Source organism: Mesocricetus auratus, unplaced genomic scaffold (assembly GCF_017639785.1).
Source record: "Mesocricetus auratus isolate SY011 unplaced genomic scaffold, BCM_Maur_2.0 Super-Scaffold_100676, whole genome shotgun sequence".
In the NCBI taxonomy this organism is placed as follows: domain Eukaryota; kingdom Metazoa; phylum Chordata; class Mammalia; order Rodentia; family Cricetidae; genus Mesocricetus; species Mesocricetus auratus.
The window spans coordinates 112,225,219-112,369,397 of NW_024429266.1; the positions used below are offsets into that span (position 1 = coordinate 112,225,219).

General features: G+C 41.7%; 2 protein-coding genes and 1 long non-coding RNA gene across 4 annotated transcripts; all 3 read right to left on the reverse strand.

The window, feature by feature from the left end:
* Positions 1-6,372: 6,372 nt before the first annotated feature.
* Nup42 (nucleoporin 42) lies at positions 6,373-22,623 on the reverse strand. Of its 2 annotated transcripts, XM_005087114.4 has the most exons (7): positions 22,402-22,623; positions 20,011-20,233; positions 17,963-18,057; positions 11,815-11,891; positions 11,106-11,192; positions 8,255-8,345; positions 6,373-7,424 (listed from the first exon to the last, which is right to left on the reverse strand). In XM_005087114.4, the coding sequence occupies exons 1-7, from the start codon at positions 22,532-22,534 to the stop codon at positions 6,859-6,861; spliced, it is 1,272 nt and encodes a 423-aa protein (XP_005087171.1). In that variant the 5' UTR covers positions 22,535-22,623; the 3' UTR covers positions 6,373-6,858. The 2 variants fall into 2 exon arrangements, with proteins under 2 accessions (XP_005087171.1, XP_021079277.1); XM_021223618.2 differs by lacking the exons at positions 11,815-11,891; positions 20,011-20,233; positions 22,402-22,623 and having other exon boundaries at positions 17,963-18,052.
* Positions 22,624-26,587: 3,964 nt separating this feature from the next.
* Klhl7 (kelch like family member 7) lies at positions 26,588-80,365 on the reverse strand. The gene is made up of 11 exons (XM_040737034.1): positions 80,055-80,365; positions 56,165-56,267; positions 55,175-55,268; positions 54,877-55,001; positions 50,660-50,835; positions 47,369-47,543; positions 44,514-44,656; positions 34,811-35,051; positions 32,204-32,405; positions 28,856-28,953; positions 26,588-27,901 (listed from the first exon to the last, which is right to left on the reverse strand). Exons 1-11 carry the CDS (start codon positions 80,172-80,174, stop codon positions 27,618-27,620), a joined length of 1,761 nt encoding a protein of 586 aa, XP_040592968.1. The 5' UTR covers positions 80,175-80,365; the 3' UTR covers positions 26,588-27,617.
* Positions 80,366-95,655: 15,290 nt separating this feature from the next.
* On the reverse strand, positions 95,656-101,366 carry LOC121137283. The gene is made up of 3 exons (XR_005874539.1): positions 101,128-101,366; positions 97,172-97,447; positions 95,656-95,933 (listed from the first exon to the last, which is right to left on the reverse strand). It is a non-coding gene; the product is annotated as an uncharacterized LOC121137283 (long non-coding RNA).
* Between the last annotated feature and the right edge of the window lie 42,813 nt (positions 101,367-144,179).

A 144,179-nucleotide genomic window follows, 5' to 3' on the forward strand; every position in this document is an offset into this window, starting at 1 on the left:
TGTTACTACCAATTTAAAACATAGCAAGCCACTGACAGAGGAACACAGGAAACCTTTAATACAGCTACTCCAGAGCCTGAAGTTATGACTCAGCAATTGAGAGCACTGTCTGTTCTTCCTGAGGACCCATGCCCAGTCCTCAACAATCATATGGCAGCTCATAACAATCTGCAACTCCAGTCCCAGAGGATTTGATGCCTTCTGGCATTCATTCTCCAGCCACACTGAGCATAGGAAGGCATTCATTCTCCAGCCACACTGAGGACATGCAGCAGTCTGAGGTTTGGTGAGAGCTCCTGGAGACAGGATCAGCCCTTTCAGCCTGAGGTAGAGGTAAGAGCTAGTGTCTTGGCTGCTTTGTTTTTCTGATCTTCAGCTTGAAGCTTGAACCCCAATATCTGTCTCTGGCTTTTATTTTTCATACAAGTGATAGCACAGCAGTTAAAAATATTTGTTGGTCTTGTTGTAGAGAGCCTAGGATCAATTCCCAATTTTCATATGGTGGCTCACAACCATCTGTAACTATAGTTCCAGGGGTGGCCTGATGCCCTCTTCTGACCTCTACGGGCACCAAGCACACGTTACACAAAACACATGTGGTACACATACATATTTGGTAAAAAAATATGTACATATGTGGTATACATAAATACAGGCAGGCAAAACATACATACAAATTTAATAAAAAATTAAAGTGACTCCACGTGAAAGCTGCTTCCTTACACTGAGAAGAGCAGCCTCGTGTCAGTGGTCAGCAGCCCTGTTGGCTGCGGGGCTCCTGTGGACACACTGGGGATGGCCCTGGTGGTGGTTTCACGTGAGTGTGTCACACTGTGTTTAATGTGAGCCCTGAAAGAAGCAGAATGAGGGTATGCTTTGGACCATGAGGCTTGCACTGGTCTCTTCCTGGAAGGAGATTCTGCAGCCTGAGCGAACATTTTGTGGAAGGCTTGTAAAGGGGGTCTGCTGCTGACAGGTGCTAGCATCATGAGTGGAGGACAAGCTTGGATGTGGTGACAGGCCTCAAAAAGGAGATGGTGGGGCTGGGCGAGCCGGGTGTTTGCAACAGGAGGCGGCAAGACTGTGGGCGGAGCTTTGTGTCGAGAGGTTGCAGGCTGGTGAGGCTTGGAGGAAGCAGAGTTTCAGAGGTGATAAAGAGCAGGCGTTGATGGCTGTGGTCTCTACCCCAGTCAAAGAAGTATGTGAGGCTAGAGAGAGCAGAATCATCCGGGGTAGCCTTTATCCCTCTCAAGAGTTTTCCTCTCCCTGTGGCCTCAGCTTTGGCTAGTTAGAAGCTCTGCGCCACTCGGAAAGCTGGAGTTGTAGAAGTCAAGGCTGCCACTATTTCCCCCGCCATACAACTCCCTGTGGAGTTTCCTCTCCCTGGCCTGTCTCTCGACATTCATCTCTGGGCTGGTGCCAAGCTTGTAGATTCAGTAGTATCAAACACTTTGTAAAATTGGTCTGCAGAGTAGAGACAACCTCAGGGTGTTGGTAATGCTGTTTGGTAGCACTCTTCTCTAGTTCGGATGCAACCAGAACAGTCCGTGCAGTCCTTAGCAGTGCCACAGTGAGAGGTCAGGCTGCGTCAGGGTAAGGAAAGATTGGCTCAGGGTAAGGAAAGAAAGGGGGAAAGAGGGAGAGACAGGGACAGACAGAATACAAGCACTCTTTCTCATCGAACCCCCTCCCCCACTTTAGTAAACCCTCTCTGAACAAGCTCTTAAGCACACCAGAGGAGTACTTTATCAATCTAGGTGTCTTTCTTTCCTTTTTTGTTTTTTAGGATAGTATTTCTCTGTCCTGGAACACGCTATATAGGCCAGGCTGGCCTTAAACTCACAGAGGTCTGCTTGCCTCTGCTTCTGAGTGCTGGGATTCAAGGCATCCAGGCGTCTTTCAGTAACATTAACCATTATACTGGTTCTGGGCTCCTTGAAAGAGTATTAAAGAAACGTGTTGGCAGGTGCAGTGGCACACTGTTTAAGTCCAGTATACTTGGGAGGCAGAGGCAAAAGGTTGAGTTTGGGGCTAGCCTTTACATAGTGAGTTCCAGGGCAGCCAGAGCTACACAGTCAGACTTCGTGTCAAAAATAAATAAATAACGAAAAATAAACTCGGCAGAGCACACCCTATACTTTCAAAGAAACATGACGGATCAAGCCCTATACTAGCTGCTTTCACCACAGCTGACTGAATACCCTAGAGAAACAACCTACGGGATGTTTTGGTTCCTGGTTTCAGCTCATGGCAGGAAGGACACAGTAGAACAGAGCCATTCACACCACGGCAGTCAACAAGCACAGGCCCACCCTACAGACATACTTCTTCCCCCAGCTAGGCCTCAAGTTCCCACAATCTACACCAGCACCACTAGCTGGGGACCGAGGATTCCACTGCAGGGGCTGAGGGAATGTTTCATGCCCTGAACCCGTAACAAGCCCTCCAACATTGTGGTTCTTTCTGCTGAATAAACTAATTACAGCAAAGCCATTGGCACCCGCTCTTCTCTAGTAACAGAGGCTTGTTTTCAAGACCTATATTGTGGGGAAGCAGGGGCATTTAATAAGAAAAATCAGTCGTTCACAATTTTCTACTCAGCATTTTCAGTTATACTCACAAAGGTGTAAAGACCTATGTTCTAAAATCTGCCACTCCAGTATTGTCGACCCGTAACTGAGGGTATGGTTAAATCAGTTAGCAATGGACAATAGCCATATAAATCTGTATGCTACTAACATGGAAAGTTCTCAAGATGTTTTGTACATAATAAGATACAAAACAGTATACCATTGCTCATTATTATAGGTATTAGGCTGTGTATAAAGAAGTAACATGTGAGTGATGTGTATATGGTAGTCTGAGTGAGAACAGCCCCCCAGTAGGCTCAGAATGTTTGAACACTGGGTTCCCAGTGCGTGGAACTGTTTGAGGATTAGAACCATTAGGTGTGGCCTTGTTGGAGGAAGTGTGTCATTGTAGGTAAATGCTGAGGTTTCAAAAGCCCTGGCCAAGCTCAGTGTCTCTCTCTGCCTATGGGTCAGGATGTCTGTAGCTCTCAGCTGCTTCTCCAGCAGTATCCCTGCCTGCCACCATGCTCTCTGCCTTGCTGATAATGGACTAGTCCTCTGAAACTAAGCCAGCCCCAATGCAATGCTTTCTTATTGAGCTGCCATGGTCAGAGTGTCTCTCCACAGCAGCAGAGCAGTGACTAAGACTGTGCTTCAGACCACTTAGGCTGGCTGGGCACATGGTTGAGCCTCAACACTTGGGTGGTAGAGGTTCGAGGATTGCAGGTTGAAAGCCAGCATGAGAGACACAGTGAGATTCTACCTCAAAACAAAATGCATCCTTGAAGACAATGTTAGCCAGGAGGGTAGGGGACGTCACTTCCCTGTGAGTTTCTGTAGCTTTCCTATAAGGAGCCAGTGTTATTTTCCTTAACAATGGAATTTGGAGCATATGTTTTTGTGTTGAATGTTTATATTGTTTCAGATTTAACCTTCCCATAATCAAGGACATGGATGCTATCGGCTCTGGGCAAGACTTAGAAGTTAGCTCATTCCATCTCAGCCAGCTAGTATAAAGACAAGATAAAGAGGACTCACCTCACACCCATTCTTCTGTCTCTTTGCACAGCAGCTCGATGCTGAGATGTGGGGTAATTAAGTGTCCGGCACTGGTCTCCACCCAGCACCACATCAACACCCCCTCACACCTGGCTGTGTGAGTCCCTGCCCCCATGACTCCATGGAGTCTTTGGGAGGCGAGTGTGGAGTTCCGTGTCTCCTGAGACCTCCTTCACTTGCAGCTTACTGAGCTCCACTAATGGCACTGCTCTGCTGTAGGAATACTGGTAAGAGGAAAGCTGAAAAAGCACATCCCAGAGGCAATGCATGTGCAGAAAATACTGACAACACAGGCAGGACTCTTAACCCCCAAGGCGGCGACAGGGAAAGGCTTCGAGGCCAGGTGTCAGAATCCAATCCAGCCTCTTGTTAGCTGATTGACCTCAGGTGGGCATTTAACGTCTCCAGATCTCAGTATTTTCATTTAGAAAATGCAGATCATGGCTACAGCACCTAGATAACAGGCAAGATGAAATTAGCCCATATATGTAATAGGATTCTGCCTGTTATATAGCAAGAACACACTAAAACTTGAGTCACCATTAACTTTTAGTCATATATATATATATATGTATATGTATATACATATATATTCTAAATTGGATCACATCATGCATAGTAGTTAATAGAAAATCTTTTTAGACTGATTACAGAATCTCTTCCAATTATTTTGTTCTTAAGTCACTTAAAAAGGCTATATTCTAATACATGATTACTACAATTAACCACTGATGTTTTTAACAGAACTGTCACTCTTCCGTATAGCTAAATCATGTGCCTTTTAAAGCCAAGAGTTCATTCTGAGGCCATGCTGCCCTGAAACTGTGACCTCCAACTCAAGACAATCCTTTGTCTCCTGAGCACTGAGATTGAAGACCATACAATCTGGCTTGTATGCCTTTTAAACTTGTACTTTCTTTCTTTTCGGTGGCCAGATGTTTCGTGTGCTAACTACTAAGGTAGTTCTTATACAGCTCACCAGAGGTCCAGCTCACCCTCTCCTAATCAGTTCTCAGGGCACGCCTGGGCTGCGACTGCACCACTTGCTCTGGCCTGGGTGAGTGAAGTCCGGAAGAAGCTGTGGAGGGAGGGGGTCGTTTGGGAAACTTGTTTGCTCAGCTCCCCTAGAGCTGCTTCTTTCTGACAGATGAGCACAAGCCCTTGCCTGTGTCTCTTAGGCTCAGTTAGGTCAGCTGCTCCAGGCTGTCCATTACTTGAGTCTAGGAATTCTTAGTCTGCTAACTCCTGACGTCGGTGCCAGTGCACATGGACACAGTTTAGTTCTACACTGTGGGATTTGCTGCTTTTAGTTTTAGATTTTTAAATAACTTGTAGCATTTTTGACGTTACACTAGTTGATTTTTTTTTTTTTTTTGGTTAGGTGCAGGACCACAGAAACAGACTGGCAATTAAAACAAACTCACAAGTCAAATATTTGAAGTAGCTAAAATGCAGCTAGAGAGGCCTGTTTCCCAAACTTGCCTAGGGGATCACCTGGAAAACTCAGTTTATTCCCAAGCCCCGGCCAGTGGAAAGGCTCCATAGCCTGGATATATTATCTGGGTATAACAGACTAAAGTAACGCAGTGTTTTTCATGTACATGTATGTGCATGTTGTTTTTACATGTGCAGGTGTGTATGCATGGGTATGTGCATGCATGTCTTCTAAATGGGTAGCTTACTAGCCTTTGAGCTCACCAAGTAGGCTAGGCAAGCCCTAGTCCTAGGATTACAAATTACTATGCCCGGCAGGTATATGGTTATTATAATCTGACACACCTGAGACTAATGAGGTCCTCTGTGTGTATCCTTAGCGCCTTAAAGACTCCAAGTTAACTGGAACCTAAGGGAGCCACTAATCAACTGTTAGGCTCAGAATGCACCCTCCCATTCCTCTGCTGAGACTTAATCACCAGTGTGACTGTACTCAGTGGCCCTTGGGGCAGACCCTTACGGATGGCCTTGAGAGGACAGGTTCACTCTGTGTAAGGACACAGCCTGCAGCACTTCCCCGTTTCTCCCTCTGCCACAATGAGGGTACAGCAAACCTCCTGAGAAGGATAGAGCAGGAGCCAGAAGACACTGCATTTATACTTTGGAGCTCCAGTACATGGAGTTTACGAGGAATTCATTTATTTTTATAAACATCCCAGGCAATGGGAATGACTAAATATTCATCTATAGGTAGGTCTCATTTGAAGCCCTAAGGTTCACGGGGCAGAATTCCTATATTCTATTGGTTGGAACACACAGACCAAAGGAGGAACACTTTATATTCTACTTACCAATTACCAAGGAGAGTTCTAAATACCAAGCATAAAATCAAACCCTGAGTATGGATTTGGTTTCCCATACTGAGGCCCCTGAACAGTTAGATGGCAGTCACACTGGTTAAAATGGATCAGAATCTGGATCCTCTGGGAACTCAATTTTTTGCATGTTAAAAAATCAGGACCAGAGAGACAGCTAAGAGGTTAGGACTGGAGTTTAATTCCCAGCACCTACATGGTGGCTCACAATCTGCAACTCCAGTTCCAGGGACTCTGACACCCTCTTCTGACCTCCATGGGCACCAGGCATGCAAGTGGTACACAGACATACATGCAGACAGCGCACCCACACACGTTTGAAAAACGTCAGGGCTGGGACGTAGCTCAGCGACATGCACAAGACACTGTACCTGGGCTTCATCTCCAGTATCCACTCTCCACATCCCTAGTAAGGGATGGATAGTAAATTGGAATAGAATGAGAAAATTACTTTATTCAGTACACTACATCTTTTAGTTCCATTCATAATTACAGTACAAAAGGCTTCCCTTGCTTATTGAGGTTTTTGGCTGTGCTTTATTTGGCTGGGTTTTCAAAAAAAAAAAAAAGTTGACCTTGAAAATCCCTCAAATTACTAAGTTTACATTCCTCACATAAATACATATCAATCACCTAAGACAATCTTAAAATCCATACTTAGGGTTGGAGTATGGCTCAGTTAGAATTTGCCTTGCATGTGTGAGAGCCTAGTGATGCCCAGCACTAAAAACCATTTCTTTAAAAACCATTCAGATCTTTTTCTTGGAGGGTCTCACACAGACGTGGATGGTCTATTACTTACTCTGAGCAGTCCCAGCTGGCCCTGAATTTGTGGCATTCCTTCTCTCAGCCTCCCAGATTACAGGCATGGACCACATGCCTGGCTAGAGCCGTTCTTTTCTGTATCTGAAACCGCCCTTTTATACAGTCAGCAGCTCCACAGGTGGTGGCTTCAACGGGATCTTTCCCAGAGTAAATTTCTGGGACTGAAACTGCTCCAGCTCCTCTGTAGTCAGCTGCTCCCTGGGTGTGAACAGTACACTATTTGTGGCGGAGACGGGGAGGGAGGCGGATATGCTGCTACCTCCAAACATGTCATTAGAAGGTTTGCCAAACACAGTCTGAGACTGTGGGCCAGGACTACCAAAACCAGCCACAGAGTTGCCACTTCCAAAGGCAGGGGCCACTGCATGGCCAAAAGGCCTCCCTGCCAAGGAAGCTGGAAACCCTGAAAACCCAGGTGATCCAAAGCCGGAAGCGTCAGGGCTCTTGAAGGAAAACGAAGCAGCAGATGTGGCTTCAGGTTTCCCGAATCCAAAGGCTGGAGCGGAGGAAGCGATGGCAGAGCCAGCAGAGGGCCCAGCCCCAAAGGCTGGCTGACTCCCAAATGCAGGCGTGCTTCCAGAAGGGGCAGTGGAGAATCCAGAGCTTGTTTTAAAACTAAAGTTCTGAACATTACTGCTGCTGCTGTTATTCACTGGAAAACCTACAAAAAGAGATTATAGTCAGAAAATGCAGTCATGTTACTCCTTTCTCTTATTTCAGACATGTGTAGATACTGACGAGGTTAGGGGACAAGTGAGAACAAGGTTAGGGCACACCCTCCGAACCCCAACACCCGACGGTTCTGCTATCATGATTCCCCTGCACCCACGAGCAGTCTGAAGAGCACAGTGCACACTTTGGGCTTACCATGCTCTGCACCAGAGCTGCTACATGACAGCTGTGCGATAACACAGAGGTAACCACTATCATCCCTGAGGCAGAGTCTTGCTATGAGGGCCAGTCTGGCCATGAACTTTGTTTTGGCCTCAAACTCAGAGATCCACCTGTCTCTGTCTCCTGAGTTCTGGGATTAAAGGACTGTGCCCCTCCCCCCGCCACAGCCTTGAACTGTCGATTCTTTACTTCAATCTCTGCATGCTAGAATTATATGTACATCACACGTTCAGTTTCCTATGAAGTTGAGAAAGTATTCCTAAAAAGTTCTGGAGCTGGGCAGTGGTTCACATCTGTAATCCCAGTTCTCAGGGGACAGAGGCAGGCGGGTCAAGTCCAGGCCAGGGCTACATAGTGAGACCATGTCTCAAAAACAGAGGTACTTCTCTCAGCTGAGCATAACATCTTTCACAGTATACCCCACTGCACCTCACTCTGACCCGCCTTTCCCAAGCATTTGTTAAAGTAAGTTCTGTAAGCCTCCATTCTGGAGGAATTTGTGAAAACTATTTAAAATGGTGGTTCAGGCTTTGCAAAGTTGAAACCTATAGAATCCCACTTTTCTGAGCCAGCAAAAGATGCCACACTATCTCTTACCTGAGGTCCCAAATGTCCCTGATTGCTTATTACTGCCAAATCCAAATGCAGGAGGCGCTGTTTGACTGGCTCCATCCTTTACATCAGACAGCTTAAAAAAAATACAAATAGTACAGTGCTTGATGAGTAATTCTCATGTACTGTTGGTATACACTACATTTTAAAAATGTATTATTTAAATATGCATTTAAATATCTAGCATACAAAATGCCCATGTGATCATGAAAAGGATATAATATGCTACAAAATGTACAACCCACTAATATGAACTTCTATACAAAAATGTATAGAAGTGAAAGATGATTATCTCTGGCTGAGAAATGATTATAATTTTTCACTTGTTAAACTTCTAAAAACAACATATACTACAATCAGAAAAGCATTTTTTAAAAACAAGATACATTGTATCCATATGTAAAAATTTCAAGAATAAATAAAATTACCTTTTTTTTTTTGGTTTTTCGAGACAAGGTTTCTCTGTGGCTTTGGAGGCTGTCCTGGAACTCACTTTGTAGACCAGGCTGGCCTCGAACTCATTAACGGCGCACGCCTTTAATCCCAGCACTCGGGAGGCAGAGGCAGGCAGATCTCTGTGAGTTCGAGGCCGGGCTGGACCGATAACCTCCAAAACAATACAGAGAAACCCTGTGTCGTAAAAAAAAAATACCTTTTTAAGAAAGAAAACTTCAGTGTTTCTAAGGTTAAATCTACATTTGTGACGTACTCTAGATACAGATGAAAAGGCTATCAGAGCATGCCCAGTCTACTCAAATACTTCAGCTCCAGTGAGGTCACATGCTACACTAAGCTTACTACTACAACCCAGTAGACTGTCCTACTCTGCTAACAGATGCCCTTCAAGGAACCTTTCATTGACTCCTTCCCTCCAAGACTTTTTTTGGGGACAGGGTCTCACTATGTATCCTTGGCTGTCCTGGGACTCACTACATAGACCAGGCCTTGAGGTCATAGATATCGACCTCTACCTCCTAAGTGCCGGGACGTGAAAGCTGGGACACCTGGCTCCAAGACCTTCTCAAGCAAAGCAAGCAGGCTGAGCTCCATTCCCTTGGAAGCATCTTATCATGCTCAACAGAGCAGCGGTTCTCAACCTTCCTAATGCTGCCACCCTTCAATATATACAGTTCCTCAGGCTGAGGTGACCCCAAACACACAATTATTTCTGTTGCTACTTCCTAACTGTACTTTTGCTACTGTTACGAGTCATAATGTAAATATCTGATCTGTGAAAGGGTCACTTGACTCCAAAGGGGTTGAGAACCACTGACCTAACCACTTCATTATATTTCAATGAATCCTGACACACATAACCAGCATAATCAAAATCCAGAACATTACTATTACCTTTAGGAGCTCCTTATACTCTTCCCGAACAGATAAAAACCCTTTCCTGACTTCCGGTCCCACACAACTGCTCATCCACTTATCACTACAGACAACCTGTGCCCCTCCCATAGTTTCACACAGGTTTTTTTTGTTCTTTCCTTGCTTCTCTAATAGTCACCAACAGGAAAATAAGTGGCTAAACAAATATAAGTATATCCATACTCATGACAAAAGAATGAACGGTGATGATATGTGCGTCAGTCCAGGATGGGTTATAGCTTGGATCAGCAGCAGACAGACCCTTTCAACACAAGCAAAGAGCTAGAAACACTCATCCCAGAGGATGAGACAGTTCCTTAGACTCAGTTAGTACTGTTCTATGAGCTCTCATCAATGCTGAGCTGGGGCCAGAATATGCCTAAACTACCCCACTAAATTCAAACAGCATTATACAACTGCAAGGCAGCATAAACACATCTTTAAATACTTGAACTTGTAATACTTCCCATTTTTTAAAGCTAGTCCTACCCCAGCTAAAAACCTTAAGCTAGAAATAGTTTTTACTTTTATTTATTTACAAGGTCTCTCTAAGCAACCCTGGCTGTCTTGGACTTCGGTGTGTATATCAGTTGTCACTGAACTCCCAGAGATCTGCCTACCTCTGTCTCCCTAGTGCTGGAACTAAAGGAGTGTGCTACCATGTCTACCTAAAAATTGTTTTTAAAGCCATAACTGTCCCCACTTTTCTGAGAAACAAGTAAGTTTTAGGGCTTCAACTACAAATGACCCTGTCAGAGGTAATTCTCCACAGATATTTTACCCTTTAAAATGACACATCCTGGGCTGGAGAGATGGCTCAGCCGTTCGTTAAAGGCTAGGCTCACAACCAAAATGACACATCCTCTGCCAAAAAGCAGGAGGGGGCTGGAGGGATGGCTCAGAGGCTAAGAGCACTTCGTGTTCTTCAAGAGGACCTGGGTTTGATTCCCAGCACCTACATGGCAGTTCTCAACTGTCTGTAACTGCAATTCCAGAGGATCCGACACCCTCTTCTGACTTCCACCGGACCAGGCATATAGGTATACACATATACATTCAGGCAAAACAGTCATATACATAAAATATTAAACATTAAAAAATAAAGCAATAGAACCAATGCACACCTTTAATCCTAGCACTTGGGTAGGGGCAGAAGGATCTTTTAAGTTTGAGGCCAATCTGGTCTACACTTTGAGATCCAGGCCAGCCAGATGAGACCCCATTTCAAGAAACAAACAAAAAGCAATAAAAAGTTAGGCTGGGTCTATAATCCCAGCAAGGAGGAAACTGAGACAGGTAGTTTTGAGTTGAAGACCAGCCTGGGCTACATGGCAAGTTGCAGGACATCCTGGTCTAATTAGTGAGCTCTTGTCTCAAAACAAAACAAAACTAAACAGAAAAACAAAACAAAACTACAAATGCAATAGATGAGATACTTCTTTGAAGAAAATTCTTCAATACTCACCAGAGCTCCTTTGGTTGACATATTTAAATTTTTCAGTTCATTAATCCTATTCTTCCACTGACTTACTAGCTGTTGAACAGAATTTAGCTGAAGAGAGAAGACAAAAAAATAACTCAATATTGAATGTTTAACCCCTGCTCTTGTTTGCCAGAGATACCCCAGCTCCAGCAGCCCCTCTCTGCTCTCTAACTCCCTGTATCTCACGGTTGATCCCCTGGCTGTGCAGAAACGGTGCTGTCTGGAAGGACAGGAGTTATGTGTACTAGCATAGTCCTGGCTGTAGACAACAGAAGTGATCATTTCCTTCAGGTAGCCAGCTTATTCTACTGACCCACCCATTCAGACTTTTTTCTTTTGAATGTCTGGGATTCAAAGGTGTTAATCTAGTTTTCTAGTATTCATCATGTGATCTGCACATAACAGAAGCAATAATAATTTTCAAAAGACAGATGGTTTGAGTTCTAGGACTGGCTGATGGTTAATCTATAATAAAAATAATATCCCGAATCACTATAGTACATCGTTATCAATTTAGACAATGAAACAATTTTAAAGAGAACAGTCTAGAAAAAATAAAAAAGGCAATGGTCTATAAAAAATTAACAGTCCTCACCAAATGTGCCCAAACACAAGCAAGCCACCACAAACACAGAAAACAGTAATTGACAGTCAATTGCTATTGAGGTAGAGGAACAGGAAATGAACTTACATAGCTCTGTAAGTTATTGCTGGTTAAGAAGTTATGGTATTCAAGCCTCAACTCTTCTGGTGAAATGTCTGTGAAACCTAAGTGAGGAATCAGTTGGGATTTAAACAGTAAGTATTGCTGACTCTGGTAGCAGGGCTGGCATGCTAGACAAGGAAACGTGCTAATGCTGGTTATCAGAAAAGCTTCAGGATCCCAAGAAGAAATCCAAAGCCTACACACTAATGCTCAAATTATTAAATCAGAAGAAAATATAGCACTTTATCTTTGAGTGAAGAATTCTGTAAAGATAAAGGATGAGCTGGGCGGTGGTGGCGCACACTTTTAATCCCAGCACTCGAGGCAGAGGCAGGCAGATCTCTGTGAGTTTGAGGCCGGGCTGGACCAACAGCCTCCAAAACAATACAGAGAAACCCTGTCTTGTAAAAACAAACAAACAAACAAAAAACAAACAAAAAAAAGAGATAAAGGATGAAAGGAAAATGAAAGATCTGACTATATACACATTCAAACTCTAGTCTAAAAAAATGCTGTTAGGTCTATAATAAACAGATTTAAAAAGCAAATGATAAATCAGTCCCTGGGACAAGGGTCCTTGAAGGCAAGGTGGTTAAGGATTCGGTGGTGACAGAAACAAACACAGAGGCAGTTTGAATTTGAGTGTATTTTGCAGCTCTCAAGTAAGGATTTTTATGCATAATAAAAAAATGCTTAGAAGATGTGTTTAGTGAAGCAATCATGGATAGGACAGATAACACCATTGTCATTTGGCACAGTAAAGCACAAAATCATCCAAGGCTAATGGCATAGTTCAAGATCAGGTTAATAAATTTTTATGGTCAGTTATTGTTTAACATCTAGTACTAATTTTTGTGAATCTTCAAGATATAAATTTGAACTATTTTAAATCTTTTTATTTAAGGCTTTCTTTACTATACACCTAAGCCCACTTCCAATGACACACGTACAGCGTAAGAAATTTTATTGTTAGGGAAGTTTTTATTATAATACTATTGTGTAATTTTGTGAATGATTTATGAAATGAAGCGCTGGTTTTCCTGGAGATAAGGTCATGGCTAGTGACTCCATCTCTAGGGATGGTTTCTTATCCATTTTTCTGACTTAAAATCTCAGCCTAGGCTATCAGGAATACCTTGCAAATATAGAAAGAGAATAGAAGACAAAACAGATAAATTGCCATGAGAACTATGGCTCAATATTTTGTTCTGGTCAAGAGTTCCGGAACCGGTTTCAAGAGGCCTCCTTCCTTTGAAGTTTTCACCTCACTCTGTGGAACTTGTCACACAGATTCTACTGGGGTTGGTGTAGTAAAAGTTAACATCCTTTTTTTTCCCAGAGATTTATTTATCTATTTATTTATACAGTGTTCTGCCTGCATGTATCCCTGCAAGCCAAAAGAGGGAATCAGATCTCATTACAGATGGTGGTGAGCCACCTCTCCAGCCCCAAGAGTTAATATCTTTAGAATAGATATACTGTTTATAACTCAATACAGAATAAAACAAAGACATAAAGTACAGTAAGCAGTTCATTAGAATTTCCAAAGGTTAATAAATAAGATTAAAAAAATGCTACTTAAAGACAAAATGCTCTCCTTACAGACTGCAGACATCAGAACAGATGACAACTATTGTTATTCAGTGTGTGGTAATGGATACTGTTCTGAACATGCCAAGGAATTTTCTGGAGCAAACCGTCCATAAGGAATGTTCACAGACTGTGACCTACATTTCTAGGATTTAACTTCAGATACCTATAATATTATACATGTATGCAGACAAAAAGTGCTACAAAGGGATGCTTATTTTACACAAAAAGTACTTTCATTGATAAATGTGGGATACCAGGGATTAAGAAATAAAGCTCAGTGGTAGAACGTTTGCCTGGCATGCATGTGTGAGACCTTGGGGTCATGCTATAAAAAAGCAAGCCCACAGAAAACAAAACTAGATGACGATCACTTTCTAAAGATACAGAGAAACATAGAAATCCATAAATGATGTGGAGCATGGATGCTTTGCCTGCATGAATGCATGTGTACCATGTGTGTACCTGGTGTCAGATCCTCTGGAACTGGAGTACAGATATTTGTGACACTCACTCATGTGGATGCTGGAAATTGATTCCAGGTCCTCTGGAAGATCAGACAGTGCTCTTAATATGCAAGTATTTTAAAGGAAATACCAAAAAAAAAAGTTTCAGTTTCTCTGTACCACTAGTGATTTTTACTGTCCACAGCAATGACTACCTCTTAGCACTGAGAAGACGAAGAGAGGAAATGTTCCTGTTTCCTACAGACTTCCTTGGAACCCAGGTACCATTTAGTTTACTCTCGTGGCACTGGCAGGCCAGGGCAAGGAGCAGTTAGGAATCATACTGGATTTGTTTTCCTGTGTCTAAAATATCAAAATCTGGCTTAAAACACAACTCAAATTTGACCAATTCTGTCCCCACTGCCAGCAGCTCTAACCCATCATTAGCAATCACTTCCTAACTCGTCACCTGCCTCCCGACTAGTTCTTGTTCCTAACAGCTCATTCTCTCTCCTGTGCCCCTGAGTGAGCTTTTCCTAACCACGTCCTTCTGCTTGAGCTCTTCATAGCTCTACTTCCAATGTAATTAGACCCCATACCACGTGGACCTTGGCTACCACCCTGCTAAAGCTGTATATTTCTGTTCTTTTCTTTCCTCAGTGATTTGAGTTCATGGCTGTCACTCAAGGCCTTTGCACTAGCTACCATAATTGCTAGAAATGGCTTTCCTAAATAACAGGTATCTTCTCTTCACTCAGGGCTTAGCTCTAACAGTGCTTCATAGGCATGGACAACTCTGTCCACCTCAAGTACTCTATTCTTTCAAGCTGTGATCAACCAGTTTCTTCACTGAATCACAGAACAAAGAAAATTACTAAGTAACTACTTTCTCACTGTGGGTGATGCCATTCCTAGGCAGCTGAACCTAGGCTGCATGAGAAAGCTGGCTGAGCAAGCCTAGGGAAGCAAGCCAATGAACAGCGTTTCTCTGTGGCTTCTGCTTCAGGCTCTTCCTGCCCTGGCTTCCCTCAATGGTGCACTAGTGACCTATAAGCCAGACAAAACCTTTCTTCTCCAAGCTGCTTTTGGGTCATGGCGTTTAACACAACAACAGAAAAGCAAACAAGGGCATGGTACAAAAGAAATATTCTAGCTACAGGGGGAAAGTTAGCTCTTTATAATGAACCATGCATGTATCCACATCCATTTGTTTTCCAAAACAAAAAGTAAGATTAGTGAGGTGAACAGCAAATCTATCTACAGATCTCGTTAATATTTGCTTTACAGCTAGATTTTTAAGAAAATATTATTTTTAATTATGTGTGTGTGTGTGCATCTGTTGTGGAGTAGTGACATGGAAGAGCAGACATCTGTAGAGGTCAGAATGCAACACTGGATGCCCTGGAGCCAGTTACCGGAAGTTGAGGGCCAGGAACATGGCTGCTGGAAACTGAACTCACATGCTCTGCAATAGCCACACACTATTAACTGCTGAATGGCATCTCACCAGCTCCAACTGCTGGATTCCTGCATGGGCTTCTGCATTCATTCCGCTGCAGTGCGGCTTGCTGTGTAAGAACTACATTCCAGATATGTCACTGGGAAAAGAAGTCAATGGCCTTTCCAGGCTAATGTGGACTCTTCTTTGACAATGCACCAATACTGGAAAAGTGAGGTGGAAGGCTTTTATTTTTGGCAGTTGAGACAAGGTCTCACTATGTAGTTCTGGCTGTCTCAGAACTCACTATGTAGAGCAGGCTGGCCTCAAACTCAGAGACTTGCTTGCCTCTGTCTCTTGATGGGATTAAAGGGTATGCTACTGTGCCCAGACAAGTGAGACGTTTTTCAAGGTCAAGTATAATGCAGACTCAAAAGCTAATGAACTTTTTGTTGTTCTTTTTTTTTGTTTTTTGAGACAGGGTCTCTCTGTATTGTTTTGGAAGCTGTCCTGGAACTTGCTCTGTAGATCAGACTGTCCTCGAACTCACAGAGATCCGCCTGCCTCTGCCTCCCGAGTAGTGGGATTAAAGGCGTGCACCACCAACGCCCGGCATGTGTTGTTCTTTTTGTGTTGTTCATTAGTCTGTCCTGAACTCAGAATAGATTTCAGCCAGCACGGCTCTGTAACATAACCCTTCAGTCTTGAATATTAGTTAAGATGTCCTACAGAACTTCCATACATTGATACAGGGCATTCTAGAACTCTAAAAGAGAAAAAAATCAAACCAACCCTGAAATCCTCACATATTAATGCTGTCACTAGTCTTTCCAGAAGAGATTCTGAGTACTGAGAAGCTATTGTGTTTATGTGACAGAAAGGTTTTTCAAGATTCAACTTCTCCTAGGAAATTATCAGTGGTAACCCTGTCATACCCCGCCCCGCCCCTTGGGTGACACAGGTTTATCTCATTCATTGTTCAGAAAATATCTGCCAAAACTAAGTGTGAATAACCACAGCTGATGGGAATGTCTTCTGTATATGTTTGTCTTATTGGTTGATGAATAAAAGCACTGTTGGCCAATAGGGAAACAAGATAAGTGGAACTAGGAGATGAAGATGATTCTGGGAAATGTAGGCAGAGCAAGTCACGATGCAGGATGTGAGAGGAGTAACAAGTCCAGACTCAGTTCTCTGGTAAGAGAAGACCATGTAGATATACATAGGTTAGTAGTTATGGGTTAATAGTTAAGACAGAGCTGGCCAATAAGAAGCCCTAGTCACCGGTCAGCATTATTAATAACTGACATAGTGTCTGAGTGTTTATTTGGGGCTGAGGTGGCTGCAGAACTGGGCGGGAAATCCCGTAATACACAGCTGCTATTCTTTCCAATAAAATCTGTCTGTGGCCGGGCGTTGGTGGTGCACGCCTTTAATCCCAGCACTCAGGAGGCAGAGGCAGGCAGATTTCTGTGAGTTAGAGGCTGGGCTGGACCGACAGCCTCCAAAACAATACAGAGAAACCCTGTCTCGTAAAAACCCAAAAAAAAAAAAAAAAAAATCTGTCTGTGATAATAACCCAAGAGTTCTCCCTCAAAGTCAACATCATAGGTGGGTATAGGGCAAATGCATGGTTTATATGTACCTTCCATTTTGTCCAAGACAATATTTAAAATGCATATTCAATAGATGAGTTTTTAAAAATTAGGAATTTTTATTTCATTAATGATGGGGATAATTTTGTCTCTTCGTAAAGTTAGAATGACATTCCAGATTCTTCTTTACATGATTGCTATAGTCTACCAGCAGTTTATTGCTTCTGTCTCAGCTGATGTTAAATCCATCAGTTTTACTCAGCAATTTGTTTGTACCAGCAGCACAAATTTCAACCCTGAAAAGCGGCCACCAGTGTCTTAGTGTTATTATGAAAACTTCTGTGAACATATATAGTCCCTACACACATGTCAAGGATAGGTTGCTAGATTTTCTTTTTGGTTTTTCAAGACAGGGTTTCTCTGTAGCTTTGGAGGCTGTCCTGGAACTCTCTCTGTAGACCAGGCTGGCCTCGAACTCACAGAGATCCGCCTGCCTCTGCCTCCCGAGTGTTGGGATTAAAGGTGTGCACCACCACTGCCCGGCTCAGAAACTATCACTATCTTAAGTGATCTATTTTCACTGTTTCTCATTTTCTTTCCTCCAGAACAGAAGGCTGTAATGGCGGGCAGCTTGTGACCCTCCTGGTTGCTGAGGTGGCTAGGAGGTTCTGAGGTTTCACAGAGGGAACCAATTCAGCAGAGCTTCTTCTCAACTGCCTGAATTGGAACTGTGGTGGGTCCTGATTTTACTATTCTTTGTTGAGAATAAAAATGGAAAAGAACTACATTCTCCACTCTGTCTCTGAATTATGTTTAGTTGGAAGACTGTAAACAAAGACCAAATTCTAGCTATTCCTAAGTTTAGAGTAAGTTTATTTAGCATGGTGTTAGTTCTAGAAAGTAGTCACTTTAGAATCTACTTTAAAAATACATACATGTACTGGGCGGGCGCCACAGCCTAGTGGTAGAGCTTTTGCCTAGCATGTATGAAGGCCAAGTTTGATCCTCAGCATGCAACAAAAAACAAGCAACCAACAACCCAATCAAGCAGGCTTCCCAGTTACCTGAAATATTAGGCTTCTTTTTCACTGGTGAGAAAACAGAAAACATCCACTGCCCCGATGATTCCCAAATCTCTACATCTTTAACAATTCCTTCCCTGAAAGAAAATGAAAATAAATAAAAATGGAAGAGTAATGGATATTTTCACTTGCTTGCTAAAATTTGTTACTTATGAAGTTGAATGACTGAACATTTAAACTATAGTAAATAAATATATAAATTTACATATTTTCTATACCAGAAGTTCACAGAAAGCCAAATTACAACCTGAGTGTGGTGGAGCACAGTTGTAATTCCAGCACCAGGATTGGTGAGGAGGATTTTGAGGCCACACAGGATAATACAGCCAGTTTAAGGTCAACCTGAGTGTGGTGGAACACAGTTGTAATTCCAGCACCAGGATTGGTGAGGAGGATTTTGAGGCCACACAGGGTAATACAGCCAGTTTAAGGTCAATCTGGGCTGCACACTGAGAACTTGTTTCTAAAACAACAAACACCTTGTATTTTGTAGTTACAAATAATAATTTATAATAAATAATAGTGTTGGCTTTCTAATTCACAGAATTACTAATAATATAGTTAAGAATAATCTGAAATATTTTTAAAGAACTAAATACAACACAGTATCAGAAATACAATTTAAAAATATTTTTAAAAAATTTTCTATGTGCATCGGTGTTTTGCCTGCATGTATGTCTGTTGTCTGTATGAGGGTGTCAGATCATGGAGTTAAAGACAGTTGCAAGCTGCCATGTGGGTGCTGGGAATTGAACCCAGGTCCTTTGGAAGAGCATTGAGTGCTCTCAACCAACTTAGCCAGCTCTCCATTCTCCGAGAACTACAGTATTTTTTTTAATAGAACTAAATACAATAACACTATTAACTGGGAACAACAAAAAGTACTACTATCAATTATGGAGAAGCATTAAAATTTAAGAGTGGGCTATAGGACTTCAGAGATACTTTTCCTACTTTGTAATACAGGAAACTTTGAAAATATATTTTAAAAATTAATTAATTTGTTTTCAATTTTATGTGCACTGGTGTTTTGCTTGCCATATACATCTGTATAAGGGTACTGGCTTCCCTGGAACTGGAGTTACAGACGGTTGTGAGCTGCCATGTGGGTGCAGGGAATTGAACCCAGGTCCTTTGGAGGAACAGTCAATACTCTTAACCTGTGAGCCACCCACCTCTCCAGTCCCCAGGTCCATGCACACTTATTCTGAGACAAAGCTGTGGATGGAGTTGGCTCTAAATTAAAGTTTCTTTCCATCTAGAATGTGACCATTAGTAAACTGATAGATATCACAAAGAATGTTATTATACTTAGAATCATAATAGACACAAGTTTACTCTCTTTACATACATACACACACACACACACACACACACTTGATGCTTGCTCAATACACTTGAAAATTTTGGTTCAATTTTCAGCAGCTGGAAACACACCTTTAATCCCAGTTTCTGGAGGCACAGATAATAAGATCTCTGTGAATTCTGAGTCAGTCAGGGGCTATACAAGGAGATCCTCTCTTTTTTTTTTTTGGAGGCTGTCCTGGAACTAGCTCTGTAGACCAGGCTGGCCTCGAACTCACAGAGATCTGCCTGCCTCTGCCTCCCAAGTGCTGGGATTAAAGGCGTGCGCCACCAACGCCCGGCTAGGAGATCCTCTCTTAAAACAAAATAACCCCTTCTCCCCACCAAAAAAAAAAAAAACCAAAAACAAAACCTAAAACCAAAACAAACAAGCAAACATACAAACAAAAAAACCAAACCTAAAAAATCCACTGTTTATGGAACTTCAAATAGGGCAACTAAAATAAAGGTTTTACAAAGAAAGTAAGTGCTGTTATCAGTATCTGCAGGATCACAGTTGTTCTGAGTTACCCAGCAGACTGCAGAGGACAATGACTAACCTTTGAAACATGCTAATAGTTTTGCTTACTCTGATTTTCACAATTAGTCTTTTTCAAAGAAAACACTAAGTGCTTCTGGAACAACCAACCAATTGGGTGGTGACTTTCTACAAAACTTTAACTTACAGAAGTTTCTTTTCATCTTTCTGCTCATCAGAGACAGGTGAAGCAAAAGGATTTTGAGGCGATCCAAAGCCTCTGCTGGTGGAAGCACCAGAGTCAAAAGAGCCGAATAATGGTTTGTCTTGATCTCTGCTGCCACCCCATGGTGTAGACTTGGAGAAGCTGGATGGCTGGATGACATTGGAGTATCTCTGGCTGTTGGCATTCCACCCGCGCCTGTTACTTCCTAAATAATCAAGAAAATCAAAGAGTCATAAAATTGGCAACTTTTTCAAGTCTTGGAAATATCCACGATATTTTATCTCATTATGTCTAGAAATTATACAAAGACTAATAAAGTGCTATTTTCTACTATTTTAAAACGACAGTCCCTTTATGATGTTTGTTACATTTTATAATGCTTTAATTGCTTTTAAAAAATGAGATCAAGAGCCGGGCGTTGGTGGCGCACGCCTTTAATCCCAGCACTTGGGAGGCAGAGGCAGGCGGATCTCTGTGAGTTCGAGGCCAGCCTGGTCTACAAAGTGAGTTCCAGGACAGCCTCCAAAGCTACAGAGAAAACCAATAAATAAATAAATAAACAAATAAATAAACAAATAAATAAATAAATAAATAAATGAGAGCAAGGCAAGGTGTGTTAGTGTATAACGTTAATCACAGCACTGTGGAGGAGCGACAGGCAGATCTCTGTGAGTTCTAGACCAGCCAGGGCTACATAGTCATGTCAAACAAACAAAACAAAAAACCCAAGCCAAAACAAGCAGTTAAGAGCACTAGATGCTCTTCCAGAGGACCTGGGTTCATTTCCCAGCACCACATGGAAACTCACAACTGTCTGTAACTCAAGTTCTAAGGAATCTGACACCCTCATAGAGATATATACATGTAGGCAAAATACCAATGTACAGAAAGTAAAAAATTTAAAAATGAGATCAAGAGGATTAGAAATCCATAGAAAAATACAGATATATGGCTGAGTTCAGCTTTTATAAATCCATTAAACTGCTTGACCATTGGGAAATGAACAGAAGATACCCCAAAGCCAAAAGCTTCTTTAGTGGAAGAGTCTTTGCCTAACACGCTCAAGGCCCCTGGTTTGACCTAGCGATGGTTATGTGTATGTTTGGGGAAGCTGTGTTTTCATTAATTTGCTTCTTCACCGGGCCATATAAAGACAATGAATGAAAGAGAACAATGAATAAACTGGACAATAAAAAGGACTACATTTTGCTGTCCGTCCTTAAATGGATACTTAAAGACCACCTGCCTCAATCTTTCCTCCATGGACACAATATCTCCCTTTCATGTGGTGACTTCAGAGCTCACTAACAGGTGAAGTACAGATTTCTAACATTTCATAAATATAAAAGAACAAGTCAACAGGACTTTTTTCCGGTTTTGATACTGTTTTTCATTTTATCACTTCATAACTGAGGCTAGGATGAAGGTAATTTATCTTATGATTGATTTGGAAAATATATCATTTAATATATACTAAAAACGTAATGATAGGTGTACCCATATTCTAAACCACTCCATAAATCCAAGGAGAAATAGAAAATGGAAAGACAGATGAAACACATTTCTGAAATAGGAATTAATGGCGTTTGTTTTGAAATTCCAAATCCTTTGAGTGTGTGTGTGTTGTGGGAGGGTGGTCACATTGAATAGAAATGAACTTCCTTCATGCCGCACTAGCTGGCACTAAAATTGGCCTTATAACTCCAAAGCATTTTTTTCTATCTTTTCATCATAAAGTTTTATTTGTATTTTTCTCATCCAGTTATGTATTTACCGAATGTTTACTTTCAAATTACTACATTTAAAGTAGGTTTCCAGAGACGACACGGCAAATACTACTCTCAGCAGTCCCCGGGTATCAGTCCTAATTTCTGGAGTATTTCACTAGATCAATTGTAGACGGATGATGCAACGAGCTTCCTCCACAGAGAGTTGGAAGATGAAACCGCCATGCAACACAAGGGATTAGATGAGCCTTAAAGACTAGGAGAAGAAATAGAAGCAGCCAGTGATAACGTCAAGAACTGGCTTCCGGAACTACGAAAATAAAATATTATTAACCTGACTTTTAAAACCCTGTGCTGTACGGCTGGCTAAATGCCTGGTCCCCTCCCACCCTTCCAACTAAAGCCCAAATGTTAAGAGCGTGCGATCAAGGGCAAGGAGGGGAAAGTAGGGCTCGGTCCGCATGGACCCACGCAGGCTCTCCCAACCGCCGCCTCTCATCAACAAAGCGGTTTTGATAAGATGTACTTCTAACTTAAAACGCAGCGGTTGGGGCTAGCGCCCGGGCCCGAAGCCCTGTCCGCGTCCGGTCAGCCGAACCGACTGCTCTCGCGCGGGTGGGACGCGCGTCCTCTCGGGGACCGTCACCTGAGGGGGGCGGCTGCTGCTGCTGCGGTGGCGGCTGCCGGGCCCCGCCCGCGCCCCGGGAGCCGGGATGCTCGTTCCAGCAGCGGTCTCCGAAGCGGCACCGGCCCTGAAGGAAAAACTGGCAAATGGTCATCGCAGCGCCGTCCCGGCTCGCGGTCTTCAGGTCGGCAGGGACGGCCCGGTTCCCAACGGCCGAAGCCCCGTCGCCGCTCTGACGTCATCCCCCCGCGCCCAGAGGTTCCGCGATGGGTCCCCGTGCGGCGAGAGGCGTGGCCTCCAGCCAATGGGGTTTGAGAAGGGGAGAGCGTCCCGCACGCGTGTAAAGACGTCGCGAGACAGCAGGGCGTGGACCCTCACCTAGAGGGTACCAGATGAGGCACACAACCACCAAGGCTCTAGTTGGCCGTAGTTTGCGAGGCCCAGTCGTTCATTACATTTATTTAGACAAGAAAAGGTAAAAACGGTCTCCGCAAGGATGACACGCAAATCCGCAAGGATGACACGCAAATTCGTGAAGCGTTCCATATTTAAAAAAAAAAAAAAAGGTCTCAAAAAGAGAATGACTCAGAGAGAAGCCAGCTGTCACTAGGAAGCAGGATGCACTCCGGGAGAAAAGCATCATAATAGCTCCTTAGCTGGTCTTCCTGCACACTGAGCAATCTTGTTCGTAAAATTTCATGTAAATATTGCCTTTTGAAATTTTATCAAAAGAATGAAAATTGTCTGGAAAACTGACACAGAAGAAGACCACGTTTCCTCAGATGCACAGCTTCAAATAAGTTTTTTTTTTAAACATTCCATTTCTTCCTCCTCCTCCTTCTCTTGAGACAGTCTTACTATGTAGTCCTGACTGGCCTTGAACCCACAGAGACCCTCCTATTGGCTTCCCAAGTGCTAGAATCACACACACACACACACACACACACACACACACACACACACACACACACACGGCACGTTCCATTTATTAACTTTGCAGTTCTCAAACAGGACCCTGTATAAGTATAAAATAAGTACACTATATAAAAGCGTGGCGACATCTTGGTTGTACAAATAAAGCCTGAGGGTCAGAGAATGCAGTTTGCTACTAGATAACCATAGAGGTCTGGAGGTCTGTACAGACAGGAAGTGAGATAGCTGGGCAGAAAACAGGGTATAGCAGGGAGAAACAGGAACTCGCGCTCTTGTCTGCTGAGATGCTAAGGAGGTAAGGTGTGGCAGTGGCTTGCTCCTTACTAAAGCAAAATGAAAGTGCTCTTGGAAATTAAAATTGGATAGTGGGAACAAACTAAGAGTTGAATGAAGTTTAGGGACTCCTAAGACTCAAAGTACATCTTTAGTCTCATTTTACATCTTAGTTATGTCTGAGGATGGAAAGATGTCAAACAAAATTCTAGTTAGCAAGCAGTGACACTTTTGATGGTTAGTCAAGTTGATTACATTTAGTATCACCATAGACACACATCTCTGGATTTAAATGTTAGATTTAAAACCCCACAGATACACATCTCTGGGTATGTCTGTGAGGATGCGTCCAGTAACATTTTACTGAAAGAAGACACTCGGAATGTGGGCTGCACCATTTATGGAATGTGGTCACACACCGAATAAAAAGGCATGTTTGAGTTGACTATTGCTGCTTTCCAGACTGCAAATGCAATGTGACCAGCAGCTTCATGTTCTTGCTGAAATCCTTTCTAGATTGACTGTATCCTTCAACTGTGAGCTAGAATCAACCAATTTCCTGAGGTTGCTTTTGCTGGGTTTTGTCACAGTAATAGGAAGAATAGGTCGTGCCGCTGGGTGATGGTGGCGGAGCACGCCTTTAGTCCCAGCACTCGGAGGCAGAGGTAGGCGGATCTCTGTGAGTTCGAGGCCAGCCTGGTCTACAGAGCGACTTCCAGGATAGCCTCCAAAACAATACAGAGAAACGCTGTCTTGAAACCCCCCCACCCCAAAAAAAGGTAAACTAGGAAGATCAAAGTGAAAATTTAAAACTCTCTAGAGGAAACTTAAGGTTATTAAAAAGGATCAGTCAAGTGTTGCTAAATGCTGAAACCATGTCCTTTGAGGTTACCAGTGTACTGAGGGTTATCGAACATTGGTTTGGTGTCATATTGGATGGAGTAAATTGGATTTTCTTAAGTCTTTGGTATAGGCTAAGATTATTAGTCTTAAAAAACTTTTTTTCCCCCTAAATATCTCCTTTCCCTTGGTAAATACAGTAAGCTTTTTTCCCTAAGGCTTAGTTGAATAACTTTATTAAGTGGCACATTTTATTTTGATGTGGGCATATTAAAAGTTAGTGACTCAGGACGGGTGGTGGTGGCGCACGCCTTTAATCCCAGCACTCGGGAGGCAGAGGCAGGTGGATCTCTGTGAGTTCGAGACCAGCCTGGTCTACAGAGGGAGTTCTAGGACAGCCTCCAAAGTCACAGAGAAACTCTGTCTCGAAAAACCAAAAAAAAAAAAAAAGTTAGTGACTCAAAGGTTTTCATGACATTGTCAGGTTTTAAAAACTAGACCATAAAGCTAAAATTAGTTTATAGTTATGTAACAATTTTTGACTACTAAGCATTCATACTCAAATTGTGATTTTTGAAAACTTAATCATGTAATATCAAAATAGGCCACGTCCAAGGACAGAAAAGCAACCAACCCAGGATTTACTGAAATGAAAGCAGAGCACTTTGCAGGAAAGTAATAAGACTCCTTATACAAAGTGATTTGTACCCAAGTAATTTGAATCCAATTTACTTTTACCCATTATCCTGGCTTTGAGAATTGTGTGTAATAGGTATGGGGAGGAGGCACATTTATTAGAATCATGATACAGACTAGTAGGCGGGAAGCAGCTTTATTAAAAGCTGTATCAAACTTGATATAATGTGCTGTGGTTATTTCATGTTTGCACTCATGTGCTTCACTGTGTGCCTGGTACTTGAGGCTAGACTGAGGGCATCAGATCCCCTGGAACTAGAATTATAGATGGTTGTGGGTCTCTGAGTGGATGCAAAGGACCATACCTGTGTCCTTCTTGAAGAACATCAAGGGCCATGTTTCCAGCTCCAACTAGCCACATTTTTAAATAGAATGCAAAGTTAAGAATTCCTACAGAAAAAATGTTCCATCAGTCAAATCTGGAGGTGGAGGTTGCCTGAGGCTGGAGTTTCTAAGGGTGTACCTGGTTAAATAGTGCTCCTCACAAAATTCTTGTCTACCTAAAATGTATTTTCACCTGGAAACAGGATCTTTGCAAATAAAAGTGGTGTAAGATAAAGTACCAGAATCCATCTGATGTGTTGGTACTTACCCTTAGTTCTAAGGGGTTGGGAAGCAGAGCAGGTGGATATCTTGATTTCAGGCCAGCTGGATGTGGTTCCAAGGTTAAGGGCATTAGCTTATATTCTAGAGGACCTGGGTTCAATTCCCAGTACACACACAGTAGCTCACAACCATCTATAATTAGAGTTTCTGGGGATCTGATCACCTCTTCTGACCTCTGTGGGCACCAGGCATACATATGATATACATACATACAGACAAAACATTCATGCACATTAAGTAAAAAAAGTACCAGCCCAAGTGATTGCTATGAAGATAGTTACAAGAGGAAAACAGACAGACAGACAAAAGGCCATGAGAAGACCAAGGTAGAAGGCTGCATGCCGGCACAGGCTAAGAAGTAAACAGCAAGGACACTGGCAACCAACAGAAGAGAGGGGAGGCCATGGTGGTTTTGCCCAATTCTCCAAAAGCCAGATTTGGGACACCTGGCCTCCTAAACAGTCAGAATACCTTCGTTTTCATTCATTAAGTATGTGGTAGCTTGCAGCAGTCTAGAAAGCTAACACATGGAAACACAGGGAGCAATTACTAGTACATACAGGTGTTTTTGGAGAGGTGATGAAAACATTCTAAAAATTTGAGGACTGCACACACTGACTATGGTAAAATCCACTAAAATGGTATAGTTTAAATGGGTGAACTGTATGCCTGTGGATTACATCTCAATAGAGCTGTCTATACATAAAAACTCAACAGATAAACTTTTTAAATTCATTTTTATTTTAAACATTTTAGTCTATTATAATTTCCATATAGAGAAAAATTAAAATGGAAACACCTGCACAAATTTTAAAAACATTATTGAACACACTTAGAATGAATAAACAGAGCAAATCTATTTCAAGTTAAAAATATTTAATGTCAGATATAAACATTGATGATTGACAGTTTTACATGGCACATCTCATACACAGTCAAAGGGTAAAACACTGGGGAAAATTAATAAACTGTTTGGTAATTTGTTGTCTACATCAAAGCAATGAATAATGACATATATTTAATGCCAATTATAAAATTTTTGGAGAAAACTCAGTTATCCCTGACATGTTTTGCTAGAAAAAAAAAAGAAAACAGTATCTTAAAATCCACAAGATACAGTTATCAATGCTTTTCTGGTGACCCAGAATTTCTTCAAATAGCCTTTCTTTTGTGGCTAACCACTGTGTTTTGATTGGCTTTCACAGTAAGGACTGAGTGTGCAGAGAACTTTTTACATTGCTGAGGAAAATCACACAAATTAATGATGAGTGCTAAGAATATTCTACATGAAAATATGGACTATTTCATTTAATTGGCTAAATATATCCCATGAATAATTTGGTATGGTGTTAAATCCCCAAATGTGTGAAGAAAATATGTATGCCTTGAGCTGCTCTTGCTTACTTTAGAATGGGATAGTTTGGCACTAAATGAAATAAATGAAGACAAGCAAAATACGTAATACTAGATACAGCAACTCTACCAGAGTTTGCCATCTTGAAATATAATCCATACTACTACTTAGTCTTGACCAAACAGAAACAGACAGACAACTACACAGCACTTACACAATATGAAAATAGAATCTAAAGCTAAGCTGGGCTACTTCTCTGATGAGCATGCCCCACTCCGTCAGAATCAGTTATACATTTGAAATTTATTTTCAAGAAATGCTTATAACTTTCAAGTTTTCTGGCTGATAGCTTCTTGGTTATATGGCCAGCTAAAATATGGTCTTTGAATTAAGTAATCAAATCCAGATAAAATAAACTTGTATTTTATTGGAATCTTACTTATCAAAATACCAGACCAGAACTTCACAACCGAACTAATGGAACAAACCACTGGTGGCCAGACTTCTGAGTCTCAGATGAGTCGGGTCCACTCACTCATGTTTCAAGGGTCTCTTCATTTGCTCCACACGTGTCAACAACACAAATTAGACAACTTGTGACTGGGAAAGCACGGACTTTGGAGTTGGCAATCCACTTGTCTGTTTCTGTATTATATTCAAGGATGTGCCCTAATCTACCTACACCTTGAAAACCTGCCAGCACATAGATGATAGAGCCAACTGCTGCACACTTCACCGTCACACCCCTCCACGGCATCGGGGACACCATCTTCCATTCATTTAATTTAATGTCATAATATTCCACATTGTCCAGACCACCTTCAAAAGAACAAAGTATGAGAACTGAATCAATTGCTCTTAGATCTCGCCATAGTTTTTAAATTTTACATTTTATTTTCAAAATAAAATTGTTAAACACATAGAATATGAGCTTTACGCCGGGTGGTGGTGGCGCACGCCTTTAATCCCAGCACTCGGGAGGTAGAGGCAGGCAGATCTCTGTGAGTTCGAGGCCGGGCTGGACCGACAGACTCCAAAACAATACAGAGAAACCCTGTCTCATAAAACCAAAAAAAAAATATATATATATATGAGCTTTACAACCATACAACCACACCCACATATTCACTACCTACTTACTTTTAAGTGTAAAATAAATTGATAATTTTCATAATCATTTTTTCCTACAAAGTTAAAAATTAAAGGGGGAAGGGGAAAGAAACATTCTATACTGGAAAAGTACCAGAGATTTGCTTTCTCATTTGCTTCGATTATAAATTATTCCAAATGTTCTTCTTTCTATCTTTTAACACTTTATGGAGAGTACCAGTGGGTAAGAGAAAAGAAATTATTTCTTTCTTTTACTTAACGCGTAGGTAAGCTGATAAAATGAAGTACTATCTCTAGATTCAGTTCATATTTCTCATCATTTAAATTATTTAAAATTATTAGCGTTACTTAAGAAGGTGAAAAGGTCAAAGAGAAAAAGATATTTTCATGCAGTGTTTAAAATGTTAAAAAGCTAGTAAAGATTTTTTTTTAACATTCACATTTCTCAACTGCTCTGTACTCCTAAGGCAGATGGGAAAGCGGCCCTGTGGGCATATGGAAAGTCTGAGGTAGTTACAATGACTGCTTGACGTTTCATTAACACATGTCAGTGTTAAGACTTAGTGCTCTGTATGGCAAGGATTCAATTTTAGGAAATGTTCCAGTAATTCAAGAGCTTATCAGCACATCCAGGGAAGTTGAAGAGAAGTTGACATCACATACCTAACCCATTCTGGCCACCCACAGCAAATATCTTGTCCTTTACAAACACCAGTCCATGATTCTTCCTGGGCTCAATCATTGAACACAGCTCAGTCCATCTGGGGAAAAAAGGTTTTAGTGTGCTTATTTACAAGAAGTAAAAAGATTCTAATGGGACAGGCCTGTTATCCTAAACAAATGTTCTTTGACTACTGTGTCTCATACATGTATACACCTACGATGTCTGCAAGGCTGGAAAACATTCAAGTAAGTTTTGGCTAATGCTTTTAAGGTAGTAAACTGGGGAATCTAAGCTTTTAATAAGATATATAGGAAAGAGAAGGAAACAATTTGTGTCTTTTGAAGAAATCCATTTCCCAGTTTTCAATAATTTTTGAAGAGGCAACAAAGAGTGAGGAGGAAGGATCTAAAGCGTCCATCACGTCCCTGTCCCTTACCTTGTGAGAGAGGGAGGGCCTCTCTGTGTAGACAGAGAACTAGGAGTTGCCATGGAGGTGACACTGGCTGTGAGTCTGTGATGATCCTCCTATCACCTCTGTCTCTCAAGTGCCAGGATTACAGACCCAAGCCACCATACTCAGCTAGATGTGGTTCTAAATTAACATTTATGCATAAGTAAAACAAAAACTATTAGTAACCCTCATACAATGCAGAAGTTAGTATTTTGAGGGGTTTCAGGTTGTTTTGCTGTCTAGCCCTCAGGACCTGAAACTTGCACATGCAGCCCATGTTGGACTTAAACTCTCAGTAATCTTTCTGCTCCAGTACCCCCAAAATTCAGCTTATAGACTTGCATCACCATACTTGGTGGTGTGTTTATTATTTACATGTCTTTTTTGTTGTTGTTTTACTATTTTATTTTAGAGACAACTTATTGTACAGCTCAGGCCTGCCTCAAACCAAGAACTGAGATTTTCTTAGTTCATGTTCCCAAGCTGCCGAGACTATAGGTATGTGTTACCACCTTGCCCTCACATATAAATGTACAGTAAGAACTTTAGAGAGAAAGAGAAAACATGAATGCCATTTGTGGGTCTGAGTAACTTACTGAAAATACCAATGTAGACACTGTGATAAAGTATACTAACATGGGTAGCATTATCACACACATAACTAACACAGACCACTGGGGTGGTTACTTCTTTCTAATAGGAGTTTCTTTTGTGTATACATGCAAAGCTAAAATTTGTGACTCTGAGGGTGCTAATGGTACATAGGTGGTCTTTTACCTTTCACCACAAGGCTTCAAACAACAGGAATACTACGCATAAGTTATTTTAAACTTTTAAAAAGCTGGATTAATTTTATGACATATTCAGGGCCTTACAATCAACTGAAATATCAGCCATTTTTCTGTTGTCTGGTATTTATGTTTTTGTTTGGCTTAAAAATGGCTTCATATCCACCAACCACTACAGAGGTAATAATGGCCCTAATTTTTCAAGAAACATACACACACACACACACACACACACACACGCAGAGTAGTAAGTATTAGTGCTTCACTGCCTCTCCACATAGTAAGCTGTCACTGTATATTATGAAAAATATTTGGGTTGGAAAGTTCTATTTACACCTTTGTCCGTAATATAAACACACATGTATGTGTATTCTGAATCTGACAGTTTAGAAGTGGTGGAAACAATGTACATGTGAAGTGTGCACTTCTCAGTTTCCAACCTGATGGTTCGGTGTTTAATTTTTCTTTTTAGACTTATCATTTTATCTCAAGGTCAGAAAAGGGCATTGGCTCCCACGGACCTGGAGATACAAATGGCTGTGAGACACCACGGTGGGGTCACTGAGAACTGAGCCATCTTTCCAAACCCAGATAGAGAACACAAACGTAAAGCACACGTCCAATATAACAAAACAAACTACATGGTCAAGGTTTTTACATATTCTCAAAGCTGAATATGCAAGTAGTTAAAAAAAATACTGGCCAGGTGGAGGTGGTGGTGGCGGCGGTGGCGGCGCACGCCTTTAATCCCAGCACTCAGGAGGCAGAGGCAGGCAGATTTCTGAGTTGAGGCCAGCCTGGTCTATAGAGCGAGTTCCAGGACAGCCGGGACTGTATCACAGAGAAACCCTGCCTCAAAAACAAAAAACAAAAAACAAAAAAAACCAAAGAAAAAATAATAAAAAAATACCAAGATTACAAATTTCTTTTTCATTGTATTTATTTTCAAAACTTGTATCTGAGTAGGACCTATGTGCATATTAATGCAGAGACCAGAAGCTATCTTCATTTATAGTTCTTTGCCTTATCTGTCTTGAAAGAGGGTCTCTCACATTTTGAGCATGGGATTTAGAGGAGGTAGAGTATTAGACTGTAAAGGGGGAGGTTACCCCCTTGACTGTGGTTTAGGTTAAGGGGAGTAGATAAGCAGCTTAACTGGTACATGAGAGGACAAGAACTGGGAGCCCCACCATGGCTTGGGACAAGTACAACTTTGAAAAGTATCAGACTGCAATTCATTTCAGCCTAAGAGATTTCTTCAGTAAAAAAATTTCAAGGCAGTGGCTTTTGGTGCTAGTTCTTGGTGATGAGTTGAACAAAATGAGAATAAAACACTGCAACTGCACTTTTATTTGGGAAAGTGTTATCATGTTTTCAAAAACAGAAAGCACAAACAGATCAATATTTCATAATGAAATATTTCCCTTGTTTTCTGTTTTGTTTTTCCAGACAAGGACTCTTGTTGTCCCGCAGTCCGGCCTCAAACTCATGGCCATTCTCCTGCCTCAGTCTTATCAGTGCGAGCAGTACAGGCATGCACTACCACACTCAGCTCAACATTTTGCCTTTCAAAGAAAATATTTGCTTTCTACGAGTTAGTATTAACAAATACTAATTCAGATGTACTTTAAGAGATATGAACCCCAAGACACACCTAGTGGAATGCTTAATGCCAAGAACCAATTTGTACTACTGCTACTCAAGGACAAACATCTAATTCTAAGTTTTCCCTCCTTTCCCCTACATTTAGGAATCTGATGGACCAATCATTCATATGTGTGACAAGATCAATGTAAGGTCTCAGGCTATTCAAATGTATGTATATTCTTAAAACAAGAATTAAATTTCGGCTGGGCGGTGGTGGCACATGCCTTTAATCCCAGCACTCAGGAGGCAGAGGCAGGCGGATCTCTGTGAGTTCGAGGCCGGGCTGGACTGACAGTCTCCAAAACAATACAGAGAAACCCTGTCTCATAAAACCAAAAAAAAAAAAAAAAAAAAAAAAAGAATTAAATTTCTGTTGGGTTCCTTATACCTTTTGGCGTCTCCATCCAGTGACCTTATGGAATATAGTAACACTGACAGAATCATTTAAAATAGATACATACGTCTCTGTGGCAGGATCGTAGACTTCACAGGAACTAAGCACTCTCCCAGAAACATTGTTGCCTAAGCTTCCACCACAAACATAGATGAGACCATTGGCCTCCACCATCCCATGGCTGCAGCGCTGAGTTAGCATGCTGGGCTTCGTGTGCCAGCTTTCAGTTCTTGTATCATAGCACTCAAATAAGTATAGAGCTGAGTTTCCTATAAAAGAAAAGGCCTCAAATTAAGAAGCTGAGGACTGTGAATGTGAGGCCAGCCCGGGGTATATAATAGGACCCTGTTTCAACACCCTCCCTGGAAAAGAAAGGGCCCTACTATCTAGTCATATTTGGCTTGGCGTGGGTTGGCAGTGAAGTGACTACAGAGCTAAATAAAGAGAGGGAAGAATTTAGGTGTGTAGTTTGTGATATCGTTAAGGATCTTGGAAAACATTAAAACAAAAGGATCTGTTGAACAGATTTATTATTATTGTATTTTAGAAAAGAAATTGATTCTAAAAAAAACCAAAAGAACCAGTGTATAGTCTTCAAGGCCAGTTGTGCATGATAAGAGTTACCTAAGTTTGAAATGTCAAGGTTTTAAAAATTTATTTATTTTACGGTCACTGGTGTTTTGCCTTAACGTATATCTGTGTGAGGGTATTGGATCCCCTGGAACTAGAGTTATAGACAGGTGTGAACTGCTATGTGGGAGCTGGGAATTGAACCCCAGTCCTCTGGAAGAGCAGCCAGCACTCTTAACTGCTGCGCTATCTCTCCAGCCTTCAAATATAAAGTTTTAAAACACAGCTACACTTCTTAAATATGAAGATCTGGCAAAAGATCTTAATGTGTATGTTCACTAAGTTTTACAACTTTTACATACTATAGGAGCTCAGTAAGAATTTTGTAAATAATCCCATTAAAGGGGTAAGTGGTTTGTTGTTGTTTTTTCGAGACATGGTTTCTCTGTGTAGCTTTGTCTGTCCTGGAAGTGGCTCTGTAGACCAGGCTGGCCTTCAACTCATCATCTGTCTGCCTCTGCCTCCTGAGTGCTGGGATTAAAGATTTGCACCAACACGGCCAGGCTAGGGTAAGTGCTTTTTGTCCTTTCTAGTAAAAATAAAAAGTAACTTTATTTAATTATTTCTTTTCGAGACAGGGGCCTACTATGAAACTTTGGATGTCCTGAATCTTGATATACAGGCCAGGCTGCCTTGAGATCACAGAAGTATACCTGCCTCTGCCTCAGTGCTGGGATTAAGGCATGTAGTAGGAGGAAACAAAAACTTAGAACAAACAGTAAAAAATAAAACAAACAAAAAATTACAAGTATGCTAAACCAAAGTAAAGCATGTTCTGAGCTAATATAAAAGTCACCAAGGAAAATAAAGAGCCCTTTAAAATCCACACCTTAGGTTTACTTGGTCTTTCTAGTTTTCTTTATAAGTCCACTATGTATGTAAATACATTACTTGAAATGAGAAAAACATAAGAAATCTATTATATGCTAGTCTATTAATTTATAAAGTTATTACTCTTAGACTGTACCTAGAATATTCATTTAGAAAAATATAGACCCTAAAAATTATCAATTAGACAGGTATTTATAGGTATTTATACTTATACCCATGCCCTACTCTGATCAATAAACACAAAAATTTAAAGCAGGGCCTCAGGACGTAACTTGGTAGAGTACTAGCCTACTATGCACAAAATCCTAGGTTTGATACTCTGCCCTCGTGCCAGCGGTCATGGTGGCACAACCTTATGATTACAGCACTTGGGAGGTGGAGTTGGAAGATCATAAGGTCACAATTACCCACAGCTACATACATAGTAAGTGGGAAGGTAGCCTGTGTCCATGAGACCTGATCTCCAAACCAGCCAGCCAGCCAACCAGCCAGCTAACCAAACAGCTCCTTGTATTTTCTTAAAGCAAATGAAAAAAATTATTCTTAAGTTGGTGGTATGTGTGATCCCAGCACTCAGAAGGCTGAGGCAGGGAGATGATGAGTTCAAGATCACCCTGGGCTATAAAATAAGGTGCTAATTCAAAAAGTAGAAAGAAGAAAGAAAATAAAAAGAGCATTTATTCTTATGATACAAAGGAAACAAAGATAATACAGATTACAAGTAACATGTTCTTACTGGACCAGTGATTAAGTAAAACTCTGAAAACTTCAAAGGAAATAACATTACCTACCCAAAACAACTAATCTACAAGTAAAATGAAAATATTAACAACTAGCACTTCATCACAAAAAGAGGGCAATATATCTAGAAAGATGGCATAAATTTTTTGCTATTTTTAACTATGTGTATGTATGTCTATGAATATGCATGCAAAGTGCCTATAGATACCCTTTAGAGCTAGAGTTAGAAGTGGTTATAAGCCCATCTGATGTGGCTACTGAGAAATAAATTCAGGTCCTCTGGACAGGAAGCAGTATGTGCCTTTAATTACTGAACCAGCTTATGAGGAAACAGGCTCTAAAATGTTAACAGACATGCACTTAAATTTGTCCAAAGATTCTGGACAAATCTTCCCAAATTTTGAAAAATACAAATGCCAAGATACTTGGATTAAAATATTTCTATGAAACAAAAATATCAACAGGGTCTTACCTACTTCTGAACCTCCAGATGTATAAATCTTGCCTTCTGCAGCACAGGCAGCAAGGCTGTCTCGAGGTGTTGGAGGGCCCAGTTTGGAATACCAGCTATCCTTCACAACATTGTAGCAATCCATTCGCTTTATGGGGAAAAGCTGAGAACCACCCAAAATGTATACTACATTGTCCCAAAACACACATGCTGCATCTCTCCGTTTCTCAAAGGGGCATCGGATGTCTGTCCAGCTATAATCCTGAAACAAGACAGGACAGGAAACTTTCTGAAATGGAACCCAACATGACAAAACACAGATAAAGATAATGCAAAGAACATGGGTGTGTTTATGTACTAGACTGGACATACAAATGTTTTCCTTAAGACTATCACTCAGTTTAAACTGAGTGGTTTCTTCAAAATGTTGATTAGCTGAGGCAGAAGACGAGGAATGGACACAACTGGATATTCCATTGCTTTGAAATAAACATATCTAGTAGATCACAACTATCCTGCCTTCTGTTCCCTGTCATTCAAGCTTGAAGATTATAATGCTAAAATATGTAAAATAATTGTTATTTTTAAGAACTTATTTTTATTCTTTTTTAAAGTTTTCATTCATTCATTCATTCATTCATTCATTCATTCATTCATTCATTCATTATGATGTGTGCAGTCTTCTGCCTACATGCCAGCAGAGGGCACCAGATCACATTCAAGGTGGTTGTGAGCCACCACGTGGTTGCCTGGAATTGAACTCAGGATCTCTGGAAGAGCAGTCAATGCTCTTAACCACTAAGGCACCTCTCCGGCCCCCTATTGTTACTCTTTTTAACTATGTGTAGGTGTTTGTGTCTCTATGTTGGTATTTACATATTGCGAGCTGACTCTTTAGACAATACTATGTGCTTCAAGTAGCTGTTCTCTGCAATGATCATAAGCACCAACAGTTCCTTACAGCCTGACCACAGTGCCAATCTACTTCCTAGGTGCCTTTTCTTTTCTTTTTTGAGACAGGGTTTCTCTGTGTAGTCCTGACTCCCCTGGAACTTGTTCTGTAGACCAGGCTGGTCTCGAACGCAAGAGTTCCGGCTACCTCTGCCTCCTGAGTGCTAGGATTAAAGGCGTGCATGACCACCACCAGGCAAAAGATGCTTTTGTTTTGGTTTGGGTTTTTTTTTTTTTTTTTTTTTTTTTTGGTTTTTCGAGACAGAGTTTCTCTGTGGCTTTGGAGGCTGTCCTGCAACTCACTCTGTAGACCAGGCTGGCCTCGAACTCACAGAGATCCGCCTGCCTCTGCCTCCCGAGTGCTGGGATTAAAGGCATCCGCCACCAACGCCCGGCTGGTTTGGGGTTTTTTTGTATGCTTTTTCTTTTAGTTTATTATTATTACTCCAATTGTAACAGAAGACTAATCAGCTTGAAATCTATTATATATAAAACAAACTTAACCACTAACCAGTAGACTTCACATATGAACAATAACTGTTGTATGGAAATTTAACTTACCTTCAACCTTCATGATTTCAAAAACCAATAGCGATACAACTGATATCATATAAAAGAGACAGAACCCAAATGGGAGAAGCTAACACGTCACTTAGTATGAAGAGTAACAGTGACCACTTCGGTAGACCAAGGAGGAGGGTAAACATGCATTTTTTAAAGTTTCTATTTATATCAAACCTTTTTTTTTACATGAAAGCAGATTGAAGGTGGTGTCCTGAATAAAAATTTGTTATCATTTTGACTCCAGATACCTAATTTCACAGTAATAAAATTTTACTGGAAGATGGCAACATCTGCTTTCACTCAACGGAAACTATATGGCCCACAATACCTAAGGTACCTACTACATGTCCCTTTACCAGCTCTTTTCCTGAGCCAGGGAACTCATCTCTAGCCAGTATTCACCCTTTCCTACCGAGTGATAACTCACAGGAGATTTTGTTTTTCCTCTTTAGCGTGCATTAAATGTAGAAAACAATGGGTTTCCTTGTGCCACTTTTACACATGCTACAATGTTCTAGAGTATCGTCATGTTCCCCATTACTCCTTGTCTTCTTTTTCCATGTCCCCTGGGTTCTTCTTCTAATTTCATATCATTAAAAAAAAAGTCTACAAATGAGAAAACACACAATACTTGGTTTATCATTTTTCTATCCAAGGATGCTCCTACCCACCTACCATGTATGTGCATGGGAATGTCCCCAAAGGTATGGCATATACACTTTGTTCCTGCTGCTATCCAAAATAGCTGAAAATGATCAGGATGAGACACGAATCCAAACAATTCCCAGTCTCACTGGGCAAAGCACTGTGTGTGGATGTTATTGTTGAGGTCCCTATAAGAATATCAAACTGATATTTATATCCTGCTAGCATCTGTTGTGTCAAATGTTCATTAGATTAGAATATATCCTAACAATAGAAGGGCTGCTCTCCTAGGAAAGAAAGTGCATTGCAGGGACTTTTAACTCTTAACGATAAACACTGTTTTTAATAGGGAAAACCATTTAGTGCCTTACAGTTCGACCTATTTAAAAAGACCTGTTTGAAGCCTGGTGGCGGCGGCGGCACTTGCCTTTAATCCCAGCACTTGGGAGGCACAGACAATTGAATATCTAGGAGTTCAAGGCCAACATGGTCTCCAGAGTTAGTTCCAGAACAACCAAGGCTACACAGAGAAACCCTGTCTCAGGAAAACAACAGGAACAAAAAAATCCAAAACAAAACAAACCTCAAAACTTTAAGTCAGTTAAGTTTTACTGCGAATGTCATTGCAAAGTTGTGTTTAGGTGCGGAGAATAGGAAAACAAGGGCAGGAGAGATGGCTCACTGGTTAAGAACATTAGCTGCTCTTCCATAGGACCTGGGTTCAATTCCCATCACCGACATGGCAGCTCACAATCGTCTGTAACTCCAGTTTCAAGGGACCCAACACCCATGGCAAAATGCCAATGCACTAAAAATAATAATAAATATTTTAAAAAGAAAATAGGAATAAGAAAGGGTATGAAAAGCAAGGTATAAGTATACATGACTGCTCCTGGCAGCACCGATCCATTCCCAAGAGAATGATGGGCACCAAAGACACTCCACATGGACCTTCTTTTCTTCTTGGCAAACCTGCCTATTGGGCAAAGAGCTGTCCTTGCCTCGACTGCTGACAGTAAGCATGTTGTCCAATCCAATCAGGACAAGCAAAATAGAAGGAAAAGTGACTGCTGAACCTTGCCAAGACAGGGTAGGACAGTCTTTTGAATTGTTCTGCTTCTGAAAATAGTCTGTCAGATATTCTAAGCCTATAGCCAATACTGGTTGCCCCAACATTGTAGAAAGAGTTTGGGTGACTGTCTAGACAGCCAGTTTTATCTGTCTTTTCTTGCATCTTTTGGAAGTCCCTTGCTTGCACTTCCTGCTTACTCAGGTAATATTATTTTCCTTCTAAGGTCACAGTTACTATCTCTCATATATTAACTAGGGCATGTTAGGTACAAGACTTAAGACAACAGGACAGCTATTAATCTCTGTAATCTGCCAATTCAGTGTGTTTTTCTTGATGTTGTTCTTGTTGGTTGCAGTTCCATTTTTATTTATGTTATTACCCTTTCCTGAACAATACTTGATAACTGTTCTTTTTGTTTTTGAGACAGGGTTTCCTTACAGCTTTAGAGCCTGTGCTGGAACTTAAAGGCTGGCCTAGTACTCAGAGATCTGTCTGCCTGTCTGCCTTTGTGCTCCCCCCTACCCCAGTGCTGGGATTAAAGGTGTGTGCTACCACATCTAGCTATAATTGTTCTTATTGTATAGTTTTATATTGGGTTTAGAAGCTTTTTTTTTTTTTTTTTTTTTGGTTTTACGAGACAGGGCTTCTCTGTATTGTTTTGGAGGCTGTTGGTCCAGCCCAGCCTCGAACTCACAGAGATCCGCCTGCCTCTGCCTCCCGAGTGCTGGGATTAAAGGCGTGTGCCACCACCGCCCGGCTAGAAGCTTCTTATTTAGACAAAAAAGGGAAGTGTTGTGGGAACACATTCTGCCAATAGCCTTGGGGGTACCAGCCTTAGGGAGTGGCTTCTTGGCTGCGGACTTGACAACTTAAAGGTGGGGGGGGGCACGACAAAATTTTGAACTCTCATGGGTGGTCATCGTGAAGCAGGCAGCTTGATGTTGACGCTCTTTACTCCTGGCAGAACGACTGAATGAAGGCGGATCAGTGGCGTTGGTGGCATCTAATTGATTCTGTATCAGTGTTTTCCCCTATCCTATACCTAAATAAACTCTTGAGATCCCCCTTAAACAGACTCTTGCGGCTTTCTTGTTGTATGTATCCTAATTTTGTCAACTGGACATAGGTTTGAGGGGTTACTAAGATCAGATTAGGCTTGTCTATGAGGGACTGTCTTCACTGTTAATTAATCTAAGAGGGCTGGTCTAGCCTACTGTGGGATCATCATTCCCTGGGCAAGTGGTCCCAGGCTGAGTAAAGAACTTTCTAATCAGGAGCTGGAGTACAAACCAGTAATCGTTTTCTTCCATGTTTTCTACTTCCTGCTTGAGTGCCTGCCCTGATTTCCTCACTGATAATCTGTAGGCAGAAATAAACACCTTCCTTCCCTAAATTGTTTCTCGTCATAGTACCTTACAATAACAACAGAAAGGAAAGTAGACCATCAGGTTAGTCACATTTTTACTGAAAAGTTTCTTTAAGGTGCAGTTACAACACAACACAAAGCAACACATTTCAGAAGGTAAGAATTTTAGGTACTGGACCAAGGTGGGGTGGAGGATATGAGATAAAGTCCATTGTTGTAGAATATTGTTTTAAGGTGTGTTACTTTTGTTTATTCTCTGGAAAATTTGTTTAATGATGCAAAGATGTGTTTGATTAAATAAAATTCACCTGCAATTAGGAGGCTGGGTCAGCAACCAGCTGAGAGGAAGTGGTAGGGAGGAGCCAGGTGGAGAAGGGTTTTTAAGCAGGGGCAAGGAGAAGCTCCTGAAGAGACTTCAGAAGGAAAGGCGATAAGCTACTTGCTATGCAGCTTCTCTGAGGAGCAGAATTCCACCTCAAACTTTGAATCTTTAGAGGGACAGAGATTTAGGTAAGTTCCCTTCATAGCTGTGAAAGTTGGTACCTGAGAGAACAAAATTCCCTCAGGCCGCAGCTCTTGGTGATAGCGGCAGAGCTACAGTTGCTGATTCAACAGCTGTGGTGTAAAAGGCTGAAACAATGTAAAAAGAGAACAGCTACAATCGGTGTGTTGGGAAGATAACTAGAAGGAAACCGAGGTGGACAGCAAGGTGGCTCAGCTGGTTACGATGCTTGTTGCTGAGTCTAATGACCTGAATTTCACCTGGGTAAACTCACACAATGGGTTTATGTGAGTTCATGCTGGAACACACAGGATGGAAAGACAGAACCAAATCCCCTAAGCTGTTTTCTGATCTCCACATGCATATCATGGCATGTTCATCATTACACCCCACCTCACAAATGAACATAAAAAGACTGAAACTAACGTAGCAATTTTTGTAAGGTCTTTAGGGAAGGCAGAGCACAAGAGAGTCTGTTCCAATCTCTACATGAACATGAAGGTATAATGTGTCTACTGAAAAGACTCAGGTAGAACATCTACTGCGAACAAGCTAGAAAGAATAGCTCATGCCTGTAAGCTTCATACTAATAGCTGAGGAAGCCAATGGTTACCCATTATGATTCCTGTCACATTCCAGTAATGTCAGATGCTGGAGTTCATAGCAAGAGTCCATTCTGTATGGCTCTTATGAAAGTCAGTCTGTCTCTGACTTTGAGACAGTTTCACTGTGTATCCCTGGCTGGCCTCTGCCTTCAGAGTGCTGGGATGAAAGGCGGGCGCCATCACACCCAGCTTAAAAGTCACTTTCAAAAAGGCAATGCCACTTTCCTTTAAGGTTTACTCCTTAGCTTTTATACACGTTCTTTCAATAGCACACACAATATATAACTGGCAAATTCCACTCTCACCACAGGGTAGAACCGTGTCCTCAGCCTTGTTAGAGAGGAGGTGGCTATCATTCTGTGAGATAGAAGTGGTGCGATAATCTTTGGCAAAGAGTACTTCTAATGGGTCGAAGATTAAAGTTTTTTTTTTTGAAGATACAATTTTTTGAGGGGGATGTGCATGTTTATATTTAGATCCTACCCCATAAGGCCAAGTAATAAAATTCCCTGTGAAATGTCATAAGTGTTGTATTTGTTCATTCTTCCTCACACACTTGGGTCCTTACAACAGACCATTCACTAACCTCATATTTGGTTTCAGTGAGAAAATGCACTCAGAGTTTGTAATTCCAGCACTTGGGAAGTTGAGGCAGCAGGATCAAGGAGTTCAAGGTCAGCCTGCTCCATACAAAATGGAGGGAGGGAAGGCTCAGAACAAACCTTTGAATCCTGCATGACAGATGGTTATATAGTTTTCTACCTTTGTAATATATGAGCACAGGACCTCTGCTGGAGTTATCATTTGTTTTCTTGCCAGAAAATATGCTAGATCCCTTCTCTATGGCACAGTCTCCCTTTCCTTCAGCACAGGAAATCGGTTAAATGAAGCTCTTTATAAAGTTCTAAGCCTCAGCTCATCATTTAGGAATCCAAGTAAAAATCGGCCAATTAATTTAACCTTTATTTAGGAATAGTACCATAATACATTGCCATGCTACAGTTGAGCATACAAACAGAAACACAACACTGAATACAAATAATTCTTTCAGCAACCACTAAGCACTTGAAAACTAAAACATAGGTACAAGATGGGAAAAGGGGAGAAGCTTTTTACAATTTTTGCTACCACCTTTTTGTCATAAATTAACATAAACATTTGCCTTCTGACACAAGGAATACCAAAGAGGCTTATAGGGGAGCTGATGGGTAAATCAATTAACAAGCACTGCTTAAAACTTGAAACTTACCCTCTCTTTTGGCTAGTAAAGGTTCCCATGAATAAGTGAAAATCTTTTTCATACTTCTGAACATACTTAAAGAATTTTAAAGTAAACCACCCCCTCATTGTTACTTCTTATTAGGCAGTTTATTATTTGACTGATGATGTAATATTCACTTGAGCACCCCAAATAAGTAATAGCTTATAATTAAATCATGGTATCTATTTAATATTAGACAAAATTAGGGCAAATCAATTATATACTAAAATGTTTTGACAATAACAACTGGCCAAAGTTTTTCAAGATGAGCTTTTATAACAGAAAAGACAGGAGATAGCTCTTCTAAAAAGAAACTGTAAGTACATACTATAAATAGATTATAACAGTGCTTAGCTGAGGGGAATAAGAAATAAAAGATGGAATGACGATTTTTAAATAACTAGGTAATTCCTCCATTATTTGAGTTTTCAACATTAGAAGTCTAAAAATTTGTGGTTGAGTACAAAAGAAGGCATTTTAAAGAACAAAGCAAGGCATCGAGTGAGAATTCTGAAGTTACAGTCTCAGTGCCAGGGCTGTGCAGAATATCCATCTTTTTTCAACTGTCCAATAAAAAACAACACCAAGGAAAGCGTTAGATTTATCCTCATTTGTCTTATTCTAGCAATGGTGCTCCAGGTCCCAAATGATTCTTCTGGTCTATCATATACACCAGAATAGCCCTTTATTTATTTATTTGTTTCTGTTTTCTGCCAGAATTAGGTTTATTCCACCCCCCTCCCCTCCGCAAGGCAGGGTTTCTCTGTGTAACAGTCTTGGCTGTCCTGGAACTTGCTTTGTAGACCAGAATGGCCTTGAACTCACTGAGTTTTGCCTGTCTCTGCCTCCCAAGTGCTGAGACTAAAGGTTTGTGCCACCATCACCTGGCCTATTTTTTTTAACTGCCTAAAAAAAAAAAATCACAGCTAGGATTTAAGGGTGAACTATGATTACCATACGAAAGCTGTAGTTTGTAAAAAGTATATATCATTTAAACTGCTAGGATTTCACCTTTCTTCATTCAAAAGGATACTGAAAATTTAAAAAACAAATTATCACTTAAATTTCAACAGGCTTAACCTCAGCTGGTATGAAATGGGTATGCATGTGTGATTAGTCTTTTAAACACACTAAAAAAATTGTGTTTACTGGCTTGTACTATACAGGCCATGATTCTCATAGCAGCCATCTATTTTCTAATGTGAAAGAAACCATATCTAAGCCTGTATTTTGAGGTTGGAGGGATGGTTCAGAAGTAATTTCCAGATGACAACACTCTAACAGGGACTAACAAATGATAGTGAATGTGATCCTTTTCTTGGGGAGGTATTTTTGGTATCTAACAGCACATCATTACTTTCTGGGTTATGACATTAAATGTTCTCAGGAGAAGCTATTGGAGAGTTTCTCTATAAAATAGAATAAGAACCAGCAATAATGGTAACTCCAATTATCACTGAAGCAGGGCCAGATATGGTCTTAACTGGACCAGACTGATACAAATTGTAAATTTGGCATATAGCTAACGTGCTGACTAGGGCTATCTACCTACTAGAGGGAATGTCTTGTCAACTGCCAGAGAAAATGATGTCATGACTTGACCTCCAGATTCTCTTGACTCTTAACTCCACACCATAACACAAATTTTAGGGAACCTGGATCAGCTCATCTTTAGAAATGTGATCACAGGCAAATACTGTTGATGCCCCTGGAGACCAAGACAGTGAGGAATCCTCAATGTCTTAGTGAAAACAGAAGATGAGCTAGGTAAGAATACAGTGTTGGTTACTTTAACGGCCCTACTTGTCCATCCATTGTCACCATGGGTCTAGAGCAAAGGTTGGAAAACAACAATCTAAAGGGCAAATCTAGTCCATCATTTGTTTTTGTAAATAAGATTTTATGGATAAAACTATGCCCACTTGTTTACATACTGTTTATGGCTATTTATCTTCTAAAACAACCTAACTGAGTAGCTGTGGCAAAGAATATGGTCTGCAAAGATGACAATATTTTCTCTGGTCATTTTGCAAGTCTGCCAAACCCCTGGTCTATAGAATGTTGGTGTATGCAGGACAGATTAATGCCCCAGATCTTCCTACATAGCAGACAGGATAGATCTGGCTGTTCCTTTTAAACTCCAGAGCAGAAAGCCTCTAATAAGTGGAACAAGAGTGGTAGTACAGCCAGCAGCTCAGGTCACCCTGTGTTTCTGGGGCAACCGATGCTTCCTTTATATGGCTTCAAAACGTCCCAGTATGATCACAGTGCACACCTGGGGTTATGGGGCAAATAAAGCAACTTTGGATGACTCATGATCTGCTCCTCCAATTGGTATTAATGTACTGGAAAACAGACTAAAAGTATTAACTGTTTCTAGATGGTTGGAATCCATCTTTGTTTCTTTGTGACAACACTTTCCTAAATTGTCTAGAATGACAATGTATTATAATTACTAAAGAAAGAAAAGCACATCTAGCCCAGAAGCTGATTTTCACTGAAGATAATCATCTAATAAAAGCAAGGACATTAGAATGAGTATATTAACTTGAAACAAAGATTAAACTTTGTTTCTTCTGCAGTGGTTCCTTTTAAAGGACTCTAGCAGTTTTAGGGGACATTTGAAATCTAATTCTCAATTTTCTTACCCTATAAAACAACAATAACCAGGCAATCAATCACTACGTACCACATGAGATATGCTAGTGTCTATATGTGATTGGTCCCTTCAAAATAAAAATTGGAAAAAATTAGTTACCTTTGGGTTAAAATATCTACAGGACTGTGGCTGGGAGCCTCCGAACAGAGCTATGCGGTAATCATGTTTCTTTCTTCTAGGTCGTGTGCCACCTGCAAGCTCTTCTCGATCCTCAGGAGACAGTAGATGGTACCTCATTCCACCTGCACAAAATACATGGTAACTCTTTAAGAGCTTCAGGTATTAAGTCAATGGTTTGAAAAGTAAAGTAGGACTGGAGAGATGATTCAGAGGTAACAGCATTGACTGTTCTTCCAGAGATCCTGAGTTTAATTACCAGCAACCATATGGTAGCTCACAACCACCTATAATAAAACCAGATGCCCTCTTCTGGTATGCAGGTAAACATGCAGACAGAACACTGTATAAATAATAAACCTTTTTTTTTAAAAAAAAAAGTGAAGTAGTTCTTTATTTTAATCCCCCTATAACTTAAAATTATTTTTGTTCCCTCTAGTGTTCTAGGAAGAAAGAGGAAAGAAGCAGAATAAAAATGTCCAGGAATCCTCATCTACTACCCTCAGCAATCAATATGGCTAAGACTCACTCACTACACTACACTCACTCACTCACTCCCTATCAGTGGGTTAGCTGGTTACTCAAGAGTAGTTGTTAAAATAATAATTACTGAAATCTAGATCTCTTAGACCCAGTGCTCTCAATCTATTTCTCATGAAATAAGACCTCACTGTGTAGCACAGGAAGCTGTCCTTTAACTAGTAACCCTCTTGCCTCAGTTCCTTAATGCTGAGGTAACAAATGTGTGTCGTTACCATCAGCTCTGTTTTAACTGCATACTAAAATCACATAAGCAATCTCTATACCTGGTTCCTACTGCAGACCAATTAAAATCTCTAGTGCAGGCAGCCAGTATTTGGTGTGTTAAAGGGACCCCTCTTGTCATGTAAACGTGGTTCAAATAGCAGCAGCTTCAGAACCTGGAACTTTGCTAGAAACCCACTATCTAAAAGGTACCAAACTATCACCTGTGTACTTACCAATCCCAAGTTACCTCAGATGTACATAAAACTTTTGAGAAGGACTATCTTAGATCAAATGCAACAAAGATTCCAAACTATTAAAGATCTTCATAATTTGGTTGATTCACATAATCAAAACTGTTTAAGATGTCATTTTAAGTTAGCATGGGAAAAATGGATTGTCAATGTTATACAATACAGGAAAAAAAACTATTTCCTACCTCATATTTTCTTCTCTACAAAAATTGGATTTTGAAAAAAAATCTCACAAATATTGGAAAGGACAAGTGGCAAACTAGGGAAATATTATATAAAATTACAAAGCTATCCTATTAGTAAGATTAAGTTCAGCAATTTCACCAAAAAGTAGATAAAGTACCTAGATACAGTTTACAAAAATAAGAACAAACACAATTCTTAAACATGTTTGACTATTTCCCACACTTTTTCACTCAGATTTGCCAAGATCAAACAGTTGAGCACAGGGCTATGAGAGCCCAAACTAAGGTGCCTGCCCACTCCACACACAGCTCCATTTATTAGTCTTGTAAGGACTTGCTCTTAACTGATTCATGGGCAAAACTACAAACTCAAGAACACTCAAAGATAACATAGAGAACACAGGAACATAGATGAGTTCAAAGGCATCAGAATGACCGACCACCTGAGAATAGTTATTATATCACACTCATTAAATAAGAAATCAGAATAAGTAGGGACTCGTCAAAACTAAAAATAGCTGAAATATAAGGTGTAAAAAGAAAAATTAAGGTAAGTTATCAAACAAGGACCAAGATGGAGACAGAACTAAAGATAAGGACAAAAGCAATATTTAATGGCTGGAGAACCACAGTACTAATAAAGAACTTAGAAATCAAAGACTCGAAAGAGAAAATGCTCAACCTGATCCTATAGAAATAAACACACATTACTGTAAACTTTCAAAACACCAGGATTAAATAAAACACTATACTGACCTTACATGAGGAATTAAAATCAAATTAGCACTGAATTCTCAACATTAATATTAGCATCCTGCAGATAACAGAAGGGCATTCAAAAGTTTAACTACAAGACTGTCTTCAACATGTGTCGTTTAACTAGCTTCAATGTGTTCTAGTGAAATAAACATGAGATTTATCACCTCTTCAAGTATTTATCAATTATCAGGAACCCTTTAGAAGATGTGTTCCATCAAACAGAATGAAGAAAGGGAGTCAAGAATAACAGGTCACACCTGTAACCTCAGCACTCAGGAGAAGGAAGGCAGGAGATTTTGAGTATCAGGCCAACCTGGGCTTCACAGTGAGAGAAACTTTGTCTCAAAACAAACAAACAAAAAAAGAAAACCTTGTACTCGGAAGAGAACTCCAGGATGGTAAAGACCCAGGCCAAGAAATGTACATCAGGTCCAACTTAAAGGGCATGCAGCCCTGTTGGAATAGGCAGAAGGAAAGCACTGAAAGGGATATTAAAGAAAAAGAAACAATGGGTAACTTGAACAATTTTATGAAGTGATATTTTATGAAAGTATTTAGCACTTCTAGGTTGAGAAAATAAAAAAACAAATGATAAAAATCAGCATATTAAGAAAATCTATTTACAAAAAAGAAATGTCAAGATGGGACACTATTTTGTTAAGTAAAATAAAAAGGAAATACTATGAACAAAGTACATGAAAGCTATTGTGCACAAATTAGAAAAGGCCTCTGTGTGTGTGTGTGTGTGTGTGTGTGTGTGTGTGTGTGTGTGATCTTTACTTTTTCACTATAAAATAAGGGCTGAGGTTAAGGCTAGTGAGTCTGATCCACTGAATGGGTTTTAGTCCAGTTTGACCATGTGATACAAATATAAAAGGGTATGAAGGCAACTTACTTATCACCATTTTAAGGCATTCCGGATTGTCTTGAATAAGTGGTTCAGCTTGTACTGTTTTACTTAAGAAATTCTTCGATATAAGAGGAAATCTGACTTTAGCAAGGATATCAACCATAAATGGCTGGCGATTAGGCTCATCATATTTTAACCACCTCACCGCAGCATCATAAACCTAAAGTGAAAAAACAGACCAGTATAGTTCTGAGATGGCAGCAACATTCCAAACATCTATTTTTACTCTCACACTGAAAAGGGGACAATTACTTATTCTCAGTATTTTGTACAAACACTTGTTTGCATTCCTTAGTACCTCAAACACCTTAAACACTGCATTAGTGAGCCTTATAGGCAGTATGTTTGCTGTAACTAACTACTAATACACATAGTGATAAGAAAGATGTTAACACTGTGATTTTAAAAAAAGATTTATGGGGCTAAGGAGATGGTTCAGCTACTAAGAGCACATACTGCTCTTCCCAATAGCCTGAGTTTGGTTCTTGGCACCCATGTCAGACAAGTCACAATGGTCTCTAACTCCAGCCCCACGAGATCCAATGCCTCTGGCATCTAAGGGCACTTGTACACAAGTGTACATATTCAAACATACATACATGTAATTAAAAATAATAAAAATACAATTCTGTAAAAAGACTTATTTTTACTTATGTCTACATATGTATGAGTCTCCATGTGTTGGTGGGTACTTGCAGAGGCCAGAAGAGGTTATATTTTTTGCAGCTGGAGTTACACGCAGTTGTGACTGATCCGATGTGGCTGCTGGGAACTGAACTCTTTGGGAAGAGCAGCAAGTGCTTTTAACTAGTCATCTCTCGAGTCTGAGAGAGGGGGGGAGAGAGAGAGAGAGAGAGAGAGAGAGAGAGAGAGAGAGAGAGAGAGAGAGAGAGAGTGTGTGTGTGTGTGTGTTTAAAACAACAAACCATAGCCTCCTTTTCAGAAGCGATCATGATACCGAAAGAAGTCTATTGGCCAGTGATAGCTCCAACATATGCCCAGGACCAGGAACACAGGTCTTCCATTCCAGGAGAAAGAAGAATCATTTATTTTAACCTTGTATTTCTACACTATGAACCAACAGACTTACCTGCTTCTAGAAGATTTAAGATATATAATTCTATATTTAATAAAATATAGGATATTTGTAAGAAACTACTTTCAAAAATGATACTGTAGCACTCATTTAACTGCAATGAGCAAGTCCAAGCTCATTAATATAAGCTAATTTATAAATCACTAAACAGCATCAACAACTTATTCCATATACATACTCATCTACTACACATATGTTTGAGCTAGTTAATAAATTGAGGGACAGGAACTTTAAAGACAGGCTTTTTATTTTACAACATATTTAGATTGCCTTTTGGTCTTCTGACTAAGATCAAGTACAGAACAGATTTAGATTTAGATTTAGTGTTCTCTGCACCCAGTCACTGTAGTAGGAAGCCTCTGTTATAACCAATGAGTTAGCATGTCTGTTAATACCATACTACTTTAATATTTCTTTCTTTGGTGTTTATCTAGAACTATTTTCCTTTCCATCACCCCATAAAGGAGACCACATTGTATTAAGTCAATAAGTCACCTAAGGATTTTTTTTTTAACAGTTCTGAACTCTAGTCAGGTAAACTGTCCTCAATTTCAACTGTTTGATCTCTTGTACATTAACCTAGTGTTATGCTTTTTGGGGAGGGTGACAACAGTGATTGTCTTAGGTTTCTATTGCTGTGATAAAACACCATGACCACCAAAAGCTTACTGGCTTGTTCAGTTTGCTTATACATACCAGGACCATCTGCCCAGAGGCTACACCACCCAGGGAGCTAGATCTTCCTGTACCAATCATTAATCAAGAAAATGTCCCACAGACCTGCCTACAGGCCAGTTTTATAAAGACATTTATTTTCTCAAGTAGGATGCCCTTTTTCCAGATGTGTCTAGGTTTGTGTCAAGCTGACAAAACCCATCCAAACCAGTGATCTGCTGTTTTATTACATCAAGTGAGCAAAGCCAGTTAATTCTGATGACAGAACTGATGTGTTCCCCCCATGTATTTATTTATTTATTTGTATTTATGTGCATTGGTATTTTGCCTGCATGTATGTTTGTGGGAAGGTGTCAGGTCCTCTGGAACAGGAGTTGTAGACAGTTGTGAGTTGCCATGTAGGTGCTGGGAATTGAACCCAGATCCTCTGGAAGAGCAGCCAGTGCTCTTAACCACTGAGCCATCTCTCCAGCCCTGAGAACTGATGTTTTCATCTTCATTTTGTTTCTCTTAAGATAAGATCACATTACACTCTAACTGATTTCAACATCTTGGGCTCAAGTAATTCTTCTACTTTAGCCTCCTAGGTAACTGAACTTTAGGCACATCGCTATACATATAGCACTGGTTTTTGCTTTTTGTTTTTACTTTTTATCTAGTCAAATCCTTCAACTTGAAAATTCTGTTATGAACAAAACAGAGCAAAAGTAACATGGCTTAGTGGAATCTTGTTTGTTTTTTTTAAAGAAAAATAGCAACTCAACATATGATTATCAGTACACTCACTTTGTATTGCAGCGATAACAAATTACTATAAACTTAGTGGCCTAAAATAGAGAAGGATGTGGGGCTATTTAAAAAATATAATGGCCTTGTGAGTCTATTATGGTCATACAACCTGCTCCTAAATACCTTTGGCGAATTTACACTCCTAACACTTAAACTGGTGGTTCTAGAAAACAGAATACAAATCAAGTCATGCTGGGCTAAAATCAAGGTCCCAAAAGGGCTTCCCGCAGGCCCCATAGGTCAAATTACTTCCTGACCATTTCCAGTCTCTCATCACCTATCTGTATAGTGTGGATCTCCTCCACCTCCAAAGCAGCAATGATTGATCAACTCTTTTGTACACTGTACCCTCTTCAACAACTAAGGACCCTTATGATTATAAAATTATAATTATAACCTACCCATCCTCCCATCCTCATCCTGGTCACATGCTCTAAGCTCCTTATTACATGTAAGGTAATGTAAGCTCAGGGAATCTTCTGGGGGAGGCACTGATGTGCCTAACATGATACCCAATAGTTTTATCTCTACCATGCAGTTTGTAGTTCAGATAGTCATGACTGCTCCAATGAGAAAGGCTTTGTAATAATGTATTATTAGAAAGAACACATTCTTTCCTAACACGAGAATTTTGTCGTCATATATTAAAACATCATGTAGAAGAAATTGGTAAAGAATTTTCTACCAATGAATATCGAAGAAGACAATACAGTTACCTGATCCTCTGCTCTCACAGTCAGAGTGTCCTGGCTAAGAAGCTGGGTTACTCGTTTGACATCAAGTTGTAGAAATTCATCAGTTTTGTAGACTTCAGTAAAATGCTGATGAATGAAGTCATCCGCTGTGGCTTTCAGTTCAGGGCAGTCCAGACACTCTGCAAGCACACTTATCCCTAAACACAGAGAGAAACCAAACCCAATAACACAAGAAAATGCTTTTAGAGAAACCCCATCTCAATAGATTAACCATTATCTCAATAGATAATGCAGGAAAATCTCAAATTTAAGTCTAGTCTGGACTATAGAGTAATACCCTGATTAAAGAAGCACTAAGAAAAACCAAAGTTATATGCACATTTGTACATGCACACACACTTGTTCTTTGTTCAAAGTCGGCATTATGGGACTCCTATTTCTGGGAAGCTTCTACCCTTTTTTTCTTACTGATCTCAAATTTAAATAATAAAAATTAATCTCTATTTCTGTGTGTACACTAGCACTAACTCATAAAGACATCACAGCTGGGACCTTTCCAGCTGTCTGAGGCTAGCGGCTTCAGGCTCACTGCTTCTGAAGACAGCTTGGTCTTGTCTTTAGTTTTCCCAGCTACGAATCCAATCCTGATGCTGTTCTTTGAGCTTTCCTTTTAACCAGACTTTGAAAGGTTTTCTTACTCTTTGAGCAGGATGCTTAAATCAAGAAAGACTGAAAATAAATTTCTTTCTAAAAAGTGCTTCGGTCACATTCCAAAGATTCTAATTTATTGTGTTATTATCATGTTTTTTTAATAGCTTGTAATTAGGTCTTTAATACTTCTTTACAATTCTCTTTTAAATTATGCAGTTAAATTTCCAAGTGCTAAAGTGCTAAAAATGGTGCTGGAGACAGCAGACGCCCTTCTGAAGAAGTCTTTTGCCTTCCTGCACTGCTGTTCTGGGTCAGGCCTGTGTTTCTTTCCTTCTAGGGGCTGTATGTTTTCTGGTGCTGCTGATCAGTATTTGTAAACACTCCAAGGGAACAAATGCACTATTCTCTGATCACAGTATAAAACACTCTGGGATAGCTATCTAAACAAGTTTATTGTTTAAATTCAACTTTTGCGGTATGGGCAATTTTATGAGTTATGCATCACAACCTCTCAAATTCCCTTTCTGTTTAAATCAACAAAAGTCAGGGGCTGGAGAGATGGCTCAGCAGTTAATAGCACTGAGTTCAATTCCCAGCAACCATAAGGTGGCTCACAACCAAGATCTGGTGCCCTCTTCTGGCCTCCAGACATACTTTCAGGCAGAACACTGTATACAGAATAAATAAATCTTAAAAAAAAAAAAAAAGTCATCTTATTTTTCTGGGCATGGTAGCCCACGTCTTTAATCCCAGCCTTCAGGAGGCAGAAGCAGATGAATTTCTGTAAGTTCAAGACCAGCCAAAACTATAGATCCTGTCTCACAAAACAAAACAGCTCATTTTACTACCACTAAAAAAACTAGCTAGGGTATTCTTATTGATGGTACTATCATGATCCAATAATCTCTCAATGGTTGAAGACTAAATCTTTAAACATAGAAGTCATTTTGTGGGACACTTCATAATAGGATAGAAATAGTAGTTTCTTTTGGTAACCTATCACTTACCTCTAAAATTTTATAATAATTTTTTGGTGGTAAGTACATGTAACAAAATCTACCACCAGTCATGTTTAGTATACTCATGTCATCCTGGCGTGATTATTATCTAGCTCCAGAACATTTTATCACCTCAAATCTAAGATCTTGATTTTTAAAGATTAAAAAAAAGATCACTAGGATATGTCTAAGAAATGTCTTAGTTCATGAGTCAGTCTGAAAAGGTCTTTAAGGTTCAAATGACTTTTCCTTTGCAGCTTATTGACATTTTTGCTTCTTTTATCTGCTCCTAGAGCTCCTGCTTCATATTAGTGCCCTGTTTCTTCCTCTAATGGCCCTTTCCTCTCAGTAATGGCTTCCTTTTATTTATAGTGTTATATCATGAGATAGTTCCCCAGTGATCTTTAGTTTGAATTTTAGGGGGCATCTACTTTACTGTTCAATTTGGTTAAATGTCAAGACTGGAAAACCATAGGGTTTTTGCCCCTTCAAATATCTTTTCTGTATTATTATTATTGCCACTATTATCATTATTATTATTATTTTGGTTTTTCAAGACAGGGTTTCTCTGTATAGTCTTTACTGTCCTGGAACACACTCTGTAAACCAGGCTGACCTTGACCCACAGAGATCCACTTTCCTCTGCCTCCTGAATGCTGAGATTAAAGGTGCATGCCACCACCACCCACCTTATCTTTTCTATTTATAATTTTCTTTCTATTCCTCACAGGAGCTGTTCATTTTGGCTGTTTAGTGTGATTTTTTTTCTAAGACTACTAGGTTCCCTTGAATTTTGTATGATTTTGTTTTGTTCTGCTCTTTTGAGACCAGGTCTCATTATATAGCCCTGGCTAGCCTGGACTACCTATAGAAACAAAGTTGGTCTTGAACCTGCCTCTGCCTCTCAGTACTGGATTACAGGTGTGCATTATCATGTCTGGCTGAATTTTGCCCAATTCAATCAGTTGCCATGGGTTTCCTCTGCACTTGTGGAAGTTAGATTGGCAAGATACTTTGAACAGCAGAGAAGCAAAAAGAAATCTTGGGAAGTTCTCTAGCTGGCTGGCAGTGACAGCTATGCTCAGATACACAGAAAGCAGGCAGAAGCAGGTCCTCTCACCCTGCCTTTACCAAGTACCTGAGGGACTGTAAATGGCTCAGAGTCACTGTCCCCTGTGGTATCCTGTCTCTTTCAGCTTTGTCACGCCCACGCCAAGAGAAGGAAGAGGCTAGCTAAACAGCACTGTAAACTATAGTACAGAAATGGGTTCTCAGTCCAGAGGGTCCCACATACTCAGATGGATAACAAGCAGTATTTATTTCCTAATCTAGGGTCTACCATGTTGACCTTTGGCTAACTAAGAAATTCCATCATTATGTTTACTCCATAGCTATTCGTCCTCCACTCCATCAACTGCAGGTCCTTCTCTGGATACCAGACCAGCCCCATTTTTATTTCTACTGCTTGATTCTTATTCTTTTCTGCAATTACCGTTTCCTTTCTGACAGCCTTCCAAGCTTTTTCCTCCCTAGGCTCACAGTACACGTGCTGGAAGGAGTACAAAGTGCCCTGAGAGAAAACAGCACAGGAAAAATTGGACGGAAGAGGTCCAGGCATCTCCAGAAACCCTCTGCCCAGCCTTCACTTTCCTGTCATCAGCACCCCCATCTTTCCCTGGAGTCAGAAATCTCAGTGTTAACTAGGTTTCATGGCCCTGTTTTCCTTGGTCCTACTTTTTCTCCATGTTGTCCTGGACCTCCAGCCTTCTAGGAATTACAGTATGGGTGGGAAAATGTAATTACAAAGAGCTGAGTACTTGTCTGCTACCAGTAAGGATCATCTCACAGTAAAATGGGTACGATACCAAGAAATATCTGGGTTACTTTCTCTGCTTCATTCGAGGACAGATTGCTTACTTGAGCAATAGCTCAAACGAAGATCTACAGCAGGTCCTCAACTAGTATCTTCATTTATGATTTCTGTTTCCTAATCCAAAACCTATTTGACAATTGAGAGACAGCATAGTGTACTAAACAAGCATCAGATTACTCAAACTTTATTTCCAGTTCACTCATGGAGTGACTATCTGACTTCAGGGACATTATAAACATGACCTGTTTTCTTAGCACATTATGAGCCCTAGAAGACAAATGTTCATTCATGTTTTCATATAAAACTACTATGAATAAATAGATGGAGTCCTTGTTGCTCGAAGACCAGGGAGGCAGAGGCAGGTGGACCTCTGAGTTCAAGGTTGCCTAGTCTACAGAGTGAGTTCCAGGACAGCCAGAGCTGTTACAGAATGAAATCCTGTCTTGAAAAAACAAAACAAAAAACAAGCAAAAAGTCATACTACATTTTAGAAAGTAGTGACATAGTATTTATTGAGCTTATTGCTACCCAGGCTATTATGTGCTTCTTTATAAGTTTCTTTTAAATTTTATTACCAAAAATGTTTGAAAGGACAGTATCTTTAAGGTTAAATGAAGATTCTTACCAATATGGTTTTTTCTTTATTTAAATACACAATGAAGATTTTTTGTTGTTGTTGTTTTTGAAAAAAGAGCCAGGAATCTGGTATTTCTTACCAAGACAATTTGAGGCATCCACTTGTTCCTTCAAAAAATCAACACACATTTTCTTCACAGGTTCAATCTGGTACTGATTTGCTGCATCTAATAATGACTGAACATTGTTGCTATTCACAGAGATTCTGTAAGTTAAAGGGAATATTAATTTCACACAGTATTATTGTAGAATCCTTCCAACTCTCCCATTACAGTTTTTTGTTTTAAGGAATCAGGAGCAAACCAATTTGTTACAACAATGCTTTTCTGTGGCAGACCCCGATTTTACTCTCCAAATACAGTGGCTCTTCTTTCTCACCTAGCAGTATAAGCAAACTCCACCAGTTGTTCAATAATATCGGGTTCAGCGTCTTTGAGCTCTACTTCAAAGGACTTGGACTCAAGCATGTTGGCTGAAAGAAGAGAAGAAACATAAATGGCCACCAGCAGCACCACAGGTTTAACCGAGGAACTGACACATTTCAAGTTACATTAAACACAAAAGACACTAGGACAGATACTCCTGGAGGGAAATAGATGCAAATTATCTCTCCATGTTAGAGGCACCCCTTGAATTAATCTAAGAGAAAGACATAAAATTAGATTTTCTTTTCTCCCAAGCTCTAAAATAATTCAGTGTCACTCTTCTCTTGTTTCCCTCCAAATCCTCAGAGGTAGGTAGGACACCAAAGACAAAACTTGAGGGAGATACGTTATTTAACTTGACTAAGATCACAGAACAAGAGACAGATGCCATGATGTATGCCTGTAATCTCAGCCCTTGGGAGGCAGAGGTAAGAGGATCTCTCAGACTTCCAGACCTGTCCTGGCTACATGGAAGCTCCTGTCTCAAAATCAGTAAAACAAACAAGCCTCATAAAACAATAGTAAGTAGTATAACCAAAACTTGGTTCCAGGTCTCAGCTAAAAACAGAGGGTTCTTTTCACTAGAGTGACACGCTTTCTCCCTTTCTTTTTCCTCCCCCTCCGGTCTTTTCGAGGGACTGTAAATGGCATAAACTTGCTAGATGTATCTGTTACCCTGTCTTTCTGCCTCAGGTGAAGAAAACAAACCCTGGACTTTCAGGCAGAAACTAACTTTACCATCAAAGATACTGGGCCCTTAGGGCCAATGAAAGAGCACGTATCCTTTGGTCCTCATCACATCTGACTACTTCCAATGTCTTTATTGTTCTAAAGAGTCTTAAAAACTAGAAAAATAATTTTTATCTAGACTCTACCTAATTCTCATAGAAAAACAAAAACCAAAACAAAAACCCAGGAACAGGTTATACCTGCAAATACTCACTTGTGAACATTAAGTTAAAAAAGTGACTGGCCGCAGCAAGGACAACACGGTGAGCAGGAATCTTTCTTTCCTGGACCATGAGGATCACATCACACAGTGTTCTCTAGTGAAAAGGAGAAAGCGTATAAAAAGGAGCTCGCTGGGTCAGCAATATGAAGTAAACCAAAGCAGGAACCGGCCACATGCTGCAATGCCTGTTTCCTACTTAACCCCCTTCCACACACACTTTTAGAGCACAGTCAGCAACGACTTACAAAGCTGCTGTCAGATAATACCAAATTTTGGTGCTATACTCCCAGCAGTCAAGCGGAAAATAAATTAGCCTATCAATCATTAAAAGCAAGTTTCCTGAGCGTCCTGTGATGGCCACAGCTGTTGAGAGGCTGACACTAACAAGTCTGAAGCCAGTCTGGGCTGCTTAGGGAGGTCCTATCTAGCTTTCACCCTTAAAAGACGAAGTCTACCAATCCTTCAGGGGAGCCAAAACTTTTTTCCTAGTATGAATTCTAAGAATTTTATTGTGAGGGGGACTAACCATAATTTTTAAACACTGTAGTCTATATTTGATGCTCCTAAATCATCAGTGCTTGTAAAATCCGGAGTTCACAGCACATTACCCATAAAGCAGCTGTTACAGTTCTGATGGGAAACAGGTCGGAACACAAAGTGGATGAACTGGCTGACTGCTGGGCAGTCAACTTTCCTGAAACAGCTCTTCTCACAAGCGCCCTCTGATAGAAAGCTGGAGGGCAGCCATTTCTATGGTCTGGGCTGCTAAAAGGAGGTAGGCCAACAACAACTTAAATTGCTGGAAAGAGAAAGAAAGACATACTGAAAAAAACGTCGAGGGCCGCCATCTTACAGATGACTCTTAAAGAAAAGTATCTGGGGACATCAAATAATATATTCACAATGAAGCTAAAGATACTATATACAGAGCTCACAGAAAATTTGGGGCCTACCATTTCAACTTAACCACTGGGAGTATAAGGCAAGCAAGGCATTCTGAGTGTTTTTTGTTTTGTTTTTTCTAGTTTAAAATTTTACGCGTATGGGTGTTTACTTGCAAGTATATCTGTGTACAACATGACACCTGAGGAGTTCAGATGAGGATGTCAATTCCCTGGAATTGGGATGGTTTAGAGATGTAAACCATCTTTCTAGCCCAATATTGAGTGGTTTTTAAATCTTGTTACAAATCTTTAATAGTTTAGTACCTTGGCAGACACAGATTTTGCAAATTTTAAATATTTTACTAAATGACAAATATTTTACTAATATAGTTATGAGAACTTGACATTTTCTACTATGTATTTAGTTAGCTATTTTGTGTGTGTGCACACATGCAGGCATGTGAATCAATGTCTGTACACAGAGACCAGAGAAGGATAACAGTTGTCTTCCTCCTTCACTTTCTACCTCATTTTTCTGAGACAGTTTCTCAATGGCCAAACGCTTGCTGTTTTCCTTAGGCTGGCTGACCAGCAAGCTCTCAGGACCTGACTCTCTCTACCCTCTGCTAGGATTACAGACACATTTGGCCATGCCTGGCTTTTCTGTGGGTACTAGAAATTTGAAATCAGGTACTCCTGCTTTCACAGCAAATGCTCTTACCCATTAAACCAGTCCCCCAATACTACTTTTTTGTGAATAAAAATCCAAGTAAGATGCTAATGCTTAGGAAAAAAGAAACGAGCCCACCCACCAAGTAGACTAAAAGATTAAAAAACAATCTATTTTACACATTCTTTCAGGATTTGTTAATAAGTTTTGTGGACCAGTGCTTAGCATCATATGCAGATTGATAGCCCCTAAAGCTATTGACGGTTCATATCTGATCATATGTGGAAAAGGTATAGGATAGGCACAGTCCTCAGGTGATTTGCCACATAAGATGCCAAAACATACAAAGTAGCAAACCAAACCAGTGAGTCCATTTAGTTACATCGCCAAAAATGAGCTGGTTACATTGACTGGAAGCAATCAGTGGACAGTAAAGAAGGCAGGAAGTAAAGAGAAAAACAACAAGAAGCAAACCCATGCATCAGATAACAGAGCTCCCTCTCACAAAGGATGGATCCATCTGTCAGCTAGGGGATTTTCCAAAACAACAGGGATAACCCAAAATACAGAAAAACATTTCCATGAAAAAGGAATTTTAAGTACAATGAACTTTGTCTGCTGGTGGTTTCTGAATGCGCAGCTGGACACTACTGTTAGACATGTAGGGGTAAAGTGGGAGAAGTCATTTGTTTTCCAGTGGCACATTTATTTAACTGTACTATAATGAACTGATGTTTCAAAAGGAGATGGGTAATGTGAACTCATATCTGATACTATCAATTAATGAAGAAGTATACCCACAGACAATGACAGAGACTCCAGTCTGGAGAACATGACAGCCCTAAGAGAGCTGAAGAGAGAAATGTAAAACAAAAACAAACCAAAAAACTCAACAAAGCTACAGCAAAACCCACTAACTTTTTTTTTTTTTTTTTTTTTTTTTTTGGTTTTACGAGACAGGGTTTCTCTGTATTGTTTTGGAGGCTGTCGGTCCAGCCAGGCCTCTAACTCACAGAGATCCGCCTGTCTCTGCCTCTGCCTCCCGAGTGCTGGGATTAAAGGCGTGCGCCACCACCGCCCGGCACCCACTAACATTTGACAAGACATACTGACTGGTTAAATTTAATAAAGAATAAAACCTACCTCATAATTTCTTCTGCTCACTGCCTCCCACATTAGCTATATTTGTGCATTTATTATTCTCAGCTTTTGGATCTTTAGTCGGTCATAAGCAGCACACACTGTTGTGTGGCTGCTATGGTGTGAGGCCTCCCCTCCAACCTCACATTGCATTTTAGTTGCTATTCCGATTGGCAGTATTGAGTGTAACCTGTGACAACGGAGAAAATGGCCATGGTGGTTCCACAGGGGGCATGGTCTGTGGAGCTATTGTGCCGTAAACAGCTACCCAAGAAGGCTATTATCTGCAGGATCACAGTTCAGACTCATTCCTTGCAGAACACAGACTATTAGGAAACACTGAAAATGTCCCTAAGATGGCCAAGAGGACTGTTTGGGTACAGTTTATACCATCCTGTTAGAGCACGCATGTCAAGGTGACTGAAATCAAGCACGGTGTCAGTGTCTGATGAAGACAAACTCAAAGAGATTAAGTCTGAAGAGACTCTAGGTAAAGATCTACCAATACATACAATGTCTGCTACAAAATGGAGGTAAATGCCACTTTCCCAATAGGGTGGGGCTGCTCGCTGCTAGTTTACAGGCAACTCTACAGGGTGGGGCTGGGTTTGATATTAATATTCAAACAAGTTCAAAGAAGAAAAATGCCAAGCCTTTAAGTTTCCAAGGTGGAATAAGAGAGGCTATCAGAGGAAGGCATGAAGCCCTATGGGGAGGGGAGAAAAGCTCAGCTGGAGACAAAAACAGAGGGAATCAGGAAGAGAAAGCAAGGACAGCAGATGCCACAATCCCACCAAACGCAAACCTTGTTTCTGAAATGAAATTAGACACTGACCTACGCTACCGTCAGCTATGATATGGCTATGCTGTCAAATAAACTGTTGCCTTAGTTACTGTTCTAAGTTATTGATCTATACTATGACCAAAGCATTTACTAGGAGCTTGCTTACAGTTTCAGGGGATTAGTCTTTTAGTTCTTTATTAACATGACAGCAGACAGGCATGGGGTTGAGAGCTTACATCTTTATCCATAGACAGGCAGGCAGAGACATGGGGCCTTGTGTGGCTTTTAAACCCTCAAAGCCCACCCCCATTGACATACCTCCATCCCAACAAAGCCATACTTCTTAATCCTTTCCAAATAGTTCCACTAACTGGGGACCCAAGTATTCAAACATATGAGCCTATGAGGACCATTCTCTTTCAAACATTACTGTTCTGGTGGAAGCTCCACCTCAATTCCCCTCCCCCATTTCTCTCTCCCCAAACCCTGCCCCATTTCAGAAAGCCGAGCATTGACAGCCCAGGACCACACCTACCAGCTATTTAAGGCCCAGCTAATATCTGCCACATGTGTGCCCTCGAGTTCTGTCCCCTGCCTTCCTGAGGGCTACCTGGGAATGCTCTGTTTTGCATTGCCTGTTTATTAAATCTGGGTTTATTGATTTGGCTTATTGCATTGTGGCAGAGGATCCAATACTTTAACAATTACACTCTGTCGCCCACAGGCTAGTAGCCATACCGTAATGCAAAATACATTCAGTCAAACTTCAAAAGTCCCCACAGTCTTTCAGTCTTAAGACTAAAGTCCAAAATCTCTTCTGAGACTCAAGGCAAGCTCTTAATTGTAACCCCCCAGTAAAATCAAAAAGCAGATCATACACTTCCAACATACAATGGCACAGAATATATATTACAATTCCAGAAGGGAAGAAGGGGGGCAAAATAAGGAAATACTGGATCAAAGACACTGAAAACCAGTAGGGCAAACTTCAAATCCTGTATCTCTACCTCTAACATTTAGATTCTCAGAACCTATGCAGATGCTGGATGGGCATGGGTTTTCCTATAATTCCAGACAGAGACAGAGCCCCAGAATAAGCTGGCTAGAGAATCTAGCAACAGTTACAAAGTTGGGTTTCAATGAGAAAACCTACCTCAAAAGATAAGGTGGAAAAGCTATCTAAGGATTTCTGACATCAATCTTGGGCATGCACTCATATCAAAATACATGTGTGCACATAAAAATCCAAGACAAAAACTACAGACATAGCCCATTTTGTCACAAATGATTATGAGGAACATATCTGCTGCTCCTTTGTTCATAAAGCCTGGAACATTCAGCAAAGATTAAGCTTTTTAGGGGCACCCACTAAAGTGGTCCTTATCCCCATGCAACCACAGGCCTTTAAAGGCATCTGTTACATTCTCTGATACAAATGAGTAAAAAGAGGGAAGGTTCCCTCAAGATATAGACTTACAGATGGAGGACCTCCACTTGAGGATAGGCTCATAAGAGACACACCCAAGGTGCAGAATAGTCAGGATGAGCAGAGCCGTAGAAAATGCAAGACCACAACCTGACTTGTACAACTGCTGGCTGCAGATGTAGGTAGAACTTCTCTCAAGAGGGAGGGGAGCTCTGTTCCTAGAGAGGGACGCTCAGCCAGGGACACAAAGTCCAAAAAACCCTCTAAGCCTCCAATATACAGGATGAATAACAGGCAAAGAAAGGAAAGCCAGGGAACCTGGGGGCTGATTCTATCTATCTAGTAACTTTCTAACATTTTGCAAAAGAAAAGGAATGTCTCACATGCTGGAGAAGCAGCAATGTACACAGATAAAAATCTCTTCTTTAGGAGGTAAATGGTTTTCCTGTTGGCCTCTTGAGGGGTAATTCCTCCCAGCTGGGTTTACTCTGACACTCTGAAGACCAGAGATGGGAGAGTGTAGGGGTCTATGCTCAGCCTCTTAAAAACCAAAGCTAAGGTTTTTCTTTTCTCTGAAAATTATCTGTTTTAAGGTGTGGTTGGGCACACTTTTTAATCCCAGAGGCAGAGGCAGGCAGATCTTTGAGTGGGAAGCCTCATTTTACTTTCTCTTTATACAATTTCAAAACAAGCATATACCACCACCACAAAACAAAACAAAAAAGCAAACAAACCAACAACAAAACCACTAAACCCCAGAAGAATTACTTTTAGCTGCCTACTGACCTTGGCCATCAAGAGAAAAACTGAAAAACCATTACTTTATTCCATGGGTGAGAAACAGCTAGAACTCAAGAAAAACTCCTGAGTATCTCCTGTTGCTGGATCAGAGTCCCTTATGTACCTTTTGATCTTCACATATTTTCTTGTCAATGGACAAGAAAGTAAGGTGCTCCTAGTTTCTTGGTGTAGGTCACCATTTATCAGAATTGTGTTGGTAGAGTGACTACTTTTACAGAGCTAAAAGTTAGGTGGTAAAAACACTAAACTAAGAAGTGGCTACAATATTTACAGAAAAATGGCAAGTGCACAAAAGTTCAATCCAATGTAAAATATTTAGAACAAGTAGTTGCTTTTTAAAAGTAGATTTACTAATCTTTTATCTCATCACATCTATACTTTTTAGAAGTAGATTGAATACTCTACCTTTTAATCTTATCATATCTCTATCCTCTCTTTTTTCCTTTTAAGAGTAGATTCAATAATCTACTCATATCTGTATCCCCCCTTTTTTTTTTCAAAACAAAAACCTTGATTCCAAAGCCCCTTGTTCAACTTTCTTCCAGACCGTAACCAACATTTCATAACCTATCTCCCTAACAATGACAATTATCTATCACCCACCACACCTCTTGGGAATCTGGGTGTCCTGTTACTTCCTGCTGTCTGGGGGCAACGGCATCTTTAGGAGATCTTGAAAAGAAACATTTTGGGTTAACTGTCAAGCTGTATTATTTTTTGTCCAGACTCTGCATAATGGGAAAGTGCAGAGCTTGTCTCAAGTCCTGGCTAGAGTGGTCTGTGAGGCTGCATCATCTCAGGGACCTCCTCGAAATCACCCTGAGCAGTTTGTAGTCCAAAGCTGATCTTTAGTTATTGTTGCTCAGCTTAATGGTGTTATGGTCCTGGTGAAATTGTTGTGGGTTCCATCTTTTTTGTTGGTTTATCAAGATAGCACTTTTCTGTTTTAACAGTACTGGCTGTCTTGAAACTCTCTTTTTAGATCAGGCTGCCCAAAATCACTGAGATCTGAGTGCTTCTGCCCCCCAAGTGGTGGTATTAAAGGTGTGTGAGACCTCCACCCAGATTGGATTCAATCTTCTTTTTGGAGACTTCAGAGATTGCATTAGGTCAGATTGTTCCTTTCTTGCTAATTTTTTCCAGGTAGTTCTCTCTTCTTCTTTGGATGCTTATTTGTCCAAAGGTCTTAAATTCCTCAAGATGGTTGTTTTTTATTTTTCTGTAAAGACAAAAACAAGCCTTCTCCAACCCTAACTTTGGGGAAGTTCCTAATCTAATCCTTATCAATACTGATCTATGGTTTCTCCTGAATTTTTTATTTGAGTTTCTAAAGCTCTTCTTTCATTCAAAGCAATATATTTTCTTGCAGTAGTCATTAGGTTATTGAATTGTTCTGGGAAGGAGTTTCATCCACAGTGGTAGGAAATGAATGAACCAGCAGTTTTGGCATGGGGGGGCTCAGTGGCAATACAATAGTCCTTAAATATTTGTTTTTCTTCTGTCCCATATCAGGTGACTCTTGTGACTTGAGACCGAGATTTATTTTTCTTTAACAAGCATGCTTGAGTTTAGAGGAGAGAGTTATACTCCAACAAATGTGCTTTAATTTTTAATTGGACTGTGATGACAAAAGAACCATTTGCATTATGTCTGTAGAGAAAAGCAGAAACAAACATTTGGGAAGATTTATGAGATTTTATCCTGTTGGAAATATGATATAACAATAGACTAATTTACTCCTTCTTGGGACAATTTTTCTGGATTATTTGCCCCTTTTACTTCAGATGTCCTAATTATCCAGTGGTCTCTGGGTTCCCTAAATGGATCCTTTTATTCTCCTGAAAAAGACAAAAATAAAACCCTTCCAAAACCCTAAATTTTTGGGAGGTTCTCCTTTAGCAAGTTACATCTGATCAAATGAAAATACATTTGTTAGTTTTATAGGTTTAGATTAAATGGTCATGCTGGCTGATGAACTATCATCTTTTCTAATTAAGATGTATCTTGTATAAATAGAATCTTTATTAATTTTGATGGTATCCATAGCTTTTCTTTCACCTGTGGAAACAAAGCCAAACCTCTTTCACAATGTAACACATGCCCTGGTTTCCATTCATAGGTCAACACATCTTTGAAGTATACCAGCTGATTTAATTCCATAGTTTTTTTTCTATTATCCAATGTCTCTCCGCAGCTGTCTTTCCTTTTTCATTAGCATTCAGAAAATTTGAAGTTAATAAAGCACTATGCAATCTATTTTGGGGATTCTTTATCATCCCTGTTTATTTAGCATTTTCATTATTCGATTTGATTTTTCTGTTAACTGCCTGCCCTGTAGGATTGTGTGGTATACCTGTAATATGCTTTATATTATAAAAAGCAAAAAACTGTTTAATTTTCTTAGAGACACTGCTGGAGCATTGTCTGTCTTTATTTATGCAGGTGTACCCATGATGGACATGACTTGTAGCAAATGTGTAATTACCGAATCAGTCTTTTCTGAACTCAAAGCAGTTGCCCATTGTAAACCTGAACAAGTATCAATGGTGTGATATACATACTTTAATTTTCTAAATTCTACAAAATGGGACACATCCCTCTGCCAGATCATTCCTTTAAGTACCCTTTAGGTCACTTCCTGCAGGTAGACATTTCCTTATAATTTTCTTGGCTTGTTGCCACGTGATGGAAAAGTCTTTTTTCAAACCTTTGTTATTGACATGGTGTTTTTTATGAAATTCTGAGGCCTTTAGCACATTTCCTATCAATAGTTGATCAATATCATGATTACCTGTGCTAGAGGGCCTGTCAGATACCTATGGGATCAGATGTGTGTCATATGCATGGGATGATTCCTGTCCCTGACTATGTCTTGTAACTGAATAAATAAGGAAGTAAATTCTGTATCATCTGGTATAAATTCAGCAGTTTCAATATGTAAAACAACTCTTTTCTGCAAATTGTGAATCAGTAACTATGTTGAAAGGTTCTTTATGATCCATTAACGCCATGAGAATAGCATATAATTCTAACTTTTGGACAGAATTGTAAGGACTTAAATCCACTTTAAATTTTCTGATTTGTAACCTGCCTTTCCTGATTTATTTACATCAGTATAGAATGTAGGGGCTCCAAATATTGGTGTTCCCCATACAATGTGAGGAAGGATCCAGTTAGTTCTCTTTATAAATTTAATTCTCAGGCTTTTGGGATAATGGTTGTTAACCTCTTCCAAAAAATTACCACAAGCTCTTTGCTAGGGTTCACTTTCTGCCCACAATTTGTCAATCTCATCATTAATAAAAGGTACTATAATTTCTGCTGGATCTATTCCTGCTAATTGACGAAGTCTCAATTTTCTGTTGAGAATCAACTCAGGTATCTTTTCCACATGAATTTTTACTTTTTTACTTGGTGTATGTAGTAAGAAGATCCATTCTATGATAGTATCTTCCCTCTGCATTAAAATTCCTGTAGGGAATTGCTTAGAGGGTAACATGACTAGAATGCACTTAAGCTTTGGATCTATATGATCCACATGTGCAATCTATAAATTCATCTTCCACCAAAGCCAATTCTGTCTCAGTTTCAGCTGCTTATTCCCTGGGGCTATTTAAGTCCTTGTCATCATCTAAGATTTTGTTTAAATGATCAGTTGATCAGGGTTTTTTTGGTTGTTGTTGTTGTTTGTTTGTTTTGTTTTTCGAGACAGGGTTTCTCTGTATTGTTTTGGAGGCTGTCCTGGAACTGGCTCTGTAGACCAGGCTGGCCTCAAACTCACAGAAATCTGAAATCTGCCTGCCTCTATCTCCCGAGTGCTGGGATTAAAGGCGCATGCGGCACCAACACCCAGCAGTTGATCAGGTTTTATCCCAATAATGTGCTGTAGATGGGAAATGTCTCCCAGCAATCTTTGAAACTCAGTAAAAGTCTGTAATTGATCTCTCCTAATTTGAACCTTTTGGGGTCTAATTTTTTTGTAAACCTATTTTCTGCCCAAATAATTAACAGAATCTTCTCTTGGTTATTGTAATCACCAACAAGGCAAATTTTTCTTTACTTCTTCAAACACTGTTTCTAAACTATCTACATTTGAATCAGAAAATAAAATGTCACCCAAACTATAGACTGAGGAAATTGCTTACATAGTATTTCCAATGGCTGCCTCACAAAATACTGGCACAGGATGAGGCTAGTCAACATTCTCTGTGGGAGATCCTTCCACTGATATCTTTTAGCAGCGCTGTGAAGGCAAAATTTTCTTTTTCTTGTAATGGTATACTAAAGAAACAATCTTTTAAATCAATAACTATGAGAGGCCATCCTTTAGGCAATAGAGAAGGCAAAGAAATTCCAGACTGTAGAGAGTCCATTGGTTGTATCACCTTGTTAAAAGCTCTTAAATCTGTTACAATTCTCATTTTTTCTGACTTCTTTTTAAAAATAAACATATGAGTATTCCAAGGGCTGGTTGATTCCTCTATATGCTGAGCATTTTGTTGCTCCTGTACCAGATTTTCTAAAGCCTGCAGTTTCTTTGTTGTTAAAGGACATTGAGCAACCCATACAGGTTCGCCTGCAGTCATTTTAAAGGTAGGGATGTTGGTCTTTGGAAGATCAACCAATACCTGCATGGCTGTTATGTGTTCTTTATAATACCTTATTATAAATTTTCCAGAACCATACATTAATATATGTTTTGCTTCTAATTTGGGGGGAATGTTTATCTGGGTATTCCATTGTTGTAATAAATCACATCCCCACAAATTCATTTCAATATTAGCAACATATGGCTTTAATACTCCTCTCTGTCCTTCTGGCCCGATATATTCGAGACATCTAGCACTTTCTTTCACTTGAGATAAAGTTCCAATCCCTGAAAGTTGAACATTTGCCTCCTAAAGAGGCCAATTTGGATGCCAAGATTCTTGTGATATAATTGTTACATCCATACCGGTGTCTACCAGATCTTCAATGATAACATCATGTATTCGTACTTTTAATTTTGGTCTCTGCTCATTTATAGAACTTTGCCAATATACTGGCCTTGTGATTTCTTTCCTGACTTTTTTGTTCTCTCTTTTATAGTTCTTCTATCATCCAGAGCAGTATGTTTTCTTACAGTAGGTATTAGGCTTTTTAGTTGGTCTGGGAAGTGTTTTCCACGGTGACAGGAAAGGACTGAACTGAATTTGGCATAGGGTTTTTGCAAAGGGCCTTCAAGAGGCTCCTCAGGGCATTTCCCGACGGGAAAGGATTACCTTGATAACCTCTTGTCAATCCACATTCACTTGTGCAGTGCCTGCCTTTACCACACCTTTCCCATAATACAGAAGGGAGGGACGTTGTTTGGATTATATTTATAAAAAGAATTGTTTCTAGAAATGCCCTGTTTACAATCCCTTTCCAGGTGACCTTGTCTGCCACAATTAAAACATTTGACATTTTGAGTTTTCTTTTAACCTCTTGAAATGATCTCTCCCAGTCATGTTATCATCATCATAGCTATGAGCTTCAATATTAATTATATCTTGAATCCAATCCTCTAAAGGTGCTGATTTTTGCTTTTAAAGGCCTAATTATCCTTTTCTGTTGGGCACTGGCATTTTCAAAAGTCATTGTTTCAATTATTTTTCTAACATCTGAGTCTGGTATCATTCTATTGACAGTCTTTGTAAGAAGTCCATGAGTGCTTCCTTTGGGCCCTGTATGACTTTTGTAAATGGTTCAATTTTCTTTCCTATTTCTCCAATTCTGTCCCAAGTATCCAAAGCTCCTGCACAGTATAAGCCTAACAGATTATCACATATTGATGGCATTGCCTTTCTAAAGTAATATAATCTCCTTCTCCAAAAATTTGATCTTGGTAGATATCTATACCTCTAGCTTTACTCTTTTGTTCAATATTCAAAGTCTCTTCTCTGAACCAGAAATTCAATGTAATTGTGATCCAGCTTTCATCAAATCTATCCAATCTACAGGGATAACCCTATTACAAACTGACCCAGTGTTTATCATCTGCTTCACAATGGTGAATGGATGCCATGAGACTACAGTATCCTTAAATTTCCCTAAATCTAACACTGTCACAGGCTTCCAAGTAGCCCTTGTAGAATCTACTTCATTTGGCGCTTACTGGATATATTAAAGGTTTCTCTTAAGACCTTAGAGTGTTCACTTTTAACCTTAAAATGCAATGCTGAATCTGCTTTTCCATGTAATTCTCCAGTCTGGGTTTGAATATCTCTATGATATGCTTTAATAAGCTTTTCTAAGGCCTGCATCTTAGCACTCATATCAACCAACTTTAATAGAGATAAACCAAGAATTACCAAAACAACAAAGATTATCAAAATGACAACTGTATATCAACTAAGGCTAAGTTGATTATCCCTTCATGATCCATTTTGTAGTCATATGCAGATCTAATTTTCTCCATTTTACTAGTGTTTTCCATTTTTTTAGTGTGGGGGAAAAAACTTTTTAAACTGATTCCTTCCTTTAAGAATTCCCAAAAGCCTAGACACATGGGGGAAGGCCTAGGCCTTGCTCCAAATGATATGACAGACTTTGAAGATCCCCCATGGAAGGCCTCACCCTCCCTGGGGAGCAGAACGGGGATGGGAGAGGGGACTACTCGGGGGCAGGGGAAGAGAGGAGGGAGAGGGAAGTGGGATTCACATATAAAACAAGCTTGTTTCTAATTTAAATTAAAAAAAAATTCCCAATAAATTTACCAAATCTGCTGACAATGTCAGTGAACTCTAAGGCACAGCTCATCTGATCCGAGAGAAAGGAGGTAAAAGTGTGTTTTGGGTACTGTAATACATTAGGTTCTGGATACAGATACTTTTGTCTTAGTGAACATTTCTATTGCTGTAATGAAACACCATGACCAAAAAGAACATTGGGGAGGAAAGGGCTTATCTGGCTTACATTCCACATCACTGTTCATCCTGGAAGGAAGTTGGGGCAGGAACTCAAACAGGGCAGGGACCTGGAGGCAGGAACTGATGCAGAGGCCATGGAGGGGTGCTAGAGCATGAATAATAAAAGCGCAGAGTCAGCTATCGGGGGGGGGGGGGCTGAAAGATCAGAGAATCAGAGCTGCCAGTCACTAGAGTTCTTACCTCTACCAATGCTCAGACCAAAGGAGAGATCCTGTCCTCAGACTGCCTCCTCAGACTGCACTGAGCTCCTGTCTCCTCCCACCTTATAGTCAGTCATTTCTCCACCCAGCCATATCACTCCTGTCTCTACCTCCCTAGTAATGGGATTCAAAGTGTGTAACTCTCAAATACTGAGATTAAAGGTGTGAACTACCACCACTTGGCTGTTTCTCTTTTAGACTGGATCAGTTTCATGTAGCCCAGGCTGGCCTTGAACTAACAGAGATCCGTCTGCCTCTGTCTCCCAAGTGCTGGGATTAAAGGTGTGTGCCACCACTGCCTGGCCTCTATGGCTAAATAGTGTGGCTAGCTCAATATTTATTTGTTAGATCATAAACAAAGTATCACCACAGGGTGCTTACTGGCTTGCTCAGTCTACTTTCTTTCTTCTCATCTGGTCCAGGGAGGGAACCACCCATAATGGACCGAGCCCTCCTCCAACAATCACTAAGAAAATGCTCCACAGGCCCATCTACGACCCAATCTTAGAGAGGCATTTTCGTAATTGCTTGTGTATAAGTAGACATAACCAATCAGCATACACCTGAAGTATGACTGGAAAAGCAGGTTAAGATCAGACAAGCACAGGGTTTGAAGGCTGGTTAAACCCTGCCAACCACCACGCTACTGACCATTTTCTTCAACCCTCAGCTTCACCGTCTTCCTTTTCCATGCTAGCAGAAGATCTCATGCATCTTACTCAGAGTAACAAGACTGGATAACACCGGATCCTTCTGACTCCAAGCACATCTATCTGCCAGTCCTTGACTTACTCACTAGGAAGAGGAGTTGTCAGACCTTTGAGACTGACCATGCTTACTTCTGTTATCTTATCAGGAATTACCAATTTCCTATTCTGTCTCTCATGTAGTCAACACTTACTTCTATTAGTTTTGTTTCCTTTGGTTTGATTTTTGTTTCATCACAAGAGGATTTCAGTGGATATGCAGCTCAGGCTAGCAATTTTAATAGCGTCCTGCCTGCTGGGATTATAGATACGGGCCACCACATCCAGTTTGCAATTTTTAAACAGACTGACTTCCCTCCCATTTAAACAGACCCAAGCAACGTTCACTTGACTTTCTTCAGGGCCAAACTTCTCAAGTCGAGCTGTTTTAATTTTCTCCTATCTCACTCACTACTGCTTACACTAATCTGATTCCCATCTGTCCCTCCATTAAAATACTGCCAACAAACTTACAGGGCTTGATCCAATCAGCCTTAATTCTACTCACCTTCTGACTTTTCATTGACTTTAAAACTCAAGGTCCTCCTTTTGAAACAATTTACTCCGATTTTTCAAAATTCTTATTTTTCTCTTTTCTTCTGGACACTGCTTTTTCATGTTCTTTATGGCTCATTCCCTAACCTTCATCTTAGATTCTTAAGTTGCCATAAGATCAGTGAAGAAGTTATCTTCAGTAGACAGATAACTGATATAAATCAACACTTCTAAGCTACAACCATCCAGACCCATCAACTGATCATCCTATTGACAACCCAAATGAAACGTATCTGAAGATACAAATTATAATCCTTGTTCCAATAGTTTGACTAGTTACACATTCCAGAATATTAAGTCAAACTTTGTATTGAACCCTCTACCAACAGCAACAAAACAACTAACATTTACTTATGTCCAGTCCTATTTTAGGTTATCTTAATTTGGATATCATGACCACACATGGAAGTATGACACCTAGGTCTTATGGATTTTACATTTTTTTAATATTACCTTGTCTTCACTGATACTAGACTGCTGCTGCTAGTTATCTCAGTCCAAAGAATCATCAGGTCTCACTGGACACAACTTCCTATTCAGTCTGACAGCAATTACTCTGAGATCTCTTTTAATTCACATCTTTTAATTTCATTCATATAAAGAAAAGGATCGTAGGCTGGGCATGGTGGCACATGTCGCCAATTCCCAGAGGCAGAGGCAGGTGGATCTCTGTGAGTTCCATGTCTGCCTTGTCTACAGAGTGACTTCTAGGACAGCCAAGGTTGTTACACATAAAAACCCTATCTCAAAAAACCATAATGAACAAACCAACCAACCAACCAACCAACCAACCAACAAAAGCTGTTTTCAAAAGAAAAACATGTTTTAAATAAGGGCAAACCACCTAACTTAAGAAGAAGCCTGCACCATGTTCACTCCTCATGTTTTGTGTTCCAGTCAAATTGAACTTTAGCCAATGCCTTGCACTTGCCATTCTAAAGAGAAGTAAGTCTCCAGCATAAGCATGTTGTTTCTGGTACAGGAGAGAGTCTCTCCTCTGCCTGGGAAATACTCTGTTAGTTCTCCACTGCCACTTGCTTAGAGAAACTTTCCTGATGGTCAATATACTATATTCTTCTCCTTAACAATACCCACCACTATTGTAAATTTTATGTTTATCTGTGTAGCTCTCAACTAATGAATATCTCATTCTCCTAACCAGATGTAAACTGCACAGGAAAAAGGGCCCATCAGGTTTTGCTTACTATTATAATCCTTGCAACACAGCAGCCTCTCCGTAAAAACCCATTTGGATAAATGAGTTAGGAAGTCAAACTGCAACGGGACATCGTATGAATTTCGAGTAAAAAGGGTAGCGAACTTACTTAACTTTGGGGTGCAACAATAAAAAGAGGGGTATTTAGAGGGGCATGTTAAAGCTGAGAATGGGTAACTCTTTGCTGGTTGATTAAAAAACAAGAAGTGAAAACATGTTTAAATACTGACAGCAAGAAGCCAACAGAATAAGAGATATAGATGCTGAATATAGACGGACTAAAAATATAACTTTTCATGTCAGTTTCAAAGAAATCAAAGCCTCATAAGTAATACCGACCTTAGACAGCATTATGGCTTAGACGTGAAGTTTACCTCCAGAAGGTCCAGAAGGCCTGGTTGTAAATGGCACCACTATTTTAGGAGATTAGCTGAAATTTTTAGAAATAAGGCCAGGGTAAAAGTAGGCCAGTGGAGGCAGGCCCTCTTTTTTTTGGGGGGGGGATAATCTTGTCCTTGGTCCCTTCATGTCTGTGTCCTGCCTATAATAAAGTGAAATGCCACCCGTCACATGTGGGACCACCCAATCATGGACTGAGCCTTCTAAAGTCCAGATCCCAAGTAAGTCTTTCCTCCTTAAGTTGCTTTATGTATTTTGTCACAGCTATGAAAACAACCAACAACAACACAGAAAGCTAATATAAGAAGTGGGGCCGGGCGTTGGTAGCGCACGCCTTTAATCCCAGCACTCAGGAGGCAGAGGCAGGCAGATCTCTGTGAGTTCGAGGCCAGCCTGGTCTACAGAGAAACCCTGTCTCGAAAAACCAAAAAAAAAAAAAAAAAAGTGGGATAGTTGCTATAACTAATCTGACCATATGGTCCAGAAACCTTTTTGACTAGTATATGGAAAATCTTGAAGAGATTAGAGGGGCTAGAGAGGCCCTAGAATGTTATAATGCTTAATTCTCATAGAAGCTTAAAGGGCAGAATGTCAATAGAAATTTAGAGGCTAAGGATGGGAACAAGGATACTGTGTTAGCACATAGCAAAGTTATTGACTATATTTTGTTCATGCCCTGAATCCTTGTAGAAACTTGAATTTAATCTAGCAGAGAAAGTTTCAAGATAGCCTAGCATTCAGAATGTGGGACAGGGAGGCAGGCTACTTTAAACAGGTTTACAGTAAAAATGAAGCAGAAAGTCTTGCAATGTGGTCAAAAAAAGTCTATATAAAACTGAGGCCAACAAGGCATAGTCTCTGCAAAGTTAGAGCTATTAAGAAGCTACGAAGGGCCGGACGTTGGCGCACGCCTTTAATCCCAGCACTCGGGAGGCAGAGGCAGGCGGATCTACAGAGCGAGTTCCAGGACAGCCTCTAAAACAATACAGAGAAACCCTGTCTCGAAAAAAACCAAAAAAAAAAAAAAAAAAAAAAAAAGAAGCTACAAAGGACTTTATATCAATCAACACACATTTCTCTATAGTAACTTCAAATATTAATGGTGCCAGCTCACCAACCAAAAGACAAGCTATCTGAATGGTTAAGAAACAGGATCCACCCTCATGTTTACAATGAACATACCTCACTTTCAAGGATGAAAGGACTTCAAGAGTGAAAGGATTTAATATATATACTAAAAAAGTTTAATTAGCATTATCCTACAGATAATGTTCCTCCCAGAAACCATGGCTATTCTATAAAAAGCCCAGTCTCAGGTGTGGGGTACCTCCCCTAGAGTTGTTGGTCAAGGGGGTCTAAGAGACTGTCAAAACAATAAGGCTATTGCCATTGCGCTTGGCAGCCCACCAAAACTTGGGGATAAGATTCGAATGCTAAAGAAAGCACATGCTTTAGTCACAGAGCTTGGAGAAAGCAAGCTGGTACAGAACCGGAAGCCTCCTTTCTTACGGTCAGCTTTCACAGTGCCACAGCCAGTTCCTGGGAGAGAAAAGGCACCAACAGTCTTCCCAGCAAGATAACCCATGGGTATAATGGTGGCACCAATGTCTCGGGGTATGTGTGGTCTGAACGAGAAATGCTCTCATAGGCTCATATATTTGAACACCTGGTCCCCAGTTAGGAGAGGTTATTTACTGGAGGAAGTATGTCACTAAGGTGGGCTTGAGGTACAGTCTAGCCTCACTTCCTGTTCTCCTTACCTCTCTCTCCCTCCTGTGTGAAGATGAGAATACAATTGGTCAGCTTCCTGCTCCTGCCACATGCCTTCTTTCCTGACTGTCACCATGCTTTTTCTGCCATGACGGACTTCTATCCCTCTGGAAACACAGGCCTAAGGAAATCCTTTTTTAAAGTCGGTTTTAGTCAGGTATGTCAGATTTAGGGCCTGCTTCAACAAGAGGGAACTCATGACCCACAGAGTAAACTTGGCCAACCACCTGTAGCTAGAAAAAAACCCTATTATCCTTTTGCCGTCTATCCCTAAGCCCATAGACTAGTCCAGAGCTAACCCTCCTCTAAGAAGCTTCATCTAGCAGTGCACGCAAGCTAACACAGAGGAACAAAAGTGATCGAAGTGCAAAGATTAAGTTACTGTGTAGGACTCATCCCTAAGTGGACACCACTACCCCCCAGCCACAGTCTTCTGAACAGGCAGTTGCACTCATCAACTCTCAACAACTGTGGATGCTACCCAAGACCTTGACAAGATCAATCTAGTCAATATTCCAGCACAGTAGGGAAGGCTCACAAAGCTGCACTGCCAGTTGAGAAGCTTCAGAGAGTTGATGGATACAGGGGGACTGTCAGTTTCCTTCAGAGGTAGGGACCCTGTTGAGTTAACCATGAGCTACCATGCTACAGCAACATTCATGCCAACACTGATGGACTATGCAGGTTCTATGAAGATGGGAAGGTGATGGGGAGGGGGCATGAGAGAATCAGAAGGAGTTGGAGGGAGAGAGTGAAGAGTGGATTTGATTAAAAAAAAAAAGACAAAACACAACACAGTAATCTATACTCAAACAGCATACTGAAGAATCATAGTCATTTTAGCCAGCAAGCCTATCTAATTCTCACATAGGCTTTGTGATTCTCTCACAGAACTCAATAGGAGGTTTAACATAAGGTTTTAAATGGTAGTTATACTTGAATTCATAGGAAAAAAATGAAAACTACAATATAAGAAACACATGGATGTTATTAAAATAAAAAGGTAAAGCAACTACATATGAATTAACAGTGATTGTGATTTAGACTTGTAGAGCTTTTTATTGTATCCATTAATAAAATTAATCCAAAGAAAAGAGTGAAAAATACATCAAGTGGCAATCTAATTAAATAAGATGCCACTATCCACTTATTAGAAGAGCTAAAACACCAAACACCAACAATCCCAAGCTGCCAGAAGTATAAATTTGGTACAATCATGTTGGAAAACCTGAGAGTCATGTGTTAAAATTGAATGTGTGATGCTCTCTAAAATAACTCAGTTAACTACCTTCCTTGGCATTTCCCAATACAAACACAAACATACACACACCACAGTACTTATAAAAATGTTCAAAGCTGTATATTTTTATATAATGCCTTATTCTTGAGGATTTCATACAATGTGTTTTGATGCTAATTCTCCCCTAACCCTCCCAGACCCTTTCTACCTCTCTACTTTATGCTCTTTCTCTAAAGTCCTACAAAAAAAATTTTTACTTTTCTTTCTTATTTGCAGGTCTAGGGTTCACTATGTAGACCATGTAGACCAGGATGGCCCAAAATTCATATAGATCTACTTGCCTCTGTCTCTTCCTCCTGAGTGCTAGGATTAAAGATGTAGGCTGCCACGTTCCACTAGTAGCATTATTTTTAAAAACATAAACATAGAAATAACTCAAGTGTGCACAAAACCACATCAGATAGACCATGATCTATTTTACAATGAAGAAATAACACATTCTACGATGAATGAGCTAGCACTACACACTAAACACAGGCAAGCCCACTAATGTTGGTTTTAAGAACTGAAGTACAATGCCGAGGCACAGCTCACTGAGGTATACTGCCTACTCAGCATGTACAAGGCCCTGAGCTTAATCCCTGGCAATGTAGAAAAAGGGGGAGATAAGCCCAAGTACACACGATGTAATGTTTAATATTTATAAAAATAAACTCAATGATTTTATTTATAAAAAAATAAACTGGTAAGAAAATGGTAGTTATCGGGCTGGAGAGATGGCTCAGTGGTTAAGAACACTGGCTGTTCTTCCAGAAGTCCTGAGTTCAATTCCCAGCAACCACATGGTGGCTCACAACCATCTGTAATGAGATCTGATGCCCTCTTCTGGCCCATCTGCATACATAATAAAATAAATAAATAAATCTTTAAAAAAAAAAGAAAATGGTAGTTATCATGGGGGAAATGATTGAGAAGGACAAGAAAACTTTTTTGGGAATGGTCACGTTTTAGTTCTATTGTTAGCAATGTATTCACTTTATAATTACCAAGTTTCAAATTTATGAATTTTACACTGTATCAGAAAGTTTATTTAAAAACAAGAGGTAAGAAATGACCAGATGATGGAGGAAAGGCACAAAAAACTAAGACGGTTGGCTCTGCAAACTTCTGTGGTTTGTCTGTAGTAAAACTAATGTTTAAACTTATACCCTGGCAATTAAAAATGGGACAAAGGTGGGACCTGTCAGAAGTAACTAGATAATAAGGGCTTCATCTTCATGAAAACAATGTGGTTCTTATGAGAGTGACTTAGGAGCTAGAGATGCCTCAGCAGTTAAGAGCACATCTTGCTGTCACAGGGGATCTGAGTTTGGTTCTTAGCACTCATGTTGGATAGTTCACAAATGCCTGTAGCTTCAAGTCCAGGGCATCTGGTACCTCTGAAGGCACCTGCACTCATCTGGACTATGTACTCATACACAACACTCTAAAAATAAATCTTTAACAAGAGTAACTTAGTTATATGAATGCATTATTATGAAGTATGCCTGTCACTTCCCGTCACAGCATGCTTGTTTCTGCACAAAGCTGATTCATTTCTGATTTTCATGGTGCAGTGTATGGGCCCCATCAGAAATTGAACATATTGGTAATGTCTTAGACCTCCAGAATTGGAAACTAAATAATACTGTCTTCTTCATAAATTACTACTCTTAAACTGGAAAATAAAATAAATAAATAAGTAAATAAATTACTACTCTTTGGATATTTTGCTATAGCATGAAAATGGACTCAGATAACAGTACATAAAAGAAATTACTTAAATTGTGCTACCTAAATCCATAGAACAAATTAGCAGTAGAAGCCGGGCGTTGATGGCTCACGCCTTTAGTCCCAGCACTCGGGAGGCAGAGGCAGGTGGATCTCTGTGAGTTCGAGGCCAGCCTGGTCTACAGAGCAAGTTCCAGGACAGGCTCCAAAGCCACAGAGAAACCCTGTCTCGAAAAACCAAAAAAAAAAAAAACATTAGCTGCAGAGTAGGACTGGAACTGAGGTATATTAATCTCAGAGTATTTTGAAATCCTTGAAAGGATGTTTCTGAGTTTACACAGGGGGTCCTTGTCATTCAAGCACTCATTATCTTCATCTGCAATGAAATGAGGTTTAAAAGGAAACAAAATACTACACAAATTTGAGATTTAACAAATTTGCCAAAGAACAGGAACACTTATAAAACTAGTCCTCAAGCAAATGTTCCTTTTCTGGCTTCTGCTTCAGCCTATCCATATCAACTGCCCTTAGTCAGTCATTCTTAGTTAAATCTTTACTGTGTTAGGTGCAACACTATAAAATGAAACGATGTATCTTAAAAAAATGTGGTGGTAGGAATAAAAATGTCCCCTATAGGCCCATAGGGAGTGGCACTATTAGGAGGTCTTGTAGGAGAAATGGGGGGGTGTTGTCGGGTTTCAAATGCTCAAGCCAAGCCCAGTATCTTTCTCTCTTCCTGCTGCCTGTAGATCCAGATGTAGAACCCTCAGCTCCTCCATCATAATGTCTACCTGTGTGCTGTCATGCTTCCCAACTGACAGTAATGATCTAAGCCCACTGAAACTTTAGTCAGCCCCAATTAAATGCTTTTCTTTATACTCGTAGTCGTGGGCATAGTGTCTCATCACAGCAGTAAATCCCTAAGACAGAAGTAGTTGTACCAGGCAGTGGGGTATTGCTGTGATAGGACCCACTGTGCTTTTGTTTGGAGGAATGGGGACTTTGGGACTTTGGAATGCTTTAAGTGGGGTTTAATGAGTCCTAACAGGAGGATGGAAGACAGTGGTGCTGAGGGTGAGTTCAACTGTGGAGAACTCGATCAAGAGGTTTCAGAGGAGAATATTTGTATGTGGTCTAGAGACCATTCTTGTGATACTTTGGTGAAGAATGTGACTGCTTTCTGTCACTGTCCAAAAAAATCTACTTGAGGCTAATTGGCAAGTTATTTATTAACAGCTTTGGCAGAGACTTCAAAATAGTCTAGTACTGACTGTGCTGTGAGATTATTAGCGGACAGTTTTAGGCAGATCTATAACGAAAATGAGGAAGCTGAGCAAGTTAAACTACAAAATGTGCAGTTTGAGGAGAAAAGGGACACCAGGAATCATAATGGTCCTTGTACTCAAGGAGATAAAAGTTAAAAGAAAAGCCTGGTCCTAAATGGAATAAAGGTGGCAGTGATCTCAAGGCAAAACTTCCCCAAATAAGCTTCCAACCTAAAGTGAAAAGGAATTAAAGAGAAGTTTAGGAACAGGTCTGGTGATATATATCTTTAACCCAACACTCAGGAGGCAGATGCAGGCAGATCTCCGAGTTCAAGGCCAGTCTGGTCTACAGAGCAAATCCCAAGCTTAGGCAGTGAAGGAAACCATGGAAAACTTAAATCTGGTGAATAAGGGGACCATGTTCCAGCCCCAACAAGTACTAGAACTTGGCATAAAACCCTAACTAAGACAAAGATACAGGTATCCATTAAGATGATTAAAATGCTAGAGGAGGATAGCCCAACAAAACTAAACAAACAATGCAAATCAATACACAACGACACTGTGCATTTTTTTAAAATGCAGGAATCCTCCAAGTTGCTAGGAGTCTGAAATTCACCCAAGTCAATTATAAAGAAAAATCAGGCAGATCAAATCAGCTACAGTAGAAAGAAGGGTCAGATCTCTGGGTGCTCACCAAGTATCCACATTCCTCTTTGTACTCAGTAGCATAACCTTGACTTTTCCGTAACTCTAATTTAGTAACTGTATTTCTATTTTAGCAATAAACAACAGATGTCATAGTAATCTAAAGCTAAGTCTTAAAAAAATGAATCCATTTTAAAATCACGGAGCTAAACATCCAGGCTCAGACAACCTTCTCAAGTTTAACATCTGATGTTGCAGCCTATCTATTTAAGGAATGAGGTAATGCTTTACAACGCTGCAGTTCACGGATGACAAGGTTTGGGGGAGTAGCGTATACGAGAATGAGTTTAAACATCAAGTTTAAGCACCAGTGGACTCGATTTAATTGCCATCACAGGCATACATCAAAGATGTCTGCTACCTCAAATCATCAATACTGTAAACCACAAAAAAGGGTGGAAGAAAAGAAAAACATGAAAAGAGATACATATCAAATAATGAATCCAGCAGAAAGGCGAGGGAAGATCTACGCAATCAAGAACACCGGTATCTACTGCAGCAGGGTACTGTGCCAGTTGGTGAACAAAGACAACATTGCCGCGACCAGCGTTCGCTTGAGGAAATCAGGAGTTGGTGTCTCCCTAAATAGATCTTATACATTCTTCTGCTGCCCATACCCACAGCCAAAGCGCCAGAGAGGAGAATTAGGTTTTTCAAGCACTCGAGCTTACGTTGCGCTTTGTCCTCTTGAAAGAAAAAAAAAAAAAACAGAATCGGAGTAAACAAACTGAATCACGCCTAGAACCTCCTTCTATGTATGTTCCCTACCACGTAAAGCCCACGGAACCAAAAGGCAACCAAGGGGCGTTCCCATGCTTACCGGTCCACTAGAGGCCATAATCTAGTGAATAAATAAGAACCTGTCTACCGTCTCCGCCGTTGATAAAACACGCCTTTCGTAAGCCACCTCTCGGCGACGTGCTGCAGTCTCACGAATACACCACGGATCAAGGACAGAACAAAGGGATACATATATTCTTGGCGCCCAGGGTCCCCCAGAACACGGCTATTTACCGGCATCTGTGCTGGCCCTAAATTAGCAGGGATGGGAGGATGTGTCGAGCGGCGCCACCAACCCCCCGCCCCGGTGACACCGGGAAGCCGTCCCCTGAGGGCTCCGGAGGAGGGGGTCTCACGGCCCCGGGACTGCCCGCAAAGCGGAGGCTCCCCCGCTCCGCCGCGAACTGGAGCAGGCCGGTTACACCACGGCCCCGGAGGCCCGCCGCCCGCTCGCTCGCCCGCCTCCGGAGTCCCCGCTAAGCGGGCCTCGGAAGCCCCGTGGCGGAGCAGGCCCGCGGCCAAGGAGCCCGGCTCAGCCGCCCCGCCCCCGCGACCCCCGCCCCCGCACCGCCCGCACCTGCTTCCTCATGTTGTTCATGACGCCCATGAAACCCGCCAGCAGCTTGGCTTCTTCCCGGGCGGCGAGTTTCTTCTCGGTCTTCTTCTTGCTACTCTTCTCCACGCCGGAGGTGGCCATTCTCTCCTTGCCCTCCGCGGCGAGGGTCTGCCCAACCACGCGCGCGGCGGTCGGGAGCCCGGCGTCGGCTGCGGAGCACGGAGGAACTGCGGGGCCGTAGACGGAGGACGCCGATCCTCAGATGGGCGCACGCCCAGGTGAAGACAACTCGGCCGCGCTTGCAAGCAAAGCAAGTCGCGAGCATGCGCCCTGGCCCGGGGATTGGAGGGAGGGGGCGGCTGCGGGGCGGGGCGCTTAGAGGCAGGGGGCGGGGCATTCGCGTCACAGCCGCGTGACACTCCCCGCAACCGGCTGTGCGGTGCAGAGCGGTGGGTGCCGCCGCTTTTTTTCTTGGGCCGCTTGAGTGGTGGTTGTTGTTGCTGCATCGGCCTTACCCAAGGTCACTTGTGCCTTTCTCTTGCCAAAGGCAGGGCCCCCAGGTTTAGATGTCATGATGCTCCATTTTAGATGGTTGTGTATGATAGACGTACTAAAACGTCTGCTCCTGGAGAACGGGGTCACTGCAGCATCCGTCGTGGCATATTGAAGGCGCTCGGTAACTATTAAAGGATTAAAGAAAACTGCTTACTGCAAGGCAAAAGCTTATTTACCCCCAGCACAAGAATTACTTGTTTGGGATTCAGAAAGCAAGAACCCGATCCTATAAATGTCTCCTGTTTAATAGGCTGTTTACCTGGGAGGCCGAAGCAGGTGGATCTCTGTGAGAAACCCTGCCTGGAAAAACAAAACAAATAAACCAGAGGTCTAGCGTCAGTTACTGAAGGCCTCCGTTAGGCTTCCTGGGAGCTCTACTGGAACACAGAGGTCAATCCTAGAACTCGTGGAAACGCGTTTCATAACTGGGGTTTTTTATTTGTTGTTTAGGAATATACAGGACTATCTGAAATCATTATGTCTGATAATATCTTTCCACATAGTCTCTCAGTTTTCTACCTAGATGTATAAGTGACTACATGTAAGCATTGCAGCTCAGATGGAAAGGTATCCTGGCACTCGGGAGCCAAGGAATGCCACAGTCACTGTAAGCTTGGGGCTCTGCTCCAGGGAAAGGTTTCCCCAGGGTAACAGCTCTGCTCCTGCAAGGGAAGGTTTCCCCGGAGAAGGTGTTACACCTCTGTTCTGGAGAAATGTTAGAGTTGCCCCAGAGAGTACCAACTCTGCTCAGCTCTGTTCTGCTCTGCTCTGGCTTCTGCAAAGTTGTTAACATCTGGACTCCAGTCCGTGAAAATTTCACACCTCACAACAAACCTCACTCAAGAGATTTCTTGGGAAGGAAAAATCCAAGAGGGTGACTGCCTCTGGATTGATTTTTGCAGCCTGATTCTGGAGCAAGCTCAGGGATTGGTGGGATTTCAAGCCCTGGGCCTAGCGTCAAGCCAGGGTCAGGGTGTTTTTCTTCAGCACACGTCTCAGGTCTAGCTAGGGGCGGGATGTTTTTTCCTTGGCCCTTTTCACCCTCACTAGACAGAGAAGTTGTGTATATAAAACAATAACCACTTAAAAGAAAATTAATAAGTTATTCTAAGTCATATAGGAGCAACTATGACCTAAAAACACGGATTCAACTTATATTGGTTAACATGTTCCACTATAAAAGATTGCAAAAATGAACAAAGTAAGGTAAAAAAAAAATCAAAGCATTTGCCAAGCACACTGATGGGAGCATTAGGTAGGTGGGCTACAGCACAATGGGAAAATCCCTTGTACCCCTTGTATAGGTTTTAGACTTCCTTTTTTCCAATGATCCCCCAATGAGTATGGGTGTTTGATTCTGTGTGCCATTTGAGTGCAGTGCCCATGAAGGCCAGAAGAGAGCATTGGATTCTCTAGGACTGAAGCTATAGAGAGTTGTGAGCCTCTGCTTGGGTGCTGGAAATCGAATCCAAGACCTCTGGAAGAGCAGCCAGGTCTCTTAAGCACTAAGCCATCTCTCCAGCCCCATTTCAGCATTCCTTTTTTATTATTTAAAATAGTGTTAAAACTTAAATATATACACCCACCTTTAAGTTCTTTCTCAAAAAAGCAAAACAAAAATCCAATTCTGTAACAGCAAAATCCCCCAAACCAAGAAAGCAAGCAACACCCCAAAAGAAAAACAAAACACCAACTGTAGCCAGATAAAAGCACACACACAAAACTATGGAGTTCGTTATATGTTGGTCAACTACTCCTGAACATGAGGCCTGCTCTGGAGTGACCGAAGTACCTAGTGTCACTCCATTGGAGAAAGCTGACTTGTCTTCTCCCAGAAAGTATAAATGACAGTTCAGTTCTTAACCTTTACCCCACTGGCTCAGTCTCCATTCATTCATTTAAAAAAAATAAAACGAAATAAAATATAGTAAGATAAGATAAAGACTATCACACGCAAGTTGGACAGGACAAACCAACAGGAGGAAGGAGCCCACGATGAGGCACAAACAAGAATCAGAGACCCACTTGTTGGCACACTCAGGAGTCCCATAAAAACACTAAGCTGGAAGCCAGAATCTATACACTGAGAGCCTAATGCAGACTCATGCAGGCCCTGTGCATGGTGCTTCGGTCTCCGTGGGTTCCTATGAGCTGTGCTCACATTGATTTAGAGGGCCTTGATCTCTTGGTTGTCCTCCATCCCCTCTGGCTCTTACACTATTTTTACTTCCTCTTTCGCAGAGTTCTCTGAGCTCTGAGGGAAGGATTTTCCATATAGGGCTGAGTGTTCCGAGTCTCCCACTCTCACTGTAGCGTATGGCTGTGGTCTCTGTGTTTGTTCCCATTGGCTGCAGGAGGAAGCTTCTCTGATGATGCCTGAGCAAGGCACCGATCTTTGAACATAGCAGGATATTATTAGGAGTCATTTTATCTCTAAGCTTTCTTTTTTAAGACTAGTATTATTTGGTTTTACCACTGTGCTATCTAGTCTCTGGTTCTTGGCCACCCAAACAGTGTGGAGTATGAGCTCCATCCTGTGGAGTGAGCCTTAAGTCAAATCAGTTGTCAGTTACCCCACAAATTTAGTGACACTATTGCCCTATCATGTCTTATGGGCAGTACACCATTGTAGATAAAGCGTTTGTGGCTGGTTTGGTGTTTATATTTCTCTTTTGGTAACACAGAGTACTATCCTGTACCAAAGACGCACCAGTTAGATAGCTCCATGTTCAGTGAGTTGTATAAGTGTTGTCTTCAGCAACGGGGTCTTGCTGTCAGTTTGCGGAGAGCAGCCTATAGTCTTGGCAACAGCCTGGGTTGACTGGGGATTCCAATGGAGCCCCTTTCACCAACAGATCCGTTAAATATAACCCAATCCTGGTCCTGGAAGCTAAATTTGGTGACAAGAGATGGCCAGCTGAAATTCTGTCTCCCCCATTATTTGGTGATTTCTTTTATATTGAATTTATATATGTGTGGCGAGCTGCCTGTGTGTTTGTGGCTACGATCCGAGACAAAGGGCTAAGGATGCAAAATGAAGACAAAGACAGCGGCGCATTCTTACAAGGAGAATGGCGTTTATTATTAAAAGGGTGGAGCCTTATAAACCAAAGGCAGGCATGGTAGAAAATCACCAAGGTCAGAAACCTAGTTCCCAGGGCCCTCCAGCAAAACGTGGGCCAAAACAGGAATTAGCATTTAGGCAAAGGATGGAAAACGGGAACTTGCAAGCAGGTGTTACTGGGAGGAGGGGATGAGAAGTGTTTAGCTAAAATCTCCTAATACAAGCGGTCAGCAGACAGACCCCCATGGGGAAGGGTGCAACATATATGTATATATTTTAGGAAGTTTGGGCTTTTTTTTTTTTCCGGACAGGGTTTCTCTGTATTGTTTTGGAGGCTGTCCTGGAACTAGCTCTTTTAGACCAGGCTGGCCTCGAACTCACAGAGATCCACCTGCCTCTGCCTCCTGAGTGTTGGGAATAAAGGCATCCGCCACCAACGCCTGGCAGTTTTGGCCTTTTTTTTTTTTTTTTAGTTTTGGCATTCTTAACCTTAGGAAGGTGGAAGCCAGAGGTGTGCTAAGCTTACATTCTGAGAAGTGTATCTACTAGTTATGAGAATGTTAGGCCAGAAGCAAACATTAAGGTAAAGAATCTAAAACAAGCCCCAGATTATTTTGGTCCCCTTTACATTATTCCATCCCTCCACAATCACAGTATTGAAGTGAGTAAAGCAGCCTGCATCATCTTTAGTTTAGATGCTTCGTCTTCAGAGAACTTTGCTTCACACTGTGACACATTAAGCTTTTTCTTGATTATTATAAACAATAGGGTAATAGAGAACACAGCATGTCAGAATCTGTTTTTACATACTGCAAAGACGTGTGTTCTCGTTCACATAATTTTTAAATTTGGAGGTTCTGTGATGTTTGTATATTTTAACTAGTTGATAATTTGAGGACTTAAAAGTGGGGTTTTAGCAGTGGAAATTACTTAATAAAATTGAAACGAGAAAAAAGTCATGTATTTTGTTAGATGAAACAGTATGCTGGCCAGGCATTGGTGGCGCACGCCTTTATTCCCAGCATTCAGGAGGCAGAGGCAGGCAGATCTCTGTGAGTTCGAGGCCAGCCTGGTCTAAAAGAGCTAGTTCCAGGACAGCCTCCAAAGCCACAGAGAAACCCTGTCTCAAAAAACCAAAAAATAGAAACAAACAAACAAACAACAGAATGCACGAGAATGAAAGCTGAATTAATTCTAAGGCTTTGGAAACACCAAGAATCCATGATTCAAAGTCAGAAGTAAAGGTGATATGATAGGGTGCTGTTTCTAACAAGGCAGAAAGAAACAAGAAACAAAGCACACAGGAATCCCTCCTCCCATCAAGACATAATTTTCAGAAGTTGCTCTTTACTTCTGTCTCTTCTATAAAATATACTTCTTGGGGACAGCAAGATGTGTCAGTGGTTAGAGATGTTTACCACAAAGCCTGATGATCTGAATTTTTTTGTTTGTTTTTGTTTTTTCGAGACAGGGTCTCTCTGTATTGTTTGGAGGCTGCCCTGGAACTCTCTCTGTAGACCAGGCTGGCCTCGAACTCACAGAGATCCAACTGTCTCTGCCTCCTGAGTGCTGGGATTAAAGGTGTGTGCAACCAACGCCTGGCTTGATGATCTGAATTTTATCCCTGAAACCTGCTTGATGGAAAGAAACACACAGGCATGTACACACTAAATGTAGTCAGTCTTTCTATCTATCTGTGGTGTTTTGAACAGGAAACCCCCCATAGGCTTGGTCATCAGGTAGTGGTGCTATTTGATAGGGGTTAGGAGGTGTGGCCTTGTTGGAGTAGGTGTGGCCTTGTCAGAGGAAGTATGTCACTGTTGGTAGGTTTGGGGGTTTCAAATGCTCAAGAATGGCCCAGTGTCTCTCTCCTTCCTGCTGCCTGTGGATCCAGGTGTAGAATTCTCAGCTACCATGACTGTCTACATGTTGCCATGCTCACCACCATGCTCCCTGCCATGAGGATAACAGACTAAACGTCTAAAACTATGCAAGTCCCAATTAAATGCTTTCCTTTATAAGAGTGTCCTGGTCATAGTGTCTTTTCACAGCAATAGAACAGTGACACTATCTGTCTATATACATCCATCTACCTATCTATCTATCTATCTATCTATCTGTCTATCATCTATTTATTAAAAATCACCTCACATAAATGTTAGAAACACACAAAACCTTTGCTAAAGGTCACACCTGAAAGGATGCTTGCCAAAATTACTGACCATATAAAAATTTGGATACAAGTTACATTAATCAACACAAAAACTTTGATGGTCTATGTCTCCTTTATGTCCTCTGAAATTCAGCTCTGGCTGACCCAAGGTCAATAAGATGTTCACAGCCTGCAATCCAGTAGACTCTACTGAGAAGAGGCTTAAAAACAACAACAAAAGCAAAAACAAAACACTGGATAACCAATTTGTTCACTTATCAGGTACCCATATACCCTTAATAAAACCATACAAAGGATTCTCCCTAATGGGGTTTAAGGTGACTATTGTAGGTGACAGTCTGCCAACTTCTGACTCGACACCTTGAAGTAGAGCTCTTTTTACATTACTCTTCCCTTCAACTCATAGAACCTTAGCACTTGATTGTTGGAACAACTCTTTAACATATTACAAATTTAAAACACTGGGATTCGTGGAAGGACCGTAGAATTCGGAGTTCATATAGAACAAAGATTATATAGCACAGACATTAAGTGTTGTCTGGATATAAAATCAAGCACGCACATATTTCTAATTGTACAATCCTGGAAAACTTTGCTTGTGTCTTGGCTACCTTGTCTGTTAAGGTGGAACTTTGATATCAAACTGTCAAGAGGATTTTAAAAGATGCTTCGATTGATATCAGCACAAAGTGTTCAGTATTACTTTATGGAGTTACTATTAACTAGAGTATTTAGGCAATAATTTCCCCAAATGTGTCCCCCAAAATTCTAATCTCATAAACTCTTCCCTTTCCTTGTCCTTCTAAAGTTGACTTCCTGGGAACACACCTGCAGAACAGGTGTCCAGATGGGCTGGGCCAGCCCGGCTTTGCCCCTTCCTGCTTGTACTTCTCACAGGAATGGTGTAATGCAACATTGTGACACAGAGAAGTAATGTTAAAACAATTCTGGTTCTGTCCTCATTGCTACCAGAACAGGGTGTCATACAGGCTTGATCCCCATGATCCCAGCAGTATCTAGGGCATAAACCCTGGAGCGGAGTGTGTTCATGGTCTCTCCACCATAGTGGCATATAAGGTAGGAACAGATGAGATCCCATCTGCTTTCCTGAGCCTTGGAGGAGCCATTGCTTTTAGACTGCTGTTTGGTTACCTATCTGTGAGTAATAAATCTGCTGTCTGACCTCTTGCATGAATATTCTTTCTCACTGGATTCATGCAAATGATAGCCTTTGTAACAACTTGGGGAAGTATGGGAAAGTAACTTTCTTGAAGAAAATCCTGCATATATTTATATTTCAGGTTTGAAGTTTGGTGATGATGGGGAAGTCCTTTGTATATGTCAATAAAGCACTGTTGGCCAATAGGGAAGCAAGATAGGTGGGACTAGAAGTCCAGGAGGATTCTAGGTAGGAGAAACTCAGGGAGTCACGATGTAGCCTGCCAGACAAGTAAGATGTCCGGAACTTTTCTCTGGTAAGAGAAATACTTAGAATAACAATTATGGGATAAATACTTAAGTCAGAGCTAGCCAGTAAGAAACTAGCAAGGCCAACAGCTTCATAATTAATACAGCGTCTTGTGTGTTATTTGGGGACTACAATGCGGCAGAGCCCAGGCGACTGGTGGGGAAAAATCCAAAGCCGCTGGCAAGGAAAAGGCTTCTCTCTACAGTTGTACCTATTTCTTGAACCTATTTGACTTTGTTATAGTCTACTGCCTTTTGAAATGTCAGAACAGCTGGTCTCCATTTTTCCATTAATTATCTGCTTGTGTGGATTGATAAAGCTGTATTTGATCTGTGGGGTTTGACGTCTACCAGCCTTAGCTGTTGGATCAAGGTTGAAAGTCAAAGAAAGCCAACTGGCAAACCTGGGTATGTGGCATCAAATTTTCTGTGGACCCTGGATAGAGAGATCTTGGTAATTTACTGTTTTGCAACTCACCTAGGAGAGGAACAAGGTGCTCAGCCACTCTTGGCTAGACTGTGTATATAAATAAGCTCAGAAAAGCATTCAGTAGAGACTGCAGATAGGAGAACAAAGCACAGCTGAAACCACCAGTCAGAGGAGACATTAGGCAGTGGGTGGAATTTGCTGTGAGGTTAACTCATTGTCTCTAGCTTGAGAAGATCTACTGTCAAGGTTGTAGGCCTAGTAAATGTGTTCACATGATCATTTGGTTTTGTAAAATTATTAAAATATGTTAGTTATAAGCCGGGTGCTGGTGGCGCATGCCTTTAATCCCAGCACTCGGGAGGCAGAGGCAGGTGGATCTCTGTGAGTTCAAGGCCAGCCTGGTCTACAGAGCAAGTTCCAGGACAGCCTCCAAAACAATACACAGAAACCTTGTCTCAAAAAACCAAAAAAAAAAAAAAAAGTTAATTATAATAGTTTGAACATTGTCTCATTCCACTAATTTCTCTCTAACACACGTCTTACTTTCAGGGTATGTTGAAGTGGCCATGGGTATTTTGGGAAACTAAGGACCAATAAAGTGGAGAATACATTTTATTGGTGCCTAGTGGACTATTTACAGAGCGCACTGAGGTCCACATAAACTCTTTTCAGTCCTCCTATGTCAGGGGCCTGGGCCATAATCCAGCCTTAGCACCATAATGTCCTCATAGAGAGGATGTGACTCGAGGCTACATTGCAGAATTACCACCTCTTAAGATAGGAAGCAAGTTCCGAGAAAACAGACTTGTGGCTTATCTGCCTACTGTAATTTACCAAGTCACCAGGGCATAGTCTTAAACAATAGAAGGTAGATTGTGAAAAATAAAGTTAGAATCTGCAGTTACATTACCAGAGGACACAGGATGACCTACCCCTCCCACTGACCTTTGCTCTGCCAGGCTCACTGCAGCGGCAGTTAACACCCCCATTCCCTCCCCTCCTCACTTCCCCTATATAAACCCCTTTGGGATGAATAACGCTGTCGCCTTGATCAGACTCCTGTCTTGCCGTCCTTCCTCATATCTCTTGTCCCCCATCTTTCTCCTAGGTGTCCCCCAGTCCCCATGTTGAATGTTCCAAGGGTCGGAGCACTCCTAATATAAGAATCTCATTGGGATTATCCTTATGCCAACTGCCAACCTTGTTATGTAATCCAAAGATGTGGGGGATGTCCTGCATGCTGTGAATATATGTTTCTCTTACTGGTTGATGAATAAATACTGATTGGCCAGTAGCCAGGCAGGGAGATAGGTGGGCCTCCCGGAGTAGGCAAAGGCTGGGAAGAGGAATGCAGAGAGATGCCACGTAGCTGCCAGAGGAATAACATGCCAGAGCACTATGGGTAAGCCACAGCCTCGCAGCAATATGTAGTTTAATAGAAATGGGTTAATAATTAGAGATAGACAAGAAGCCTGAGCCATTGACCAAACAGTTTATAATTAATGTAAACTTCTGTGTGTTTATTTGGGACCAAATGGCTGCAGGACCCGATAGAACAGAAAATCAATCTTCAATTTTACCACAATGCCTGGAAATACTCACTGGAGGAAGCTTGAAACAAGTTTGTTGGCTAAGCCAGAACCTGTTGTGTGGTAAATTCCTCAAATCATAATATGTAGAAACTACAAGATAGAGATTTGGCACTCTAATCAAGAGTGGAGGAAATAAAGTTGTCACACTTATTTATATTTTAAAATACACACAGCACATGAATCATAAGGATGACCTCAGCTTCCAGAATGGCAGAGCAGGGCCTTTGCAAAATCCTCCCTCCATGATACCAACAAGAACACTGGAAAATTGTCAAAATTGACTTTTTAGAATGCTAGAAATTAAAGGCTTATAACCACCAGGGAGTATTATTCAAGAAAAATGGTTTAATATCTGTAAGAACAATAAAATGTGATATTTAAACTTTGCCTGTCCCCAAAATGGTGGGAGCCTTAAAAAACCAATAACCCCAAAAAATATGGTTGCAGTGCCATCACCAGCTGAGAAGCCAGAGCAGGTTAAGAGCCCTGCTTTCAGGCCCCACTAAAGCCAGATTCTGAAGAACATTCAGGATTGGACCAGCCTATTAGCTTGTCTGAAAGTCTCCATTTTGGGACTTGTCTTTAGTTGACTTAATTTAGAGCTTGCTTTGTGCAAATAATCCTGTCAGCAAGGCATTTCATAGAAATAAGTGGCATTCTCTTTTGAACTGTTGGTCAAGTATGTCTAGGAGACTCCCAAAACATAAGCCTGTTACTGTTGTCCTTGATAACCCTCTCTCCCAGGGGTGGAAGGAAGTCCCTATTGCTGAAGACACCTTACACTTCAGAAACAGGGCCCAGAGGCCCTTGAGCTGGGACTAAGCTGAAAGCCCCATCCCTGGCGACAAGCATTCATTGAACCAGAAGGCACTATGCAAGCTTCCAAAAGAGGGAGAAAAGCAACAGTCCTACCCAGCCATGATACCTCTGAACCACGCCAATGACCAGCATGGCACAATAGTTCTTTGAGCGCAGTAATGGCACGCACACCTTGGTAGTAACCAACTGCTTTCTAATTGAACTTGGGACCTGCTCAACAAAAGGGATACCATGCCTGGTAATGGAAATCTGGCTAACAACTACTCAGTGCTAATGAATCCATGGTTATTGGAGGAAAGTCTATAACTACAACTTAACTAAACCGGGCCGGGCATTGGTGGCGCACACCTTTAATCCCAGCACTCGGGAGGCAGAGGCAGGTGGATCTCTGTGAGTTCGAGGACAGCCTGGTCTACAAAGTGAGTTCCAGGACAGCCTCCAAAGCTACAGAGAAACCCTGTCTCAAAAAACCAAAAAAAAAAAAAAAAAAACTTAACTAAAATCTGACTCATCCATAGATAAGCATAGTCTTAATCCTCATCATTCAAACTTCTCTTTGCAACAAATGGAGACCACTACATAAAACCACAACCAATGAATACACAGAATTGTGAAGCCCAGTCCCAATGGCTACATCTACAAAACACTCATGTATCTGAGGTTCAGAGAACATTGTGGAAAATTGTAAGAGCTAGAGAATCAGGAACTTTTCTGAGATTGTGTCTCCTAATAGCATTAGAAGTTTTACCCATAAAGTCTCAAAAACATGACTGCCCAAATGTGAGTTAAACGACACCAATGAACGTGACAAAGTTGGCCTCAACCTTACACAACACTAAAGGCAACCTAGAAAGCTGGGAGTATGAGAGGGAGTCCTCCCCAGGGAAGAGCACAACAACTTTTTTGTTCAATGTCAAATGGGCAGCCCTGAAAACTAACATTATATGGACTCAACAGGCTATACTTAGGAATATATATGTATATACAAATACATATCTGTGTGCCATCAGAGAAAGAAAAAAATAAAGCCACAGTAAGTGTCTTGGTTAGGGTTTCTATTACTGAGATGGAACACCATGACCAGAAGGCAAGTTGGGGAGGAAAGGTTTATTTGACTTGTACATCAGCATTGCTGTTCATCACTGAAGGAAGTCAAGGACAGGAATTCAAACGTGGCAGGATCCTGGAGGCAGGAGCTGATGCAGAGGCCGTAAAGGAGAGCCGCTTACTGACTTGCTTCCCATGGGTTTGTTCAACCTGCATTCTTATAGAGCCCAGAACAACCCACAAGGGGCTGGACCCTCCCACATTAATGGCTAAATGCAAACATGCCTTACATCTAGACCTCAAGCAGGCATTTCCTCGGCTGAGGCTCCTTCCTCTGATGACTCTATAGCTGTGTCAAGTTGACGCACAAAACCACCCAGCACAGTTAGGTACCACTTCATATGCCTCAAATATCCCTGTCTTTGAAAGACTGACCACATCAGGTGTTGGTGAAGCTGTGGGAGAGCTCACCTTGTTCACTGCTGTGGGGATGGGAAACACATGTCTCCCTACAGCTTGGTCATTGCTTAAAGCTGACTGCCGACCTGCTGTATGAACTGGCCATCCTACTTCTGGACGTTTATCCTAAGGGTACTAATGGAGACCCTGAAGGGGCTGGAGAGATGGCTTAGCGGTTAAGAGCACTGACTGCTCTTCCAGAGGACCCAGGTTCAGCTCTCAGCACCTATATGGCAGCATACAACTGCCTGTAACTCTAGTTTCAGAGAACCGAAAACTTCCCATGGCAAAAAAAGAAGAAAAGAAAACAACCTAAAATTGAAAGCAATTCAGTGTCCACCAGGTGAAGGGATTAAGAAAAATGATACAACCATACAATGGAATTGCAAGTTGAGCATATCTTAATTTGAAAATCTGAAAAACAAGCTTATGCAGTATCCAAAACTCTTTGAGAACTAACATGGCACAATACGGTTTATATTAGGAGTGTCTGACTTTTTGGCTTCTCTGGACCACATTGGATGAAAAACAATTGTCTTGAGCTACATATAAAATACCTTCAAACCTCCAGGTGGTGGTGATGCATGCTTCTAATCCTAGCACTTGGGAGACAGAGGCAGGTGCATCTTTGTGAGTTCAAGGCCCATCTGGTCTGTAAAGCAAGTTCTAGGATAGGCTCCAAAGCTACACAGAGAAACCATGTCTTGAAAAACAAAACAAATTGAAACCTTGTGTGTGTGTAAAGTTTTAAAATACTTAAATATTAAAATATTTAAAAGATGGTACAAAATTTCCTTCAAGCTATGTGTACAAGGTATACAAAATGTAAATTCACTTTGTATTTTAAATTTGGGTCCTATACCCAGCACATACACACATAAATATCACACACAGATATTCAGAATCTGAAATACTTCAAGTCCCATGCATTTCAGACAAGAGATACTCAACTTGTACCATGAAACAGTAGAAAAGAATTAACTACTGACACATGGCAAATGAAGATGAAAATCATGATAGGAATACAGACAAAAATAGCACCCATCGTATCATTCTATTTAAATAAGGTTCTAGACGATGCAAACTCCTCTTTAACATTTGACAGAAAACAAATCAGTAGAATCCTGGGACACAGGTTGTAGACAATGATTGACAGGGAGGAAGGATTAAAATAGGCACACAAGCCGGGCGTTGGTGGCACACGCCTTTAATCCCAGCACTCGGGAGGCAGAGGCAGGCAGATCTCTGAGTTCGAGGCCATCCTGGTCTACAAAGCGAGTTCCAGGAAAGCCTCCAAAACAATACAGAGAAACCCTGCCTCGAAAAACCAAAAAAAAAAAAAAAAAAAAAAAAAAGGCACACAAGAAAGGATTTTGAGTGATTGAGTGATGAATATTATCTTGACTGTAATGATAATTTTGCCCAGTTCAAGCCAAAAATAATCAAATCATACATTTCAAGTATATGTAGTTTATTGTATGCCCATTATACTTCAACTAAGTTGTTAAAAAGAAGCTTTTGCATATATGAGGCATAACAATTCATTATTTGACCAACTTAGTATTTGTTTAAAAACAGCTGGAAATGGGGCTGGAGAGATGGCTCAGAGGTTAAGAACACTGGCTGCTCTTCTAGAGGTCCTGAGCTCAATTCCCAGCAACCACATGGTCGCTCACAACCATCTGTAGTGAGATCTGGTGCCCTCTTCTGGCCTGCAGGCATACATGGAGTGCTGTATACATAATAAATAAATAAAATATTTTTTAAAAATCTGAAGATTTAACTAATACATTTAAGCTGGTAACAAGCTTGGAGACATTGTAGTTAACATTAAATTTGTTGTTGTTGTTTCCCCTTTTTTCTTGCTTGTTTTATTTGTGTATTTATTTTACAACAGGGTTTCACTATGTGGCTTGGGATCCCCTTAAACTTGAAAGCCTCCTGCTTAACTTCTTAATTGCTGGGATCATATGTGATGCCGCTAACTTTTAAATGAAAGTTTTAATTTTAGTTCCACTTTATGTGTATGTGTGTTTTGGCTGCGTGTATGTCCGTGTGCTACTTGTGTGCCCAGTGCCTACAAAGGTCAGCAGAGGGTGTTGTATACCCTGGAACTAGAATTACAGAGGTTTGTGAGATGCGTGTAAATTCTGACAATCAAACTCTGGTCCTCTGGAAAAGAAGCCATTGCTCTTAACCACTGAGTCATCTCTCTGGCCCATGGTTAATTTTTAAAAATGGTTTTGTTGTTTCTTTTTTTTAAGATCTGTATCACCAATGGAACAGTGGACACAGGGAAACTATCAATATGGATAAGCATAACATTATTTTTTAAAGCATTACTTTAAAATCCTTAATGAAGTTGAACATCTTTCTGTACATTTATGGGTACCTGTGGTTTTCCTTTGTGTGGTGCCTGCTTATCTTTGTTCATTCTCTTTAGGAACTTTTTCTTTCTTGGTTTGTACATATTCTTTGTTGAGGTAGCTTTTAGCCAAATTGAGCATGTGTGGAAAATGTTCAGTAAGCCATTGAAAATGCAGGATTGAGTCTCCAAGGAAAAAAAACCAGACAGATGAACAAAATCAAATTAGTGAATCCGAGTTTAAAAAAACATGAAAAGGATCCAGTGGAGGCAAAGGAGGATTGAGTGACCTAGAAAAAGATGTCCTTGTGTAACCCTAACCAGATATGCTTCCTCTTACTATCCAATTTAGTGTGTCAGGCATGCCTGCAGGAAGTCAGGGCTTTTCCAGAGTTTTCCTCCTCCAGTAAACACGAGAATTCCCCAGGTTGTTGATGTCTGATGCTTGTCCAGGTGTCTGTCTTACTCTAGGTTTTGGTATTTTGTTTTCTCTCTTGGGAAACTCTGACTCAGTGTGTCCCCTTAAGGCTGCAGGATTCCACAGAGCTGCCTCCACACTGGAAATCTGGAATGTGCTTCTGATGCAGTTGACCAAGATCCCTAGTACACTGCCTTCTGAAAACCAAGCTGGCTGAAGACTGCCGTGATCAGTCTTGTTTAATGTCTGTCCATGCAGTTGTCACTACTGCTGAAGCAGAGCCTCTGGGTTGCTGTCAAACAGAGCAAGACAAATAGCTGTGGCTTAAGTGGGGACGCCTGCCCTATTTATTGCTACCATAGATATTTAAGGATGCTAAGCCAGGCTCTCGTTACTGTCATTGTCCTCATGCTGTGTTCACATTCTCATATTTTTTATGTGATCCACAAAATAGGATTTTTCTCTTAAACAAGTTTGCTCCCCTTCTCCCCAATTCTACTACTTAGGCTCCACAAAACCTGAACCATCCCTGATTCCAGGCAAAACTTCATGAGAAGTGTTTTGTTGGTGCTTTTGTTTTTCATTGTTATTTTAATTGTTAAGTGGCAGGGTGGCATAACAGAATCAAACTGTTCTGATTCCGTGCCTTCTTCTACTTATTAGTATCTGTGCAGTGTAAGGCTTGTGGCTTGGGTAGTTTTATGTCAACTTGACACAAGCTAGAGTCATTTGAAAAGAAGGACTCTCAACTGAGAAAATGCATCCTTAAGATTGGCCTGTAGGCAAGTCTGGAATATGTTTTCTTAATTAGCAATTGATGTGGATGATCAAAATTTTGTACCTGCTGGGTCTTATTGTCTCATTGATTGTAAAGATATGTATGTAGCCTGGCGGTGGTGGTGCACGCCTTTAATCCTAGCACTCGGGAGGCAGAGGCAGGCAGATCTCTGTGAGTTTGAGACCAAGCCTGGTCTACCGAGCGAGTTCCAGGACAACCTCCAAAACAATACAGAGAAACCCTGCCTCGAAAAACCAAAAAAAAAAAAAAAAAAATGTATGTACCTTAGAGGCATTCCTTTATTTCCCATGTTTCCTGCATATATTGACTGTCATGTGTAAACTAGGCCTAAGCAAACAGAGCCTTGAACTTGAAAGAAGAGGAAGTCAGAAATGGGCTTGGCTGTGGATTTAATCGATTAATTCAACAACTAAGCACAGCTTTTTTTACTTGCAAATCTCAAATTTAAAGTTTTCTGAGGGAGAAGATTGTTTTGCTTTTCCTATTTCTAAGACTTCAATGCAGGCAAAAAAGCTAGAACTTGAACCTTCATACATTTCCCCCATGACATTTAAAGTGTAATGGAAGGGGTGAACATTCTTTCAAACGGAGATGGTAAGCCATTATATCAGTGTGTTCCTGTAATCCCAGCACATGGAAGTAGAGGATCGGGAATTCAAGGTCATCCTTGGCTCCGTTGTGGGTTTGAGGTCACTCGAGGCAACACGAGACCCTGTCTCAAAAATAAGTCAAAGCAGCAGTGTTTAGACGGTTCAGATACATCAGCTTACGTGGTCACATCCAGGAATGTAGTAGTTCTCCCCCCCCCGTTAGCATATAAAATATATTTACTCTTCTGCCTTCATCTGATTCTTAAACTGAAGAAAAAAAAAACAATGTAACTTAGTTACAGACTCATCCTCATCTTAAAAGTATGGGTGGTGTGTGTGTGTGAGAGAGAGAGAGAGAGAGAGAGAGAGAGAGAGAGAGAGAGAGTGGAGGAAGAGAGAAACAGAGGGAGAGAGAGGGAGGGGAAAGGAGGGAGAGGGAGGGAGGAAGAGAGAAAGAGAGGGGAGGGGGAGAGAGGAAGAGAGAGGGGAGAGAGAGAGGGAGAAAGAGATGGAGAGAGGGAAAAAGGAAGAGAAAGAGAGATAAATTCTAATAAAAAACGAGTCAAGAGTGAAAAGCAGTATCTCAAATATCCTCAAGAAATTGAAATCCAATGAAGTCAATGCATTTCTTACAATCGCATCATTGGCTGTGGTCACACACCAGTTCACTTCAACCTTAACTTATGAAATTGAAATCCTATTTTAGTTCAAAAGGACAGCATGACAATGAATCATGCTACGAATAGATTTCGGTCCAGGGCATTTAGTTCTGCTTCACATTTGCTAAATGAAAGTAAATGTTGACTTGCTTCTCCAGTGTATTTAAAAGAGATGGAGTGTCTCACAGCCACCCTGACTCAAGCATACAAATATTTATGCAAAACCTAGGTGGAGCAGTATGAGAGATTTGCAAATGTAGCCTCTTCTCATTATGTAAATTACCAAACACTTCTGGTTGTTTTGCTTCTTTCGTCATTTATTAGCAACTTAAGAGAAGAGAGAGTGTCTACTGCTGTAAACTTTCTATCACAGGGGACCCTTGGACTCCATATGCCAGAAGCCCCGCAGGGAGAGTGGTCTGAGATTCAACTGAAGGGCATAGATTACTTCCTTAGGGAGACTGAAACTTGTGACCAGAGTAACAAAATATCCCAGTGACCGAATGCTCATTATGCGCTAGTCACTGTACATCCATATTCATTGTCTCGTGTAATGAGGACAACAATACTTAGCATAGGGAATATTACTAGCTTCGTTTTGCAGGTAAAGAAACAGGTTTTGAGAGATTAAACCCTTTGCCTTAGGGCACAGAAAGTGGCAGGCAAGGCTGGGATTATATCTTTGTAGATAGATTGTTTACCTGTCACGAACAAAGCTCTGGCTCTGGTCCCAGTACAGCATAGACGGGTGTAGCGGTGTGTGCCTTAACTCCAGCCTTTGGGAGGTGGTTAAGCTGTATACAGTCTGGGGTCAGCCCGGGTCAGAGACAGTCTCAGAGTGGGTGGGGAGACACACGTTCATGCTCGTTGCTGGTCTAATCGCAATAGCTAGTGCGTGGATTCAGCCCAGATGTCACCAACTGATGAATGGATAGTGAAAATGCAGTGCATACGCCTCACCATGGGACTTTATTCAGCTGTACAGGAAAAATCGTGAGGGATGTAACTCAGTGCCCAAACGCAAACACCACGCATTCTTTCTCAGTTCTAGATTTGTCTGTTTAATTTGGAGTGTCTGTGGAGGTCAGCAAGCTAGAAGGAACCCATGAGAGGGGAGAGCAGGCCTTAAGCGGGGAGAAGGGCTAGTGGAACTCAGGTAACATGAAAGTAGAAGAAGGATATTGGGAATGGGAGGATTTAAATGATGATGGGGGAAGAGGGAGGGAAAACCAAAGTTAAGGATGTATGGGAAAGCCTTATGTGGTGATGTCTTGCTTGTCCAAATAAAGCCTGTCTGAAGGTCAGAGGGTGCAGCTCGACACTAGCTGACCATAGAGGCCAGGAGGTCTGTATAGACAGACAGGAAGTGAGATGGCTGCATGGAGAAAGGAATATAGGTGAGGGGACGGGACGGGACACGGGACGGGAACTCGGTCTCTTTTACTCTGGGAAGCTAGTTAGGTAAAGGTGGCTTTGGCTTGCTCCTTCTTTTCTCTGATCTCTCAGCATTTTCCCTATATCTGATTCTGGACTTTTATTTATTATTAAGACCTATTAGAACTTGTGTTACAGCCATATTGAAACAAACTACTTTGTAAGCTAATTAAAAATTACAAATAAAAAAAAGGAGTTTGAATGGAGGTATCCTGCATTGGGACAGTACTGTTCCCAAAAGCTATAAATTATTTAATTAAAATCCCCACACAGGGCATAGGATGCTTCCCTACAAGACATCCAAACAATACAGGCCAATGGCATTGCTTTTTGCTGCCCAACAACTAGATGCCCTATTGCTGGAACTCACACATTTATTTGATTGCAAGACATAGAAAGATCAAGTATGCACTGATCTGGAAATGTCCCTTCTGTTGACTAGCTGTCACGGTTCTGGGAGATGTTATTTAGGCCACCTGGGGAGTAAGGTTCAATGGTATATTCAGCAGGGAATCGTGCATGCTACAACATGAACCTGCTAGGCAAGATCTGCCCGCTGGGTGCAATAGTAGCATGTCTGTGATGGGGGCAGTAAATGACCGCTTTCTGATTGGATTTGAAGTCTGCTGTAAAGGAGGGTGCCCTATCCAGCAGGGCACAAGAGGTTGGAGCCCAGGGAACCTGGAGTGAATGAGACAAGAGACACGAGGAGATGGGCAGCAGGACTACATGGCTGATCGAGCTGCCGTTTAATGAAAGTTCTGTACAGGCTTAAATAGGGGAAATGAGGTAGGGGGATGGGGCAGTAAACTGCAGGACAGTGAGGGAGGGGTCGTTGCCTAGTAACCAGGCCACTGAAGGTGAGCAGGTAACAGGTGTGGGTAAGGTTAAAGGGTCATAGAGGGAGGGGGTTAAGTGACCTAATTGTGGAATCTTTGCTTCTTGCCATCAGCTATTTCCTGTGAGCCCAAGTTCTATTCATTAGGAAGCTGGGGAGGGGACGGAATATTCTTTAAAAAGACTGACAGTATTTACAAGAGGTTCTAACTAACAATGATCGCTCCCAACAGGAGGGAATTTGTGCCTGGTACTGTAGGCACAGTTGTAAGCCTTGTCTGAAGAGGTCACATCGTAGGTCCTACTACTGCAACTGTTGTATTGCTAAATGGGCATGCTGTCAAAATGCCATCTGTATATTTATTTTTATACCTATAGATTAGTGCCACTTAGTGGATCGGTTCACAATTTGTCAAAGTACTAAGACTGTTGAGTTCTCAGTACTAAAGGAGACCTTTCTATTAACCCCTCCCCCCAGTGAGCCAGGGACTGTCAGAGAAGCAGTAGAAACTAGAGGGTGTGGGGGAGTGCTGTGAAACACTGCTTTCTGAACGTGACATGATGGTTGCACTCCGAACTCACAGCAGCTATAGTCATCTGCACAAGACCTGCCCAGGATCGAACATTCTAGCATGGGTCAGACAGGGATGAATGAAGCCCCACCCTCACTGAGAAGCTACTGGAAGTTAGTGGCTGCTGGCAGGGCGGGAAATAATTTTTCTTTGATGGTAGAAACTAGTAAGTGGTCTGTGCTTCAGCATATAACCGCATACCCTGCCCATGCCAGCAACCCTAATTAACATATATGAAAAGAGCTACCGTGAAAGCAGGAGGGAACTTGGGAGGGAGGAATCCAGAGAGAGAGGGAGAGGGTAAAGGGGCACAGATGATCAAAAATACATTATATACATGAATATTAGAAATACTTTTTCCAAAAGAACTTGGAGAGGAAGGTAGGCCTGAGGGAGCGTGCCTCTAATCTCAGTACTCAGGAAGCTGAGACAGGATTATGAGTTCAAGGCGGCTAGGGTACATGATGAGATCCTATCTCAAAAAAAAGTTGTTTTTACAGTCACAGGGGGGGAAAATACACAACATGCTGTTGTGGAATATGTCTTTACACTGTGTGAAGATGTATCACTGTGACTGGTTTAACACAAAGCTAAACAGCCAATAGCTAGGCAGAGAGCGCTGGGAAGAAAGGCAGAATTGCCAGCCAGACTCAGAATAACCAGGATGGACGGAATGGAGGAGAGGTAATGAGCACGTGGAAGACTGTGGATTAAAGAATGTGGGCTAATTTAAGCTAGAAGAGCTAGTTAGAAACAAGCCTTAGCTAAGACCCAGCTTTTATAATTAATAGGTCTCCATGTCTTTTTTTTGGGGGGGGGGGAGCTGTCAGCCCAAAGAAAAATCCATCTATAACATCCAATGTTTCAGTGGGGGTGTGTGTGCGGGGGAGTGGACAGAGCAGGAAAATTGAGCCCGGAAGACCACATCCCTACCCTGCCCCTGAATGCAGAAGTAGGTTTTTCCTAGTAGTCTCAAGGGCCCATCTGCGGTGTGAGCCTAAGCAGAGCAGGTAAGAGCCAGCAACCCTTGACTACCTCTCAAGTCTGGAAACCCCAGGTCTTGCTGCTGCCCAGGCAGTTCTCAGCGGCTGCCATGGTGATCATCCTACCCCCCCAGTTCCCATAATAGAACTTGGAGGTCACTGACTGCCAGAAAACCTGGAATTCCTTGAGTTCTCCTCTCCATCCATGCCACATCTACTTATCCCTGCTTTACTGCTCTACTATGGTTAAACATCTTTGAAGAGCTTCACCAAAGGCTTTCCTTACCGGGGTCATGCTAGGAAACTGATGAATCTGAGAACCCCCCAAAGAGGCCAAATCTTCCTTGGGGAAAGCAAGACCTTGAGACAGTGATTCTGGAACACCTCCTCACTGAGTCTGTGATACTGGAACTACACCCTGAGTGACATCACAGAGCCCTATGACCTGGTACCTACTACCTGAATGAGTATATGATATCCTTCAAGAATTGAGAACCAGCCGGGCGTTGGTGGCGCACGCCTTTAATCCCAGCACTCGGGAGGCAGAGGCAGGCAGATCTCTGTGAGTTCGAGGACAGCCTGGTCTACAGAGCGAGTTCCAGGACAGCCTCCAAAGCCACAGAGAAACCCTGTCTCGAAAAACCAAAAAAAGAAAAAAAGGAAAAAAAAAGAATTGAGAACCATGTAGCAAACCTGTCCCTGGTCAGCCCTGATATAATACAAATCAGACAAGACACTCTGGGAGATGCCATTAAGATGCTGTCTTCCCCACAGCCACTGAATGGCTTCCCTTGACGTCAATGCAGTACACAGATGTAGGACCCCTCTTACCTTTTCTATAAACTGTAGTAATACCTCTACTAAAGTTCTGTGACTCATGCCAGTAGCCCAGCTCAAATGAAAACACCCAGTGTGTGTGTTAGCCACATCTCCAGGCCAGCGTTTCCATTTTCCTGGCAAACGAGGCAGGGAAGAATGTGCAGGCAGCTCCCATCACTCTGCTGTAGCTGAGCTCTGATCCACACCACTGAGGGACTCAGCAGGTCTGTGGGTCTTCGGTCCTTAGATGTGCTAATCACCAGCCCAAGTGACTGTTGCTTCCCAGAGCACTCCTCTAACAGGCTGCATTATTATCTCATTGCTGTTATAAAATGCTTGACAAAAGCAACCTAAGGAGGGTTTTATTTTGGTCTCAGTTTGAGACTACAGTTCATCAGGGAGTGGAAGGCGTGAGACCTAGCTGGTGAAAGCTCACCAGCTGTCAAGAAGCAGAGGGAGGTGAATACTGGTACTCAGTTCGATTTCCTTTTTGTATTCAGTCTATGATCCAAACCAATGGGAGCACATCACCCATATTTAGGGTGGGTCTTCCCTCTTTGAAACCTTTCTAAAATCACACCTAACAGTATGTTTCCATGGCGATTTTAGATCTAGTCAAATTGACAGCGAAGATTAACAACCACACAGGCTTCATCTCACTTTCATCCATAAGCCCACCTCATTTCCAGCTCCACTTTTCTGCCTTGAGGAAATGCTGTCTCCAAGACAGTTTCTGCCACTCCATGCCCTGGCATCTTTTGTGGCTGGCAATTAGAGTTGCTGTACCAGCTCTTTCGCCCCACATTCTAGGAGAATGAGACTACACTCATTTGCTTCTCATGCCATGGCTGGGGGAGCTGTCCATCTAGCTTGCAGTCCACCAACATCTGTCATTTTGCCAGCCAATCAGCTGGAAATAGTAAATGAAGAAACTGCTTTCTTCTGCCCTTTCATTAATCAAACTCCTGGTCTCTGGCTCTCGCCCTCCACATCCCAGACAACATCACTACCAGGTCCTGTAAACTGTGAGTTGTTTTCAGCTTTTAGCAAATGCTCTACGTGGCAGTAAAACTGTAGTATCCTTGGGGCAAATTTCTCCATTGAGTGTTTAGCATCACCTTATCAAATGCTTGAGGGTGACCTCTAACTTTACAGGGCAGCACCATTGAGGCTTTTTTTTTTTTTTTTTCCGAGACAGGGTTTCTCTGTGGCTTTGGAGACTGTCCTGGAACTAGCTCTTGTAGACCAGGCTGGCCTCGAACTCACAGAGATCCGCCTGCCTCTGCCTCCCGAGTGCTGGGATTAAAGGCGTGCACCACCACCGCCCGGCCCATTGAGTCTTTTATCACTTGTGGATTGGTAGTCAAATATACTTTGGAAACCTAGATGGGTAAACCATGACTTCCAGTTTCACCATTCCCCCCACCAACTGTCTTTCCAGAACTAATTTCTCCAAATTTCTCTTTGAAAAGAAGCTCTTATGTCACATACCACAACTGCTAAAACTATATACGAAGTTGGAACAGGTGGGCTCCCAGAGTCTGAGGTGGGGGGTTGGGGGGAATCCTATCCTTGACTTTTAGGACCTGGAATGTGTAAAGTCTGGTTTGAATGCTGAGTGGCACCTTTGGCTTGCCAGTTAACTCTGCACTATGTTTTGCTCAAGCAGAATGGCCATTCACTCTTTAGACTTCTTTGCAACCGGTGTGAGTCAGAACTGGATAAACCGCAATCCTGGTGGCAGGGTCAACGGGACTCTGGGTCTGCGCTCCTACTTCAGGAACTGGTACATAGTAGGTAGTCAGTAAATGAAATAAGTGTATGAACTTCAATAAATTATAAAATTTTCTTGCTGCTGAAACTTTTCTAGCACTGGAATGTGATTGTTGATGAAAATATAGTTTTCACTTTAAAAAGAATACAAGATAGTTTATTCTGAGCCGAATGTAACTGATCATGACCCAGGAATATAAATTTAGGCTACTCTGCATAACATATTCCACCACAGAAATGATTATATTGTTGGGGTACCCCGAATTGAGGAGGGGTCCCCAAGCTGGATTCGTCACCCCAAGAATCAAGAGTCCACGCGCCAATTGATGCAACACGCAAGAGGCTTTAATTAGGCATCTGCAGATGGGCCTCTCGGTCAGCTTTTAGACCGATTAGCCTCGAGGTTCAGTCACAATCAGCTTTTAAAGACAAAAGCCACAAGCCTTTGGGAGGGGTCCCTATCTTGTGATGGGGGGGGGGTACGTGACTACTGACCAGGGGAAGTAGATGTCTTCCTGACCTACATGTTGTAAATTCCTCAAACCTTGGTATGAGTTAATCATCTCTCCCTAAGTAAATGGTGTTATCATCTCCTTGTTTCCCACGAATCTTGTTTGCCCATCCCTGACGCCCTGGTCAGTTCTTCACAGGTGGTCAGCAGCCCGGAATTGGCCTTTTGTGGGTTTACAGCCCTTCTACAATTAAGGTTGCTAAACCATACATTCCATTCTGTGGTTTGGCCAGTTCCTGGGATGGGGTCCTTTGCTCACTTCCCAAGTTCTCTAGTGGGGTGCCCTCCCTGTTTAAGCTTATATTTTATTTCTATAAATTCGGGGGTCTTTCAATATGACTTTATTTTTGGTTACAGAACAAAATAAGTCATAACTCAAGGCATTTTTAAAAATGCATTGTTGGGAGGGCTAGGTAGGTTAAAGCAAAGTGTAGAGAATCCAGAAATAGGTTTTAGATGCTGTTAGATGATATTTTAAACTTTTGGATTGGTGGAAGCTATGGGTTTGGTTTGCAAAGAATAAATTTCTAAGATTTTGCCTGAGAGTCAACAGGATGTCAGGTCAGACACTGGGTTGGGCAATGAATGGCCATCAAGGAAACTAAAAATAATCTAAGCTAATTTGGCTCTATGCTGTCAACATTCTCACTCTTAATGGTCCACTCAACATTCTGAAGGAACAAATTTTTTCTCTAAATTTTGTCCTGTAAGGTGCCTCAAAGGAGATGGAGATTTAACTATTCCTGAAGCTTGCCCACTTGTGGTTAAAGAATGTCTCTGTCTTCAGAGACAGAATTAACTGATCAGAGCACTGCTCTGTCCTTTCATGTCACTGACTGCCACCCTTTAGACTGGTGCAGGGGAAGTCATTCTCAAGGCTGAAAAAGAAAGTCCCCAGTTATGGGCACCCGAGTGTCCCCTGGCTAGTGGTGTCTGTCTGGACTGGCTGTTTCCAGGTATTTTGTGTCTTGTTCAAAGAACTGAAGATGCACACATAAATAGAGCAGCAAGGGATTTTATTCAAGATAAAGCAGAAGTTGAGACCACATGGCTGTAAAGCCTTCAGCCACCCAAGCTAGAGTGCTCAGGTATGCCTGTTTGTTGCTAGGGGTTTCCGTTTGTGAATCCCCGAGGAGTCGGAAATGGAGTGTGGATAGTTTTCTGCTTTGACTGATAGGCTTGAGATCCTTTGTTCACTGTGCATATCCTTTGTCTCGATACCTCTGAGGCACACAGTTTGCCTTACTGTGTTTGCACCCAAAACTAGTCCGAGCTGGGTTAGCTCAATGCCCCTAGTTCCTAGATATGTTCCAGGATGCATTTGGTGACAAATGAAGGGTTACTAAGGGGTTGCTAAGGAACTGTAGATTGGAATGGCCAGATTGCTTTGTTTGGAGAGGGGCGTGCATGTGACTCTAAGTAAGTGCAGCTCCCAGGTTGCTAAGTGCTTTGTTGAGAGGTGTGTGATGTGTGGTGTGCACTCGCAAACACACGTGTGTGTGTGTTGTGTATGTGTGTGTGTAGTGTACCTGTCTCAGTCTCATAAAGTACATAAAGGTATTAAATATATCTTTTATTGATAATCTATGACATTGTCTGATTATAATATAATGATTATAACATAACTACCCACCCCAGTGTGTGTGTGTGTGTGTGTTTCCAGGTTGTTTGTGTGTGTGCGTGTGCACATGTGTGCATTTGTGTATGAGTGTATGTTGGCATATTGAGGATTTGTGTCTGTTTGAGAAACAATCTAGATATTTTAGAGATCGTGTGAGTTTTGTGTTCAGGCCAGTGCCTGCCCGTGAGAGGAATTATTCTTCTGTGCCCTCTGGCTGTCTTACATGGGGACTGGGAGCATGCCTGAACTCTCTAACTCAGATGTCCTGTGTTAATGCTAACCAGAACATGCAGATCCAAAGATCTTGACATTAGTCATTGTTTTAGTTTCCTGGGTAGGGCAGGATATAATTTGTGTCTACAAAAACCCCAGCTAACGAGAGGAAAAAGAGAACTTTAATATCTAATTTTCTTCAGAGGAGAAAAGCCCACAGTGGGAAAGACTACGTTTCTTGCTTTAGAGAAAGCCCTGGGGACTGTAATGACTGTAATGTCCTATGTCCTTCGAGACCACAGAAGTCTCTGTCACTGTTAACATTAATAGTTTACATCTTACATCAAACCAAAAATCTAGTCTGAACCCAGAAGACTGAAGATTATTTGAGATGGAACTTGGTTTTGCTTATGATCCATATCTTGTTCCTGTGCTGTGTCTGAAGTGATGTCCTGAACCCATCTGTTGTCTGACCTTCCCCCTTTCCTGTTTACACAAGCACACGCACAGGGTTAGTGCAAGGGAACAAATGAAAACGCAAACACAAATGTGTTTATAATCCCCCCCCCAGACAACCTTCCTCTCCTCTGTTAATCAGGTGTACTAGCTTTTGTCTAAATAATAAACAAAAAGTCTTAGAGGTGAGTGAAACCCAAGATTACATGGAATGTAGGGCATAGCAATTTAATATGCTTGGGAAAACCAGTATGAACTTTCAAGAGATATTTTCCAGCTCCATGATTTCTCAAGCGGCCCTGCAGCAAAAGCACCCTCTTCTGGTGTGCACACCCAGGTCCGATGCAGTGAAGCTTTTCTCCACTAGAAGGAGCCTTATGCCTTAGATAAAAGCAGTTTTCAAGAGGAGACAGAAACGTCTGGGAAATAGCCTTTGTCTTCTACTCACCTTCCACCTTGCTTGAGAAGACTCTCTTGTTGTTTGGTGTTCCAGCCTGGCTAGCCCATGGACTTCTGGGAATTCTGCTTTTTCCACCTCCCATCTTACAGCAGGAGCCTTTGGATTTCAGATACACACTACTTTCAGAACGTCCTAGGAATCAAACTCAGGTCCTCACGCTGTGCGAGGTAAACCCAGCCCCAGAAAATGAGGATTCTTTAAATGTGCATTAGGGTGAGTACTGAAAGGGCAGTGAAACCAAATTAAAGGAGTTCCCACTGGCAAAGCGATGAAGTTAAGAGTGAAGTGATTGTGTTATCTATTTAAGCTCATAAGGTTACCGAAGAGAAAAGACGTAAGCATAGAAGTGTTAGACAAGAGACTGATGAAGAGCAATAGATATGTTTTTTTTAACTTATGAAATTAATTATATGTTCGGCTAAAGAATAAATTTATATAAATATAAATAATTATATGTTTGGGTAAAGAATAAGTCTAAGCCGGGAGTAGTAGTGTGTGCCTAGAATCCAAGCACTTAGGGGGCAGAGGCAGACAGATCTCCATGAGTTCCAGGCCAGCCTGGTCTACAAAGCAAGTTCCAGAACAGTCAGAGCTACACAGAGAAACCCTGTTTTGAAAAAATAAACAAAAAAGGAATTTAAAAGTATAACTGTATGACTTTCTTACAAGATATAAAATCAATGTGAAAAGTACTATTTAACTGACTAAAGATGGATAGTAACTTGCTAGAATTTTATCAAAGAACCACACACACACACACTCACACACACACACACACATACACCACACACACACTCACACACACACACTCACACACACCACACACACACTCACACACACACACTCACACACACCACACACACACTCACACACACATACACACCACACACGCACACACGCACACATACACACTCACACACCACACACACACACACATACACACCACACACGCACGCACGCACAGATGGAGAGAGACAGAGACAGAGACAGACAGAGGGAAAGATGGAAAGAGACACAAAGTACAAAATGCTGAAATGAATTTACAAAGAGGTGTAAAATATATCTGTACAAAGGACAATAATCTGTTGCATTCTGTTGTTAATTTGTATTTCTACACAGATGAATTATTTGTAATGTTATTAGTTCATTGCAATTTAGCCAAGTTGTATTTCATATAAAACTTGGAAAGGTACGACAGACAAGATTGCCAATAATCTTAAGAATTTTAGTTAGGTTTTTTCTTTTTTTCTTTTTGGTTTTTCAAGACAGGGTTTCTCTGTGGCTTTGGAGGCTGTCCTGGAACTCGCTCTGTAGACCAGGCTGGCCTCGAACTCACAGAGATCTGCCTGCCTCTGCCTCCCGAGTGCTGGGATTAAAGGCGTGCTCCACCAATGCCCGGCTAGGTTTTTTTCTAACAAACTCTTTCTTTCTTCCTTTCTTCTCTCTCTGTCTCTGTTTCTGTTTCTGTCTCTGTCTCTGTCTCTGTGTGTCTCTCTCTCTTCTCTCCGCATCTCTCCGTGTGTGTGTGTGTGTGTGTGTGTGTGTGTGTGTGTGTGTGTGTGTGTGTTGGCATGGCTCACATATGAGGTGAGGTCAGAGAACAACTTTCAGGAGTAAATTCTCTTCTATCATGTGGGTTCTGAAACTCAGGTTGCCAGGCTTGGTGACAGGTGCTCATATCTGCCAAGCCATCTTACTGGCCCAAGCGTTTCTTAAAGTTCATATTCCCTGTTTTGGCTGGAATCTGGTGGCAAAGTATCACTGAGGATAGGTTAGTTATTCACCTCATGTCTCTAGGGTTACCTAGCTGTTCTGGATACATCCAAGCTTGTATTAGAATCCTGGAGGCCGGTCAGTGTTCAACTGAGCAACTAGAGCTGACTGCTAATAAGGGAAACCCAGATGTCTATTAGATCTTAATCTCAGTCCCTTGGGTTAAATTGGTTCCAGTTCCTGGTTGTGTTACCTATGCTGGCTGTGGTTTCTTTGCTCTGCTGGGTGCAGGGTAGTTCTTCAGTGTTGGCAACCTGGGTCCTTGAGTGGCAAAGACTTACAAATTAGGATCCCAGCCTCCAGGGTTTATAACTCCAGTGCTCGCTCTCTCTCTTCCTGCCTCCCTGCCTGCGTGCCTCCCTGCCTGCGTGCCTCCCTCCGTCCCTCCGTCCCTCCGTCCCTCCGTCCCTCCGTCCCTCCGTCCCTCCGTCCCTCCGTCCCTCCCTCCCTCCCTCCCTCCCTCCCTCCCTCACTCCTTCTCCCCTTCTCTTTCAAGTTAGCATACTAAGTATTGGGCATCATTATGTATTGTGGAGCAAAGTGTTTTGGTGACTCCCCGCCCCTTCTGCCTAAGCCACTGCTCCTCCCAATCTCTTTCCCTCTGTCATGACTCACAATCCTTTTGTCTACCCCCATTCTTTCTCAGCATCTAATTTTACCATTTCTCAGTCTCTTCCACACGTACACTGTGTGTGTGTGTCTGTGTTTTACAGTCTAGGATCCACATATGAGACAGAGTATGTGATTTTTGTCATTCTAAATTTGGGTCCTCTTGGTTAATATCTCCAGATCCAGAAAATTTCATTTTTCTTTGTAGCTGAAAAAAATTTCACTTTGTTTACAAACCACATTTTCATTATTTGTTCCATTTCCTCACTATTGTTAACAGGGCAGCAGTAAGCATGGACAAGGAAGTATTTCTACAGTAGGATATGCAAACCTTTGCTATGTGTTAAGGAGCGCTGTAGCTGAACCGTATGGTAGTTCTATTTTGAACTTTCTCATGTATCTCCGCATTGATTACCATAATGGCTGTGCTAGTTAGCAACTCCCACTAGGAGTGAATAAAGGTTCCAGTGATCTTTTTTTCCCTGCGTTTTTCACATTTTCCCATGACACTTTAATTGTAAAATGCAGAAATAGCTTTATTTCTTTGTCTGTCTATAAGAAACACACACACACACACACACACACACACACACACACACACACACACACACACACGGGGAATAAACATCAGAAGTAGCTTTTGTTCCAAGAAAGTGAGACATTGATTGTCACCCAGAAGCTGGAAGGAAGGAAGGGAACTGGCCACACAGAGAAAGCATCCTTCCAACTTTGCCATGCAGTTTGTGGTTCAACAGCCATATGGTCAGCAGCATTTGCTTGTTAGACATGCACACTCGTAGGCCCTGTTCCAGCTCAGGTAAACCAGCATCTAGATCTTGCTAAGATTCTCAGGTCATTTGAATGTACCTTAAATGTCTGCAAATTCTTAATCTAGATGCTCTATTCACTGTAGGGAGACTCCTTAGGAACTGGAAGTCTCCCATCAGAGCCTCAGCCTAGACTAGTCTGTCAAATATGTTTGGTCCTGCCAGACATGGGAAGCATGAAAGTACGAATCCTTTTGTTCAGAAAAACCATGTATGAGAAATTAAAGATTAGGAGCCAATGAGATGACATAGTAAAAAAAGTCACTAAGCCTGAGACCCACATTGTAGAAGGTGAAAAGTCATTTCTGAAAGTTGTCCTCCGACTTCTATATATGTTACTGCAAACACACATAAAATTAAAAAGTAAATACATTTTAAAGATCAAGTCTATTTTAAGAGCATTTCATTAAAGCAAAAGTTTTAATTATAATAGAATTTCAATTTAATAACTAGTGGTTTGAATTTAAATAATTTTGGACGGTGTGATCAGATTTCAAATTCAATTGAGATTCAATCCTTTAACAACTTAAGTCTTGCAGAGCTGATAATGAATATAATGTTGGTATATGCTTTGTCTCTATTATAAATTATCTAAAATATTTACAAGAATGTGATATATTAAAGTTGTGATTTTTTTGAGTTCGAGGCCAGCCTGGTCTACAAGAGCTAGTTCCAGGACAGTCTCCAAAGCCACACACAAAAAAAAAAGTTGTGATTTTTAAGTTGGCTCCTGGATTTGGGACACAAATTTCCACTTAACAAAAGCTTAAAAAGGAATTTTAGAAACAGAAGAACAGACAGAAGCATGACTTCTTGGTGGCAGCATTTCTCAGGGGTAGGTTCTGTTTTGCTAGAGACAAGCAGAGACTTGCGCGGCCATCTTGGAAAGACAGCAGTTAAAACAGCCGTGTTTTTTAGCAGATAAAAACCATGTGGCCAAAAAAACATAAAGACTTACAGTAAAGTCAGATTCAGATGAAATAAAACCTCTAAAGGTTTACAATGTGTTTAAAAATATACGTAAGTGGGCTGGAGAGATGGCTCAGAGGTTAAGAGCATTAACTGCTCTTCCAGAGGTCCTGGGTTCAATTCCCAGCAACCACATGGTGGCTCACAACCATCTAATATTCAATCTGGTGCCCGCTTCTGGCATGTAGGCAGGACATTGTATATGTAATAAATAAATCTAATATATATACATATAATGCTTGGGAGAGAAAAAGAAGCAGGATAGTGGTAGAAAGAAATACAGAAGCTGGACTGTGGTGACTCAGCCTTTAATCCCAGCACTCCAGAGACAGAGACAGGTGGATTTTCACAGAGAAACCCTGTCTCAGAGAAAAAATAAATAAATAAAAGTAAAAGAAATAGAGTAATAATAATAGATAAATAAAAAGCCATGTAAAGATGGAAAATACACAAGAGAGTCTGGATACTGTATGCTATTGTGTTTTTCAGTTTTTTGATTGCTAAGAAGGAACAACTGCTAAAGTACACTTGATTACAAATGCTGCTGAATAATTCAACTTATACCTTTTGAAAGTGCCTTGCTTCAAAATTTTAAGTATAAGGATATGTTACTTTGGAAAAGAGATTTTATTTCTATTTCCACAGAAAATGAAAAGCTGTGGATTCCTTCCAGACTTCTATGGTTTGATGAAGCAAGACCTTCTGAAGCAGTGTCCCAGGCAGTCCAGCATCTGAAACAGCTGGGATAATACAGCCATATAGACCACAAAAATAAGAACTTAGCCAGGTTCTGTGTTTTGTCATGATCCCCATGGCATGGACAGCAACCCCAACCAGCAGGAAGCAGTTTGGAATGAACAATGCCCAAATTCTCAAATATTGTTTATAAATTTTTGTTTTCATTTAAATGGGGTTGGTTATAAATGGTTAATGATCACAACCAATCTCTTTTTAAAGGTAAAAGGGAGATTATGCTATAGAAATGAATACTTTGTATTGGAATGAATTTTCATTTATTGATACAAATTTAAGATCAATTTTGTGATATGTATATATATATTTCTCCTCTTGTTTAGATAGTGTGTTTATACAGCTCCTTTAAAAATGTAATGTATAATTAAGTACAGATTATAGGTAGTTACCTATAATTGTTAAGACTTATAGTTAGGTTATTTAGGTTTTCTAGATATACAGAAATATATTTGAGATAGATAGCCTTCTAACCTTTCAAAGACCTTCAGAAAATTGCATTTGAAATGGTTTAGGGTTTTTCTTTGACAATGAGAAATGTCTGCTCCTGGTAGCACCAATCTATGTCAGAGAAGATGATGGGCATCGAAGAAACTCATTATGGAGTTTGCTTTCAACATGGCAAGATTAGCCATATGGGCAAGAAACTACTCTTGCTGGACTGTTTGACTGTTGCTATATAAACTGGACATGCAGGACCCACAGAAAAGTGACTGCTTAACTTCAAAACAAGATGGACAGTCCTGAAAGGTTTCTGATCCTTGGAAGAGTCTGTCAGACTTTCTGCAAGAGACAGAAAAATGACTGACAAACTGCCAGTGCCGATGGACAGTTTAAAATTTCCTGCTTTGCTGAGAAGTCTGCCAGACACACTGTGGCCTATGGGCTGAAGATGGATGCCTCAAGATTACAGAGGGACTCTGGGTAACTGTCCAGGTAGCAAGATGTCTCTGTTTATATATTAACTTCTGTGGTCTTTGATGGAGTTGAAGACAGATAGTTATAATTTTCCTTAGTTATGATAAAAGATAAGTTTTATATATATATATAAGACTTTAGACTCACAAAGATAGGATAGATGATAAAATACTTTCTTTAAATCTTACTAAATTTTAATGGACTAAATATTGTAACTTTAGTTCTTTCTTTCTTTCTTTCTTTCTTTCTTTCTTTCTTTCTTCCTTTCTTTTGGTTTTTACGAGACAGGGTTTCTCTGTATTGTTTTGGAGGCTGTCAGTCCAGCCTGGCCTCGAACTCACAGAGATCCGCCTGCCTCTGCCTCCCGAGTGCTGGGATTAAAGGCGTGCGCCACCACAGTCCGGTGTAACTATAATTCTTACTTGATAACTGTTCTGTTATATATAAGTTGACTATGTTAAAGTTAAAACCTTTCTTTTTATTTAGACAGAAAAGAGGAGATGATGGGGAAAGTCCTTCTGTGTATGTGTTTGTCTTATTGGATTATTAAATAAAGCACTGTTGGCTAATAGGGAAGCAAGATAGGTAGGTTTAGGAGTCGAGGAGGATTCTGAGAAACAGGGACACAGTCAGTCACGATGTAGGGCATGAGAGAAGCAAGAGGTCCAGATCTTTTCTCTGGGAAGAGACATGGAAATCCTCAGATTCTCAGTTATGGGTTAATAATCAAGTCAGAGCTAGCCAATAAAAAACCAAGCAAACAGCCAACAGCTTGTGTGCTATTTGGGGGCTGAGATAGCTCGGGACCCAGGCAACTGGCGGGAAGACTACATGTTCCATTAAATAGAGTAAAATTGTATCAGTTACTTTTTAAGCTAAACTTTCTTTTTATTTATTCTTTGTGTCTTTCACATCATGCATCTTGATTCTATTCATTTCCTGTCCCTGCGTATCTGCCCTCTGCCTTTGCAACCTCCCCCAAAAATAAAATTTAAGAGGAAAAAAAGAAAAATCTCATCACGGAAGCTGTAGTGTGATACAGTGAGTCACATAGTAAACCCTTTTATCCATGTCTTTACTTGCAAGTGTTCATTGCAAAGAGTCATTGGTCTGTTCAAGCATCTGGTTTCTGCTACATTGTAGACACTGGGCCCTCACTGCAAACCCTGGTTTTGCCCTGTGTTGTAAAAATCCTGCATCCTTCACATGCTCCAGCAGATCACAGATGGGGTGGATGTTGGGGTGAGCCAACTAGTAAGCCTGGCTCTTGACCTGGGTAGTTACAGAGTTGGTCAGCCTGCCATCTCTCCCCCATCTTCACCACCTGGGTGAGCTCTCCAGCATTGCCCTGGCTAGTTCACCTCTTGCAGCCAGGAGCAAGGGACAGGGCTAGTTCTCCTGCTTTGGCACCCTCGGGGTTGGTTTTCCCACACCTCCACCATCAGGGCCAGTTCTTGCCCAGGAGAGGTGTAGGGGCCACTCTCCCGAGAGCTGCAGCTGGTGAGGGGCAGGGACAGCTATCCTGCTCTTATGACTTCAGGGCCCGCTCTCCCACCTGCCACAGGCAGTGAGGGCCAGGAGGTGGGGACAGGGAGGGCATGTCTCCACCCCCCACCATAAGGCAGATGAGGGGCGGGGCCAGATCTCCCATGCTCACATTCTTAGGGTGGTTCCCCCGCACCCCTGTCAGTAGGGTCAGCTCTACGGTGCTACCCAGGGGTCAGCCTGCCCGGGTGAGGCACAGGGTCCACTTTCCCAAGTGCTGCATCTGGTAAGGGGAGGGTCAGCTCTTTTACCCACCACAGGTAGCAGGGGCATGGGGGTGAGGGCATCTTTCACTGGCCCTTACCACCTCATGGCAGACGAGGGGTATGTGTCCTCTCACACCCTCAGTGATGCCTCTGCCAACAGGGTTGGCTCTATTGTGCTGCCCAGGTGAGGTGCAAAGCCTGCTCTCCTGAGTGCTGCAGCTGATGAGGGGCAGGAGCAGCTCTCACTCTGAAGACCTCAGAGCCAGCTGGACTCAGTCACAGAGGAGTGGGGGAGAGGGGGCGTGTCTCCCCCACCCATGCTGCCAGGGCCAGGGGCAGGGCCAGGTCTCCTGTGCTCATGTTCTCAGGGCTGACTCGCCTGGGCCACCACTGTATCAGTTACTCTTTGCTGTGCCTAAAGAGGAAAAAACTTGCTTGGCTCATGGCTTCAGGGAGTTAATCTCATGGTTTCTTGGCCCAGCGTGCTTGAGAGAGCATGATGTGGGATGGGAGCATGTATCACGGGAGAAGAAGCTTTATAATGGAGAAGGGGAGGGCAACCATGCTAACCTTAAAAGGCACACCTCCTGAGATCTACTTTTGCCAGCACCATCCTGGCCTCTCAAGTTTTCTTAAGTTCCTGGAACAGCGACACCAGCTGGAGTTCAAATATTTAATACATGACCCTGTGGGGACATTGCAAATTCCGCTTCTAATCTGTAGACTCAAGACCATCTCATATTACAAATGTATTTAATCCAACCTCAAGAGCACCCAAATTCTTTTTATTTTTTAGTGTCTTTAAAAAATATTTATTTACTTAATTTTTATGTGTATGTATGTGTGGCTGAGTGTATATGTGTACCATGTGTGTATAGGAGCCTACGGAGGTCAGAAGAGGCGTCAGATACCCTGGAACTAGAGACGGTAGCCACCATGTGGGAGTTAGGTGTTTGGTTGGAACCTCCAGCTCCCTCTTGCAGCTCCTGCACAGTCTGGCAAGCCCCATTCCTGTCTCTCCAAACTCCTCCCACTCAGAGACTCTTCAAATAAAGGGAAGGCACCAGAAAGCCCAGTCCTGCATTCTTGGTGGCTGCAGCAGCTCCTTGCCTAAAGTTGCTAGCAGCCCAAGTCCCTGCCTAAAGTGGTCAGCTTTTGACCACTGGGCACAAACCCAGTTTGTGGTGGACACGTCATCACCCCTTACCTACAAGCTATATAATCTCCCTGCTTTAGTTCAGGTGTGAAGCTTCTCCAGTCTTGATCTCTGGGACTGGAGAAGCTGCCTGGCAGTTGCTTCATTCAAATAAACCTGTTGTTATACTTTTTCAGTTTGGCTTGATATGGCTGTGTCAGTGAAGAAACCTATTATCCAGGAACAGAAAACCTATTACTAGAAACTGAACCCGGGTCCTCTGCAAGAGTGCTAACCATTGAGTCATCTCTCCAGCCCCAAGAGTCTCCAAATTCTTTATCAGTTCTAACATTATTCAAAAGTCATCCCAGCACTCAGGAGACAAAGGCAGGTGGATCTCTGTGAGTTCAAGGCCAGCCTGTTCCACAGAGCAAGTTCCGTAACAGTCAGGTTACACAGAGAAAACCTGTCTCTAGGCAATAGCTTAACTGTAAACCTCTGTAAAATGAAAACAAAAGTTACACATTTCCAAGATAAAGAATAAATAATTCCATTCCAAGGGGGAAGAATTGGAGGTTAGAAAAGAATCCAGACCAAAACCTAACAAGGCAAACATTAAATCCTCTAATTCCATGTGTAGCATCTGGAGTGTGTGGCGGTGTGATATAAATTCCACCAGCCGTGGACAGCCCTGCCCCGGCAGCCTTCCTGGCTGTAGCCCACAAGGTCTGTCTTTTGGGCTGGTTTTGTTGTTGCCTGTGACTTTCCTTAACAGATGCCCCATGTTACTGGCATGACTGAGTTCATAGCTCCGCCACTGTAACTTGGGTTTCACACTCACATCTTCATGTATTGTCCCCTGGGGTGTTCCTTACAGGGGATCTGACTTGCCTTCCCAGGCTGTCCCTTGATATGTGGTTCTATAGAAGTCCTCACGACGCTAATAACTCTTATACTCTGCATGATTGTAAAACTATGATGCCAAGGTCAACTTAAGCAGTAGAAAGGCCTTTGCACCATGGCTTCATTGACCTCTGAGTCCCTGGGCAGCTAAGCACAGAAAGATTAATCATGAGGAGACAGCTTATAGGTGGCTTTGAGTGAGCAGAGTGCTCTGGGGGAGGGGCACTCAAAGGGAGGTTTCAAATGAGTTTACACACTCATTCCTTCAAGCCTATAATGACTAGTGTATGCCCAATTCCTGAGGCATTGTCAAGGTGTCTTTCTCACTGTCCTGGTGTAAAGCACTTAGCTTGTTTTTATAGCATTAATCTTTCAGAAACTGTGGCTTTGTTAGGCACAACTTTACAAGTCTCAATTTTTCTTCTGCTTTTCGTTCCCATTCTCGATGAAAGCCTGGCCAAAAGCATCCCCCAATAATCAGTTCCACAGTCTATATGCTGGACTACTTTAAAATTTCCTCCATGAGAAGGTCTCAGTACAGGAACACAATGCAGACAAATTCTTTTCCACAATACAACATGCATAGTGTCTGGTACAATTACTATCTGAAACCACTGAGCAGTGTTCAGTGCCTGCATTCCTGTGGGTCTTCTTATCCTCTGAGCTTGCACTGGAATTTCCCACTAAGTAAAGCTTACAGACCGAGTGCTAGAGTATCTATAGCCTGCACCTCTGAATTCTTTAAAATTACTCTAATCAAATAATTACAAGCAAAAAAAAATCACAGCCAGGATCACATTTCTTGGATACCAATCTTCTATTTTAGTTATTTTGTCATCACTGTGACCAAATACCTGACAGGAACAAGTGGAAAGAGGAAAGGCTTTATTGTGGCTCATGGTTTTAGAGGGCTGAACATCATAGTGATGGGCATATGTGACGAGAGGATAGTCATTCACTTCTGGTGTGCAGGAAGCAGGAGAGGGAGGGAGACTGGAGACCTGTTTTAGCCTTCAAAACATGGGCTTGGAACCAATCTCCTTCAGGCAGGTCCTGCTTGCAACATTTCCATCATCTCCACAAACAGTGTCATCAACTGGGGAATCAAGTGTTCACCAGTGAGCCTGGGAGGTTTCTCTGTCCTGCCCTGCCCTGTAGTTGCTTCCAAATAATCGCTCAGAGGCTTATATTAACCACAAAATGCTTGGCCAAACAGCACAGGCTTACTTATGTTTTACCATGTGTCTCATGGCTTTGCCTGTGCTTTAATATGTCTTGCTCCTCTGGCGACTGTCTGGCATCTCTCTTGACTCCACCCTTCTTTCTTCCTGTGTTTAGTTTGGCTTTCCTTCCTTGATATATTCTGGATCACTATAGACCAAAACAGCTTTTATTATCAACCAATGAGAGTAACATATATTCACAGCATACAGAAGGGTTATCCTAGAGCATTTTCCCCTTTCTGTATAATGAAAAGGAAGGCTGTAACTCTAACATAGTAAAATTACAGACAATGAAACAGTTACTGAGTAATAAATTACAGTTACAATATCTAGTCTATTTGTATTTGACAAAATTAAAAAAAATTGGTCATCTATCCTATCTTGATGAGTTTAAAGTTTTATTTCTAACTTAACTTTTTATAATAATTAAGAAAAACAATAATTATATCTATCTAGTCTTCAACTCCATCAGAGACCTGAGAAGAAAATAATATTACCTGAGTAAACAGGAAGTGCAGCCATGCGACTTCCAAAAAATGCAAGGAATGGCAGAAACAGCTGGCTTCCTGGACAGTCATCCAGGTTTTCTCTGTACCATTGGGACATCCAGCTTTGGTTTACAGGCCTAGAATATCTGACAGACCATTTTCAGAAGCAGGAAAATTTGAAGGACTGTCCTATCCTGTGGAGGTTCCACCAGGATAGTCAGTTACAATCCTCTTGAATCTTAGCTAAGCCATATTAGGTAGAAGACTCAGACTCTTCAAGAAAGACCACTGTTGGAGTAATCTCTATAATTTGCCAGTTTCCTATGATCTGGACATCCAGAATGTGTTTCTTGCTTGATCTTGTTGTTTGTAGTTTCATTTTTGTTTATGTTATTACCTTTTCCTTTTTCTCAACAATACTTGATAATTGTTCTTATTGTGTATAGTTTTTATTATGTTAGGATCGGGACCTTCCTTTTTATTTTGGACTAAAAGGGGAAAATGTGGGAATTTTATCTGACAGCCAATCATATCGGGGCGGCTTGAAGCAATGGGCGTGGTCTTCTCTGGGGGACCGAGCCCGGTATACCCAGAATAAAAGGCCAGGTGGGGAAAAGGACACTCTCTCTTGGACTGTGGAGGGTTCCCTTAGGAATAAAAGGATCAGCAACTAAAGCAGCTTCAACAGTGCTGCGGCCTGGTTCTGTTTTGTGAGTGTACTTTTTATTTTGTACCTGCTTAATAAACCTGACTTAACCACAGAGTTTACTCCCGAAGTAACATTTCATGTCAGAACCCTGATAATGGTCAACTTTTTTCACTCAGGAGACTGAGGCATGAAGACCTCTGTATGGTTTTCTGAAATACTCTTTAGTTTGAGCCTTGGCAGATGTAGTGTGTCAGTGTAACAGCAGTGGCACTTTTAAAGAATTCAAGCTTTTCCCTCTTTGCTTTTTTTTTTTTTTTTTTTTTTTTTGGTGATGAGACCTTAGGTCAAACAAACAAATGAGAATAAAAGCTAGCACCTTTCTAGGAGCAGCAGCAACTTAGAATTGATGCTACACTTGCTCTTTGGGGCTCATAAGAACTCGAAAGAACCCCATACCGATTGTTCAGCTCATATAATCCTATCCAGCACAGAGTGTTGAAGGGGCTCCTGCAGGGGGTTTCTAACTGATCTGAAAATGCATCAGGACTTGCTACAATCTGGGAGAGGAAGTGACTTCAACGATGAAAGTGGGAGGCGATGGGAGGTGCTTCTGTTCTCTGTCAGAGCTGACACAAGGGCCCCAGGAGAAGGAGACAGTACTGTCTCAGGAGTTCCAAGACCAAGCTCTCAGGGAAAGGAGACAGTATGGTCTCAGGAGTTCCAAGACCAAGGTCTCAGGGAAAGAAGACAGTACTGTCTCAGGAGTTCCAAGACCAAGGTCTCAGGGAAAGAAGACAGTACTGTCTCAGGAGTTCCAAGACCAAGGTCTCAGGGGAAGGAGACAGTATGGTCTCAGGAGTTCCAAGACCAAGGTCTCGGCACAAAGTAGATTTATTTGCCCCAGAGGGACGGGGGCAGGGATCATGGACAAAGACAGAGGATAGAGGAAGAGAGAGAAGGGAAAGGGAACCAAGGAAAGGGGGCAGGGGTGTTTGTCCCAGCAGGACAAAGGACTGCCTCTGCATAGAGAGGAGACAGGCGCCGTACATAGGAAAATGGCAGTTTGAAAAAGTACAAGGGGAAACCCAGTGTTAGGATGAGGTGCTTAATTTTAATTGGGTGTGTTAATTAGTTGAGCCAAAGGAGGTTTTTGATCGATGGATTTCAATTCTTTGACAGCTGGACCTTGGTAGTTGGTCTCAGGAGGAGGATGTGGCCAAATAAGGGAACAGACCTTGGTTGTAGCTTCAGGAGTACAATCTAACAGTTTTAACAAGGCAGAGGGCATGGGAGGAGAGCCGGGCAAGGCCTGTCAGAGCCACATGCTCTAGTAGGCTAGTGTCCCTTCACTCAGCAACACTTTGACAATATTGGGCCTTCAGTGATACAACGGTACTGAGGCAAAACTTCTGAGAAAGTCCAGACTCTTAGACTGACTGTCGTCCAGACAAGAGGAGCACTGCACATATTTTTGAGCCGCCCTGCTTAAAGAGAGAGAGAACATTCTGAGAACATTCAGCGCAGCCTTGATCTCGTTGGCCTCCACGTGAGCCCTGTGAAGCTGAGACTGGGTATTCAGACATCCGCAGTGCAGACACACGGCAGTTCAGTTTCAGTTCAATGTGTGGCTACCACTTACAAGGAGAGCAAATGACTGACTAACATGAAATTGCCACAGCTCAGGTCCGACCGGGCTGTGCACTCAGGTGTGTTGGATCTTTTCTGGGCTCATGAACCTAGGAGATGCTAATGGCATCTAGGCCGTCAAACAAACTCTTCCGGTTTTTTGTTTGTTTGTTTTTGCTGTAAGCCATAATTTGCCATCTTTTTAAATATTTTGTTTTATCCAGACAGAAGTCCGTATAGGTCTTTGAATGACTGATTCTGAGCTGGGCGGTGGTGGTACACACCTTTAATCCCTACACTCTGGAGGCAAAGGCAGGAGGATCTCTGTGAGTTCGAGGCCAGCCTGGTCTACAGCACAAGTTCCAGGATAGGCTCCAAAACTACACAGAGAAACCCTGTCTCAAAACAAAACAAACACCCTCCAAAACAGGCTGATCCTTGTGATGCCCAGTTATAACGTTTTCGCTCTGTCCTTTCCCCAGTTGTGCTAACTAGTTTTATGTCAACTTGTCGTAAGCTAGGGTCATTTGGAAGGAGGGAACCTCAGTTGAGAAAATGCTCCACTAGAGTGTAGGGAAGCCTGCGGTGCATTCTCTTAGTTAGTGATTGATGTGGACATGCCTGGCCCATTGTGGCTCTTGCCACTCCTGGGCCGGTGGTCCTGGCTTCTATAAAACAGACTAAGCAAGCCACGGTGAGCAAGCCAGTAAGCAGCACCCCTCTGTGGCCTCCCCATCAGCTCTGTCCCCAGGTACTGCCCTGCTTGAGTTCCTGCCCTGACTCCCTTCAGTGAGGGGCTGTTATTTACCTGCTGGAAGTATAAGATGAAACAAACCCTTTTTTCCCCCAAGGACACCTAAGACACCAAGTCAAGGAGGCTGTTTTGTATGCAGGCCAGTTGTCAGGGGAAGGAAAAGTTCTTTAGCTTTCTTTGCCTGGTAAAAATCATATGGTAGACACATTCAGTTTTGTAAGCAATTCCAGCTTCCTTTTGAAGTGCTATACAATTTTTGTAGTCCCACCAACAATGCATAAGTGCCCCTTTCCTCCATGTCTTAGCCAGCATCTGCTGTTTGGGATTGTAGCTATTCTGGTAGACATTTGACGCCTCCTTATTGCTGTTGTACTTTATTTACATGTGTCTTAAGGTGACTCTGTATGGAATTATGTCTTCTTTTCAGAATCCTTTCCTATAGTTCATTTTATTTGCTTCATAACCACCATGTGAAATCTAAAGAAAGGGGGTGGAACTGAAGAGATACCCCAGTTCCATTTCCAGTGCTCACACACGGTGGTTCACAGTCCTAGAGGCTCTGATACCCTCTTTTGGCTCTGCGGACACCAGGCACACACACAGTACACAGACGTACATGCAGGCAAAACACCCATACACATAAAATAAAAATAAATTTTAAAATGGAGATGCAATACGTGTTTTTCGTATCTTTAGATAAGGAAGCTACTGCTGGAGTCCACCAGTAAGGTTAATATAAAGCCCTTGGGGCTGGAGAGATGGCTCAGAGGTTAAGAGCACTGACTGCTCTTCCAGAGGTCATGAGTTCAATTCCCAGCAACCACATGGTGGCTCACAACCATCTGTAATGAGATCTAGTGCCCTCTTCTGATGTGTACATGGAGGCAAGGTGTTGTATTCATAATAAATAAATAAATTTTAAAAAAGAAAAAATATAAAGCCCTTGAAGGTAGATATAGTATCTTAATGGTTTAATAGCAGCTATGGCACTCTGCTTGATATAAGGGAGGTCCTTAATAGAGGTTCGTTTAATGCATTTTGAAGATGCAGAAAATAGGATAGAAAATGTGCTGGGAGCCAGATCAGCTCGCTTTTAGTTCCTAATCATTGGTGTCTAGGAATAGTGTCTTACTGCACAGATCTGCCTACAGCCTTTAATGTCCCTGTGCACTGCAGAGGTCAATGAGCCTGTGAACCTGCCTGGCTGAATCATTACAGATAGTGAATCAACCGGGCTCCTCTCATTATTTACTCATTTTCTTCATTTGGTACAATTATACTGATGATGTAATACATAGTACGTACTACTTAAAAGGAGAAGCTTCTTCAAGCAACTCTAACAGCCCTACCTTCACTAACCTACCCTCGGCCACATGACATGAGGCTAAGGCCAATCAGCTGCAACTAGACATGGATTCCAACCCTGTGAGACTTTGGGTAAGCATGGCCTAGATTTCTGTGAAGGGCCCTGCAAAACTGCTTTCTGTCTACTTCCACCTCGCTCTGTGCCGGAAGGCCACTGGGTGATTGTTGGGGGGAAGTCCTGTGCATTTGTCAATAAAGCACTGTTGGGCCAATAGGAATCAAGACAGGTGGGACTAGGAGTCCAGGAGGACTCTGGGAAGAGAAACATGGAGAGTCAAGATGTAACGCTATGGGGTAGGAATCCCGGAACTATTCTCGGGTAAGAGAAATACTTAGATTAACAATTATGGGGTAATTACTTAAGTCAGAGCTAGCCAGTAAGAAACAAGCAAGGCCAACAGCTTCATAATTAATATAGCCTCCTGTGTGTTTATTTGGGACTGATGCGGCTCTGGAACCAGGCTGGCGGGAAGGCTTCTCTCAAGGAAAAAGCTTCTCTTTACATAGGTGACTGACATCAGGGGCCCTAGAGAAACGTAGTAAAAGCAGGACAATGGGAGGGGGCAGGAGGATGGTGGTGGTGTCATGACTATCCCTCTTCTTTGTTTCTTCTCAGGTGGCCACAGGCTGTTCAGGCCACAGGTCAGGAGTCCCTTCACACATACTCCTCTGGTTTTCATGACTGCATGCTTCTCTCCCATTAGTCTCTGGAATGGTGAGCTTCCCCACTACTCCTAATCTGTTGTTTTCCTAAACCCTAGTCACACCTGAGTTAATACGGTCACTTAATTTTTCTCCAATTTCTAAATTTGCATGTTACATGATAGATAATTTATAATTATTATTGCACTATCACAACACATTTTAGGTCTATTGTTGTTTTTTTTTTTTGTTTCTCTTATGGAGAAAAATGTCCTTACTCTGCAAAAAATCTTGCTAAATAAACAGAAAGTATATTAGCTAGCTATTATTGCATAAGATAATCACCTCAAACTTAGCCACTGAAAGTAACATACATCCATTATCTCCCACTTCCTGTGGGTCAGGAGTCAGGCACAGCTTAGCTGGGTTCTTTCCTCAGTTCTTGCCTTGATTGCAGATGAACAGGGATGGTTTCATCTGAAAGTTTGGCTGGGGGAAGACATTTCCAATCTCATGAAGACTGTTGGCAGGTTGTGTTTCCATGCAGTGATATGACAGAGGGTCCAGGCTTCCTGCTGCATGTACACAACCTCGGTTCCTGGTGGCCAATCAGTTCCCAGCAGACCCGGCCAGTTTCTTTGCATGTGGGACTCCCAGTGTGGCTGATGACTTCATCAGGCCAGCAAAGGAGAGTCTCTTGAGGGAGTCTGCTAGCAAGACAGAGTCATGTATAATGCAGCATATCCACAGAAGGTACATTTCATGACCTTTACCATATTTTGTTCATTAGAAGCAAGTCTCAGACTCTGTTCACACAGATTCTGAGATGTAGCCCATCAGGGTCACCATACAGACTGTCACTCATGGGAGAGGAATAAAGGCTCTGCTGAGAGCATCAGTTCTGGGTACAGTCAGGTGTAGCTGGAGGAGCGATAGTGCAACATGCTTGGAAAAGGCAAAGAAGTGAGGGAGGGAGAAAAAGGAGGCAGTGGCGGGAGAAAGGGACAAAGAACATGAAACATGGCTGGAGCCATTGAGATATCTCAGCGGGTGAAGACCCTTAGCAAACCTGACTCCCTGAATTCAGTCCCCAGGACCTACATGGCAGAAGAAAACAGGCTCCTAACAGTTATCATATGACCTCAGCATGTTCTCTAATGCACACACACACACACACACACACACACACACACACACACACACACACACACACACACACACAGCCAAACAGACAAAAGTTAAAACAAGCCAGTGAAAACCTCACGGTTCAGTCAGTGGGTCCTTTGGGAATGACAGTGCTTGCCTACCGTGTGTGCCTGATGTCTGAAGGAGCGTCCACCACAATCAGGAATGGTGGGTGTGCGGGATCGGGCTTTAGTGCTGTGGAAACTTACTTGAAGGTCCTAAGACTGGCATGAAAGATGAGGTGTGGGTCAGAACTAACACAAGAGCTGAGGGGACCTGTGGCCACAATTCACCAGAATCTTAGTTTCTTGCCTTGCACTTTCCCACGGAAGTAGCCAGAGGTGTGAGGGTCTGGGGGTGGCTCCAGGTGTGCTGGGGTGCATGTAAAGGAGGAGATTTGAACAGTTCTAAACTGGGGAGGGGAGGAGGGGGGAGGGAGGGAAGGAGAGGAGGAGGGAAATTCATTTATTGAGCTCAAGGTAACCATTGCTACCCGGATCAATCTCAATTACATAACACAAGTAATATAGCCCCTGAACTAACCTTTCCTATGGGCCTGGGTCTACATAGCTGAAGGGAAATCAGTAAAGAGGATGTATTTTATGTGCATACTTGATCCCTGCTGCAAATGCACTGAATAATATTGCTTATCTCATTTGAAAAATAGAACGTTGAGGCTCAGAGATCAAGTCATTTGCATAAGGTCACATTGCTGGTCAAGCAGCAGATCCTCAAGTTCAGATTCGTCTCAGCTTGAACCTCATTTTCGTCTTATTTAGTGATGCTGGGATTGAACCTAGGGCCTCACACAGGCTGGGCACATGCTCTACCACAGAGCTCCATTCCTGTCCCCTATGCCTTTTCTCCCTGGTGTGTAAGAAAAGCTTTGGCTGTGTGATTGCACCATGAAAATGCAGCCAACTATGACTCATTCCTAGCAGCCGACTCTTCCTTCCCTGTGCAAATTGCTGCCTGCTTATTGAACAAATTTGGCATTGTAATGGCACTGGGAAATGGCGGTACAACTGTAGCCACAGTGTCGACAGCAGGAGCGTGAGCCTAAGGGGCCTGCTGTGGACCTGTATGGACCAGTCATGTCGCTGAGTCACTGTGCTTGAAGAGAAATTACCTTAGTAACCAATACTCCTGTCATCCTGCCCCAAGGCTTCATGCAAAAGGGTTAGGTTCAAAAGATTTTTGTCATTTCACTTGTGAGAAAATACCTGCCACTCTTTGGTTCGTGGCATTTTATCACAAAATGTGTTATTGTTCCAAATTCTTAGTATTCAGCTTCAAAAGTTTTTGAAGGCAAAATAATAGAAGTCTTCCTTCAAGGGACTGGAATTGTATCTCCCTTGTCTTAGGGTTTTTTTGCTGTGAAGAGACACTATGACCACCTCAACTCTTTTTTGTTTTTTGTTTTTTGTTTGTTTTTGTTTTTCAAGACAGGACTTCTCTGCGCTGGTTGCTCTGGAACTCACTTTGTAGACCAGGTTGGCCTCAAACTCACAGAAATCTGTCTGCCTCTGCCTCGTAAGTGCTGGGATTAGAGGTGTGCACCACCACCGCTCAGCAATGGTGCCAACTCCTATAAAGGAAAACTTTTTTTTTTCGAGACAGGGTTTCTCTGTACTGTTTTGGAGGCTGTCCTGGAACTCACTCTGTAGACCAGGCTGGCCTCGAACTCACAGAGATCCTCCTGCCTCTGCCTCCCAAGTGCTGGGATTAAAGGCGTGCGCCACCAACCCCCGGCCAAAGGAAAACATTCAATTGGAGCTGACTTATAATTCAGAGGTTTAGTCCATTATTGTCATTGAGGGAAGCATGGTAGCAGACAGGCAGACATGGTGCTGGAGAGGTAGCTGAGAGTTCTACATCTGGATGGCGACAGGAAGAGAAATCCACACTGAGTGTAGCTTGAGCATTGAGACCTCAAAGCCCAACCCCACTGACACACTTCCTCCAATAAGGCCACACCTCCTAATAGTACCATTCCCTGTGGGCCTATGGGGGCCACTTTTATTCAAACCACCACAAATACAACCCCAAGTAGCAAGCACTCTTATCTTCATGTCCCATGTTTCTGGTGCAGCACAGTATATAATAACAGCAATGATAGTAACAATAGTGGCTAATTTAGTAAATGCTACCAGTTTCTGTGGTAAGAACATTTACCATTTACAAGGAGGGAGCGGCAAGTTAGTGATGTCATAGGCCTGGCCAGATTCTAATTGGAATCTAATTCTAAGTGGGTGTTGGATTTCCTGATTCATCAAGCACTGACTGGTGGTGTACTTTCAAGACCCATGCATGACCTCACTTGCCTCAGATTCTGAACTAGGGGAAGACAGGGAACAGGAACAGACCGATTTTCCAATGGCTGAACCTGATTTCTATGGGAGAATAATTCCAAATTCATTTCTCAGAAGATAAATTACGATTTATAGTTAAGAATTCAACAATGTTTTGTGATTTTATGTGTAAGGTTTTTGCCTGCAAGTATATCTGTACCCTACCTGGGTGTCTGGTTCCAGGGGAGATCAGACGAGGGCAAGGGAAATACAGATGGTTGTAAGCCTCTATGTGGGTGCTGGGAATTGAACTCTGGTCCTTTGGAAAAATAGCTGGTGTTCTTAACTGCTCCTTGAGTTGTAGTTTTAAATTTTTGGCTGGTTTTTGTTTGTTTGTTTTGCTTTTTGGCAAGCTTTCTTTTTAGTAAAATAAAGTTAAATCTATCATTTCCCACCTGTAGTTTTCTTACGTTCTCATGTCTCCCAGGCTCTTCTTTATGGTAAAAGTGCAGTCAGAGCTCTTTTGATTTCCAAGTCGTGGTTCCCTGGGGCCCTCTTCTTAATCATATGACACAGAAGAGGAAACTCTGACGGTGGATTCACTCCAAATTATTAGTCATCTCTGTAATTGCTATTTATGACAAATATTTAAAATATTTGAAACATTCAAAATAAGGTGGAGGAATTCATTTACTATAAGTGCTTAGGCTGATAGAGATTTTAGGTTGGGAGAGTGTCCTAAGGCCTTTCCCAGTTTGCGCTTTTTGCTCCTTGGGCAAGAGTTATCCGAGCATCTGGTGGGAGGGGCTGAGCATGCAAAGCGCGGGGTGGGACTGTGGTGAGAATAGCAAGAGTCACTGCTTGTCTGGAGGCCTTCATCCAGAGCAGCCTTTCCCTTACCCACACCAAGCACTTCTGGAGGCCTTCATCCAGAGCAGCCTCTCCCTGACCCACACCAAGCACTTCTGGAGGCCTTCATCCAGAGCAGCCTCTCCCTGACCCACACACCAAGCACTTTCACTGCTCTGGACCAAAACAAGCATTTCACAGCTCCAAACACACCTGTGTTCCACCTACATAACATGAAAACTTGTGTTTATAGTCTTATCTTACAATGATTTTTTTCCCCTGCTAGCTAAGGTTAGACTTTCTCAGGAGTGAAGACACAAAGCTGCTATTTTGTGAAATTTTTATTGTGACAATAGCTCAGGCAGAAGGATGGAATGCTACCCTGAGATGGCACAAACCATCACCCAAATGTCTACTTCCCTTTGAACTCACTAAGCTGGCATTGGTGGGTAGCGTAGTTTGAATAAGAACGGCCCCATAGGCTCACACATTTGAAAGCTTAGTCACCAGGAAGTGGGACTGTTTGAAAGGATTACAAGGATTAGGAGGTGTGGCCTTGTTGGAGGAAGTGTGTCACTGTAGATGGGCTTTGAGGTTTCAAAAGCACATGCCAGGCCCAGTCTTTGCCTCTCAGCTACTGCTTCAGAACTGTGAGTGCTCCCGTGCCCTGCCTGAGGATGGACTAAAACTCTGAAACTGTAGTCAAGCCCCCAGTTAAATGCTTTCTTGTGTAAGAGTCACCAGGTATCTCTTCACAGTGACAGAGCAATGACTGAGATGGTAGGCACCGGCATTCCCATGAAGACTTACAGAGACCATGGCTTGCGAAGCTGGCACTCGGTTCTACAGAATGAAATGGTGATCAATTTCAAAGCCCGAGACTTTTTACAACTGAAGCAATTGTTGGTTTTCCACCAGTGTCTGGGGAGTAGAACTCCCCACCACACCATTAATCATTTCTTGGCAGTGGCTTGCTGCCTGCTCCTGTCAGCTCTTGGCAGGAGCTGTCAGGAAATAGTCCTTCTCTATCCCCCTAGAAATTCACAGTTGATTTATAGCGCTTTCTGGTAATGGCAGGTCCCAGTCCTAAGGGACACCACAATAAAAAGCTAACCAAATGAAGTGTTTAATTTTATCAACCCGAGAATTAAGTACATAGTTTTTCCTCCTTGAGGCTCCTTCAGGCAAAACAGTCTTCTGTCAGAGGCTTGATTGCAAGCTCTCCCAAGTAATTCCTGTGATGGCTCATGTGCCATTTAAGTTGATACAGGGGAAAACATTTGACTATAAACCTGTTGAGTTCATTACACATGGGCTGACAGGAGCTTTTAAAGGAAGGTAACAAAATAGACCCTAAACTATACCCAATACAAAAGAGTTCATTTCTTTTATTTTTTTTAAGTTAACAGACTAGTATAGAGCAGATTTAGATACAGAAAAGTAGTGTAAATCCTCATTTCTCCCCACTACTCGGTTTTCCCCACCATTAACACCTTGCGTTAATGCAGTGCGCCTGTTACAGTTGATGGACCGATATGGATAACTCGGCGCTGTTACTAATAGTGCCACTTTAGGACGCAGACTGTGCTGCACATATTCTGGGTCTTGGGAAATGTATGAGGACATGCACGCACATGAGGGCGTCACATGTCAACTCTGCTGCCTTGTACATCCCTGTGCTCACCTATTCATCCCCCTCTCCCCCAGCTCCTGGCAACTACTGACTTTCTTTTGTCTCCATAGTGTTTTCTTCCCCAGAATGTGCGGTACCCAGATTGATACAGTATGCACCTTTCCAGACCAGCTCTTTCACTGAGCTGCATGCATTCAAGGTTCATCCAACACTTCTGTTTCTTTTCGTTGTTTGGCAGCATTTTAGAGGTGTTATCTCACAGCTTTTTGTTTTCATTTACCCACTTGAAGGCATATTGATTACTTCAGATATTGTGATTATGAATAAAGCAGATACCAATGTTTCTGTATGGACAAATGTTTTAAATGTATTAGGACAACACCCCGAGCATGATGGTTCGATCATTTGGTAAGATGTGAAAAGCTAGCAGACTGTCTTCCCAAATACCTGCACCATTTTCCTTTCCAGGAGCTCTGTGTGAACATTCTGGCTGCTCAACTGCTGCCCCAGCATTTGGTACTGTTGGTGTTCTGGACTTCAGCACCCTGAAGAGCCTTCCCTGGGTTCTTAGCTGTATGCTTGCTCAGATGCATTTCAGAGTATCTTAAAAATACATGTCCTTCTCCTGGCTCTGCAGTTTCTAGCTTTGTACTTGAGAGATGAGATTTAGAACCTTCATAAAATTGTAAGATTGCATAATATTTTCTGGGAGATGGGAATTATTACTATTACTACTATTAGTTTTTTGAGACAGGGTTTCTCTGTGTAGCTTTGGAGCCTGTCCTGGAACTCACTCTGTAGACCAGGCTGGTCTTAAACTCACAGAGATCTGCCTGCCTCTACCTCCCAAGTGCTAGGATTAAAGACATGTGTCACCACTGCGTGTCGGGAATTATTTTTATTATTAGAACTTTGTTTTGATTTTTTTTGAGACAGAGCTTCATATAGCACAGTGTTTTAGTTTTCTTTCTGTTGCTGTGATTAAAATAGTCAGACCAAAGCAATTTAGGGGAGGAAAGGATTTATTCCATCACTGAGGAAGTCAGGGCAGAAACTCAGAGCAGAACTTAGAGGCTGGAACCGTGGAGGGATGCTGTTTTAGCATGCTCTCTGGCTTGCTCATGATTAGTTTTCTTATACTGCTAGCCTGCCTAGGGGTGGTGCCCACTGTGGGTTGGGCTCTCTTATAGCAATTAATAATCAAGACGACTTTCCACAGGCAAATTTGTTGTAGAAAATTCCTCAATCAAGGATTTCCTTCTCAGGGGACCCTAAGATGTGTCATGTTGACAGTCTAAACTAACAAGTACACACAGGCTGGCTTCAAACTTGCTGCATAGCTGAAGCTAGCCTTAAACTTGTGATCTTCCTGCTTTAGCCTTCCAAGTGCCAGGATTGTAGACACCCACCACTGCATCCAGCTTGTTACTGGGATTTAAAAGATATTTGTCAGCTACAAGACAAAGCATCTAGGTTTTTTAAAAAGTATTTATTTATTTATTATGTATTACAATATTCTGTCTGCATTCATATCTGCAGGCCAGAAGAGGGCGCCAGGTCTCATTACAGATGGTTGTGAGCCACCATGTGGTTGCTGGGAATTGAACTCAGGTCCTCTGGAAGAGTAGTCAGTGCTCTAAACCTCTGAGCCATCTCTCCAGCCAGCATCTAGGTTTTAATAATAATTTTAATTTCAGTAACTCTTAACCAGTGTCTTCTGACCTAGAGTCCATGCTTCTAAAAGAGATTAAGTGATAGATAATTCCATTTATAACTATCCAACAAGGTTTTGGAGCATCTGTAGTGGGACAAGCAAAATATGAGGGCTTGGAGCTACACAGCTTAAAAACACACAGTCTCTGTTCTCAAGGCATTCGGCTCCTCTGCTTCCTCTAGTCAGTCTGCAGGCAAGGGGCAGACTCCAAGGCTGCTCTGTCATCTTGTAGGTTACCCGTGTGTGCTCAGAGCTGGCTATGCCAGTAGATGTCATGGTGGTGGAGGCCGGCTAACCTGCTCACATCACCTGCTTGATGGAAGGTAGCACTCTCCTCTCTCTGCCTTTTCCCCCCTGCGCTGCATGGTATTCATGCCAAAATGGGTTCATAGGGATTATTTTTTCTCACTGACAGATCAAGAGCTGCTACGGACACAAAACTGTGCTTATTTGAAAAGTTTGAGGAGCTTTTTGAAGACTGTGTTTTAATCTAAGTATGGTCTAGCTGGCAACCAGAGGCTGCGCAGCTTCACAGATGCTGAGGACTGTTGAAATTTCTAAGCCAACCATTGCTTATGTTTGATAAGGGCTTTCACCTGTTTTAAGACCTAACAATAAGTCAAAAACTTTTACTAACAGCGGAAGATTTAAATTTTAACCTTTGTAACCTGTAGAGTATTTTAGAGAACATTTTATTCTGCCACAAGAATTAGGTGCAGGGAAAATAATGAATCAAGAATTCAGAGCTTTGTTTTAATTTTAAAGGGTCCATGTATTCACTAAATAAAAATGGCTAATGCTCCAAAATTTCCAGGATATTCACAATGACAGCGCATTTCAGTGATAACCAATATTCTGGAGCAAAACTCCAAGTAATGAATGATTCCACAGATGGAACCAGACTCACTTGGATTTAGCATGGTTTTTTTCTCTATTCCCAAGCCACCAACAAGCTAATGAGCTATCCTCAGCTACACCACATGAGGCTGAGGTTTTCCTTTATCCTAAGGAGCTGTTGCTCTGGACCTAGTCACTAGCTCTGGGATGCCTAGCTCACTGCTTGGAATCCACAGCCCACCTAATCTTTACCACTGCAGACACCTCCTCATTCAGTCACTCTGGAGAGGCATTTGTTTGTAGATGTTCATCAAGTAACTGGGTGCATTTGCAAAGTTATGGTTTATACTGGGAAGGCTGACTTGGGAAACTCACGTTATGGTGCCAGTTTTTTGTTTCGATTTGCGCTTGCTGTGCAGAGGGAGATATTTCAGGGACATATCTAACACACCAGTCGCTTTTGTTTTGATGAAGGGTCTCAGTGTGTAGCCTTGGCTGACCTAGAACTCACTAGCTCTGCTTGCCTCTGCCTCCCTAGGGCTGGGATTAAAGGTGTGTGCCACCACACCTGACCAGGAATCTGATTTAGAAGAAACCCAGGGGTTTTATGCCTAAAACCTCAAATCTGTGAGGTCTTGGTGTGTAGCTTGTGAATATAAGGAGTCACTGGAGTAAACCAACCCTTTATATGGCTGGGAGCAGAGGACAAGGAGGCATGGATAGAAAGGGAAAACCACAAAGCGTTTGCATGTCTGCCTTGGAATCTTTTCTGTAGACAGGAGGGACCTGCTGGGGTTATTTTACTTAAAGATGTGATTAGATTTTCATGTTGAAATGGCCAATTTGCCTGCATTTCTGGAATGTCAATTAAAGGAGGAGACAATAAGGAAGAAAAAGTCTGATTCTTGCTATGGAAATTGACACATAGTATGTCCATGCCAGACTTAAGGCAATTTCTATGAGAATATAGATTAAAAGCCACTTTTAAGAGATACCTGAGATGTGCAACTGCTAGGTGGCGATCAGCTGAAAATGTCTGGGCAGAACTGCACAGGTTGTCCTGGCTTGGATGCTTAGGCGGTGATGCCTTTGACCTATTCTGTTATGGAGAAAGAAAATATCCAAACACAGCTCTCCATTAAGAATTCACTTTTCACACAAAAGGCTGCAAACAGAACAAAGGAGAACCAGAGAAACGCGTCAATGAGATCCCCAAATCTCTGCATCCTATCATCGTCCCTCCCTGCCAAGGTCATACTTCTCTGCTACTTTTTGTTCAAATACTGAAACAAGATGAGATTGGAGATACTGCAGACCATGACCAATCCTTGCGTGGAATGTTTTCCCAGCGCTACAGTGGTTTTCTTAGGAGTGGGGTAAACACAGAGTCCTTTCATTTTGTGTGAGTAATTATCTTGTTGCCTAGGCAGAAAATTCTAACCTCAGACTCTCAGTGAAAGGCTACCACATCTTCTTTTTCTAAGTTTATTTTTCTCCACTCTGAGATTTTCATTGAAATCTTAAACCAAGGTGTCCCAAGTTTATTTGAAAAGCCCACATCTGGGGCTGGAAAGATGGCTCAGAGGCAGAGAGCACCAACTGTTCCTCTGGAGGATCAGAGTTTGATTCCTAGCTCCCACATGGTTGCTTAACACAGTCTCTAACTCAAGTTCCAGAGGATCTGACGCCCTCTTCAGGCCTCCTTGGATAATGTATGCACGTGGTGACCACTCACATGCAGGCAAAAGGCCCAGCCAGACACATAAACTAAACTAAATAAATCTTTTAAAAGTCTACATCTTCAATAACTTCTGAAATTATGTGCTAAACCTGAAAATTTTTAGGAGAAAGACCAAATTCACAACTGTCTAATTAAAGCAAGCTTTATTTTAGAGGTGCATCCAGGACTGGTCAGCTGTCTGTCTCAGCTTGTATGGATTTTAGAGAATAGCCCTCATGTGAGGAAGACAAGGTTTATATATGGCCCAGGGATTGGGGGTTTCCAAATGGAACATTTGGCAGGCAAAGTAGGTAGGGTTACAGAAGCAGAACATAAGCATAACAAGTTAGTCACAGTGACCTCCTGAAACAAATATGTGATTGCCATTCCTGGAACAGGCAGTATAGAACCAATTATAGTTCAAGTTACAAGTGGGGCATTGACCAATCCTTGAGAAACAGAGGTATAACCCCAGTAATAAAAGATCCAGATATTGATATTGGGGTTCAAGCTTCAGCTGAAGATCACAGAAGCAAAGCAGCCAGCCACTGGCTCTTTCCTCTACCTCAGGCTGAAAGGGCTGCCCTGTCTTCAATCCTCAGATTGCAATCCTGCCTCCAGCAAGTCTCAGAGTGCAATCCCAGGCTGCTGCCTCTTCCTTTTATACCTCCCCAATCCTGGGATTAAAGGTGTGTGTAGTGATCAATTACTTATGATTTATTAAAGCTTGCATGGGTATTCAAAAAGCAAAGTCAATCACAAGCCTTAGAAGCCAGACTGGAAGCTTTAATCCCAGCAGTCAGAAGCTAGGAGGTGGTGGTGCACACCTTCAATTCTAGGCCTGGAGATTAAGAGATAGACAGACCTCTGTGAATCCAAGGCCACCCAGATTTACACAAGATTGAATCAGTCTAAAAGAGAATTATAGTTCACGCCTTTAATCCCAGCACTAGAGGGGTAAAAAGACAAGAGCAGGTATTCGGTAGGCATTCATTCTCCAGTCACGCTGAGGAGAGGCAGCAGTCTGAGGTCTGGTGAGAGCTGGTGGAGGCAGGAGCAGTCCATTCAGCCTGAGGTAGAGGCAAGAAGCTAGTAGCCAGTTGCTTTGCTTTTCTGATATTCAGCTTGAAGTTTGAGCCCCAATATCAGTCTATGGGTATTTTATTTTTCATGTTACAGGCATGTGATCCCAAGTGCTGAGATCACTTTTTTTTTTTGTGAGCTGTTTCTCTTTAGGACTGGATCAATTTCATGAACCTCACTGTGGCCTTGAACTAACAGAGATCAACCTGCTTGTCTTTTGAATCCTGGGATGAAAGGTGAGTATCTCTGTTGCCTGCCTCAATGGCTTGTGGCTAGCTTTGCTTTCTGAATCCTCAGGCAAGCTTTATTAAATCATAAATAATGTATCACCACACAGAGGTTTAATCATAAACACAGAAATAAACCTAGCTAATCTTCACTATGAGATGGCTTTTAAGTCTAAGATGGAAGCAGACTGGTTGGTTCTTCATCTGCTCTGCAAGAGGCAGTGTACCAAGCCTGGAAAGATGCAATTTTTTCTCCTTCCTTGAGACCTATAAGCATAAATAAATAACATCACTTTACATTATTTATTTTTTATGTACATTGGTATTTTGCCTGCGTGTATGTCTGTGTGAGGGTATGGGGTGCCCCGGAACTGGATTACAGGCAGTTGTGAGCTGCCATTTGGGTGCTGGGAATTGAACCCAGGTCCTCTGGAAGAGGAGTCAGTACTCCTAGCCTCTGAGCTACCTCTCCAGCCCCCAGTATCGTCACTTAAATGTTAAAGCAGAAACTCTGTAAACCTACAAATCTTTCCTCAGGTGAGACTTTTATTAACTAATTGGTGAATAGAACAAGGTTTTGTAGTTGTTTTATCTGGTTCCAAACCCTTGGAAATTTCCATTCACTACACTAATTAAAGATGTACATAGAAAAATAAACAAAAAAATTAATGAAATTTTTAAACATAAACAAGAGGGGAAGGAACATAATAATATCCCTCATTTATCTTCAATTACCAGTTTATTCAATCTTATTCCATCTATACTAGCTTACCATTTCTCTAATCTCTCCTCCTTCTATTAGTTTAATTTTCAGTAGATCATAGATATGATGTCATGTCATCTGAAAAAAATTTAAGTCAGGCCGTGATGGCACATGCCTTTAATTCCAGCATTTGGGAGACAGGGACAGGTGGATCTTTGAGTTCTAGGACAGCCAGGGCTACACAGAGAGAGACCCTGTCTCAAAAAAAAAAAAAAAAACCAAAAAATTTATATGTAGTTTTAAAAGAGAACTATTCTAGACAAACAAAAAATATCTGCCACAGTTGGCATCCTAGTTTTATTTCTTTTGTTGTTATGAGATATCCTGATCTAAAGATGAGCTTTTCTGTTTAGAGTACTTTTTCTTCTAAAGGACTTGGGCTCAATTCCCAGCACCCACATGGAGGCTCACCAACATCTCCTATAACTTCAGTTCCAGAGGTCCTAACACCCTCTTCTGGCCTAGGGTACGAGGCAGGTACATGGCACACATACAGACACATGGACAAAACACTCAACATAAAATAAGGTAGGTACATGGTGCACATGCACACACATGTACAAAACACTCAATATAAATAAAATAGGTAACAGGCAGATCTCTGTGAGTTCGAGGCCGGGCTGGACTGACAGCCTCAAAAACAATACAGAGAAACGCTGTCTCGTAAAAACCAAAAAAATAAAATAAAATAAAATATGTCACGTCTGCTGCGCGGCCTGTGTCCAAGAACGTGCGGAGGGTGTCGGGGATTGACAACACAGAGACTCGTTCAACGATATAAAGAAAACTTTAAACAGGCTCCAAAAAGGTTCAAGAAAACCTCCTAAGAAAAGCTCCCACCAGAGAAGCTTCTGCTCTCTCCTCTACCCTTGCTGGTTCTGCTCTGACACCAGAGGTGGATGTGTGTGGGTTTGAAGGTGCGGTTAGTCTTTTAACAAGGTCGAGGTCAGGGCGGTTTCCGTGGGAAGGCCTTTTCCAGGAACTTATTGTATCGTTTTTAGTAAACATGTTTTTACTAAACATTGTCTTACAGCTGCCTACTCCCAGGCAGAAGGGGAAGTGGGTCTCTGCTCAAGGTCTGGTGTTCCCACAAAAATAGGTAAATCTAAAAGGGGAATCAAAAAACCAGGGGAGAAAAGTTTTTTTAGCCTACAATTCCAGATTATAGTCTCTCATTATAGGGAAGTCAAGGCAAGAGGGACCTGAAGCAATTACTCACATCGTATCACAGTCAAGAGCAGAGAGAAATCAGTGTGTACACACTCACTTGTTATGCTCAGCTGTTTCTTCAGTCTCATACACAGCTCAGGATCCCTTACCTAGGCTGGATTTCTCCATATCAATTAACTTAGTTATGATGGTTCCCCACAGACATGCCCACTGGCCAACCCAATGTAGACTATCCCTCATTAAGACTCTCTTTCTGGGTGATATCTAGGTATTGTCAAATTGAAACGTAAAGCTAGCCATCACAATTGAGTATGGAAGTGTTTCTCCAATGACTCATCTGTTGAGACCTTGGTTCCCATGAAGGAGTGTTCAGAAAGTGGACTTTGGGAAGTCATTGGCTCATGGAGGGTCTGACTTCATCAGTGGATTCATTATTGGCAAGGTCATAATTTGATGAGGAGTTATGGAAATTAGGTAAAACCCAGTTGGAGAAAGCAGGTCATTTAAGGATGTGTCTCTGAAAGGTATATTTTCCCTGGTCCCTTTGGGTTCCTGTCTCATCTGCTTTCAGACCATCCTGGGGAGTTCATGCTCACCTCACATCTAGAAACAATGATGTCATATGATCACAGACTGAAACCTCTAACCCTCTTACTAAAATATATCTTTTCTTACTCAGGCTAACAGGTTATCTTGCCACAGCATTTTAAAATTCTAACACACTATCTATAATACTACTATCACAATAAAAGAAGTAGGTAATACATAGCCTAGCATTGGATATTCCAACAGTATGCATATTTTAATTTTCTCTATGTGTTTCAGTGCTATGTATATTCATGCGCATATGAAACACGTATTCATGGGTGTGCCAGTGTCCGTGCATGGAGACTAGAAGACAACCTTAGGTGTCATCCCTCAGGTGCCATCTACCTTGTTTTCCAGACAGGTCTCTCGTTGGTTTGGAACTCTCCAAGAAGGCCAGGCTGACTGAACAGCAAGCCCCAGGGACCACTCGTCTCTGCCTCACCAGCTATAGTAATACAACCACATACCACTATACCTGGCTTTGTTTTTCAATGTGGACTCTGGGTTTAAACTGAGGTCCCTGTGTTTGTAAGACAGACACTTCATGGATGGAGCAATCTCCTGAGACCCTTGTCTTATACATTATTTTCTTCAGGTAGTTGTTTGAATAAGGATGTTTGGAACTGATTTTCTTGGCATTTTACTTTTGTTTGTTGTTTAAATTGATTTTTATAATCTCACTTTATTTAGTTTATCTGGGACTAGATGGTCAAGGAATTATACTTGAGGGAACTAAGAAAATTACAACTGTATGTTGGTAACTGTGTCTCCTTATCCTCAGAATGCCCTTTGGCAGTTAAATGGTTATCTCCCACTCCCCCAGAAGGGCTTCACTGTGTATGTGGTCCTGGCCATCCTGGAACTCACCCTGTGGACCAGGCTGGCCACGAACTTAGAACTTAGAGGTCCCCGCTTCCACTTCCAGAGTGCTGGCATTAAAGGCTTGCACCACCCTGCCTGGTACATTCTTTTCACTGTATTATAAACTTGGAAATTGACACACACATGCACTAGCAAAAGAACCAGGATTAATTACAATATAATAATTTACATATTTACATTGAGGTTTTGACCTCCTGATTGGGGGCTTTCTAAAAAAAAAATCACTGGGAGAAATATTGTAATGAGAGATCTGGTCAATCATAGTGTGGGGAAGGAAAAGGATCACCTTACCTCATGATTTTTCTGTACATCTCATGAATATTCACAACATCTTAAAAATCCATCCCACAGATCTCAGTGGGCCGCTGACTGCCCCCTTTGGGTCTATCTGCTCCAGTTTCTCCCTCCAGAGTGTACTATCCTTTGCGTTGCTAAGCAGAACTCCCCTTGAACTGTCCGTGTTTCTTAACTGAGTTCTCTCTCCTTTGAGATGACAAGAACAAGGAGAAAGTTACTGGTAACATCTTTAATTACACTCACATCCACAGAACTTAGGAACACTTTTGTGACAAATTGCAAATAAACTAACGAATCAGTGTGTGAGTTTTTGTCTCTGTGTCTGAGACAGACCAGGGCACTGTGGCAAGAGTCAGTCTCAATGGCATAGCCGTAAAGAATAGCAAAGGTCACAGCATGCCCATGGCAAATCAGATTTGCTCAGTTCCTTAGCTGACTGCTTAAAAAAGCTGAAGAATCAAATGAATAAAGGATTTGAATATAGATCTCTATAATTAAAATGTTACAGAAAAAGAAATTTAAGTATTGTACATATTTAATTTTCCTATAACACCAGGCACAAGCCTGAATATCAGACTCTAATGTGATGGTGTTCAAAATTTTGAAATCGATGATGCCGTTATCTCAGGCCCTTCCTTTTCCTTCCTTCCTAGCTCATTGGTAGATGGTGCCTTGTTTCTTTTTTGTCTTTTGTTTTGTTTTGTATTTTGAGGCAGGGGTTTTCTGTGTGCTTTGAAGCCTGTCCTGGAACTCTGTAGACCAGGCTAGTCTTGAACTCACAGAGATCCGCCTGCCTCTGCCTCCCAAACGCTGGGATTAAAGGCGTGCACCAGCACCGCACAGCTCTTTTTGTCTTTCTAGAGTACCTTAGTATTTATTTAGGCCCAGTCTGATCCCCATTTTACCTGTCCAAAAATGTTCATGTTTTGTTCCATTCTCCTGAACAAAAATCTTTCCCCATAAGCCAAGCTAATGTAGTAGAAGCTGATGGCTCTGGAATCAGAAATTCTTAAGGAGTGTGAAGCCTATGCTGAGTGACCCTGTTCAAGTTGCTTAACCTCTCTGAGCACTAGCATACTGAATTACAAAATATGAAGTACTGAGCTGCTCTAAGTCTTAGGTGCATGCCTGCACTATACGCTTTCTGCTTGTTCCTTCCTCCAACCTTGATTTTATCTGATGAGCTGCAGTGGGCTTCCTTTCCTACGGCCTTTGGGAAGCTTTTGGAGACCTGATTTGGAGGCGGCAGGACAATACGTAACAAAAAATGGAGCAGCTTGCTTCATTCCTTGACCCATTAGAAAAGCCTGTGCTTGCCAGTAAGGCCAAATATGTTGGCACACACCTGTAACCACAACACTTGGGAGGCTGAGGTAGGTAGATCTCATGCTCAATGTTAGCTTAGGATGCATAGTTAGACCCTGTTTGAACAAAAGAAATTGTTCAGGACTCCGAACGTATCTTAGTGGAAGAACACTTTCCCAGCATGAGCAAGACCCTGGGTTCAATTCCTAGCGTTCCTAAGAAAACAGAACAATAAACAAAACAAATCAAACCCTAACCAAAGAATGACAGAAAGCCCTGTCAGCACAGAAGCTAGAAACATTTTTCTGGATTACCAGTCATGGGTGGATAGCAGGCTTCCTGGGTGGGGCTGACTTTTAGATGACTTCAGCAGACAGCTCTGGACTTTCCTGCCACATTTGAAATGAACCTTCTCTTAGTAGCAGGGGATGAAATGAAGCTCTTTAGTACCTGAGAATCAGATTTTTTAAAAAAGTGCTTTGGGAAGTCCTGGGTTCTGATGATGATGGAAAAGGAACATGTTCTAGGCCAGGCTTAAGCCCTTCCTCACAGATTCAGCCCTGATGTCTCCTTTTTCTCCATATCTTTTGTTTATGAAATTAATTTTGTGTAGAAAAAGAACAAAGGGTATTGCTACACACACACACACACACACACACACACACACAGACTTGCACAGAGCAAACATTTGCTCAAGGGGAAGCTAAGGAAGGATCATGGGACAGCAAGCAAGGCACCTGAGCTCGTCTGTAATTTGACACTCTGTTACTAGAAGTATTCAAGTCTTCCCAGTGAGGTTAAAAATACAGTACTTACTTGTGGTTGGTAATATTGGTACATTGTAGTCACCTGGGGAATCTTGAAAAAACAAAACAAAACAAGCCACTGGTGTTCTAGGCCTTCAGTCCACGGAGTCTCAAGGTCGTGGATATTAAGCCAGCATTGGTTCCAGTAATCAAAAACATATTCATGCAATAGTATTAAAATACTTATATATTATAATTATGTATAGCAGCTCAATTGCAAACTTGAATGATTAATAATGACCACAAATAATGACATTTTGGGATGTTTTTCTTACATTTATAATTTCCTTTGCTTGTGAAGAACAATATAAATTGCCACTGGTGTTCCTGACATTGTGTTAGAGAGGGGGCAAACCTCTCTGATGTTATTCTGTGCTTTCTCTGTGAGTCAGAGATGTGGTGATATACATTCAGTGTCATAGTTGGTATAGCATCTCAGTTACAATACAGAACAGTTTATAGAGTTGTTCTCTAGATGGATGTCAAACATTTGCTTAAAAAACTGACTGTAAGGGTTATATTGGTTATGACCTTGTAAAACATAAAACCATAAACATATACTCTGCTCAAATAAAGTTAAAAAAATGAAAGCATTAAATAACTTCAGAAGCTATTTGCTGTAAACTTTCCCCCAAGCTGTTTGTTTTTCTTCAAGATGACAAAACTAAACAACCTGCTACCAACTGTAACATTAAAACTCAATGCAAACCAAGCGACACCTTCCTTTCCGAGAGTTTGAAGTGGATGCTTCCTAATCTTATCGTTTCTCACCATTAAAGGAGAGATGATGATGGAGTTAGAAAAAAATGTCCTAAACAGTTCTTCAAAAGCCTGGGGGTGAATCATGATGAGTACAGTTCACACCCTTTTGAGTTTTGAGCTCAGAGGACAGAAGCCTTGATATAGCGGCTCAGAGGGAGCAGCGTCTGTGGAAACCACAGTCTCTGTCATGAAGAGAGAATACTTTTCCGCGGTTGCCACGGCATTGCTTGTGTGTGTGTGTGTGTGTGTGTGTGTGTGTGTGTGTGTGTGTGTAATAGTAGACCTCTTACTCCATGGAGACCGTGTTATGTTCAGGTAGACACCAAAGGGAATCTTTGGAAGTTGGAAAACGGCATTCCTGATATAGATGTAGGCCTTGATGCTCCCTCATGAAGACTGGCATGAAACAGTTGAGAGGGTAGACGTGGGGAGAGGGATAGAAGTTTCCAGTTTTGTCCTTGTCTGGATAAGGTCTTCCGTCTGGGTTTTCAGGTCTGGAAAATGTCCAGCCTACACGTCACAGGCAACATTTCTTTTTAACCTTTCCATTCCTGTTAGTACTTTACAAGGTCACTTATGAAGGGAAATATTTATTTGGGGAAATAAGTAAATGTTCCAAAATATTCTCCACAGGGCAACACACAGGGAGGAAACAAATAGTAACTGAATACCTGCTACAGTCAGGGCATTGTGAGAAACGTTTTTGTATGTGTCATTTCTTTTAATCTTTTACATATTTTAACTCATAGGCATCATGCAAGATGTTATTTCACAGACTAAAAATTAAATTTTCTGGCTGGGTGTTGGTGCCCCACGCCTTTAATCCCCGCATTTGGGAGGCAGCAGCAGGCAGATCTCTGTGAATTCAAGGCCAGCTTAGTCTACAGAGCTAGTTCCAGCAAATCTAGGGCTATTACACAGAGAAACCCTGTCTTGAAAAACAAAAGCTAACAAAAAAATTAAATTAAATTTGCAGAGGAGCTGGTTAACTTGTCCAAATTCAAGATTCAAATTATTACCTAAATTCAAAGCCTACATTCTTTTCATTATAACATACTGCCTCACGCCAAAAAGCATAGTAAGCTAAAACTAAATGAACTGTAGAATTGTGAGGAGTCTGTTTGATAGGGCTGGGGGAAAGCAGGGCACTAAGCCCACTGCCTGAGTGAAGGGTCTCTGGCCCCTGAATTTCAGATCATTCACTGAGTTTGGGTGTCACATGCTTCCTAGGGGCTAATCGGAGTATCAAATGGTATTGTGATAAGGAAAATGTTGCTGACTCATGTGCGCAGTAAGTGCGTGATAAATGCTGTCTGTCTGTTTCCTTTTAGAATTTAAGAACAGGTTCTGTTTAGGAGTAAACTCTGAGTCAAGAAACAGAATAATTTTGAAGTTTCTGCCTTAGCTGTGATGGGTTAGAAGGCACAGTTAGTTTTCAGGTCTCTCTGGCTCTAGCAGGTTCTAACTAGTCTCTTTGGTGTTTTCTTTTGTTTGGGAAAAAATGTTCAGTGGATTTCGCCACTTTTGAGTGTCTGGAAAGGCAATTTCTAATTTTAAAAATAAGTTCCAAAGGCTGGGAACATGGCTGGGTTGGTAGAATGTTTGCCAGAAATGGTCTAGGCCATGGGTTTGATCGTCGGTGTTTTTTCGCTTAAATATTTTTCGTCTCTGTGACCAATGCTACTAAGTTTCCTGAGAAGGGCACATTACCATCTATAGGACAGACCATAATTTAGTAGCTACTCTCCATTGCTCAAAATAAAGCAGCATGCAGGCTAGGAACATAGCTCAGTTGGTAGACTGTCTGCTTAGCATGCACAAGTCCTGGCCTTGATTCCTAGCACTGCATACACTTACATATTTTTTAAATGTCTCACTCTGGATATATGGAGTACAGGAATGTCTGTTTCTTGACAGGAGACTCTATTGTGTCCTGCTGTGGTTGAATCCTGCACAATATTGTTCTAGAGTAGTGGTTCTCAACAGGTGGGTCACAGCCCCTTTGGGGTCGCATATCAGATATATCTACATTATTATTCATGACAGTAGCAAAATTGCAGTTGTGAAGTAGCAATGAAGCAATTTTGTGGTTGGGGGTCACCACAACATGAGGAACTGTATTAAAGGGCCACAGCATTGGGAAGGTGTTCAGAACCACTGTTGTAGAGTTTGCTGGTGGCCATCTTGTGATGTGAGGAAAGAGCCAGTCATCTTGAGAGACTGCTGTTACTGATGACAGAGCAGAGAAATGGGTGGAGCCCACACGTTTCATAAAAGCAGTAGCCCCTGACGAAGGCTGGACTAACTTTTTTTTTTTTTTTTTTTGGTTTTACGAGACAGGGCTTCTCTGTATTGTTTTGGAGGCTGTCGGTCCAGCCCGGCCTCGAACTCACAGAGACCCGCCTGCCTCTGCCTCCCGAGTGCTGGGATTAAAGGCGTGCGCCACCACCGCCCAGCCAAGGCTTGACTAACTTGCACAGCTCCCCATATACCGAACTGTGCAAGGATCCTTGCTGTCTGACTCGTTTAAACAAGAATTTCTGTGGGCTTGGCCAAATGTAACTTAAAGTCAGATAGATTCCTAAGACTCAACTGAAGGAAGGTCCATGTATTCAAAAGTAAGTATTACTTTAATATAACACAGCCTTTTCTCTTGGAATAACCGGCAATTTCATCTTTCACTAATGAGCTAATGCATATAAGAGCCCACATCTATTTCTGTGCTGTAAATTACAAAAAGTGCTCAATAAAGGCGCGACCTATTCTTAATGCTTCCTTGATATGCTGTGGGCAGGAAAAACAATTCTCTTCCAAAAGATTCAGTGTGATTAGTTAGATGTCAGTGAGAAACTTAGCCCAGTACATTACTAAATTAGGAAACACTTGAAATTCTCAGACAAAATCCATCCCTTCCAAGGAAGTCAATTTGCACTGTGCTAACTATTGTTAGTTTATTAGCATGACTTCTGTTTTATAAGTCCTAGTAAGACCAGAAGTGTGGCGCCCGTGCCACAAGCTACTCCGAGGTATCAGGAAAAGAAAGACCAGAGTCCAGCTGTTTGTACTAAGAGAATGCATGTGTTGCCTTTATTGCCAGGAGAGAGAGAGAGAGAGACAGAGACAGAGGGAGACAGAGAGGGAGAGGGGGAGAGAGGGGTGGGGGGGGAGAGAGAGAGAGAGAGAGAGAGAGAGAGAGAGAGAGAGAGAGAGAGAGAGAGAGAGAGAGAGAGAGAGAGAGACAGAGACCTCTCTCTTGTAGGAGGGAGGAGCTTTATATACAGGTTTACAGCACAGTGGAAAAAAACCCCAGGTAGAAGAGAGCATGTTTTCCTCCTCTCAATGTTAATGTCAGAGGGTCAAGGCCGGGGCAGTAAGCCAGGACTAGAAAACAGGAAGCACTTGGACTGGAAAACAAGTTGCACTTGTAGGCTGACCAGCAACTCACAGAAACCCGGTGGGGCTGGGGCCCAACACAGAAGTGAAAGAAACTTCTTGTGTTTCTATACTGTTAGGTGTAAATACCTGCATCTATGGCG

What these genes read in the sequence shown, in the direction of transcription:
- Nup42 (XM_005087114.4), bottom strand. Translation starts at nt 22,534, where the DNA reads ATGACCATTTGCCAGTTTTTCCTTCAGGGCCGGTGCCGCTTCGGAGAC. An exon ending in GCAATAACTTACAGAGCTAT is followed by an intron (nt 11,193 to 11,814) that starts GTAAGTTCATTT and finishes TTCTCTCTTCAG; the next exon opens with CTAAATTCTGTTCAACAGCT. An exon ending in AGGGACATTTGGGACCTCAG is followed by an intron (nt 7,425 to 8,254) that starts GTAAGAGATAGT and finishes CTCTTTTTGTAG; the next exon opens with GTTTTCCAGTGAATAACAGC.
- Klhl7 (XM_040737034.1), bottom strand. Translation starts at nt 80,174, where the DNA reads ATGGCCACCTCCGGCGTGGAGAAGAGTAGCAAGAAGAAGACCGAGAAG. An exon ending in TTTTAACTTAATGTTCACAA is followed by an intron (nt 55,269 to 56,164) that starts GTGAGTATTTGC and finishes CTCTTCTTTCAG; the next exon opens with CCAACATGCTTGAGTCCAAG. An exon ending in GAGTTTGCTTATACTGCTAG is followed by an intron (nt 55,002 to 55,174) that starts GTGAGAAAGAAG and finishes TTTAACTTACAG; the next exon opens with AATCTCTGTGAATAGCAACA.